This window comes from Myotis yumanensis, unplaced genomic scaffold, assembly GCF_028538775.1.
Source record: "Myotis yumanensis isolate MYYU_CA2020_CCGP unplaced genomic scaffold, mMyoYum1.0.hap1 SCAF_1, whole genome shotgun sequence".
In the NCBI taxonomy this organism is placed as follows: Eukaryota; Metazoa; Chordata; class Mammalia; order Chiroptera; family Vespertilionidae; genus Myotis; species Myotis yumanensis.
In genome coordinates, this window is record NW_027223752.1 from 237,525,398 (window position 1) to 237,647,293 (window position 121,896).

At 52.5% G+C, this 121,896-nt stretch overlaps 3 protein-coding genes across 8 annotated transcripts; all 3 read left to right on the forward strand.

The window, feature by feature from the left end:
- Window positions 1–9,381: 9,381 nt before the first annotated feature.
- BLOC1S4 (biogenesis of lysosomal organelles complex 1 subunit 4) lies at window positions 9,382–10,717 on the forward strand. Its single transcript, XM_070399667.1, has one exon. It carries the CDS (start codon window positions 9,411–9,413, stop codon window positions 10,068–10,070), a length of 660 nt encoding a protein of 219 aa, XP_070255768.1. The 5' UTR covers window positions 9,382–9,410; the 3' UTR covers window positions 10,071–10,717.
- A 39,077-nt stretch (window positions 10,718–49,794) lies between these two features.
- KIAA0232 (KIAA0232 ortholog) lies at window positions 49,795–117,444 on the forward strand. Of its 6 annotated transcripts, none has more exons than XM_070399679.1 (9): window positions 49,795–49,945; window positions 71,141–71,626; window positions 86,860–86,997; window positions 94,577–94,643; window positions 95,647–95,728; window positions 97,670–100,967; window positions 107,843–107,951; window positions 112,549–112,646; window positions 115,133–117,444. In XM_070399679.1, the coding sequence occupies exons 2-9, from the start codon at window positions 71,399–71,401 to the stop codon at window positions 115,310–115,312; spliced, it is 4,200 nt and encodes a 1,399-aa protein (XP_070255780.1). In that variant the 5' UTR covers window positions 49,795–49,945; window positions 71,141–71,398; the 3' UTR covers window positions 115,313–117,444. The 6 variants fall into 6 exon arrangements, with proteins under 6 accessions (XP_070255780.1, XP_070255798.1, XP_070255808.1 ...); XM_070399697.1 differs by having other exon boundaries at window positions 113,418–115,219; XM_070399689.1 differs by lacking the exon at window positions 49,795–49,945 and adding an exon at window positions 70,260–70,521.
- On the forward strand, window positions 77,786–78,166 carry LOC139007668 (large ribosomal subunit protein eL36-like). Its single transcript, XM_070411317.1, has one exon. It carries the CDS (start codon window positions 77,837–77,839, stop codon window positions 78,149–78,151), a length of 315 nt encoding a protein of 104 aa, XP_070267418.1. The 5' UTR covers window positions 77,786–77,836; the 3' UTR covers window positions 78,152–78,166.
- Window positions 117,445–121,896: the final 4,452 nt, after the last annotated feature.

The following is a 121,896-nucleotide window of genomic DNA, read 5'->3' on the forward strand; positions in this document are numbered from 1 at the left end:
GTTGTGCCTTCTACCTGGGAACCCAGACCTGGAGCCCGAGAATGGCACACGCGCTGCCCTCCAGGACCTGGCTTCTGTCCTGACAAGCCCCCGCCTCCAGGCAACCCCCCACTCCCACCCCCTCGCATGGCCCGGCTCCTCGGGAGCGGCTGCTGGGAGATCCTTTCTCCCGATGTCTGCAGCTCCCAAGGCTGGGCTGCCCTGGAATTTCTCTCATCATCCTGGCTCCTCCAGGGCCTCCAACTGAGCAGATTCCTGCCCCAGAGACCAGCCTCCTCGGTCCTCTGTGAGCCCGTCTCTGTGCCTGGAGCTGAGCGGATGCAGAACGTCCAGGCCTGGTGGTGACGTCCACAGTCACCGCTCAGTTCACAGCCTGGGAAGGCGGGGGGGAAGGGGGGGCCTGCATCCCGGTCCTCCTGCAGCCAGAGCCATGTCCAACCAGCAGTTTTTGTTGGTTGTTATTTTTATTGCTGAAGCTCTTTTTTAAAAAATAAACCTTTATTGTTGAAAGTATTACATATGTCCCCCTTGGCCCCCCCATGGATCCCCTCCAGCCCACCCCACCCCCCGCCCCCGCCCCAGGGCTTCACCACCCTGAAGTCTGTGTCCATGTGTTATGCAGATGCATACAACATACAGCATTTTAAAAAATATGTTTTTATTGACTTCAGAGAGGAAGGGAGAGGGAGAGAGAGAGAGAAACATCAATGATGAGAGAGATCATTGATGGGCTGCCTCCTGCATGCTCCCCACTGGGGATGGAGCCCACAACCAAGGTACATGCCCTTGACTGGAATCGAACCTAGGACACTTCAGTCCACAGGCCGACGCTCTATTCACTAAGCCAAACCAGCTAGGGCAGTGGTCGGCAAACTCATTAGTCAACAGAGCCAACTATCAACAGTACAATGATTGAAATTTCTTTTGAGAGCCAAATTTTTTAAACTTAAACTATACAGGTAGGTACATTGTTATTAACTTAATTAGGGTACTCCTAAGCTGACCTTTCCTAAAAACATCCTCAATCTGATTGAGGTACGTTCGCTGAGGTCGACCCCTTCCAACTCTCCCATCCACACTCGTCTTGTATACTTGTTTCGTCTATCTCCTTTCGTTCATCCTCTCTATATGTCCAAACCATCTCAACATACCTTTCTCAATCCTTGACACTACATCTTCTTTCACTCCACAACGTTCCCTAAAATTAACTTAATAAACTTTACTTAAAGTTTTAAGTCAACTTCGCACTGTACGTGCGCGCCCCCACGTGGTATTTTGTGGAAGAGCCACACTCAAGGGGCCAAAGAGCCTCATGTGGTTCGGAAGCCCTGGTTTGCCGACCACTGAGCTAAAGCTGGTCCATCCTTGCTGCTTGACACAGTCGCTGCAGGAAAGAAACATCTGCACAGCATATGTTTCAAGGGACCTGGCGTATATAGCATACTGTTCTTAATATGTTTGCTCCCCTTGGCGCTATGTGTTTTAACCAAGGTCACCTCTCCGAGAAAGGTTGTTTCCCCAGGTAGGGATTTTTCCCTGAAGTTAGGGAGGGGATAAAACCCCTTAACTAAGTGCCAGGCGGGTAGTTAATCACTTTAACTACAAACAATCACGCTTAAGCTACATAATCTTTACTCCCTGGAATGGAGATAAGAAATGCCCTAACCTTTGCAATAGAAATTGACAGGATTAAAATCAACTGCTATAAATACAGATGTAACAAGACAATAAACATCAGAACTTCGCTGGAGATCCTGGCTAGGCTGCTGATCAACTGAAGGCTGTCTCCGTGTCATTCCTTCTTTGCCAACTCCATCCACACCTTTGGGGACCCCTGGACCTGCTGGGGTTGGACCCCAGCAGGCAACAACCAGCTTTGTTTTTTAATTGTTTTATTGCTTAAAGTATTACAAAGAGTATTACATATGTCTCCTTTTTTCCCACCCTTAACAATCCCCCGGCCTCCCCTACCCCCCAGTGTCTTATGTCCATTGGTTATGCTTATATGCATGCATACAAGTCCTTCGGTTGATCTCTTACCACCCCTTCTGCCCCCCAACCCTCCTCGACTTTCCCGCTGTAGTTTGACAGTCTGTTTGAGGCAGCTCTGCCTCTGTATCTATTTTTGTTCATAAGTTTATAATGGTCTTTATTATCCATGAGTGAGTGAGATCATGTGGTGTTTTTCCTTCATTGACTAGCTTATTTCACTTAGCATAACGCTCTCCAGTTCCATCCAAGCCGTTGCAAATAGTAAGAGTTCCTTCTTTTTTACAGCAGCATAGTATTCCATCGTGTAGATGTACCACAGTTTTCTAATCCATTCATCTACTGATGGGCACTTAGGCTGTTTCCAGATCTTAGCTATGGTGAATTGTGCTGCTATGAACATATGGGTGCATATATCCTTTCTGATTGGTGTTTTTGGTTTCTTGGGATATATTCCTAGAAGTGAGATCACAGGGTCAAATGGGAGTTCCATTTTTAGACTTTGTTTGTGACCCAATATGTGGTCAATTTTTAAATATGTCCCATGAGCCCTTTAGAAGAATGTATATTCCGTGGCTTTGGGGTGAAGTGTTCTGAAGATGTCAATTAAGTCCATCTGATCTAGTGAGTCATTTAGGATTGCTGGTTTTTTGCTGATTGTTTGTCTAGAGGATTTATCCAGTGATGTCAGTGGTGTATTAAAGTCCCCTATTATGATTGTATTGTTGTCTATCTCTCCTTTGATATCTTCCAGGAGGTTTTTTATGTATTTGGATGCTCCTGCATTGGGTGCATATATGTTTATCAGGGTTATATCTTCTTGTTGTATTGATCCCTTCAGTATTATAAAGTGGTCTTCCTTATCTCTTGTTATGGCCTTCACTTTGAGGTCTATTTTGTCCGATATAAGTATTGCTACCCCAGCTTTTTTTTTCATTTCCATTTGCCTGAAAGATATTTTTCCATCCCTTCACTTTCAGTATGTGTGAGTCCCTTCTTCTGAGGTGGGTCTCTTGTAGACAGCAAATGTGTGGGTCATGTTTTTTTATCCATTCAGCCACTCGATGTCTTTTGGTTGGAGCATTTAGTCTGTTTACGTTTAAAGTTATTATTGAAAGGTACTTGTTTGTAGCCATTTCTTTTTTTGTGTGGCTGTTTTCTTTCTGAGCTTTTTATTTCTTCTTTTTACACCAGTCCCTTTAGCATTTCTTGCGTTGCTGGCTTGGTGGTGATAAACTCCCTTAGCCTTTTTTTGTCTGTGAAGCTTCTTATTTCCCCTTCAATTTTGAATGATAGCCTTGCTGGGTAGAATATTCTTGGATTCAGTCCTTTGCTTTGCATCACTTTGTAAATTTCTGTCCATTCTTTTCTGGCCTAATGTGTTTCTGTTGAGAAATCATTTGATAATCTAATGGGAGATCCCTTGAATGTAACTTTCTGTCTCTCTCTTGCAGCCTTTAAGATTCTCTCTTTGTCCTGAACACTTGCCATGGTAATTATGATGTGTCTTGGTGTGGGTCTTTTCGGGTTCACCTTGTTAGGGACTCCCTGTGCTTGTGTGATTTTTTTCTTCCCACCTCAGGGAAGTTTTCTGATATTATTTCTTTGAATACGTTTTCTAACCCTTGTTCCTCTTTCTGTTGTTCTGGCACCCCTATTATTTGTATGTTGTTTCGTTTCATGTTGTCCCATAGCTCCCTTAGGCTCTCCTCCTGTCTTTTAATTTTTTTCTCCAATTGCTGTTCAGTTTGGGTGTGTTTTGTTTCCCTGTCTTCTAATTCGCTAATTCGGTCCTCTGCTTCTCCTAGTCTACTGTTGAAACTTTCCATGGTGTTTTTTATTACAGCTATATCACTCTTCATTTCTTCTTGGTTCTTACATAATTTATTGATTTTTTCATCTGTTTCTTCTTGCTTCTTGCATAAGTTGTTGATTTTTTCCTCCATCCAGTTTATGCACTCTAGGATCCTTAATCTGAATTCTTTTTCTGTCATGTTGCATGCCTCTGTCTCACTTAGCTGCCTTTCTGGTGAGTCCTCCTTTTCTTTCCTTTGGGGGTTTCTTTGTCTACCCATGTTTGATCGCACCGCCATATCTAGATGTTGAGTCGTTCAGTGGCTGCTCCTTGGGCGGCAGTGGCTCCTCAGGCTGCGGTTGCTCCTCAGGCGGTTGTGGTAGCAGCTGCTCCTCAGTTGGTAGCAGCTCCTTTGGTGGGTGCTGTTCACAGTTGTGGTGGCTCCTCTGGCTGGTGGCGGGAGGCTTCACAAACAGCTGCTGTTCTTCAGACAGAGGGTGTGGTGATCAGGAGGCTGCTGTTCCTTGGATGGGGGCGGGCTATACACGCAGCTGCTACTCCTTCGAATTGTTACTTTTAATCTCGTAAGCGGCCTCAGGGCAAGGTGTTTTCCAATAGGGTGTGTCAACTGTCTTCCCCCCAGGCAAGGCAGTTGTGAGGGAATGACTGAGCCGAGGAAACTTGGGGTGTCTGCCTTCCAAGCTCTATCCCCCGAGTCCCCAGTGCTGGCTTCTGCTCTCACAGCTCCAGTCCACTTCACCCTCCCTCTGCCAGAGCACAAGGTGGGTGGCTCCACAGGGAATGTTTGTGCCTTGGCCCTTTAAGAGGGTGACTGAACTTTCAGCTGCCACTCCCTGGCAGACAGCACCCCACTGCTTTTCACAGCTTGATGTTATGTCGATACCTTCCTCAGTTTGGTGCTCTCTGCTGGGGAGCCCAGCTCTGGGATTAGATCCCAGAATTCTCAGTGGCACCTCACCCCCACCTCCACCACCGGCTGAGATATCTCTCTGGGACTTCAGTTCCCCTCTGTGGGTCACATCTCTGCCCCTCCTACCAGTCTCTATGCCGGCTCCACCTTCGGCCCTTGGGTATCAGGGTTCTCTACTGTGAGTTTTCCGTTGATTATTCAGGAAGTCTTCTTGTATTTCAGTTGTAATTCCAGCTTGTTCCTGGAAGCATGACTATGCAGCATCCTCCTACTCTGCCACCATTTTTAATCCTCAACCAGCATTTTTTAATGATTGCATGGAATTCAGTGGAAGGAGGGTACCATCACTTGACCATTATTTTTTTTTTAATATTTTAATAATTTTTATTTCTTAAAGTATTACAAAGAGTATTACATATGTCTCCTTTTTTCCCCCCCTTGACATTCCCCCGGCCCCTACCCCCCCACCCCACCCCCCCGCCCCGTGTCTTGTGTCCATTGGTTAATCTTATATGCATGCATATAAGTCCTTCAGTTGGTCTCTTAATCCCCTCCCCCAACCCTCCCCAGGCTTCCCACTGTAGTTTAACATTCTGTTCAATGTTGCTCTGCTTCTGTATCTACCCCTGTTCATCAGTCCATACTGGTCCCCTTTATTTGTCCCAACCTCACTGGAGTAGTCTCAACCTCACCAGGGCCGTCTGAGCCTCACCAGGGCCGTTTCAACCTCACCGGGGCCGTCCCTCCCTCACGGGGGCCGTTTCAACCTCACCGGGGTCGTCCCTACCTCACGGGGGCCGTTTCAACCTCACCGGGGTCGTCCCTACCACACCGGGGCCGTTTCAACTTGACCGGGGTTGTCCCTACCACACCGGGGCCGTTTCGACCTGACCAGGGTTGTCCCTACCAGACCGGGGTCGTCCCTACCTCACGGGGGCTGTTTCAACCTCACCGGGGTCGTCCCTACCACACCGGGGCCGTTTCAACCTGACCGGGGTTGTCCCTACCACACCAGGGCCGTTTCGACCTGACCGGGGTCGTCCCCACCTCACGGGGGCTGTTTCAACCTGACTGGGGTCGTCCCTACCTCACGGGGGCCGTTGCAACCTGACTGGGGTCGTCCCTACCTCACGGGGGCTGTTTCAACCTCACCGGGGTCGTCCCTACCACACCGGGGCCGTTTCGACCTGACCGGGGACTTGACCATTATTAATGAGATAGTGTGGTGGTCAGTGCTCACCATACCAACCAGTCATTCGTCCAGTCGATTTGCATATTAGCCTTTTATTATATAGGATATAGTGTGGTGGGCAGTTACACAGACACGAGCAGAGCAAGGACCAAGTGCAGGAGGTCACCAGGGTGGCTAGCAACCGGCAAAACTGGAAAACAAGGCCCTCACCCCAGGGTTACCTTTCCTCCCCTAGCACATCGCTGGTCACATGGTTTGGACCCATGACTCCTCCTTCCCAAAGATAATATCTACCCTGGCCTGTTTGGCTCAGTGGATAGAGCACTGGCCTGTGGACTGAAGGATCCAGGGCTTGATTCCAGTCAAGGGCTCGGACCTTGGTTGAGGACTTGATCCCCGGCATGCGGGGGCAGGAGGTAACCAACCAATGTGTCTCTCTCACATCGATGTTTCTCTCTCTCCCTCTCACTTCCATTTCTCTAAAAACCAATAAAAAACTATCCTAGGGTGAGGGTTAATAAGACATTTAAAAAATAAAGATAACACCTAGGCCTCTGTTGTTTTTTAGCTCCAGGCCCAAAAAAGCAGCAAAACCAGACAAGTGACGCCTTGGCTGCCTCAGGACCAGCTGCAGTGAGGAAGGACCAGCTGTAGTGAGGAAGAACCAGTGAGGGAGGACCAGTGAGGAAGGACCAGTGAGGAAGGACCAATGAGGAAGGACCAGTGAGGAAGGACCAATGAGGAAGGACCAATGAGGAAGGACCAGTGAGGCAGGACCAGTGAGGAAGGACCAGTGAGGAAGAACCAATGAGGAAGGACCAGTGAGGAAGGACCAATGAGGAAAGACCAGCTGAGTGAGGAAGAACCAGTGAGGAAGAACCAGTGAGGAAGGACCAGTGAGGAAGGACCAATGAAGAAGGACCAGTGAGGCAGGACCAGTGAGGAAGAACCAATGAGGAAGGACCAGTGAGGAAGGACCAATAAGGAAGGACCACTGAGGAAGAACCAATGAGGAAGGACCAGTGAGGAAGGACCAGTGAGGCAGGACCAGTGAGGCAGGACCAGTGAGGAAGGACCAGTGAGGAAGGACCAATGAGGAAGAACCAATGAGGAAGGACCAGTGAGGAAGGACCAGTGAGGAAGGACCAATGAGGAAGGACCAGTGAGGAAGGACCAGTGAGGCAGGACCAGTGAGGAAGGACCAGTGAGGAAGAACCAGTGAGGAAGGACCAATGAGGAAGGACCAGTGAGGCAGGACCAGTGAGGCAGGACCAATGAGGAAGGACCAGTGAGGAAGGACCAGTGAGGAAGGACCAATGAGGAAGGACCAGTGAGGCAGGACCAGTGAGGAAGGACCAGTGAGGAAGGACCAGTGAGGAAGAGCCAGCGGCTGTGACCAATCAATGGAAACCTGATCCTGAAAGAGCACCTGGAGGGCTGATGGGTAGTCTACTGAGACCCACCCCTGGGACCTCCCCTCAGACTCCCACCTGCAACAGAGCAATGAGCACCCTCAGCGCAGAGGACCCCGCTGTGGGGTCTCCCTCCTGGGAGTGCGACCTCGCCCTTCCCTTCCCCTATTCCCCACAGACACGCCCCTCCTAAACTCCAAGGGACCCCCGAAACCTGCAGCCAGGGGAGCACTGGGCAGTGACAGCTCATCCCAGCTCACCACTGACCTGGTCTCCAAGGCCCCTTTTCTCTGGCTTCCTGGTGAGCCAGAGCAGCCTGCCTGGGCTCTCCAGTGGCTTCTCAGCGGGCCCTTCCTTGTCTCACTGTCCTGAGTCTGCTTTTGCTGCGGCCAATGCCTTCTTACTTGATTTGCTGCATTTTGTCTCTTGATGAAATCTTTTCTTCAAGAAGATGAGAACCAAGGTCTCATCATCTCACTGGTAACAATAGCTCCTACTTTGTTTTTTTACGAGTATGCTACAGTCGCACTGGCCAGTTTGGTTCAGTGGTTAGAGCATCATCCCGCAGACCAAAAGGTCTTGGGTTCAATTACCAGTCAAGGGTTCGTACTTCAGGTTCAACCCCGAGCCCCCATCAGAGTGGGAGCAGGAGGCAACCAATCAATGTGTCTCTCTCACATTGATGTTTCTCTCTCTAAGAAAAGTCCCTCCTTCCCTTCCTTCCACTCTCTAGGATTTATTTTAAAAGTATGCTACAGTTAATATTTTCATTCATAAATCTTTTATCTTAAGCTCAGATAACTTCCCCAAAATGAATCTCATTTAACCTAGGATTATTAGGTAAGAGGAGAATTTTTTTTATTGTGGTAAAAATATATAACATAAAAGGTACTGTCTTAACCATTTCTAATGCACAGCTCAGTAGTGTTAAGTATATTCACCTTGCTGTGCAACCTGTCCCCAGAACTCTTTCATCTTGCAAAACTGGAACTCCGTACCTGTTAAACAGCACCCACCCCCAAGTGCCTGGCAAAAGCTGTCCTATTTTCTCTGTGATTTGGCTACCCTAGGACCTCATGTAAGGAGAGGGGGTTGTTATAGCATTTGTCTTATGTAATGGCTCATCTCACTGAGCCCAATGCCCTCGAGGTGTATCCCTATTGTAGCACATGTCAGAATTTCCGTCCTTTTTAAGGCTGAATACTAGTTCTTTGTGTGGATAGAATACATGTTGCTTATCCGTTCATCCATCTGTGGACACTAGGGTTGCTTCCAGAGTTTTTGTGGGTGTTTTTTTTGTTTGTTTTGCTTTAGTTAACCAAGGTCAAGTGTCTCCCCACTATAATGCTTGGGAATTGCTCCAGGGAGGGCCCTCGGCTGTCACCAGCGACCCCTGCTGATGATTTGCAGAATCGGTGCTTGGCTGATAAGCACTCTCATCTCTAGGTAACATGCTATCAATTTCTCCTGCTTCCTGGGTATCTCCACGCCTAGAATGAAGTTCGAGGCAGAACTTTTGGATCATCGGTCCACCGCTGTGTCACCCGGTGCCTAGAACAGTGCCTGGTATACAGTAGGAGCTAAGTGATACTGATAAATAAAAACACCTGTGATGAAATAAAATTTTCAAACGGTTTAAAGAGAACTGGCATAGCCCAAGTTTCTAAGCCAGAAACTTCCGTTTGAGCTATCTGTCTTGGTAAGCAGACACCGTTAATTTAAATTTAATTTGCATACTTTAATTGGCCCTCGTTCTTTGAAGGAGTAGTAAGCAACAGCCGTGTCCGAGCAAGATGAAACTAGAGACGGGAGGGAACCCTTCCCAGCCCTGGACATGTGCTTTACCTTGATCAGGATGGAGGCGACGTGGGTGTATGGATGTGCAAACACGAATCCACTTGTGCACTTAAGGCGTGTGCACTTCCCTGCACCGCCAAACCTTCCTTCGTAACTGAGGTTCGGGCTGAGCGCGTGCACACAGACCACAGCGCGCGTGCGCGCGCGTGCGCGCAGGCCGGAAGAAGGGGCGTTCTGTGCGTGCGCGCACGCGCGGAGACCGGAAGCTGGCCGGCAGCCCGGAAGTCACGGGCTATGGAGGGTCGCTCGGCGCGTCGCGGGCCATCTCGCGAGGGATCCGCGGAAGAAGCCGAGCCGCCGCTCGCCTCCTGGAGCGGGGACAGCGGCCACGTGTCGCAGAGCCACAGTATCGCCTCAGGGCCGTGGGAGGATGAGGGCCCGGACGGGGGCGCGCCGGGCCGCGACCTGCCGCTGCTGCGCCGCGCCGCCGCGGGCTACGCCGCCGGCCTGCTGCCCGGGGCCGGGGCCGGGGCGCGGCCGGAGGTGCAGGCCCTGGACGCCAGCCTGGACGAGCTGCTGACCAGGGTGGACGAGTTCGTGGGCATGCTGGACATGCTGCGCGGCGACTCGTCCCACGTGGTCAGCGAGGGCGTGCCGCGCATCCACGCCAAGGCCACGGAGATGCGGCAGGTGTACGGCAAGATCGACCGGTTGGAGGCCTTCGTGGGCATGATCGGCGCCAGCGTGGCCCGGATGGAGGAGCAGGTCGCCAGGGCGGAGGCGGAGCTGGGCTCCTTCCCCAGCGCGTTCCGGAAACTCCTGCACACCCTCCCGGTGCCCTCCCTCTTCACCAAGGCGCCCGCCAGCAGGCCCCCGCCGGCCGGCTACGAACCGCCCGTCCTGTTCCGCACCGAGGACCACTTTCCCGGCTGCAGCGAACGGCCTCTGATCTGAGCGGGCGGCCCCGCTGCGAGAGGACGCCGCCCTCCGCGGTCACCCCGAGTGTCGGTGACATCGGTTGGAGCCCTGGGAACAGGCCTGCGGGGTCGGGGTGCGGACGTGCACAGCTGGCTGATTGCACACCCCGTTTCTCGCTGTCTTCTAATGGTGTCACGGAGGAAGTCGGTCCTCTTTAAGGCTTCCGGTTCCATCCCGAAAGCTGCTCGGTCGGAGCGGCCGAGGAAGCAGAATGAGTGGACGCCCCTGTGCGCTGTGGCAACACCGTTGCTGGTGTGGATTTTACGGCTCCACAAACAGCATCGCCGTTTCAGGATTTATGTGTTTAAATCCGCCCTGGGAAAACGACTGAGCCGTTAAAGCCTTATTATAACTTGATCCGAATAGTGGTTCCGTTTCCCATCTAGTCTAGCGATCGGTGGTAAGTTACTTAATGTTCTGTTAACCTTGCCATGTGGGTTGTAAACCGAAGGACGTGGTGCAGCTTCTGAGAAAATGAGCTGACTGATTGCAGCTAATTGTGCAGCTGCGTTGGGAAGAGTGCCCGTACGTACCACCTTAACGTGCCCCGAGCAAACATGACCATATGGTGGTTGCCAACGTTTGGTTTATAGCTTAAATCTTAATAAAGTTTTTAAATTTTATTGGAAAAGCTTTTCTTCTGAAAAGGACGTTACCTGCCCCCTTTTCTGTTGGTTTGAAAGTGGACATGTCGCTCGTGTGAGTTCAGGAGCGGGATGAAGAGGAGGCGTGGGAGTGCCTCCTTCAGACGCCCAATGTGAGAAACTGACCCGACTCCTGTGTCACAGCATCAGATGTTCCTTTCCTGTCAAAGCGAACACGTGTGGGGTGACTGGTCCCGTGTGGGGTGACTGGTATTGGGTTTTGTTCCTTCGCCCTGATACCATAGAGCCCTACAGATCCCTTGCAGGCACCACAGGCTTTGATCTCGATCCTGACCTGTTTTATAAGCTGGTCCTCTGACAGCAGCCCTCCCTCATTTCTCAGAGATCTCTGAGGCCGATGGAGCCGGCCTCATCCTCACTGAGCTGTGTGCAGTTAATAGTGATAATGTAGTCTCCACCTTAGCTTTCTTGGGCTTTCTCTGTCGTTACACATTTGTATTTTTTATTCGAACAATTCATTGATTACAAACTGAAGGACTCCTGGATTCAGAGGCCGAAAGAACAAGTAACCTAAACTTAATATTCGGCAGCCACTGGGCGCGTAAGTAGTGAGTGTAGTGAGTATATCCCTGCAATATATTCACGGGATGGGAAAATAGCTGCCTTGCGTAGCATCTGTGCTGCTAAAATGTTCTTTAAACTTGGGGCTAGTATGAAACAGCAGGTTTAGGACAAATTATGAAAAAATAGAATAATTTAAAAGAATTAATATCTGCATAATGGACACCCTAAATTTCAGAAAGCAAAAGTTAATAGGTGTTTTATAAAGTGATACTTCCTTAATTAGGAACATATAATGCTTAGAAACTTACTTTCATTACCTACAGAAGGAAATTAAAAGTATCGTAACCAGTAAAAGAATGAAATGCAGCTTAACAGTTTTTAAGGGCAACCATGCGTAATTTTCTGGCAATACGTTTTAAGTCCTGGTTTAGATGGTAATTTACATGATTATATGTACAGCTTTACTCTCAGGGACCTTGGGCCTGAAATTCCCGGTCAGTGTTGTTGATGTGGTTTCTAAGGAGAGATACGAGGCGGTTTGCATAGCACAAGGCAGATTAGATACAGGTCATTTGTCTCGAGTGGGGGCTGGGGAAGCCAGACACCTCCATTCCCTGGCACTGCCACCCTCAGACCTCCTGGCCCTTCCTCCCACCCTGACCCACTGGGGAGCTGAGAGGGCCCCTCGGGTCTTGGAAAACAGGTCCACCTTCTCATCAGTCAGCAAGTTGGGAGGGGGAGGGAAGGCTCTGTCTTCTTGGGCAACCCCTGCGGACTGTCCAGTCCCCTGGAGGCGGGACTCCTGGACTTTCTGGAACAGGGACAGCCCACCAGTCACACTGGAGCCAGTGAACTTGTTCGCTCCACACCCAAGAGCACAGTAACCACTTGGGGTTTTCAGGAGTCCGTAGGACATGTCAGTCCATGGGCAGTGTGGCACCGGGAGTCAGTGTGCACACACATAACATTGGGTACCGGAGAGCTAGAAGCACCTGAGGCCTTTTCCTCCCCAGCCAGGACCTGCAGGAACATGCATCTTGGGTTGTGCGAGGAAGGGGGTCCTGGAGTCAGACAGCCTGGTGGGAACCTGCTGACCATGAGGGAGGACCGATCAACAAAGGGCCAGAAAGTGAACAGACCTGCAAGCCTTGAGGTCACACCTTGCACAGCAGCGACAGGAGTTCTGTAAGCAGGTGTGCAGACAGTGCGCATAGCTACTTATAAAAATGCGTTTCTTGAAACACGAGACACATTGAGAAGAAAAGCTAGTCATGGAGGGATTTCAGGTTTTACACTACCCGGCCAGACGGCTGTCGGGCAGTGGGAGATGGGAAGTTCTAGCTCCCAGGGCTTTTCCTGCTGCCGGAAGTGATGAGCAGAAAGATGCGCTCAGGATGGCGGGCGTGGCCGCTCCCCTTGGACAGCACACACAAGGTATGAGGCAGGTTCGGCCCAGCTCGGGAACCCGTCTGCCTCGTCGCTCCTACTGTTCATTACCAGAAACTGCCGCATGGACTCTCGTGAGAGTACCTGCTAATGATCTGTTCATCGCGAGAGCTGGCATCCATTCTCAGTAAGGCTGCAGGCACCACCCAATGCTCCTCCTCTGTCCACCCACCCTGCCCCACCTCACCTGCCCACTGAGAAGTCTCCAAGCCACTCTCCACGGGGTACACAGCAGCCAATGGATCTCAGGAAACCATAAGTCAGATATATTGGGCTTTGCCGAAAACCTTCAATAGCTTCTCATGATGTTAGAATAAAACTCAGGCTCTAATGTGGACCAAAGGGAGCCGCATACTAAACCTGACCAGCTCAGGGGAGGCCAGCGTGGTGGCCTCGTGAACTCCGAGTCTGTAAGTGGCCACGCAGGGTGGTCTGAAGTTAAACTTTCTAACGACAAGTGCATCACGGTGGACACTAACTGCCATCTCTCCTAAACCCACCAGCGTAAAAGAAGTGGGTGTCTCCGTGTTCCTTCTTATCCAGGCTCAGAAATGTCCCGGCCTTGCTTCCTCCCGCCTCCCTCATGTATTGCCAGCGGGTTTCACGTCTTCCCTTTGATTCTGATGTGTTAAGTAAGTGGTAACACTGCCATTTCCCGGGCCATCCTCTCAATCCATTGAGATTTTGCTTCCTGGCAGTTTTCAGTTTGGCTCAAATAAACTAATTCCCTGGAGGTTGGACGTTCTTACATCGACACGGGGTCTGCGGCCCCTGTCTTGGGCCTCTCTCCGTTCAGGCTCCTCCCACCGGACTTGCTCCTGAAGATGCCCACTGGGCTTCTGCGTAGCACTTGCCACAGTTGTGTCCGTGCCATGTCATTGCCCACGGCCGGCGGGACTCTGCCCATCTGCTCGCCCTCGCCCGTGTTCCCAACAGGTAACCATGCCCGGCACCCTCCGCAGCTGGTGGAGCGAGTGAAGGGCTAGTCAAAGCCTGGGCACCCGGAAGGAATGGGAGACATGCAGAAAGGCAAATACAGCAATTCTGTCAAATGTGTGCTGGGAAACCAAGCCCCGTGGTGGGCTGAGGGCACAGAGCTGGGCCTGCCCGTGGGAGGGAAGGTCAGACGCCAGCGGAGTCCAGCCCAGGGTCCAGGCCGAGCGAGCGTGGTACATCTGCAGGGCTCCCCGTGGGCTGCAGGAAGGCCTGTCCCACTCCCACCTCGGAACTGCAGGCCTGCCTGCCTTTTACACTCCAAAGGGTTCGAAATCATGGGTTAGAAAACACTTCACTGGCTGGTGTTGCTTGTGGGGTAGAGCATCTTCCTGTGCACCAAACGGTCGTGGGTTCGATTCCCAATCAGGGCACATACCCAGGCTGTGGGTTCCCTGTCGGAGTGTGTGCCGAAGGCAACCAACTGTTTCTCTCCCTCTCCCTTCTCTCTCTACAGTCAGTGAAAAACATCGTCGGGTGAGGATTAAAAAAAACAAAAAACATTTCCAACACCTAAATCCTAGTCCCAATAACGGGAGGAAATGCATTTCTGTTAGAAAAGGGGCGGGGTCCGGGCGGGGTCAGACCCTGGGTTGGGGGAAGGGCCTAGGGAGGCTCCAGGCCCCCCTGCAGGAGTGAGTCGAGTGGCTGCAGGAACAGCCCCTGCCCAGCAGGGGGCGCTGGCGGAGCAGAAAAGCCGCCTGGAAGCAGCTGGTCCAGCCCAGCCGTCAGGAACTGAAACACCAGCCTCCAGCAGCCATGGCCCGGGCGCTGGCGCTTCAGGGCTACCCGGCCTGTCCCCCCGAAGGGCTGGCTCACCGTGTGGGACCCCTGCGCATCCCAAGGCTGCGCTTCTTGCTTGGGGCGTGGGAGGGAGGAGGGCGGGATGGGGGCGTCCACTCTGGCCGGACTCAGAGGAGGCCATGTCCCTCCCCCTTCCTGCTGTTCTCGCCCGGCTCTCTCTGCGGAAGGAGCGTGCTCATTCACCTGTTTGCTTGTTTTTCTGTCTCCCGGCAACAAGGAGCGTGGCCTTTTCTCTTCCGTGTGCCCCTGAATCCCAGGCACCTGCGGCCGCGCCTGGCACAGAGCAGGCCCTGCAAGCCCCTCTGTGGAATGAATGGAAGGGGCCGGGAGGACGAGCAGCAAGTCCCCCAGGAGCACGGAGAGGGCGGCGTCGCCCCGCGGCTTGGGTGTTGCTTAGCGCCTGTCCTGGCGGAACCAGAACACCTGCTTCAGTGTTTTCTCAGGGGGGAAACAGGCAGACTTCCCCCGCCCCTGTGCCCCCCTCCGCCCCCCCACGGTCCCCCCCCCCCCCCCCCCCGCCTCGGAATATCTGTCACAGTTTGGAGGCTGTGGAGATGCTTCCCCGCAGGCTTTTAAAATTTCGCATTCTTCCCGTGTCACTGTTACTTGAGATAAGAACCAGCAGGATGGGAGGCTTTGCAGGGCGGTAGGGCGTGGGGTGTGTTAGTGATGAGATGTGGGAGGGCTTGGGGACAAGATTGTTCAAGGCATTTAGGTAGGAAATGTGTTCTTTTTCAAAAATACAGTATATTTATATTAATTTCAGGGAGAGAGAGAGAGAGACATCAATGATGAGAGAGAATCATTGATCAGCTGCCTCCTGCATGCCCCACACTGGGGATCGAGCCCATAACCCGGGCCTGTGCCTTTAACTGGATTCAAATCTGGGACCCTTCAGTCTGCAGGCCAACCCTCTATCCACTGAGCCAAACCAGCTAGGGCGTAAGTGTTCTTATTATTCCATTAATTTAAACAATGTCATCATTGTTTGTACTTTTTAAAATTTGTGGTAAAATACACAGAACGCAAACTTATCACTCTCACCCTTTCTCAGTGTGCAGTTCAGTGGCATTAAGTTCATTCACACCGTTGTGCAACCTCCACCACCATCTCCACAACGATTTCATCTTCGCAAACCCAAACTCTGTCCCCATTACACAATCCCCGCCCCCGCCCCCGCCCCGCACCCACCAGCTGCTTCCTGTCTCTGACTCTGACTCCCCTAAGGACCTCACATGAATGCCATCATGGCCCGTGTCCTGTGTGACTGGCTGGTTTCACTGAGCTTAATGTGTTCCCGGCCCATACGTGTTGTAGCCGGTGCCAGAGTTTCCTTCCTTTTTAAAAAAAATATATTTTATTGATTTTTTACAGAGAGGAAAGAAGAGGGTTAGAGAGTTAGAAACATGGATCAGCTGCCTCCTGCACACTCCCCACTGGGGATGTGCCCGCAACCAAGGTACATGCCCTTGACTGGAATCGAACCTGGGACCCTTCAGTCCGAAGGCTGACACTCTATCCACTGAGCCAGACCGGTTAGGGCTCCTTCCTTTTTAAAAAAAAAAAAATATATTTGTATTGATTTCAGAGAGGAATGGAGAAGGAGAAAGAAGTAGGTTGACGCTATACCACTGAGCCACGCCAGCTGGGCCTTCCTCCCTTTTCAAAAATATATCAAAAATATAAGTCTTTGTTTTACTATGGTTGCAAATATCAAAAAATGTCTCTATGTGATACGGCACTAGAGTGAAGTTAGGGTTTTTCAGAATGCTGACACGCCGAGCTCCAAAGGTTCGTCATCGCTGGTGTAGACGGACCACATTTTGCTTGTCCTTCATCTGTGGATGGACACTGGGTTGCTTCTACCTCTTGGCTCCTGTGAATAGCACTGCTGTGACCATGGGGATAGGTATCTCTCTCAGACCCTGCTTTCAGTTGTGGGGGTACATACCCAGAAGCTGAATTTCTGGACTACATGATAATTCTATTTTGGGGGGAACTGCCATACTGTTTGGCACAGCAGCTGCCCCACGTTTTATTCCCACCAACAGTGCACAGGGTTCCAATTCCCCACAGCCCCCCAACACTTGTTATTTATTTGTATTTTTTTATAATGGCCATACTAATGGGTGTTCGATGGTAAAAAGGCAGAGTTTTTTCAGGGTAGATGATGATGATGGGGATGGGGATGGTGATGATGGAGATGGTGATGGTGGGGATGGTGGTGATGGAGATGGTGATGATGATGGGGATGGTGGTGATGGAGATGGTGGTGATGGAGATGGTGGTGATGGAGATGGTGGTGATGGGGATGGTGGAGATGGTGGTGATGGAGAAGGTGGTGATGGAGAAGGTGGTGATGGAGATGGTGATGATGGAGATGGTGGTGATGATGGAGACGGTGATGATGGAGACGGTGATGATGGAGAAGGTGGTGATGGAGATGGTGGTGATGGAGATGGTGGTCTCCTCTGGCTTGGGCGTGGGCTTCTTTCTGCTCACTTTGGGTTGAATCTGCTCTTCTTTTCCAGTTTCCTAAGGTAGAAGCTTAGGCGATTGGTTTTAGATCTGTCTTCTGAAATATGCACTCCACGCTCTCCATGGGCCACCCTCCCACAGCTTCTGGTACATTGTCCTTTCGGTTTCGGTTTCGTTTAGTTCAAAACACTTTCCAGATTTCACTTTAGGTTTCTTCTTCCACTCATGTGTTACTTAGATGAGTGCTGTCCCCTCTCCGAGTGTGTTGGGGGATCCAGCGCTCTCTCTCTCTCTCTCTCTCTCTCTCTCTATTTCCTGCTGATTCCTGATTTCATTCCATTGTGGTCTGAGAGCACAGTGATTCCTACCCTTTTAGATGAAGGTGCGCTCACGGTCTGTGGACGAGGTCTGTCCTGGTGCATGTTCCATGTGACCTTAGAAGAACGTGCCTTCTGCTGTGATTGGATGAAGTGAACTCAGAGTTTTTATTTATTTTCCCTTTGTATTTTGAAGTAGTTTAATTTTGGGTTTTTGGGGTTTTTTTGTAAATATATTTTTATTGATTTCAGAGAGGAAGGGAGAGGGAGAGAGAGAGAAACATCAATAATGGAGAGAAGCATTGATCAGCTGCCTCCTGCACGCCCCACACTGGGGATCAAGCCCACAACCCGGGCCTGTGCCCTGCCCAGGAACTGTGACCTCCTGGTTCATAGGTCAAGGCTCAGCCACTGAGTCACAGCTGGGCTTGAAGTAGTTTTTAAACGTGTATAGAGGTTGCAGAAATATTCAGAGAGCTCCCCCACCCCCACCCCTGCCCCTGCCTCTCACATAACCATCGTGCACTGACCAGGCCCAGCACGCTGGCATTGGCACCGTCCTGCCTCACCAAAACCACTGCTCGGCGTCCTCCCATGGGCTGCTGGCCTGACGCCCACAGTCCGCGGAGCCTGGCACCCTGTTCTGCTGATGACGGATCCAGATAGTGGTGGCCTCTGAGGCCTTGACAGTGGAGGCTGGGGGAGGACAGGGAGCAGGTGGGGCCTACCAAGCCACGTCGCAGACGGTGGCCTTCATCCTGGGGACAACGGGAGCCACGGAATGGCCTTCCCACGGACGTCAGAGTAGTTTAACCCTGTGGACCACCCCACAGGCACGCCGCGGGAAGCAGGTCCAGCCAGGAGCAGGTGCAGCCCCGCACCACACGGCCCCGTAGTGACCGCAGAGGTGGCTGAGGGCGTCACTGATAGGGGCTGGGGGTCACCAGGATGACGGGGGGTGAGGACACAATGTGCATAGATCACTCGCTGTGCCAGACCCTGCCAAGGTTCAAGAGTTTGCTCACGTGGCCCAGGAGCCGCAGGGTCAGGCTCCCCAGTCAGCGCAGGGGCTCGGGTCCTGCCTCCGGGACATCCCGGCTCTGGCCACGAGGGGGCGGTGTGGCGCACTGGACCAGCGCTGCGGGCCTCCGCCAGTTACTGCAAATGCCTGGTCTCAGGTTCCTCCTCTGGAGGCTGTGATGGGACTCTGAGCTCAACGAAAACCTGGGGCGGCCCGAGCGGCGGGCGGGGGGATGCAGTGCGCGGTGGGCTGCATCTTCCTACAGCCCCACCCGCGCGCCCTCCTCACACCCGGACCAGGACACATCCCGCCGGGCAGCGGAGGGTCTAGGTCCCGCTCCTTGGAGCTCCCCTGCACCGCCTCCACCTTTGGGGACGCTGGCCGCCTGCTGTGAGGAAGCCCAGACTGGCCGCAGCGAGAGGAGGAACCAGGCCGCAGGGGACAGACAGCGCGCACAGGCCGCCGAGGGTGAGAAGCCTCCGGATTCCTGCTGAGGGCGGAGACGAGTCCACAGGACCTGGGAGCGTCACCAGTGGCATTTCAGCCACGAGGTCGGGGTGACGTGCTCCACATCTGTGATGCACAGGCTGGAGACGCTGCTGGACACAGCCCACCCGGGGAGCCCACCCGGGGTGTCCGGAGCGAGTGGGGTTTCTGTACGGGCCTAGAACAAGCAGACCCACCCACCTGCCCACACACAGCCCACCCCACCCCACACCCATGATGCTCACACACAGGCACACACTCCCCCGCGGTGGTGGAACGCGCAGCCGCGGGCGCGGGAGCACCTGGGCTCCGTCCCTGCTCGTTACTCTCCAGCTGTGACCCCTGTAGGACGCTCTCCGACCCTCAGTGTCCTGCAGAATGGGGCTGGGAGGGGGCCGCTCCTCGCGGCTACAGAGGAGCTCAGGCAGCGCTGCTGGCCTTTACCCGCCTCCACCTTCCATTGGGGACTAAATATTGTTCTCCCCGCCTCTCCGGGAGAGGGGAGGAGGGAGGAAGACGTGTGTGTGCGTGTGTGAATTCCCGGGGAGACAGGGTCTGCGGACTATACATGTAACTCACCCTGTCTGTCCGAGCTCTGGCTGTGCCCCACCCCCCCCGCCAGGCGACCCGCAGCCCCAGGAAGGTCGCAGATGGATGGCCCGGCGCGGCCTCTGCTCAGGCTGGGCCGGCCTCCCCCTAATAAAGACCCGTTTCTTCCTGGCGGCACTCGTGGCCTGGCCACCGGCGCTCAATGAGTCTCCTGAGCCCCAGCGCCGCCCTGGACACACTCGGGCCCTCTGTGTGCCCGGCTCCCGGGGACGCTCACAATGCGGCCCTGTTCCTCTCCCACGCCCGCCGCCCGCCGGGGCGCCGTGCCAGCACGGGGAGGCTGCCGCCTGGCTTCCCGGGACGCGCTGTGTGTGGCCTGGGACAGGCACCCCCTGCGCTGGCCGCCCCTCCGGTCAGGGGGCGATTTGTGGAGAGCAAACCCTTCCTGGAGCACGGGCCTCCCCTGCCCCTCCCTCCGCACGGGACCTCTGCACAGCTCCTGCCTCCTTCTGAGGCTCAGTGCCTCCTCCTCCTCCTCCTCCTCCTCCTCCTCCTCGGACCCGGACCCCCTGACGCGGACCCTGTCCCGGCCCCGTATGATTTCCCCACGTTTAGCATTTGTCTCGTCCCTCCATCGGGAGCTTCGCAGAGCTTCGTGCCGTCTATCCCATGCAGGCCCGGCCTCCAGGCCCAGCACAGCGCTGGCACGCAGCCCTGCTCAGTGGGTGAGTGAGCAAGTCACCCCTAGGACGGGCTCAGCCATGAGCTGGTGAAGGCGGGAGTCAATGGATCAGTTACTGAATCACTGCCATCAGGGGCACAGGCAGGAGTCCCCCCTAATCTATTTCAGTCACCTGACCTTCCCCCCACCTCTCAGCCCTCCCAGGGCATGGGGGCCTTCCCCCCCCCACCCCAGGGGCCCAGCACCCACACCACCCCGGCCGGAACACCACTGCCCCCCTGGTCGACTTGGGGTCACCCTGGCTCTGTCCTGTCACAGGACCTTCGCATCGGCTGTTCCCTGGGCCTGGAATTCTGCTGTGTCGGCCCATCCCCACCTCCTCACATGAGGCCCCCCTCCCTCCCGTCTCAGCTGAACAGCCCTCCCGGGGGCCCTCCCCGGCCCCTCTCCGACCGGTCCCAGCTGCCCCTGGCCCAGCACCGAGAGTTCCTCCCTGGACCTCAGGAAGGTCAGGGATCATCTACCTGTTTCCCCCACAAGGGAAGTGCGTGGGACGGGCACCGGCCCTATCTTGCTCACCGGTGGGCCCCTGGTCCCCAGCACCGTGCAAGGCTCACCGTCGGGGCTCCGTGGGCATGTGCAGGGCACAGTAGCCCCGGGATGCTGACTCTGTGTCCACTTTACAGCACAGGGCCCCGGCGCGGTGTGGGCCGGGTGTGAGGTCACAGTTCGTTCCAGGGACTGGCACCAGGGGCCGTCCTCCTGTTTACCGCAGGTTTCGTCCAGACGGGGCTGCAGCGCCGAGGGGAGGGACGGGCAGGCAGTAACAGAGGCAGGTGCTTCCTCGGAGAGGTCAGGGGTGGGGTGGGAGGAGCCGGGCCACCTGCTCTTGGAAAGGGGTGGTCAGGGAAGGCTCCCTGGGGGCGGTGAGGCCATCCCTGGCTGGAGTCCCAAAATAGGAAATGCCATTCATCAGGGGGTGGGGCCACGCCAGCAGCTGTGCGAAGGGGACCAGGAGCTGGCTTCCTGCTCCCACGGGGCCCAGTGTGAGGAGGGGCCTTGAGGGCCAGGGTGGGCGGGGCAAGCCCGGAGGACGGACACCGTTCAGTCCATGGACAGGCACCTGGCCCAGAGGTGGCTGAGCTGCCCGGGAAAGGAGTGAGCTCCCTGTGCAGGGGGTATGTCAGCTGGAGAGGAGAGGGCTGAGGGTGAGCCACGCAGGATGCTGCAAGCCCTGCGAGTCCGGAGCAGCTCGAGGTCTAGAACGGAGTGCCGTCTCGCACCGGCAGAGAATAGCAGCACTCTCGCCGAATACGCACGAACGCGACCATTGCAGGCCTCGTGGTGGTAACACCCATCTCTAAAGGCCACTCCTTGCGCGTCCCCCCGTGCGATCAGCGCGTGGGCTCGGACCCTGGCTCGCCACGGCATTGCTTGCAGCAGGAGAGCTGGAGAGCCTGCATGTCCATGTGAGTTTCTTCTGTGCTTCCCTCCAGATGGAGCCCCCAGAGGGCGGGCCTCGCCGGACACGTCACCCCCCCCCTCCCCCCCCCCCCCCCCCCCCCCCCCCCCCCCCCCCCCCCGTCCGTCACATCTGTGGGTGTGAGGTGCAACCCCCGGCCCCTGCCGAGTAGCTCAGCTGGTTAGAGCGGCCATCTCCCATCAGGGTGGAACAACACATCCATGCTTCTCTCTCTTCCTTCCTCTCTCTCAAATCAATAAATTAAAAAGAAAAGAGAGAGATCAATGCAGTCTTTTTTTTTTTTTTTTTTTCAGTATAAGCCCAGGTCGGCTGGCGTGGCTCAGTGGTTGAGCATCGACCTATGAACCAGGAGGTCCCGGTTTGATTCCCAGTCAGGCCATATTCCCAGGTTTCGGGCTCGATCCCCAGTGTGGGGCGTGCAGGAGGCAGCCGATCCATGATTGTCTCTCATAATTGATGTTTCTCTCTCTCTCTCCCTCTCCCTTCCTCTCTGAAATCAATAAAAAAAAAAACTTTTTTTAAAGAATAAATAAATAAAAGTATAAGCCATTGATGAGGGGGGAGGGGTGGGAGAGAGAGACAGAGAAAAATGCAAGAAGCAAGTCAAATTGTCAAGTGCCACCCAAGGAAGCTGTAAGAAAAGCTAAGCGGGCGACAGGGAGTGGCCGCACGCGGTGGCTGGGAGACGGAACTCAGGTAGTTCTTGTTTTCCTCGTGTTGTACTATATTTCCCACACTTTTGGTAATAAACACGCATTATGTTTTTACTGTGAAAACATTCTTGGGAAAACATAGGGTGACGTCAGGGTTAAAGAACTGTTTCGTGTGCTGAGCTCGAGCAGGGAGTTTCCCAGCCGAACTGAACCGTGTGAGGCGATCAGGACGTCCCTGGCGGCATCCCTCTCCGTCCGGCTGGGATCACGCAAGAACCACCCAGCTCACTCGAGTGGGGAGCAAAGCATGTTCAGCTGTGCAGTGGCCCCTCCTAAACGCCCCCGCCCCCTCCCCCTCTCCCATCTCCCCCTGTCCACACCCCCCCCCCCCCCAGCGTTTTTTATAGCTTCCTTTGGCTGCAGACTTGACACTTATCTGGGCAGACAGGGCGTCCAGGCTGTTCAGCGTCCCAAAACCACAGCTGCTCGGGCAGATAACGAAGCCCAGAACCCCGCCCGCGGGACCTGCCTTCGAACCTGCCTTCGAACCTGACTTCCAGAGCGAGCTCGCCCCTCTCCCTGCGCAGGAGCCAACCTGCGTGGAATTGTTCAAGGTGCCGAATGGCCCCTCCATGTCTCCACGGCCCAAGGGACTCAGCCTCCACGTGGGGCAGCCACAGGCGGGCGAGACTCACCCATTACCCCCGGGGGAGGCACGGCGCTCCCTGCCCTGGAGGTCCCCGAAGCTTGGTCTCCCCGCTCTGGAGGCCGTGACTTCCCAGGGAGCCGGTCACCCTGTGGGGACGGCTGAGGGGCCACCGGGCTCTGCTCTGATCCCCAGCAGCATGGCTCAGCCACTGCCCCGCGGGGGGTGGGCAGATGGCTGGGAGCCCGCCAGGAGGGCCCGGTGCAGGCCGGGCATGGGAAGGCCGGCGGGAGGAACCACTCGACGCTCCCCGGGAGCCAGGAACCCTGGGCCTGGGGAGAAGTCAAGCGGTCCTCTGCCAGCCACCGCCTCCGTGGGGAAGCCTCCCCCATCACTGGAAACGCCAGGTGCTCAGGACCATATGGGACCCAAAGATCAGCCAACCCTGCTGGTTCGAGCCCTCAGGTGGTTTTTCCTTGTTGAGTTGTAGGAGTTCTTTATCTAATCTGATACTAATTTCTTTTCCTTTTTTTTTTTTTTTTTTTTTTTACTATGTCCTCAATGGGTCTTTTAAAAAATATTTATATTTTTTATTGATTTCAAAGAGGAAGGGAGAGATAGAAACATCAATGATGAGAGAGAATCATTGATTGTCTGCCTTCTGCACACCCCTCTACTGGGGATAGAACTTGCAACCCAGGCATGTGCCCTTGACTGGAATCAAACCCGAGACCTCTCCGTGCGCAGGCCGACGCTCTATCCACTGAGCCACACCAGCCAGGGCTGATATTAATATCTTATGAGATGCATGAGTTGCAAACATTTCCTCGCATTCCTTAGGTTGACTCTTCACTCCATTAGTAGCACCCTCTCATGCACAGAAGTTTTTCATTATGATGAATCTAATGTATCTTTTTTTTTTTTTAATTTGTTGCCTGTACTTGTGGTGTCGTATCCAAGAAATAATCGCCACATTCAAAGTCATGAAGCTTTTCCCCAAGGTTTTCTTCTAAGAGTTCTATAGTTTTAGCTCTTACCCTTAGATCTATTTTGAGTTGATTTTTGGATGTGGTGTTAAATAAGGGCCCCAGCTTCTTTCCTTTGCATGTGGACATCCAGTTTTCCCAGCACCATTTGCTAAAAAGCTGTCCTTTCCCCACTGAATGGTCTTGGGGCCTTGCTGCAGGCTACTTGCCCGAATTCGGGAGGTTTTGTATCCAGCTCTGTGTCCTATTGGCCTGTGTGTTTGCCTTTATACCTGGGAGGCAGCACCTGCAGCTTCCTGTCCACCTGGGTGCACACTTCCTCCCGCTGCAAATACCTGTTTATTGAGGGGCGAGACGAAAGGCGATGGTTTTCTTTCTTTCAACTAGTTTTAACATTTTAATTCGCTTTATTATTGTATTACTGTTAAAATAAACTCTATGCGCATGTAATTTTTTAAAATATATTTTTATTGATTTCAGAGAGGAAGGGAGAGGGAGAGAGAGATAGAAACATCACTGATGAGAGAGAACCATGGATCAGTTGCCTCCTGCACGCCCCACACTGGGGATCAAACCCACAACCAGAGCGTGTGCCCTGACCGGGAATGGAACTGTGACCTCCTAGTTCACAGGTCGACGCTCAACCAGGGAGCCACGCTGGCTGGGCTACGTGCATGTAATTTGTAACAAATGGCCACTTTCCTTATCACCTTCCCGCCACCCATCCCCAAAGCCATTCCCAGACCTGCATGTTCCAGGATCACCAGTGCAGAGGGGGCAGGCGTCCTGTCTCGTCATCCTGAACTGACGGCAGGGAGCAAGGAGCGGCGATGACACCAGCAGGCCGCCCTCCCCACACCTGGTGACTCGGTGGACGTGACCACGGGTCCTCCTCCCTGCCCTCCCCGCACAGAGCCGCGCGCCCACGGGTGGGGAGGAGGACACGAGGAATGTCTGGCTCCCCGCGGGCATGAGTCGCCGTCTCCTCTGCGTAGATGGATTCCTGGAAGCCCTGGGGGGGAGGCCCTCGGGAAAGGTGACGCCACCTGCCTTCTGCTCCCGAGAAGGTCACCAGCCCATGGATTCTGGGCCAGGGGAGTGGAAAAGGGTTGGGAGTCGATCCATTAGTTTGTCAAACACTTTCAGCGAGCATCACCATTCTTTCTTAAGAGAAGAACCACGTAAGCAAAAGAGGGACTTATTCTCACAACAGGGACAGCAGCAAGAAAGGACAGCTGTCACCTGCACATGGCGTCTCCAGAATTATTCTTTTTTAAAAAAAATACCCTTTTTTTTAAAATTGATTTTAGAGAGGAAGGGAGAGGGAGAGAGATAGAGACACATCCATGATGAGAGAGAATCATGGATCAGCTGCCTCCTGCACACCCCACGGTGGGGATCAAGCCCACGACCTGGTCATGTGCCCTGACCGGGAATCGAACCGTGACCTCCCGGTTCACAGGTTGACACCCAACCACTGAGCCAAGCCGGCTGGGCTCCAGAGCTATTCTGTAAACAGCGTATCTTAAACAATTGTTTGAAACAACCCAGCTGGTCCTCAGCGGACGAATGGGCCTGTCCACACGACGCAACCTTATTCAACGCAGAAAGGAATGGACATTGTGGAAGGGGTGCAGGCTACCCAGGGACCAGCCTCAAGTACATGATGCCGGGAAGCCAGGCAGAGAGGCCTCGAGTGGTCGAGTGGTCGGGAAACGCCCCAAATGGGCAAGTCCCGGAGAGACAGGAAGGAGAAGGCGGGGTCCCGGCTGGGGGACGGGAGGGGGTGTGGCTGCGAATTGGGTTCCTGTGGAGGGTGATGCGCAGGTTCTGGAATTAGGCGGTGGCGATGGTTGCCCAACATTAAGGACCCACCGGAAACCACGGAGCTGCATGCTTTAAAATGACAGATTGTATGCGACGTAAATTAATGTAAATAAAAATGCAACTGAAAAAGCGTCCATGTCCGGGAAACGTTTGCGGACGGATAAAAACGGCAGCGTCGGTTATTCTGGTCCGTCACCCTGCGGTCCTCCCTGCGGGTTGGGCCATTCCTACGGGCACTCACCCAGCGCCTGTGCTGGGTGAACTGCTTTTGAATTTGTAACTGTCACAGATCCACCTTCACCACATGAAGCGAGAGAGCTCACTCATCCACCCAAGGCAGAGCATGCTGTCTGAGCTGCCACTGGCCGGGCCCTGGGGGGAGGGCAGGGGGAGGTGGGCACTCCTGCCCAGAGAAGCCCCCTGTGTCTATCCCTCCCACCTGGCCCCTAGGCCCTGCTTGTGCTCGTAGTCACACCAGGACCCACGGGACAGCACAGGCAGCGAGGCCCTGGCAGGGGCCCAGGGCCCGGCCCCCGCTGTCTGCACTGTGGGCCGAATGGAGGGTGGGCAGCACCAGCTCCGCAGGGAAAAGCCCTCCGGCAGCAGGTCCGGGAGGTGCCCGGAGCCTGGCAGGCCCTGCGGGGCGATCTGTGAGCCCAGGGCCCGGGCAGGGCAGGGCTCTCCTCGCCACGGGTGCCAGGAGCCGGGATCTGCGAGCCTGGGCCTGCCTGCCTTCCCGGCAGGCTGCTGGCCCCCGGGTCAGGCTGACCGCGCGAGCACGCGGCTGGACGTGCGCATACGTGCATCAGTGAGCATCCGTGAGCGACGGGGAGTGTGTGTGCTGCGCGTGCGTCAGGTGTGCGGTGGGCACGTGTGTTTGCCTGGGAGGGAGATCGCGTGTGGGCTGGCCACTGCTCAGAGCAGGGAGGAGGGGAGCAGGCTGAGGGCTGCACCCCCTCTCCAGGGCTGCCCCCAGGCTTGTGCCCTGGTCTGGCCCCCAGGCCCCAGACCCTCCAGGTCCAGGCCAGAGCTGCTCCTTCTCCCTCCCTGCCTCTCACCTCTCTCCTTCCCACCATCCTGGACCATCTCTCTCTCTCTCTCTCTCTCTCTCTCTCTCTCTCTCTCACCTCCCCTCTAAGGAGAGGCCGGCCCAGGCCTTTTTGGCAGACAACCCAGCTGCCCTCCCCCTCCCCAGTGCCTTCGCAAAGCCTTGTCTCCTCATCTCTGACACGGCTCGTTGCCACCGTTTCATGGTCTAAATGAGTGTATTCAGGCGGTTGGAGCTGCACCAGGCGTGGGGACAGATGTGGTTATTAAAGAGGGTGCCAGTAGCCAGCCGGGCTGGCACCGGGGTGCCCGGGAGCATGAACGATAGGGAGGGACCTGCCTGCTCCAAATCTCCACGGACTCTCCCGGGGACCCTGGGGGCTCCAGAGATCGGGGAGCTAAGCCCTCCCACCCCCACGCAGCCCTGGGCACTCTGTGGTCATGATCCCATTTCACAGATGGGAAGACTGAGGCCAAGGAGGGCCAGGGGATGGCCTGAGGCTGCATAGCAGGGCAAAGGCGCCAGCTGCCAGGACTTCCCTGTCTGTGGGCGGTCTAGGCTGGGAGGAGCCCCGAGTGAGAGGACTGGGGGGACTTAGGGGGACTGTCCCCATTCAGCCACCAGAGGCTTCCTGACGCCTCCATCACCACCTGAGAGGCTCAGCTCAGTTCCCAGGGTCACGTTCTCCCAGAGAAGGATTCTGGGTCTCGTTTCACTTATTCGCTCATTTCACAGACACTCACTGAGCCCATCCAAACCCGGGGCGTGGTGGGGCCCTGGGAGCCAACAGCCAACCCGGTCTTAAGCGGGGACCCAGGCCGTGGCCACTCCCAGGCCCAGCTAGGGCCGCCCCTCCGGAGAACCGTGTCCGACCCCTCCCGAGGCCCCTGATCCTCGTGCCTGAACCTCAGAGGAGGGTGCTGGCTGCGGTTGTCTGTCTGTCTGTCTCCACTGGCCGTGGCTTTTGTGGGCCCAGGCGACAGGCCTGCCCCCAGCAGCGGCTGCCCAGGGATGGCAGCGCCTCTGAGGTCCATGGGGGGAGGGGGAGGAGAGCCAGCGGCAGGCGGGCTGGGCGGGCTGGGTGGGCTGGGCGGGAGGAGTCAGCAGGGTGGGGATGGCCAGGTCAGGGGCCAGGTCAGGAGCCTGGTCTTGGTCCAAGTGCCTCAGGCTCTGGAGCCACCCTGGCCGGCCCCGCCCCCCTGGCTGACCTTGGCCTTCCCTGGGGCCAGCTACCCGCCCTGTGGAGCCGGAGACCCGCCCCTCCCAGATGGTTACAGCTGGGGAAACTGAGGGTCAAAGAAGCAGCTGCCCGGCTCCACGGCTCCCAGAGCAGAACCGGGTTCAAATGCAGGGCTGCCTGCTTCTCCCACGGGTGGGGCGGCCCCCAGGTGTCAGCTAATAGTGGAGGAATAGTAGCGTCACGGCAACAGCCCTCCGCTCAGGGCCCGGCCCAGCCTAGGTGCCTGGAGGGCGGGGCACTTACCCCCCTCACACCCCGCAAGCGGGGCCGAGTGGTCCCTGCCGTGACCCCTGACCCGGGCAAGCTGTGCGGGCGGAGCAGAGTGCGGACAGCTGGGCAGGGACAGGGACGGGCTCTGAGCACCCCCCCCCCCCCCCCCCGCAGACCCCCAGCTGCTGCTGTGCCTGGCCTGCAAGCTGGCCCGGTGGCCTGGCCGCAGGGCAGGAGTGAAGGCCCATGGAGGTGGAGGGGCCGCCCAGGCACCGCCCCTCCCAGCCCGCCCAGCCTCCAGCCCTCCGAGCTCAGGGTCTGTCCTGCTCCAACCTGCTTTCCTGGCACCGCTGGCAGGGCTGGGCGGGCTCACTGGTGTCCTGCCAAAGCAAAGGTGGCCGAGGGGTCAGCGCGGCTCCCTGTGGCTGCCCCAACGCAGGCCGCTCCTCCCGCGCGCAGGGTGGCCTTCGCTCTCCCTCCACGCGCGCTCCCACCCGGGCAACCGCCTCCAGGAAACCGCTGGGCTCCCCCAGGGGGACCTGCCCCTGCCTCCTCCCACGAGGTCTACCCTCTCTTGGCCATCCTGGCTACCGCAGGGGTCCCCGTCCCTGTCCGCCAGGCTCGGCTCCCCCCTTTTCTTAGGTGAGGGGGTCGCTTTAAACCAGGGTGAGTGGGGGGTCGGGGTCCCACAATCAGGTGTGTATCAGGGAGAGGGAGGGGCCGCTACGGAGCCGTCTGGGCGGGGCTGGCGGCTTAGGGGCCACACGGGTGGGAGGAGGCCTGGCTGCCCAGCACCCGCCAGCCCCCATCGTGGCGGTTTGGGGTGCCCGACTCTGCCTAGCAGCCCAGCTGACTCCCTGAGATGCTCGATTTTCTTTAACTGGTGCCTCTGCACCAGGCAGGGCTCACTGGGTCCTCACGGCAGTGGGGACGGAGGGCACTACTGTACCATCTACAGGCGAGGAACCGGGCACAGAGAGGCCCGGCGGCTTGTCGCGGTCACACGGCCGGGAAATGGCGGAGCTGGGATTCGGACCCTGGCCGTCGGTGCCAGAGTCGCTGTCCCGCTGCCCAGCTCCTTCCCAGAGAGCCCTCTGCTCGTCCCCGGGGACCAGCTCCCACTGGAGCCCAGAGCCCGGAGATGGGAGGCTGCTGCCGGCCTGGAGGCTGGTGTAGACTCCAACAGAGCTCAGGGCCCAGCCTCCTCCTGGCTGTGTGGCCTGTGCCAAGTTGCTCAACCTCTCTGGGCCTCAGATGTCTTCTTTCTAGTTGTGCCAGTGCCAATACCATGCGTCCGGCGTGCACAGAGCCCCTGTGTGCCAGGCCAGTCCTAGAGCCGGGAACATAGCGAGATCAGGAAGGCTACACCGCCTCTCCCAGTGAAGGACCTCAGGCGCCGCCCCCAGGACCGGCGCCTGCTGTGATCCTGGAGACCCTTGTCAATGCTCCACGGGGCCTGGAGGACAGCGAGGGGGAGGGAGTACAGGTGGAAGCAGGTAGACGCACAGGTGAGGGGCTGGAAACCATGGGAGCACAGGAACAGCGGGGCCGAGGCGGCCGTGCCTGGAGGCCTGGAAGTGGGGTGTCCTCTCTGTGTCCCTGGGGTGGGGACGGGGGTGGCGAATGGCAGTCAGGCTAGCCACCCCTGGGTCTGGCCCTCGGCGCAGACACCTTCCCGTGACCCCGGGTCACTCGCTGCAGCCGCACGAGGCAGGAGCACCCTCGGTCCCAGCCGCGGGTCTGCCTTTTTGTTTTACAGAATCACTATTTTTCTGGATGTAAAAGCGAACCTTGTGTGTTGTCATAATAAGGTTGGAAAAGCTAAAAATATACCAATTTTTTTTAAAAAATGTATTTTTATTGATTTCAGAGGAAGGGAGAGGGAGAGGGAGCTAGAAACATCAATGATGAGAGAGAATCATGGGTCGGCTGCCTCCTGCACGCCCCACACTGAGGATCGAGCCCGCATCAATGGCATGTGCCCTGACCGGGAATCTATCTGTGACCTCCTGGTTCAGAGTTCGATGCTCAACCACTGGGCCACACTGGCTGGGCGAGAGATACCAACTTTGTATGAAAAATCACGCTCCCCCCCCCCACCCCGCAGAGATGCTTCAAATGTTAACACGCGGAGGGGCAGGCCTGGGTGTTTTCCATGCCCTTTTCCGCACGGTTGGCACCCAGCTCCCTGGCATTGTGTGCAGCTCTTCTTACTTAACGTACAACATGCCGTCGGCTAAAACCCTGTTTACTGCCCTTCCCAACTGCAGAGCTAGGATCTGCTCACTGTCACTGCCTCACGGGCCGGCATTTCCTTTGGGGATGGAACTGTTCTGGAATGAGACAGGGGGTGGTCACACAACATTGCGGCTGTGAAACGGTGCACTTCAAAATCGTGAATTCTGGCCCTGACCAGTTTGGCTCAGGGGATAGAGCGTTGGCCTGCGGACTGAAGGGTCCCGGGTTTGATTCCGGTCAGGGGCATGTACCTGGGTTGCGGTCACATCCCCAGTGGGGAGCGTGCAGGAGGCAGCTGATAGACATTTCTCTCTCATCGATGTTTCCCTCTATCCCTCTCCCTTCCTCTCTGTAAAAAATCAATAAAATATTTAAAAATAAAATAAAATCGTGAATTCTGTGTTATGCAAGTTTCACCTCAATTCCTGGAAAAGAAGAAATAAAGGCAGTGACTCGTCCATTCTCAGGTCCACCCGGCCGGTGGCCGTCAAAGTGGCTGAGAGGATCCTCCGGTTGGGCCAACCACAGGCCACACCACAGAGCTCTTCACCCATCAGGCTTTGGGCCCTTCACTGTGACCCTGATTTCCAGAGGTGGAGCCATGAGGTCAGAGCTGCTGAATGACACGCTTAGGGACAGAGTCTCGCCCGCGTGGGCACCTGGGTGGGTGGGGGCACGGGCACCAGCTGAATCCGGAGAGACTCGTCGGGGTGGTTGCTCCGGGCCCTCTGGCCCGCGCCGTGGGTGAAGCCTGGGCTTTCGACACCCGCCTCCCGGCTGCCGGGTTGTCTCCAATCCTCCCCTCCTCCCGACACCAGGACTGGGGGGCAGTGGGGCATCCCGCGGGGTCCAGGGCCCCACGCCGCTAATCACGGCGCTGCCCCTGGTCGCCTGGCAGCCTCAGAATCTCACTTCCCTTTTCTAAGCCTCAGTTTCCCCATCTGAAAGCCAAGGTGGCAGTAACTGGATCCCAGGGAGGGTCCTGTAGGAGCCAGGCAGACCGACGGAGGCGGTAGCAGATGTTTACCCACGTGGCCCCACGACTCACCAGGCTGCTTCTGCAGCGTCTTGGTGTCCGAGAGATGCGGGTCAGTGACAGGAGTGAGAACCATCGGTGAGCCCGGCCCCTCGTGAGCCCTCGACACGCGGGAGCTATTATGATTATTTGGGTTCTTCACATTTTTCAAACACAGGCTCCCACGCACATAGAACACGCCCAGAAGGCTACCCAGGAAACCGCAGACAGCAGTTCGATCGGGAAGGAGCAGGGAAGAGGTCTCTCAGTGCCGTTCTGCGACCCTGGCAGGTGTGATCAGTGGTTAGAGAATCCGCCCTCGCGCCAAAGGGTTGTGGGTTCTATTCCCAGTCAAGGGCACGTACCTGGGTTTCAGGTTTGATCCCTGGCCCAGGATGGATCACGTATGGGAGGCAACCAATCAGTATGTTTATCTCTCTCTCCCCACTCCCTCCCACTACTCTCTCTAAAAAAAATAAAACAAAATCAATGGAAAAAATATCCTTGGGTGAGGATTAACATAAATAAGTAAATGTGCCCTGACCGGTTTGGCTCAGTGGATAGAGCGTTGGCCTGCGGACTGAATGGTCCCAGGTTCGATTCCGGCCAAGGGCATGTACCTTGGTTGCAGGCACATCCCCGGTAGGGGGTGTGCAGGAGGCAGCTCATCGATGTTTCTCTCTCATCGATGTTTCTAACTCTCTATCCCTCTCTCTTCCTCTCTGTAAAAAATCAATAAAAAATATATTAAAAAAAAAAAAGAGTTGACTTACCTCAACTCCTTCAAATTTAAAAAAAAAAATAAGTAAATGTAAGGATTAACATAAATAAGTAAATGTATATCTACATAATAAAATAGTTTAAAATAAAATTATACTGTGAAATATAAAATGTTAGTTATTATGACCCTCTCAATTAACAGAGAGAATGGTGCCCAGACTACGCCTCCTCCAGGAGGGCCTCCCAATGCCCAGCACGCTGCCCCCCGCAGCCGCAGAAGAATCCCACTGCCTGTCCCCCGTTTCCTGCTGCCTCTCCCCTGGAACTGGGAGCGCCTGGAGGGAGGGCCTGCCTGCCTCATCCCTGAGCGCCGGCTGGCACCAGGCCGGGCATGGCTGAGTCAAGGAATGAGGCTCAGAGAGGTGAAGCCAGCTGCCTGAGATGACAGAGTGAGTGGCTGTGCAGGGCGAGGCCCCGGTCCCCGGGCTCCGACTCTGCCACCCCCACTGCACCCCAGCTTCTCGAGGACGCCCCCCACTCAGGCCGCAGGGACGCAGCTCATGTGGCTGCGTGGCCCTGACTGCCCACCATGCAGACCATCCTGCCCCCTCCCGGTGTTAAGGGTGGACCGGGGCTCGGGTTTGGGCGCCCACCGTGTCCCCCAGGCTCCTGGGGCTGCAGGAAGACCCGGCCTGGCGGGAGGAGGACGGGATGGGGGGGGGCTCCGATTCGCAGAGCTGGGCACAGAGGCTCACAGCCCTGCGTGAGGCAGGATGTGGAGAGCAGCCAGCCAAACACAGGGCTGGGCTGGGCAGCCTGCCCTGGGCACGGGCAGGTGCGGGTGCCAGGGGCTCCCTGACCACCAGCCATGCCCCCACACCACCGTGTCCAGAGGAGGAAGCAGGGCCCTGTGACTTCCATCTGCAGCCTCTACTGTTCCCGGATTCACTTTAAATGTAAATGTGTGCTGTACATCGCATTCGCTGCAGAATTAGGTGTAGCACATGCCTGGCTCTGAGAAGCACTGCACACATTTTATTTCACTTTTCATTGGTCTAATGATGTGTAGATGAGTTTAAAACATGCCCCCCCCCCCATGCCCTAACTGGTTTGGCTCAGTGGATAGAGCATCGGCCTGCGGACTGAAGGGTCCCAGGTTCGATTCCGGTCAAGGGCATGTACCTTGGTTGCGGGCACATCCCCAGTAGGGAGTGTGCAGGAGGCAGCTGATCGATGTTTTTAACTCTCTATCCCTTTCCCTTCCTCTCTGTAAAAAAATCAATTAAAATATATTTTAAAAAAAGAAAATGTTAAAAAAAAATGGCCCCCAGACTCCCCAATACTTCTTGCATTGGGAGGAGGGGTCCATGTCCCCGCCTTCTGACCCTCGGTGGGCCTGTGACCGCTTCAACCAGCCTGGTGTGGCCTGGGTTAAGGTGCAGACCTCTCTAGGCCTCTTTCCTCGTCGACAAAACGGGGTGACGGGGGTTCCCTCCTCATGGGATGCCGGGGAGGATTAGGGGATGCGCACAGGTAAAGCACGCGGTCAGTGCCAGGCTCAACAAACCCCACCTGGGGGTGCCAGCCCCCCACCTCCCAGGCGCGGCCACCCCTGGGTAGTCTGTGCTCCTTGCCCACACCGCCCACGCTCTTTCTCTCTCCCACCGCACGGTCCTTCCGCAGACACACGCACAGGCACACACACACACACACACACGCACACGCACGCATACACACGCACATGCACGGACATGCACACGCACGCACATGCACGGACATGCACGTGCACACGCACGCGCACACTACCCGACAACCAGTGGTTGAACTAATCTTTCCTGCGCACCGGGAGCGCTGGGAGCGGGATGTGACCACAGCAGGCCTGGCAGACACAGGTGCTGGAGAGAAAGTCATGTGACCAGGGATTCCTCACAGCTGTGCCGAGGCCATGAGGGGAGGTTCCGGGCGAGGGAGCGCCCAGCAGCAGGCGAGTCAGAGGGGCTCCTGGAGGGAGGGGTCCGTGTGCTCTGCAGAGAGAGGGGGAGCCGTGATGCGGGCACGCAGGCCCTGCGCAGCCATCTCAGTCTTTACAACACGTTTTTGTTAGCTTTTTGGCGCACGTTAAGGCTTGGAGCTGTCTGCAGGGAGCTCACGTCTGTCTCGCCTGCCTCGTGTCTTCCACCCGCTCACCCAGAGCCACGTGCTGCTCCGCCTGCAGGGGAGGACCTCACGGGGCATGGAGGACGGTGAGCAGGACTGACCTTTTTAAAATATAAATATATTTTTATTGATGTCAGAGAGGAGGGGAGGGAGAGAGAGAGAAACATCAGTGATGAGAGAGAATCGTGGACTGGCTGCCTCCTGCACACCCCCCACTGGGAATCGAGCCCACAACCCGGGCATGTGCCCTGACCAGGAATCAAACCGTGACCTCCTGGTTCATAGGTCGATGCTCAACCACTGAGCCACACCAGCCGGGCTGGACCGGACTTTCTTAAATGTCACTGGTGATCCCGGGTCCCGCACAGCTGACTGCTTTAGCCCTGAGCCCCGCATAACCCGGACGCTGCGGCAGCAGGAGGGCCACGCAGGACCCACTACCCACGCGGCCTCGAACCAAAGGCAGATGAATGCGAAGCCTGCGACCATGCAGTCTGCCATGCGCTGGCTTCCCGGCAAACCTTCTCAGCGCCTGAGTAATGGTAGCAAATGGGGCACCAGGCCCCTCTGCCAGGAAGAGCTGTGCCCACCTGGACACCCGCTGTCCTTCTGGAACGGGACCTACGGGGGGGGGGGGGGGGGGGGAGTTGCACACTCTCTCTCACTTCTCATGGCTGCGGCTGCGAGGAGGGCTTGACGTCGCCCATTTGCCAGGTGGGGAGGCTGAGGCGAGGGCGGTCGGACAGAAGGGAGGAGGAGAGACGGGTCAGCGGGCACCAAACCCTCATTCTTTGAAACATGTCACACCAACGCTTTGCAACAGCTTGTCCCAAGTCCCCAGAAGCGGCTGCAGTTCCGTCAGGGGCTTGGAAACCTCCACCCGGGCTCTGAACCGGAACTGGCTGCTGTCCCGGGGGAGGGTGACCGTGGACGCGATGATTCTTGTCTGGACAGACCGCGGCTCGTTGTAAGCAACACCCTGGCAGCTAGGACTTCACTTGGGCCCCTGGGAGTCTAGGAAGGGAGTCTGGGAAGGGAGTCAGCCCTCCCGAGCGAGACGAGGGGGGTGGGGGGTGAGGTAGGGGGAGCCTGAAGCGCCAGCCTCTAACGGGGTCCATGCCTGGGCGGCTGAGGGAGATGCAGGTTCCGGGCAGTGGGGTGCCCCTCCCTCTTGGCACGCTCCCTGTCTGTTGGCCCACCCCTGGCTCCCTGCCAGGCCCACAGCCTCCTCTACTTCCTACCCAGCCCGGGCCCTGCAGCGTGCCCGCTTCCAGGAGCCGAAGGTGGTGCTGAGTACAGTCCAGGCCTGGCCCCCCAGGAGGGAGCACCCAGCACCCCCCGTGTCCTGAAGCCCACTGCTTGCCCCGGCTCACACCCCAGTGGGGTCAGTCTTCGTGCAGCGGGTGGGTGGGGGGAGCAGGTGAGGCTGTCCTCTTAGTGTCAGAGAGGGTGTGTGGGCCCATGTGCCCGTGCCCTGCTGACCACGGAGCAATACCATTCCATCCTCAGTCAGACCCACGACGCCGCCACAGCCACGCTCAGAGCCTCTGTTTCGCAGGCAGGAAACTGAGAACCAGAGAGCTCAAGTGACTTGCCTCAGGTCACACAGCTGGTCGGAGGCAGAGCCAGGCCTGGAGGCAGGCAGCCTGGCCCCCAGGCCCGCACTCCGAACCCTCCCCCTCCCCGCCCTGTAGCTCCCAGGCACACAGCGGAGGGAGGCGTGTGGACTTCCTGGGAGAGCGAGCCCTTCCACCTCCTGCACCTCGGCTCCCTCCCCTGCACCGTGGAGGAGTCACTGAGCCGACATTCATTCAACAAATCCTTTTTGTTTTTAAAATTGATTTCAGAGAGGAAAGGAGAGAGAGAGAGACAGAGATAGAAACATCAGTGATGAGAGAGAATCATGGATCAGCTGCCTCCTGCACACCCCACACTGGGGATCGAGCCCACAATCCAGGCATGTGCCCTGACCGGGAATCAAATGGTGACCTCCTGGTTCATAGGTGACGCTCAACCACTGAGCCACACCGGCCGGGCTCAACGAATCTTGAACACGCAGCCACCTTGGGCTAGGCTGGTGGGTCCAGGCGCTGGGGATGGGGTGGGAAGGAGAGCAGCTCCTGCTGTCCTGCCGGTGGCCTTCGGGGGGACCACAGACAAGGAACTGATTCGCAAGCATTTCTAGGTCAGGCGATCGATCTAGGTCAGGCGATCGATCGGTGACAGGGATGGGTGACGCTCAGGCCCCACCTCCACGGTGTGCCATGGCCCCTCCCCCACCGCGGGGCATCAGGAGCCAGCGCAGTGCACAGATGGGCCCCCAGCGGGGTAGGGGTGCTGGTAATGTGATTTCATCCTCCTCTGCCAGGGGCTTATATCGGTACCGTTTGGTGTGGTCTGCCCCGCGACCCGCAAAGGCAGTTTTATCTCTTCCCTCTCACAGATGAGGACACCGAGGCTTGCGAGATGAGGCACCTGGCCGGTACGCGGCACAACTTGGACTCGAAGAAGCCTCCTGATTCGAGGCCCAGGAGCCACCTGTTCCGAGACATCGGCAGACGGAGGATTCTTGCTTTATGAGTCGAGACGGAAATCAGGAAGAGCCTGGTGTCAGAGGAGCTGAGGAATTCTCTCACGTATCCCTCAGGCCCGGCCCGGAGCCCCGGGGGGTGGTGGGGAAGGATCCACAGCGGTGAGTGAGCCCAGGGTGGTCCTGCTCCCAGAGGCTCAGGGTTTAATGAGGGGGCCCGGGCCTGGGACCCAGAATCCTGGCGATGGTTTGAGGCGCCCCAACAAGGGAAGGGCGGGTCACCCTTATCCGACTGGCATTGATTACACACTTCCCTGTGGCAGGGCAGGGCAGCGCAGGGCAGGGCAGGGCAGGGCTGGCCCCATGTTCTCTCTTGCCGTGTGACTTAGGGCAAGGTCCTGCCGTATTGGGACATTGGGGCGCCGCTCAGGGGTGACCCTGGCAGTGTGATTCCCCGGAGGAAGGTGGGGCACCATTGCATGTGTGGTTGCTGGGCAGACACAGTCCTCCCTATTGTTGTCCAGAGGGGGCGGGGCCTCACAGGGCGGCCTGGCTAAACCTGTCGCACCTGGGACCCAGGGAAGGCGCCCGGGACCAAGCGAGGAGAAAAGCCGCACCTCCTCGGGGTGGGGGCCTCACAGCGGCCGCGAACGAAGCCCCGTGGCTCCCGTACACTCTGGGGTCCGGAGACTGGGGTTCGATCCCGGCTCTGCCTCCAGCCAGCTGTGTGACCTTGGCCCAGTCACCCAGCCACCCGGAGCCCCCGTGGCCTCATCCACAAGATGGGGTGATAGTTGCCGGGAGCCTGGCACAGGGCCTGGGAGCTGCTCATTCAGTGGCTGGAATCTGAAGCCACAGATGATGAAGCGGATGACGATGAGGGCGCAGCATAAACGCTCCCGCCTGTGAGCACCTCCTCCGTGTCCAGCATGGGGCACGGAGTGGGTTCTGCATCGCGGTGACACGCGTGTGTGTGAATAGAATACAAACTCACATTCTCCTAACAACCTCTCTCTCTCTCTGTATATGTTTACCTAGGCATCAATCAAGAAACATACTTACAGAGAGAAGGAGAGAGAGGAGGGGGGAAGGAGGGAAGGAGGGGACAGAGAAAACAGCCTTCGCAGAGGATGACCGGCCAGCCCAGTGGCCTGAGGATGAGGGTCGGGAGCAAATACCCCTTTCTGTATTTGGGTTTTGAACCATGTGACTGTATGGCCTATTTAAAATGGCATTTCGCCTGTCCGGTAAGGCTCCCTGGCTGAGCATCGACCTATGAACCAGGAGATCACGGTTCAATTCCCAGTCAGGGCACGTGCCCGGGTTGGGGACTCGATCCCCAGTATGGGGCGTGCAGGAGGCAGCCCATCGATGGTTCTCTGTCATCACTGATGTTTCTCTCTCTCTCGCTCTCTCCCTTCCTCTCTGAAATCAGTAAAAATATTTAACAAATAAAAGTAAAGGGCATTTGACTTAGTCTTCTTGAGGCCTCAGAATGACCTGCCAGAGCGAGCTGGCCCCCACCCGTCTGGCACGCAGGTAACCTGACGTGGTCAAGGTCACACAGGGCAAGGGTGGCTGAGCTGGGCTGAGCTCCCCCACCCCTACCCCATCCCCCCACCCCCGGCAGCAGCTGAGTCACGGGCTGTGCTGCAGCCCCAGAGGAGGAGCCCCCGAGGCCACTCCTGGCGGCCTCTGGCCGGGCACGCTGACCAGTGTCCTCACTCTGGCAGGCCTCACTGGTTCCGTCTGAGAACCTGCCCAGGCCTCAGCTCTGCAGGGGGAAGAGCTAAAAATAGCCCAGCGGAGAGGACGCTGGGGCTGTGGGCAGCAGGGCGTGCCTTTCCCATGACTGGGGTCTGCAGAGCAGTGTCCTACCCTGAGCAACCTGGGCGTCAGGCCCTGGCGGGTGCACAGGCGGCAGAGTGGGAGCCCAGAAGGCAGAGTCGGTCAAGCCCAGCAGCCCCACTGGGAGGAGAGTGAGGTCACGTGGGAGAACACGAGCCGTTAAGAAGAGGGAGGGGGAGGGGAGGGGATCCAGGCAGTGGGAACAGCATTTGCAAAGGCTCCACGTGACAAATGTGGGCCATGGGGAAGTGCAGGGAGCTGGAGGAGCTGGAGGGTGGGGGCCTGTTGGGGCAGGATGCTGCCGGCTAGGCAGGCGGGCAGGCCCCCGCAGGGGAGGCGGGACAGGACTGTGGTGTCACTGGGAGCCAAGGGCGGTTCTGGAGTAGGAGGTGATATATCAGATCAGCATCTTAGAGAGACTGGGTCTTCCCGACTCAATGAGGCCTGGACCCCGCCACCGGGTCCCTGTGCCCCTGCCGCAGAGGCTGCTGAGCTGGCCACCTGGCCTCCAGTCCCAGCCCCTGCTAGTCCTCCCGAGGGCCTCTGGCCGCAGAATCAAAGCCCCTCCCACCTCCGCCCGCTTTCCCCGGGGCCCTGGGCCCTTGAAGGTGACTCTGGGGCAAGTGGACTGACTTCTGGTGCCGGCGCCCCGCTTCCCCCCACATCCCCCCTCCTGCTGGTTTAACCGCACTGCCTGACACTCCCCTGCTGAGTAAGTGTCCTGTCTCCGCTGTAACAAATGGCCCCCGATTCAACAGCTCCAGCAGCACATGTGTTCTGTGGGTCTGGAGGTCAGACGTCTGACACAGGGCGTGTCCAGGCTAAATCGGGGTGTGGGCAGGGCTGCTCTGGGGAGAGCCCGGGCCCTTCCCTCCTCCAGGTCACCCCAGTGCCTTGGCTCCTGCTCCCCTCCTCCCCTTCACAGCCAGCAAGTCAAGTCCCTTCTTCTTCTTCTTTTTTTCTTTTTTAAATATATTTTTATTGATTTCAGAGAGGAAGGGAAAGGGAGAGAGAGATAGAAGCATCAATGATGAGAGAATCTTTGATCGGTTGCCTCCTGCACACCCCCTCGTGGGGATCAGCCCACAACCCGGGCATGTGCCCTGACCGGGAAGAACCATGACCTCCTGGTTCCTAGGTCAATGCCCAACCACTGAGCCACGCCGGCCAGTCTCAAGTCCCTTCCCATCTGGTGCCTTTCACCCTGAATACCTCCCCCAAGCCCCGTCCCCGGCCGAGGCTCTCTTAGGGCGAAAAGCCAGGCAGAGAGGTAAAGCCACACTAGGGCTGCGGAAAAGGGCCCAGTTTTGGCCTCTGTGGGACCTGGGTTCGAGTCCTGCCTCTGTAGTTTCCTGGCTCTGCAGCCTTGAGAAACCCCTGGGTCTTTCAGAAGCTCGGGTTCCTCGCCTGACACAGGAGCGAGGGCTGCAGGGGTCACTAGCCGGGAGAAGCGCCGCCGCTGTCTTGGGAAAGGGTCCTTCTAGCCCTTCGTTATGGTCCTCACAGGAAAGAGCCACAATAAACACATGCTCTGCTACCACCCGGGACCGCCACCCCTGCGAGGGCAAAAGACCTTTGTTTGTTTGTTCGTTTCCTGGAGACAAAGCACCAGTTGACCCCTGCAAGCCTGTGCAGGGACACTTGTCCCAGCCACGCTGCCGCTGCCTGGAGGCGGCTGACATGGGGTGGCCCAAGAGAGAGCTCCTGGGAGGACCTGCCAGCACCTGCGCCTCAAAACCAAGACGAGCTGCAGGCCTTGTGCCAGCCCCAGGGGGACCTGGGCTAGATGGTCTCGAGGCAGAAATTCCAACTGTCCCGAGTCGGCAAATCCAGCCGGGACCGGAGGGCGGGCGTGTGCTTTCCCCTGACCGGGTGGGGGTTGTGCCGCGATGTCTCCCTCCAGGCGCGGCTTCTGTGCCTCTGGCCAGCCTGCCCTCCACACCAACATGGAAATACATTACAGGATGGATTATTTAAAAATATGTTTTTTAAATTAATTTCAGAGAGGAAGGGAGAGGGAGAGATAGAAACATCAATGATGAGAGAGAATCATCCATCAGCTGCCTCCTGCACACCCCCGACTGGGGACCAAGCCCACAACCAGGGCATGTGCCCTGGCCGGGAATCGAACCATGATCTCCTGGTTCAACGCTCAACCACTGGGCCACACTGGCTGGGCTACGTGATGGATTTTGATGTTTAGGGCATTAATGTATATCCTTAGCATTTTTTTTTCCAAAAATGATGTATGAAATAGGAGTTTTCACGTAATTCTGAATGAGTTTTATTGTCGTTTCGTTCTGTTTTCAAAGAGTGGGTTGAAGGAACACTACTTTTTGGTAACAGCTGGGCACCTTTTGGCCAGCGAGATGGACTGCAGGGCCCTCTGTGCCTTTCTCCGTCTTCCTCCCCCGCTGACTCCGCGGTGGCCCGCTCCCCACAGCGGGGATGCTGGGGACCAGCCAGGCTCAGCAGTGGGGCCAGGAGCTCCCAAACACGCCGCACGGGACCACGCCACACGGGACCACGGGCGGGAGAAGGCCAGGCCCGAGGGAGCGAGTGTGTCTGAGGGAACCGGGCTTGGAGCCAGTCTCGAGCTCCCGTCCCAGCTCGGCCACTTCCCGACTGTCTGACCTTGGGCAAGGTCGCCGTTTCTCTCTGCTTCCATAACATGGCCCGGCACTGGCACCCGCCTGGCAGGGCTGTGAGGATCTGAGGCATAAATACAGGTGCAGCCCACCCACAGGGAGACCTGCTCACAGGGCCTCCTGGCCCCGCATGCACCCGGCAGGCAACTCACTTCAAACATGAGGACGGGGCACCTTTTACAAATGAGGAGGCTCACAAAGAAACGGACCAGCCCGGTCGTGTGGCCCCGTGGGTGAGGGTCGACCTGTGAACCAGGAGGTCACGGTTCCTTCCCGGTCAGGGCACATGCCCGGGTTTCGGGCTCAGTCCCCAGTGGGGGGTGTGCAGGAGGCAGCCGATCCATGATTGTCTCTCATCATTGATGTTTCTCTCTCTCCCTTTCCCTTCCTCTCTGAAATCAATAAAAAATATATATATATTTTTTAAAAAGTTGAGACTACCTCATATTAAAAAGAAAGAAAGGAAGAAAGAAAGAAAGAAAGAAAGAAGGAAAGAAAGAAGGAAAGAAGGAAATGAACCTGGCAGCAAGGCTCCCATAGCGTAAAGGTGGACACAGCACGCACGCTCGAGGAAGGCTGAGTGGATGAACAAAATGTGGCCCATCCATACGATGGAGGATGACTAGGCCAAGACAAGGAATGAAGGTCTGACAGCCGCTGCCACATGGATGAGCCCTGAGGACAGCATCCTGGGGGCGAGAAGCCAGACACAGAGACCAATACTGCCTGGTTCCACTCACAGGAGGTACCAGGGGGGTCGGAATCATAGAAACAGGAAGTAGGAAGGTGATGGCCACGGGCTGGGAGGGGCGGGAAGTTAGTGTTTCATGGGAACAGTGTCAGGTTGGAAACGTGGAATTACGGGAAGGGGTGCTGGGGACGCTGCACAACATTATGCGTGTGTTTAGCACCACTGAACCGTGCACGTGGCATGGCTAAGACGGTAAACTGTATGTTGCGTGTATTGTACTACAATTACAACTTTTTAAAAGCCATGACCGACCCAACTTTCCAGGTCTCTCTGCTGGGAAGTGCGAGAGGCAGGATTTGAACCCAGGTCCGAGGGGCTGCCCAGCCAGCGGCTCCCGTCACAAGCCTCCTGCTGTGGTCTGCCTGATGGATACAATCAGGGGATGAGGTGCTTTCAGGAATACATTGCTGCGGAAAGTCAGGAGAGCGACCCGGGAGAGCGGAGAGGTCCGTGGGAAACAGAGGTGCCAGGCCGCTACCTATATAGTTTAAGTTTCAAAAATTTGGCTCTCAAAAGAAATTTCAATCATTGTAATGTTGATATTTGGCTCTGTTGACTAATGAGTTTGCCGACCACTGTTAGTGATAAGTAAACGGGACTAGATCCTGTGAAGAAAGACAGGGGGTTGGGGGGGGGTTTCTTCAGGGGCGGGGCCGGCAGAGTAACTGGTAAAAGGGCAGGCTGCACTCTGGTTGGGGTCCCAGGAGGGCATCCTGGAGGAGGTGGCATTTGCGCCAGGTCTGAGCCCTGACTGAGCAGACTGTGCAGCTGCGCTGGGGGAGCGAGGGATGAAGAGCTCAGTCTTGTGGGGAGACAGACAGACCCCACTACAGCTGGGGGTGGGGCAGGCACAGCAGAGCCCCTCGAGGGAGACATTCCCACGCGTGAGCTGGGCTTTGGGAGCAGCATGTGTGAGGCCCAGGCCCCGCTGCAGAGGCTGGGACCCCGTTAGGTGCTTCTGCCTCTGAACCTCGGGGTCCCCCTTCACGCAATGAGGGGGCGTTCTCTGGCGCCTGGCGAGGGCACTGTTTTCATGAGAACTTTGGTGCGTGGAGCGGGATGATGCAGGGACACAGGAGGCCCCTTTCTGTCCCTCCCAGCCCTGCATTGCTGGGTCACGCTCCACTCGGACCCTGGCAAAGCCCCTTTGCTACCACGGCTGCCCTCCCCTTGGAGACCCTAGGATCCTCATGGGAAGCCCCCCAGCCCCCAGCCCACCATGTCCACCCAGCCATCGGGAGCACCCCGACCTGGCCGCACGCATCGGGCCCTTCTTCCTGCTTCTGTCACTGGCTGGCGAGGCTGCGGGAGTTCCTGCTCCACCAGAGTGGCTCCGGGTCCTCTCCCTTCACCTCCGGAGGGACAGGGACACCGCTGGGTGAGGATACCAGGGGGGGGGGGGCTGTAGGGAGCAGGGGGGCGCTCCCACCATCAAGGTCTCCCCCCTGAGCCACAGGGGCCTGGGGAGCAGCCCCCAGCCCCCCTATCCCGTGTAGAAGCAGAGCCTGTAAGAAGCAGACCGACCAGGCTCCGGCCCGAACTCCCCGAGGCGTCTTCTCACTCACATCACCTCCCCTGGAGGCCCAGCATCCTCCCGGGGCACTCCGGCTGCCTCAGGTTATGGCAAGGTTGTGGCACATAAACATAAATGCAGCATCCACTTTATTTTATTATTTATTTATTTATGTATTTATTTATTTTATTGTCTGAAGTTTTACATATGTCTCCTTTTTCCCCAGTTGATACCCCCTCCCCCCCAGCCATTCCCACCCCGGGCAAGCCCCCACCGCCCCAGTGTCTGTGTCCATTGGTTATGCTAATATGCATGCATACAAGTCCTTTGGTTGCTCTCTAACCCCTACCATTTGTCTCTGGATCTATTCTTGTTCATCAAATTATGTTGATCATTATATCCCACAAATGAGTGAGATCATGTGATGTTTATCTTTCTCCGACTGGCTTATTTCGCTTAGCATAAGGCTCTCCAGTTCCATCCATGCTGTTGCACACGGTAAAAGTTCCTTCTTTTTTATAGCAGCGTAGTATTCCATTGTGTAGCATCCACTTTAATCAGCATCAGCTACACCGTTCTCGCTGCAAACACCCGCATCAGGGGCTGTGGCCGCTCTGTCCTTAGGAGTGACTAGCCGGGGCTGTGCCTCTGCGGGCCTCCGTCTCCATGCGTGTTTACTGTGAGGCCTGCCCTGGGGTGAGGGTGTGGCAGGGCACGGGGTCCCAGAGGCCTGCCTGCGCTGGAACTGACAGCTGGGGGGGCAGGAAGGGCCCCAGACAAGGAAGAACACGGTGGCCTGGGGAGACGGGCCGGGGAGAGGAAGCCAGGTAGCAGGAGGGAGGGCGGGGGCTGGGCTGTTTATGACCACGCAAGATTTTTAGGAACATGATGCAGCGGGTCGAATGATGGCCCCCGAAAGACATGTCCACCTGGAAGCTGTGACAGGGCCGTATTGGAAGAGAAGGGTCTTTGCAGATGTGATTAAGCGAAGGATCTCACGATGTGGCCATCCTGGCTCATCCAGGTGGGCCCTGCATCCAGTGACAAGAGTCCCCAGAAGAGGCAGAAGGCGAGACACAGACGCCCAGAGAAGGCCAGTGGCCAGAGAGGCAGCGACGGGAGTGATGTGGCCAGGAGCCAAGGGGTGTGGAGTCACCAGAAGCTGGACGAGACAAAGCATTCCCTCTTAGCACCTTTGGGGGAGAATGCCCTGGGATTTCCGGTCTCTGGGACTGTGCAGGAACACATGTCTGTCGTTGTAAGCCACCAGCTCGCTGCGATAGGTTATAGCAGCCCCGGGAAATGAGCACACGTACCTTCTGACTCGCGCTTCAACGCAGTGAGGCGTCACCGTCCCAGCTTGTGGAGAAGAGCATTACAGGGGGAGGGGCTGACAGGGGCAAAGGCCCCCAGGCTGACTGAACGGGTTTGGGGAGCAGCGAAAAGCCAGCGAGCGTGTCCACTGCACGTGGTGCTGGGGGAGGTGAGAGCAGGGCAGGAGCCGGGTGGGAGGGCCTCGCCAGGAAAGGACTTTGACCTTCACTCTGCACGACACGGGAACCTGCTGGAGGGTTTGGGGTCCGGGGTGACAGGATCGGGTGTGGTCAGTAATCACACGGTTCTGCAGCCGAGACCAAGCGGGGAGCAGCCCACTTCACATGCCCCCCAAAGAAGTAACGTCTGATTGCAAACGTGTTGTCAAGCTCATGTGTCTTACTGAAGTTCTGGTGGGAAAAGAGAAGGGGAAGTTACCAGGCCCAGCACCCGGCACATGTCACCCTCCTTCCTGTTTAAACGTCTCGGCTCCTGGTGAGTGCATTTCCCATAGAAGCCGCTGGCGCTGTCTCCAGGCGGAGTCTCTCACGGCGAACAGAGCCGCCTGCACGCCCAGGGAACAGGATCGCCTTCTGGTTCCGTTTCCGTGCCAGACAGTGAGCAAGCATTTCACTCACACAGATTACGTCTCCCTCCAAACTCACCAGCAGGCGGGTCCCCTTACCCTCACACCCATTTCACAGGTAAGAAAACTAAGGCTCAGAGAGGGGCAGGGAGGGGCTTTAGCCCAGGCTATGCAGCCGACAAGCGGAGGAGCCAGTCCGCGGGCTCCGCATTCATGCAAACTTCACCCCAGATGGACTGAGGTGGGGAAGGTCTACATGTACCTGCGCAGGCAGGACTGGCAGGGGCACCCCGGCCACCCTTTTTCCTGGCACAGCCGGGAAACTCAACGATGGCCTCTGTGGCTTCAGGCACTTCCAGGCCTCTGGGGTCCATCCTACAGGGATCCGCAGGCAGGTCCAGACTCCCTATCACCACCACCCCTGCCTCCTCCTCAGCATGTGGCATAATAAACGCACTATTTCATATATATATATATATTTTAAATTGATCTCAGGGAGGAAGGGAGGAGAGAGAGACAGAAACATCAATCATGAGAGAATCATTGATTGGCTGCCTCCTGCACGCCCCCTACTGGGGATTGAGCCTGCAACCCGGGCATGTGCCCTGACTGGGAATTGAACCGTGACCTCCTGGTTCCAAGGTCGATGTTCAACCACTGAGCCACGCCGGCCGGGCATAAACGCACTCTTTAGCCGCCCTTTAATCCTAAGTTCCAGATTTGCAGGGCAGGACGCATCCTTGGCGATCATCCTGTGCAGACGGTGCCATTGCTCCCATGTCTCCTTCAGAGGCTCAGCCAAGTGATTGGTCCATTTGCAAACCCTCCGCATACAAGTTCTTTCCACTCCTGAGAAGGTCCGTCCGATCCTGGATCAGCGTGGCTGGAAAGATCACCAGCAGGGAAGAGGATGACCTGGTCGGACGCCGAGCCCAGTGACCCTGGACCAGTCACGTCACCTCTCTGAGCCTTACCTGTGAAAGGGAGGCGCGTGGGGCGGTCAAAAGCACATACTATAGGTTCTTAGCACAGTACCTGCACACAGTAGGTGCTCAGTGAAAGCATCCACCTCGAACAGGATAAACAGGTATCACCTTCTCGGGTGCAATTCCAGGTGCAGCACCGATTGCATGAGTCGGCTGTGGGCATGTGGGCGGGGCTCACCTGCAAGGTGAGAGGCAGGTCTGGGGCCTGGGAGAAAGGTCAGGGGAGGGGAGAGGTGCCTGTCCTCCCACCTTCAAGTTAGTGAGTGTTGCAGAGTACGTGCAACTGCCCAGGGGCAAGGCGAGCGACGGGCTAAGTCAGTGGTTCTCAACCTTGGCTGCACATTAGAATCACCTGGGAATCTTTTTCTCATCCTCCGGAAATTCTGTTTCTTTGTTATGGGGTGGGGCCACACCATTAGTAACAAAGAAACAGAATTTCCGGAGGATGAGGCCCAGAAATCAGGATTTTAAAAAGATTCCCAGGTGATTCTAATGTGCAGCCAAGGTTGAGAACCACTGGGCTATGTGGTCCGTCACTCAGGAAGGACAGAGGAAGGGGGACAGAGAGGAGGCAGGGTTGGAGGCCCGGCATTTACTGTTGACTGTGGGCCGGGCACTGCTATGACCTTCTCTGTGGATTCCCTTGTCCGCCTCACAACAACCCTCTCAGGCAGATCCTGTTCTGCTGATGTCGGTTACAGGTGAGGGAATGGAGAGGCTAACTAGCCAACCCGCGTCAGCAATCGAATAAGAGGTGGATCCTGGCTTCCCCCAGCGGTCCAGCCGGTGCCTCACCCTCCCTCCAGCCTGGCGGGTTCTGTGGATGGGGGTGGAAGGGTTGAGTGAGGAAAAAGCCATCGGCCCTGGGAACAAACTCAAAATTATAATGATGAGACTTGCCATTTATGCACACAGGAGACTGTGGAGGGCACCACACCTCTGATCTTGTTTGGCCCTGAATGCAACAGACAGGCCAGGCCAGCACCATTCTCTCCCCATCATTGCAGATACTCGGGAGCCCTGTGAAGGTCACGGAGCCTGTGAGGCTGTGTCAGAGGCTTGACCTTAGCTCCTCACCTGCTGGAGCGGTCCTTACCACTCCCGAGAGGAGTGCAGGGCGCTGAGAGGGCACTGAGAGGGGGGCTGGCGGGGCGCAGGCCTGGGGAGGCTAGTGGACCACCTTGACTGACGGTGTCCACGCTGAGATGACCAGTTAGAATCCTGACACGGAGGGCGCTGGTGCCCTGGGGAGGCAATGGGAGCGTCCCTGGTGGGGGCTCTTATCCGGACATCATTCATTTACAAGCTGACTCAGGGTGGACTTGAAGGTGTGTCTCTGAGCAGGTGACATTGTAGCTGAGCCTTAGACAAGAAGGAGCCAGCTCTGCAGAGATCTGGGGAGAAAGGGTTCCATGAACAGGAATTGGTGCGTGCAAAGGCCCTGAGGCGGGGGTCAGCCGCCCTGCCAGGACTTTTATCAAAACAAACAATCTGAAGGAGGTGGGGGGCGGGGACACAGTAACCAAGAGAGTTCATTCTCCACTGTGTGTGGCTATAACGTTGCCTACTGTTTCCTTTCCTCTGAGACACTTACTTTCTTTTCTTTTCTTTTCTTTTTTTTGCTTCAGTTAGTAAGTCCTTTCACATAATAACGAACCTTGATGACAACAGTGTCACCAATGTGGCAAAATGAAAAGTTGACAACTCTGCAAACCCCCTATAATTTGAGGGAGACATTTGAATAGTCTGTGATTTCCAGGTCTGGGGCACTTGGGAACTAGCCTCAGAAGCTCCGTTCTGTTCCGTTCGTTGCCCTGCCTTTGCTCCCAGATCACTCTGGATTTCCCACACTCTTTCTTCCTCTTCCTCCCTTTTCAGAGTTTGACCTCCAAAAGGCGAGGGCCACCCCTGCCTGGCGTCCAGCCAGGCACACAACAGGTGCAGACAAGATACCAATTGAATGAATGGGCTGTGATTGGTGAGGAGATGAACACTCCCAGAATACAACTGCGAGCGAGCCTGGGGAGAGCTGAGTCAAGGAAAAGGCCCCGGACCTCAGAGCCAGGAGCCTGGGTTCAAGTCCTGCCTCCTGCAAGGGGCAGTGTGGCCCAGGGATGTCAAAACACCTTGCCCACGTACCACACTCACGGCTCAGTTCATGAAGCCACTTTCTCTGAGTCTCAGCTTCCCCCTGTGAATTGGGGATGATAATGCCTGGACCCAGGGTTCCTCTGAAGAATGAAAGCAATGCTTGCAGAAAACCACTGTGTAGGTCAGCGGTTCTCAACCTTCCTAATGCCGCCACCCTTTAATACAGTTCCTCATGTTGTGGTGACCCCCAATTTCATTGTTACAAATTGAACATAATTAAAGCATAGTGATTAATCACAAAACAATATGTAATTATACATGTGTTTTCCGAGGGTCTTAGGCGACCCCTGTGAAAGGGTCCTTCGACTCCCAAAGGGGTCGCGACCCACAGGTTGAGAACCGCTGGTGTAGGTGGTAAATGCTCGCTCTCCGGGTCCGTCCCTCCAGCACCCAGCACGCAGTGCCCCGTCCAGCCCAGAGGACCGCTTCCCGCATGAGCCCGTGAACCCGTGCGGGAACTTTGCTAAGTTCTGAACTGCAAAGCTCAGTGCCCGGCACCCAGTGGGAGCTCAATCAATCAATCAATCAATCAGTGAGTCAGGACCCCGGACAGGCGGCTCCCCCTCTGAATCTCCTTCCTCTCTGGAAGCAGGTAGTCAGTGTCCCGGCTCCTTCCGCTCGGGCTCCCATGAAACCGAATGATTTCCTTTTCGGGCCAGGCCTCCGAGTCGCATTTAGGGAAGGTGGGTGGGTGAGAAGAGGCTGATTAAAAAGGTTAGTGCACATTTTTGGTTCCCACTTCCGACTCTTCCAGATCTATTTTTGCCTGCTTAATCAAAGGAGCCACGTTACATTCGTTACATTCCTTTAGCTTGTCTTTTCTTTTTTTTTAATTAAAAGTCTTTATTTAAACCGCCCCCTCCAGCCATCCCAGGACGCGGCGCGGAGGGGGCGCAGACAGGTGGAGCGAGCGCCCGGGAAGGCGGGGGCTGTGCCGAGCCGCGGGGGCCGGGGGCGGCGGCGTTTCGGCGTTTTTGCCCAGAGCAGCCCCGCGCGCCCCTCCGGAGGGGGCGGCTCCTCGCCGACACCCGCCCCAGGTAGCCGGGCTCCGGCCCGCACCCGCGCCCCGCCCGCCTCCGCTCCCGCAGCGCCAGGGCCGGAGGGGCGGGGCCGGGGGCGGGGCGGGCGCTGATGTAATCCCGGCGCCGGGCGGAAGGATATGGAGCGCGCCGGCCGGCGGGGCGCTGAGGCCAGTTGCCGGGTAACGGAGTGGAGCGGCTCCGCGCAGCCTCCCGCCCTCCGCGAGTGGCGCCGGGGCCGCCGCCGCTTTACGTAAGGCGCAGGCCGGGGCCGCCGGCGTTCGGAGCCGCTCGGAGCCCGAGAGGAGAGGAGAGGAGAGGAGGCGCCGCTCGGCAGGTACCGGGAGGCCGGGGCGGGCGGACGGGCGCGGCCCCTGGGCCGGCCGGCCGGGCGGGGAGGGACCCGGCGGGCAGCCGCCGCCGAGAGACTCTGGGGCCGGCTGGAGGGAGGCCGGGCCGTCCCGGGAGCCGCGGGCTCCGCGAGCGCCCCGGCCCGGCCCCGGCGTGCGGCGGGCTGCGGGCTCGGGGACCCCCCGGCCCGGCCCGGCCCGGCCCCGCGCTCCGGGAGAGCGAGGGGCGGACGATGAGTCCGCACAATGGGCCGGCGTCGCGGCGCTGGGAGCGGCTCTTTGGGGGGAGGCGAGGCGCGGGCCGGACGTGGGCCGGGGCGCGGAGCCCCGGGCGGCGACGGCGGGGTCCCGGCGTGGCCGGCGGCCGGCGGGTGGGCGCTCGCGGCGCGGCCCCCTCCCCGCCAGCATTGTCCTTCGGGGGCCCGGGGAGGGAAACGGCCGCGGGGGAGGGGCCGCGCGGGGCGGGGCCGGCCTGACGGACGGGCGCGCGGGCCTGTGGCGCGGCGGGCGGCGGGCGGCGGGCGGGGCCTGGCGGGGGCCGGGGCCGGGCGCGCGCGGGGCGGGCGCGGCGCAAGGTTTGGCGAAGGTTACGGCCGCCTGCAGGCGTGACGGGCCCGCCGAGTCCCCGCCGCGGCCGATCGGAGGGTCCCGAGCCCGGGATCCCGAGCGCTCGCCGCTCCTCTCCGCCCGGGAAGCGCGGGTCGCGGCGTGTGACCTGCCGCGCGCGGCCCGGGGTGCACGGACGGGGGCCTGCGCGTCCCTGGGAGCAGACGCTCCGGCCGCGGAGCCCAGTTTTGATGTCTCTTTCGCCGCTTCTCGGTCCTGCCCCCCACGGGGAAGCTGGGGGGGCGTCAGCCGGGAGACCGTGTAGCGGAGAAGCGGGGAGGGGCATGCGGGTCGCTGGAGCGATTTGACCGAATGCGGTTCCTGCCGGGAATGACCTGGGTGGACACTTGGACATCCCGGGTGCATGCTTCCTCCGAGTTCCCGAGACGGGGCTTACACACACACCACAGACGGTGGGGGAAGTAGGGTGAGGTGGTTGGGGGCAAGCAGTTTTGATAATGGGCGTTGTGAGTAATCCAGATTTCTCCTATGTCATGCTAGTGGCCCGGTGCACGAAATGCGTGCATGGGGAGGGGGTGTCCCTCAGCCCCGCCTGCACCTTCTCCAATCTGGGACCCCTCAGGGGATGTCCGACTGCCAGTTTAGGCCGGATTCCTGTGGTATCGGGCCTAAACTGGCAGTAGGACATCCCTCTCCTAATTTGGGACCACTGGCTCCTAACTGCTCACCTGCCCTGCCTGTCCGATCGCCTCTAACCACTCTGCCTGCCTGCCGGATCGCCCCCAACTGCCCTCACCTCCTGGCCTGATCGCCCCTAACTGCCTCTGCCTCTGCCTCAGCCTGCCACCATGGCCTTGTCCCCAGAAGCTCTCCTGGTCTAATTAGCATATTACCCTTTTATTAGTATAGATAAGGCCCGCACCAGAACACCTTGACCATTTCATAGACTTTGGCATTTAAAGGGGAGGGGAAAAAATCTGCCACTCTGCATTCTGAAGGTCAGATGTTCTCTCATCAGCTGTTTTGGATTCATCCATTTTTAAAAAATATATATACTTTTATTTTTATTGATTTCAGAGAGGAAGGGAGAGGGGGAGAGAGAGAGAGAAACATCAGTGATGAGAGAGAATCATTGATCGGCTGCCTCCTGCACGCCCCCTACTGGGGCTGAGCCCACAACCCAGGCCTGTGCCCTGACCAGGAATGGAACCTGGCACCCTATAGTCCGCAGGCTGATGCTCTGCCCACTGAGCAAAACCAGCTAGGGCTGGAACCATCCGTTCTTAAGTGGATCTCAGGATCTTTACGCCGTTCTTTTGTGACAAACACTATTTCTGAATTAGGTAAGCTCCTTGCAGTTACATCTCACACGGGGTGGGGGCAAAGGAGCTTTAAAGGTGTGCCTTCTTGAAACACCGAGTTTATTCTTTATTACTATTATTTATTAATTATTGTACTATTTTCCATATGGACAACTGTAAACCTCCTTTTGCCCCACCCTGTATTCTAGATTCAATTGCTGTACCCTGCTAAATAATGAATTTTTAATAATTCAAAAAGTAGTCTACTGCTTCAGTCAGGGCACATGTGTAATGGTTTCTCAATGAAATGCCAATTTGGCTACTTGAACATGGAATGAAGGGCAGAATACTAGTCTTAAATATTTAACTCCATAGCACGTGGAATTAGAGGTACCAGGGTTTTTTTGTTCATTTTTTAAAGGACAGGTCTTTAACATGGGGTTAACAGAAAGCATATCTGTAACTATTTTAAGGCTAATTAGGTTTTTTACACAAGTTGCAAACATTTGGGAAAATTACACAGATTTTTAACACTTCTCTAGCGATCTTATAGATCACTCTGCTTTTACAGTAGGAATATTGCTTTCAAAAGCAATAGGATAAAAAAAATTTTTGCCCAGAACGGAAAAGTACCGAGCCTGGATTTTCTGTTTTAGCAGCATTTCACCTGGAACAATGAATGGCCTCTGAGCCAGTTTTCTCATCAGTGAAATGGGAATAATGATGATACCTGTCTCAGGAGGGTTGGGATGGTCAAGTAAGGGGAGATGTGAAATAATTCCAGCAACATTCAGCCCCTTTAAAAAGACTAGATTAGTGCCAATGTGTCAACGCTTCTGATTCCTTTCTTGGCTTAAAGCTTTGTCTTCAGGCTCCTCTCCACCTCCTCCTCTCTGGCTGCCAGAGTCATCTTTCTGAAACACGGATCAGATCTTGCCAGTCTCTGGCTCAGAAAGCTTAAGACTACCTGCTGGTGGGGGGATGGAATCCGGGCCCACCAGCATCACATTCAAGGCCCCTCAGGGCCCGGCCCCAGCCGTCTCTGAACTTCACCTGTCCTCTTCCTCACCTTTCCACACTGTGCCGCTGATCAGGACGGCTCTTTGTCTGGGAACATGCCAAGCTGCTGCTTCCTTCTTTGCTTAGAGCCTCAGCTCTGATTGGAATGCCTGTCTCACTCCCATCCCCTCCAGTTTTTAAAATATTTTGTTAATCCTCACCCGAGGATATTTTTCCCATTGACTTTTAGAAGGGAGGGAGGAAGGGGGGGCGGGTAGAGAAAGAGAGAAACACTATGTGAGAGAGACACATTGATTGGTTGCCTCCCACACACATCCTGACCTGCATGAAACCTGCAGCCCAGGTACGTGCCCTGGACCGGGAATCGAACCCAAGACCTTTTGGTCCGCAGGCTGAGGCTTTTAACACTGAGGCAAACTGGCCAGGGCTCCCCTCCAGTTTTTAAAAGCCCACATCTGATTTTACGTCCTCTCTGGAACCCTTTGGAAATCCTGTAAAAATGAGTTATTCATTTCTGCAGTCATAATCCTCTATTTTTACTTGCATTATTACCGTATCATGTTGTATTGTGTATGTTAAACTCTGGCTGTGTTGTTATTTTACCCCCAACACTTGCTCAGGAGTTTAAACATGAAAGTGTTCAAATGTATGTTCAAGTCTGTAATCGCCTTATGTAGTGTGTTATTGTTATGAAGTGTGTTAATAGCAAACATCAGAGTCCCAACCACAACATTCACAATGAGGTTATACTGTGTTGAAGATAGTTAATACTTAGAATATTTCTTTTCAGTTATTTTTGGCCTCCCATGTGATACCAAGTGGGATCTTTATACGAAGTGCAAACAACCGCCTCCCATCTGTCTAACTGCCAGGACCCAGGAGCCTGCCTGCCGCCCTCGAAGCCACCGCACCTGTCCCCTGGGTGGAGGGAGCCAGGGCACAAGTTTTGAAATGTCCCTTACCTTTGAAATCTAATTGCACTCCCAGCAGATTACTTTTTATTAAAATGGTTTTTAAGACAAGATTTATTAATCTCACTAGAAAGTAGTTTCATGGGAGGGCTTATTTAAGCCCACGAGGCCTGTACTGGAGACTCGGCTGTGTCTGGGCGCAGCGCTCACCCCTGGGTCACTGTGGGCAAGTCGCTTACATCCCTCTCGGACTTTAGTCTCTTTGTTCTGTGAAATGAGAGCGGTCTTGTCTGTGCTATTTTTGTTGTCGTGTCCCTTAAAGTGGCCATACTTGGTGTCCTTCGTGCATGTCCCTGTTGTGCTGTGAGTTAGCGAGATGCCTCACTTCCAGCACATTGGTCCTTCTCGTTACCCAGGCTGGACACTCGGCGTCTTCCGTTTCTTCACCAGATTTTTGCCCCGTCTGCCTCCACGTGTCCTTTCCACCCACCTTTTCTAGGGCTCCTCCGCCCCTGCCCGCTTCTTGTCAGCCCTCACGTGGATTGTTATGTAGGCCTGCTGCTGACCGGCCTCGCTTTCTCTAGTCTCTCTGGTTCTCCTGCGTTGTTACAGGATGATTTAATATGTAAATCAAACCATAGCACGCCTTCCCCCCAGTGTGCGCCGGAGGTTCTTAGCATCGCCCTCCATCACACCTGGGGGTACGGCCTCCTTCTGCTGGTAGGTGGGCTGGTCCTGCAGAGCCTTCCCTTGGAGGCACCACCACCTGGCCCTGGTGGAGAATTCACGTGAAAGGGTTAGGAAATCATTCTAAGACCTTATGCCATCTGGCCTCATTTCAGCCTTGAGCTTGATCTTTTACTGTGTCTCTCTCGTCACCTTGTGTTTCAACACTAGCCCTCTGGCTGCTTTCATGGTTGTTTGTCCAGTTCCTTTATTCTGGAATGTCCTTTCTGCCTTTTTCTTCCTGTTGGAATTCTTAATACTGACGGTTTGGCTTAAATACTTCTGCTTCTATGAGAGAAGCTTCCCCTGGTTTTCATAATTAACTCCTCATTCTTCTCCCACATGGTGCTTGACTGGTACCTCCACTTCGCTATTTTTTCCCTTTGACTTTTTAGTTAAGTCTTTACATGGAGGTCTTTCCTGGATTGTAGACTCCGAGGGAAGAGAGGGAACTCTTACCCGTTGCTGACTCCTGCTAATGTGCAGTGTGGCTTTTTACATAGTACTTATTCCTTGAGTGTTTGAATTAACTCAGTTAGTCTATAGTCTCTGATTTCAGCAGAGGGGGAGAGGGGTGGAGTGGCTTTAGATGAGAGCTGCTTGAATCCATCCGCATGACACTCGAACGAGGCCCAGCGCGTAGTAAGTGCTCAGGAAGTGGCAGCTTTTAGCTATTAGTTGGAGCAGGTGTGGGAACAGTAGCGGTTGGGTAAGTCGATTGGTTTTACAGCTCATACTGGTACTGTAACATGCTCACAGGTTCATTTCTGGGCTTGTGTGTAAAGAAAAAGTCACCTGGTCTCCACCTGCACCTCTGTTCTCTCCTTAGTTTTGGGAATAAGCAGAACAGGAGCATTGGCTGGAGAGGGGTTTTGCACAAGTAGATCCATGATGGTGCCCAGTTTGTTCTGAAGACGGCAAACCTGATTGTAGGCCGGGCAGTTTCTTTTGCCTGTGGCTTGTGTGGGAAATGGGAATTGTCCGATTTACACTGTATATTCTTTTTCACTGAAACAGATGTTCCATTTTAATCTTCTATCTTGAAATAATTCATCAAACAATAGTGTCTCCCTATGCAGTATTTGGAATGACTGTTGAAATGGAAATTCTGATTTAGACATCATCTTCCAGCTTTTGCCCTGAGCGAGGCTTTCTCTGGAGCCCTCTCTCTTTGTCTGGTCAGCAGCCTTACCCCTGACCCGCTAGGGAGAAAGGAAGCGAGGAAAACCAGCTATAATTCCGAAACTTTTAATTCAGTATTTATTTTTCAGTTTATATGCACTAGTTATTAACAAGCTCTATCCAGAAACTTGAAAAAGTACTATCTGTTAGTTCTAAAATAAATGGAATTCCCTACTTGCAGCAACACAAGAATATGTATTGATTGCTATTTAACGTACATTGACTATATTTATGATTATGAACTTTAAAAAAAATCATTGGAAACCTACATATTCCTAATAAACTGCTCTTAAAACTTGCCCCAAAGAATTGGGGATGATAGGGCTATCCCACTGAATGAACGAATTAATAACTGTATTAGAAATAGAGACAATAAAAGTTAGAAAATTAATAATTACAGAAATGCTTGAGAATGTGTTGCTTTGTGCGTGTGTGCTTCTAGCTAGATCAGTGCTTCTCAACCTTCCTATTGCCGCGACCCTTTAATACAGTTCCTCATGCTGTGGTGACTCTGAACCATAAAATTATTTTCATTGCTACTTCATAACTGTAATTTTGCTACTGTTATGAATCGTAATGTAAATATCTGATATGCAGGATGTATTTTCATTGTTACAAATTGAACATAATTAAAGCATAGTGATTAATCACAAAAACAATACGTAATTATATATGTGTTTTCCGATGGTCTTAGGCGACCCCTGTGAAAGAGTCGTTCGACCCCCAAAGGGGTCACGACCCACAGATTGAGAACCGCTGAGCTAGAGTGATGGAGGAAGGTGAGTGCCATGGGTCCAGGCTCTGTGTGTGTGTGTGTGTGTGTGTGTGTGTACGCTTGGGTGTGTGCGTGCATGAGTGATTCTCTAGAGTGAGCCTGGTCACTGTGTGAGTGGAGTCTTTAATTTATGGTGCCTGGCGCAGGGGAATGACACTCACTACATATGGAAATGAAATGAATCCATCCCTATGGAGATAAGTAAGTGTAAAGAAATAAGTCTCAATGCATTTTCAAAATTGTTTTTGGGGTGAAATGGTTGTTACCTCATAATGAAGAGCGGTAGAACAGCGGAGGGATTTATTTCCCCTTTTAGCCAGGAGTTTGCTTGGAGCTCAGTTACATTTCCCAGAGTACCTTTGGGATCTTAATAGCAGTGCATCCCTATTCAAAACTGCCTCCCTAGTGTGGGGATTTATTCAGGCTCTTTACTTTTTTCTTCAGTTACTTGCCTTTTCTTAGGTGTCTAACATTTTACTCCTTGTTAGCATCTTCCCTGAAGATTTTAATCGAGAGGGAGTTGAAATTGAATCGACACTTTTTTTATCCATTTCTTGAGGGTGGTTGTTACTCGCTGCTGCTTTCTTTGGTTATCACCATAAATAATTGGCTACTGATAGTAATTTTAATAATTTTTTGCTATTACCAACTAATTGGTAATTTTTATAAAATGTAAAGCTTAACTTAAAACTGTTAAAGTATATTTTGTATTATTTACCAAAACGTTGTTTTGAACCTAAGTAATTGTTATAAAGCCCATTTATTTATTTATTTTAAAGCCTGAAGATGGTAGAATCATGTATTTTTAATTTATTTTTGTTAATCCTTACCTGAGGATATTTTTTCCATTGATTTTTTTTTTAGAGAGTTGGGAGGGAGGGAGAGGGCAAGGAAGGGAAGGAGGGAGGGAAAAAGATTGAGAGAGAGAGAAACTTTGATGTGAGAGAGACATCCATTCATTGCCTCCCACACGCACCCTGACTGGCGCTGAGGATGGAAGCTGCAACCCAGGCATGTGCCCTGACTGGACACCGCCCAACCAGCCACACTGGCCGGTGAGCCTTTTTTTTTTAAGTATATATTTAAAAAATCTAAGAAGTAAATTTTAAGATGAAAAGTAAATCTTCACTCCTCTTACCATCCTGTACTCATCTTGAAAAACCAAGTTTCTTGGATGTCATAGAAAAAACCATGCCTATACTTGTAAGAAGTGGAGTCCTGGTAGAGAGTTCCGTGTTTAAACAAGCACTAGACTTCGTGTCTTGGGCGCTTTTCTTATCAGGCACACAGGTTTCCTTCCTCACAGGTCTCCTCCTCGCTTCTCATGGCCGAGTATTCCGTGTGTGAACGCCCACTGGCTGATGGGAGGGCAGTGAATGTTCTAGACGTGTGTCCTGGGAGCTTGCATGGTAGCCTCCTTACCCTACGCAGCCGACAGAAAGCTGACCGGCACGTGTCTGACTTCTCTGAATTATCGTTGATCATGTGAACATTTTTCTTGGTGGCTCTATTTTAATGATTTTAGACATTAGCCTTGATATTTTTCTCTGACGTAGTCCTGTATTATAATTTTGTATTAATAAGGATGACAACTCTTCCTAGACCAGTGATGGCGAACCTTTTGAGCTCGGCGTGTCAGCATTTTGAAAAACCCTAACTTAACTCCGTGTCACATAGAGAAATTTTTTGATATTTGCAACCATAATAAAACAAAGATTTATATTTTTGATATTTATATTATATATTTAAATGCCATTTAACAAAGAAAAATCAACCAAAAAAATGAGTTTGCGGATCACCTCTGACAGGCGGGTCATAGGTTCACCATCACTGTCCTAGAGGGGCATTCATCCACGTAATATTGTGCCTGCTTCGCATCCTAGGCACAGATGCCAAGATGGTCAGACATGCAGGAGACTTTCCGGGGACTTGCCTGGGAAGGGAAGGAAGAAGGACAGGGGTACATGGGATGTGACTGTGAAGGGAGAGGAGGCAGGTACTGGCTGGAGCAACCTCGGGCCAGGCAGTTCTGAGGAAGTCATGGCCCAGCTGATAGGTCTGCTGAGGGCAGGGAGGCTGGGTCTAGTTCCCCTCTGATCGGTGTTGCTCCGGGCAGCCTGGGAGACTTATGGCCTCAAGTCCTTTCTGTGATGACTTGAATGTCCAGCAGACGGAGGCTGTCGGCCACCTGAGGGTCACCCACACACAGCCAGCACACACGTGTTCTGTCCTGGGAGGGGTGGGGAGAGGCTGGTGATAGGAGTAAGCAGTGGATCCGCATGTCAAGTGAAGATTGGGGCTAAGGAAAAACAGCAAGAGTGGCAGTGTGTACAGGGGGACAGGCTCTGGTAAGGTGACAGGAGCTGAAGGAAACAGCGAGAGAGATGTGAGGACAGAACACGGAGCATCCGGTCTGGGTGCGTGGTGAAGGTAGAGCTAAGAGGATGTGCTGGTGGATAGATGTGGGATGTGAGAGGAGGGGAGTCAGCATGGTGCCAAAGCTTTGGCTTGAGCCATGGAATCACAGCGTTGCCCTTGACTGACATTGGGAAGGTCATGGCAAGGATGGCGGTCGTGAGAATGCAGTTTGTTTTTTACTTAAGACATAAGTTGTGCCCTAGCCAGTTGGGCACAGTGGACAGAGGAGCATTGGCCTGCAGACCTAAGGGTCCCAGGTTCTATTCTGGTCAAGGCACGCGCCTCGATTGCAGGCTCCTCCCCGGCCCAGGCCCTGCTCAAGGCTCGTGCCGGAAGCAACCAGTGTTTCTCTCACATCGATATTTCTCTGTCTTTCCCTCTCTCTTCCAGTCTCTAAAAATCAATGGAAAAATATCCTCAGGTGAGAATTCACAACAAAGAAAGACATAAGTTGAGCGTCCAGTTGGACACCTCACTGTCCAGTACCTTGATGGCTCTAGAATTGTGGGGTTCATGAGAGAAGAGATGACATTTGGAGTAATTGCTACATCGATAGGATTTGAAATCTTGGGACTGGAGATCACCTAGGACCGTGCTGTTCAGTATGGTAGCCACGAGCTCCTTGTGGCTTTTGAGCACTTGAGACGTGGCTGTTTTTACTTGAGCTGTCTTGTGTCAAATATTCCCCAGATTTCAAAGACTCAGTACGGGAAATAGAAGTGTAAAATACCATTCGTAATCTTTATCCTGGATTGTATTTAGAGTGATAATATTTTGAATATATCGAGTTAAGTGAAATATGTTAAAAGTAATTTCACTTGGGCCCTGACCAGTATTTCCCAGTGGTTAGAGCGTCGGCCCATGCACCTAAGGGTTGACGGTTTGATTCCCAGTCAGAGGCACATACTTGGGTTGCAGGTTCGATCCCCAGGACCAGTCGGGGCATGCGGAGGAGGCAGCCAATTGATGAGTATCTCTTTCTCGTGTTGATGTTTCTCTCTCCCCCCTCCCCTCCCTCCCTTCTACTCTAAAAATCAATGGGAAAAATATCCCTGGATGAGGATTAACAAAAAGTAAGCAAACAAAAAAATGAATTTCATTTGCTTTTCCCTTTTAATTTGGCTACTAGAAAAATTTACATCTGATTCAGATTTTGTCGTGGGAGGCCGCTGATGGGGGAAGTCAGCTGGAGAAGGTGGGCGGGCACCAGGGCAGGAGAGATGACCATGGACTTTAATGTTGGAGAACTTTTCTTGTTTTAAAGTACAAATGTGACAAGAAAAACTTGAATGCTTTTGGAAGAAAATACAGACAAGTATCTTTCTGACCATGAGTGTAGAGAAGGCTATTTGAAGACCGTGTTCTCAGACTGGTAAAATGCAGGTTCTTTCTTACTCAGCCTGTAACTTATCCAGGCCTCCAGCGGACTGGATGCGGCTCACCCACACTGGGGAGGGCAGCCTGCTGTGCTCAGTCCACTGATTTGGACGTTAACCTCATCTAGAAGTGTTGTAATGTACCCCACGAATCACAGAAGGACGCCTCAAGAAGTCGAATTAAAGAGTCACATTTATTGCAATCCGGGACTATGAGGGGCCATTCCCCAAATCTCATAGTAGTAAGGTGGCTGCAAAACCAGACTTATATAGGCAGAGATCACAAAGGTATTGATTACATCCCAAGGTTTGGAATGAGGAACCTGATTTGCAAAAAGCAGTTTACAGAAGCAGAAGCAGCATGTTATCTAAATTATAGTTTGGGGTCTCTGGATCACTGCATTGACAGAAACACATTATCTAGAGCCCTCGGGTCTGGAATGAGGAACCTGGTCAGACTTAAGCATGTTATCTCAATTACAGTTTTTGGGTCTCTGGAACACTGAGTCAACAGGGACACGCTCTGTTAACTGGAGCCCTCTGACCTTGGGATAACTGTGCTGTCCTTCCCAGGTAAAGGAAAATGTGCTTTCTAAGGCCAGTATGACCACAACCAATGGGATATTCACAGTACAATCAATAGGGTATTCAATCGAATGGGATGATTTATATAATTCAGAAAATCAAAATAACTTTTCCATTATTTTAACAAACAAATAAGTACAGAAACCAAACAGCAGGGTTAAAGTTAAACTATAGTTTCTACCTGAGATGATTGCTACCATACTTCAGAAGCACCTCACAGACACCGGCATCTGCTTAACCAAGTACCTGGGCACCATGGCCCAGGCCAGCCGACACGGCATGACCATCACAGGGCTGTTCCTCTCCTAAGCCCTTTCCCAGTTGCTCTAGTAACGCACTCAGAGCCGGAGAGACACCCTTGTATCTTAGCCCTTTCCCTGCGTTTCACTCCTGCCTCTTCGCCAGCACCTTCCTGCTGGGAAGTTAGCCCGTGAGGCCTGGTGGCGTTGGCCCCACTGTGGGCTTTGAATCCAACCCGACTGCTTCATCTTTCCCTGCCCCAAGGACGGAAGGACACGGGATTTTACTAGAACATGATAGATTACACAGTGGCGATGCAGGTACAGAGCAAGGTGCTGGTGCACAAGACTGTAGACAAGGTCAGAGTTAAAGACTGACCTTGGCCACAGGCCTGGGAAGAGACTCCTCACCGTGATGGCTTTTGGTTAGGAACCTTTGAGTTTAGACCATCCTGGGTGGTTCCTTTCGGGCTCTGGGTGTGTAAGACCTTCCGTGCGGGCCTCCCCTGAGCTGTCAGGTTGAGTGTGTGGCCCCTTTCGCCCACAGATGTCTGATTCAAAGTTTTCACCGTTTAGGGAAAAAGGCATTTTTGTAAATCTATAGCAGTGGTTCTCAACCTTCCTAATGCCGCCACCCTTTAATACAGTTCCTCATGTTGTGGTGACCCCCAATTTTATTGTTACAAATTGAACATAATTAAAGCATAGTGATGAATCACAAAACCAATATGTAATTATTATTATTTTTTTTTTTAAATATATTTTATTGATTTTTCACAGAGAGGAAGGGAGAGGGATAGAGAGCCAGAAACATCGATGAGATAGAAACATCGATCAGCTGCCTCCTGCACATCTCCTACTGGGGATGTGCCCGCAACCCAGGTACATGCCCTTGACCGGAATCGAACCTGGGACCCTTCAGTCCGCAGGCCGACGCTCTATCCACTGAGCCAAACCGGTTCCGGCCAATATGTAATTATTTATGTGTTTTCCGATGGTCTTAGGCGACCCCTGTGAAACGGTCGCGACCCACAGGTTGAGAACCACTGATCTATAGGGACTTTTATGCAGGCATAAAAAACTGCCATCTCTGTAGCCCTGCTAAAGATTTCTGACATCTAGTAGATCTAGGTCAGCGGTTCTCAACCTGTGGGTCGCGACCCCTTTGGGGGTCGAACAATCCTTTCACAGGAGTTGCCTAAGACCATCGGAAAACACATGTATAATTACATATTTTTGTGATTAATCACTATATGCTTTAATTATGTTCAATTTGTAACAATGAAAATACATCCTGCATATCAGATATTTACATTACGATTCATAACTAGCAAAATTACAGTTATGAAGTAGCAACGAAAATAATTTTATGGTTGGGGGTCACCACAACATGAGGAACTGTATTAAAGGGTCATGGCATTAGGAAGGTTGAGAACCACTGATCTAGATGAACTGAGCACCTCAGTGGTTATTGTATGTGATAACCTGCAAAGAAAGTTTAATCTGTGAAAAGCAGTCCAGATTTTTAAACCACAAATAGTAACAGACGAGTTTGTCCCAATTATGCCCCAATTAATTAATTATCTGCCTAGATTTAGTGGGACATATGCAGGTGACCAGGGGTCAGCAATAATGGCCTATCCCCTGGTACTTCAAAGTCTAGACAGTTGAGCCGAACTGGAACACATGAACACACAGGCAGAATTAGTATGCAATCACACAGGGTTTATTTACCTATTCCTAGTGAGTCCTAGGCTCCGGGCAAAGGCCACCTGGCGATGCACACCGAAAGATGGACGACGAAGACGGAGATAGACAGGCGGCCGCAGTTGGTTCAGGCTTGCACAGCAGAGCAATCAGTCAGGGGCTCGTCTCATGGAGCGATATGGAGTCCTCTTTTCAGGCAGGAGATGTTGGCTGAAGAAGGCCTGATGCTTATATAGCCGGTAGTAAACAGCTTGTATCTTATTGGTGGGGGCAGACGGTGTGCCTTATGCTAGGAGCAGGGCGTTTACACTTTAAGGGCTTAGGGCGTTTGCATCAAGATAGTGGAGTGTTCGCCTTGTTTACAACATTTTGGAAGTTACAGAGTATTGGGGTCTCCACACAGCAAACATTTTACACATTAATCATTTCACACGTTAGAGGGGTTTCCTTATGACCATAACATTATAACAAGTATGAGTCATGAAATAACTGCCAGTCAAGTAAAAGAACTGAAACAGTGTTACTTTACAGAAGCAGGTGTCTCCTTAGTAGGAGCCCAGTTAAAAGGAGAGGCCAATCCAAATTGTCCGGGAAACTGTCCAGGTTACATAGAGAGCTCTTCCCTCTTATTGAGTGTCATCAGAGTGAAATGCTTGGCCTCTCTGACTTGGCCTTGGTCAACCTGTGTGGGTCCCTGGCCTTCGTGCCGAATGCTCTGCTCGGTCTTGCATATGGACATGCTCATCATCAGAGGGCTCTGCTCTTGGCTTGGCTCTTCTAGAAACAGCCCCTTGTTAGAAAGAGCCTCCCAAAAGGTTAAGGAAAGTGTGTATTGTTTATCAAAGATTTGCGGGACCTCGTGACTGGACTCATCAGCTAGTCAGCAGACCAGGAACTATCTTCTTCAGACCCTTCTGGTGTCTTCCGTTGTCCATCACCTCTTGTCCCTCCCATTTCCCCTTCCCTTGCTGTAAAAGAAGCCTGAACTCTGTACTTTCTTCAAAGGGATTTGAGAAATAGGTCTTCCAGCTTCTCAGTTGGCGCCTTCTCCATCAGTAAACTTTTCTAAGCCTCAGAGCACAGGGCTCAAGACTTTGGACAGTAACATGCTTAGTACTTAGGATTCTATGTAGAACCCAGTGCTTTCACCTAGATTTTTATCATTCTATCTTGGTTCTTCCTTATCTTTTAAACAGAGAGATTAACCAGGTCTACTAATACTCTGTGCCTGTAATTTGCTAATTCTGTGAAGACCCAGGTCCCGCGTGGTTCAGGGTTCGGGCTCTGGAGAAGCGGTCGTGCACAAATGACAGAGACGAGACAAGAAATAATAATTTGGAAATTGGGGGGCCAGGCGGGAGACCAACGCAAGAGGAATGACTCCGCCTGTGCTCAGGCCCTGCCATCCTTTTATTCAGTTTGGGATCACCTATAGCCCTTAGGCAGGCAATTCCAGTAACAGACAGACTATCTTATCAGTAAGGATTTACATGACTATCTGGTGAGGAAGTTGCTTCAGCTATCATTGTCTCCACTAAACACTCAGTGCGTAGCTCTGACCTTTGCCAGGGCTCAAGGGTCACCAGCATTCTGGGCTCCTTGTCCACACCTCTCTGCTAGAGAAGACAATAGGCGGCTTTCCACAAATTCCTGCTATTATCAAGTAGTAGTGTTATCTATAAGAACAATTACACATTTTAATGGCCACTGGAGAATATACAATAATCAGTTGATTTCTGATAACCTAGCTAGTGAAAATGGAATTTCTTAATGTTTATGCAGTTCTTTCTATTTGCATAGAAAGTACTTATGTCCCACACTAGTTTTATTTATGACATTATCTTGAAAAGAAGCCGTCTTCATTTCCTAGGACTTGATACACTTCTAGATGGGGCTGAAGCTGTAGGTCCGATTGCCATTCCAGATGCCTAGGCTAAACAGGTGTCCATGGTCGGCTTTCAGCACTTGGTCCTATCTTTTTTTTTAAAAAAATACATTTTATTGATTTTTTACAGAGAGGAAGGGAGAGGGATAGAGAATTAGGAGCATCGATGAGAGAGAAACATCAACCAGCTGCCTCCTGCACACCCTCTACTGGGGATGTGCCCGCAACCAAGGTACATGCCCTTGACCGGAATCGAACCTGGGACCTTTCAGTCCGCAGGCCGACGCTCTATCCACTGAGCCAAACCGGTTAGGGCTTCGTCCTATCTTCTGTGATAGTTTCAGTTGAAGTTGTAGAGTCTCTATGATTTTCTTTTCTGGCTATAGATTGGCTCTGAGTCAGGCTACCTTCCAAAGAGAATAGGCAGTACCTTGGTTCCAAATTCATGTGCTGAGATCAGAAAAGAACAGGCGAGGATTATGTGTAACTGCCTTGTCCTGTGTGTGCAGCTCTGGTTTGCCTGGCAAATATTACTTAGGATCTTGGTGAGAAGTAGTAGAATCTTAGTATTTCAAGCATCCGCTTTCCAAGTTCTCTTTTCTGTGTTCTTCTATTTATATCTTATGTCTTTTACCTTTACCCTTTGTGGACGAAAGGGGCCACATGCTGACCTGACAAGCTCAGGGGAGGCCTGCATGGCAGACTTGCAAACTCAGACCTAAAGTCACCACAAAGGATGGTCTGAAATTAAACTTTGACTAAAAGCAGTTATGGTGGGCAGTTACGTCCTGGGCCAGTATCTTCACTGACAAGGTCAACCTTTACCTTCACTGAGCCTGTCTGTCTTTTTGCATCTATGAGAACATACCCTTGAAGTGTCTGGGTAACTTGTAACTTCCCTTTTTCTGGAGCCCCTGGGGCACAACCAACCAAATGTGCTGGGCCCAGGACAGAGACCACAAACTCCTTCATTATCATGTTAATTGATCCTGCACCCACCTAAGTGTGTGTCCATCATTTTACCTTTTATCCAATCCCAGGGGTTTCCCTGCTTTGCTTTATCCCTCCTCCTTAATCTATCACCAATGAATTTCATGGAACCCACCTACGTCCCTCCTTTGATTGCAAATGTATAAATACAGATGTAACCCCGCCATTCTCCGGAGCATTATCTCAATTCGTTGAGGTTCTGCTTCCCGGCCAATGTCCACAGTTTGGCTCAAATAAACTCACAAAAATTCTTTACAGGTTTCAGTGGTTTTTTTACGTTAACACCTTCAAAGGCTTTTCTTTTTTTTATATATATATTTTATTAATTTTTTTACAGAGAGGAATGGAGAGGGATAGAGAGTTAGAAACATTGATGAGAAACATCAATCAGCTGCCTCCTGCACACTCCCTACTGGGGATGTGCCCGCAACCAAGGTACATGCCCTTGACCGCAATCGAACCTGGGACCCTTCAGTTCGCAGGCCGACGCTCTATCCACTGAGCCAAACCGGTTAGGGCCAAAGGCTTTTCTTTGTGCAAAAATTCTGAGGACACCCAAATTAAAGAGTTATGAAAAGGTAATGCATACCCTTGCATACTGAGCACTTCAGCAAGTTCATTGGGAAATGTATGGTGAGGCAGCACCATTTAAAATACCGAATGAAAGGCATGACCTGCAGGAGTACCTTACTAGATCAGAGAAGGCAGGTTTCAGGCGAAGGAAGTACAAGTTGGTTCCCTAAGGATGAAGACAGAAGCCCACCCACCTAGGATGGCAAACAGAACGAAAACCCCAAGGTCGTCATGCAGGTCACATGCTCAGTGCCTGGGGCACACGAGCCTCCAGTACCTGTGTGTGGGGGGAGGAGTTGAGTCCCCCCCGCACATGCTAGTATTAGAAATACTGTTTTATTGCCCAGAATTTATTCCCCCCCTTTAGATGAGGAAGGATTTAGTTTGACATAGTTTTGATCACCTGCCAGGGCCTAAGCCTTCTGCTGACTGGCGCATGGAATATGTCACAGTGCGGCCCTGAAGAACTTGAGCCTCATCGTCAAGGAGCCCACACGCAGGAGGCAGTTGGAGAATGTGTGCGTGGAGGGCATGGGAAGCAGAGGGTGATGGGAGAGCCGCATGGCCTCGGTAGTCAGAGAAGCTCCCTAGAGGAGGAGGGCAGGCGGCGACTCCGCTGCTTTTGGGTCTGAATGTGTTAGCAGTTTTCATGCCTTCGAAACCTTTCTGGACATATCACTCCAGCTTTTGTGTGGATTAGTGTTTCATTCACCTGTGCTCGAATGTCCATCGAAGTTGGCCAGGGTGCGGGTTGCAGCAGCGTGACCTGCAGAGTTGTTTCCGGTCACGGAAGCAGTCGTTAGAGCTCGGACACCTGTTCTGTCCTCCCTCTTCTTTCCGCAGAGGTGGGCGTAGGTGAGAGTGCATGTCCCACCCCTTGGGTGAAGGGCGGCCGGGAGACTGGCTTGATTGGTGAGCTGTGAGTGGCTCACTTCCCGGGGAAGCTTTCAGAGCTCCAGCGCACGCTTTGGACAGATCTTGTTCTCTGGCTCCTGGGCTGGCAGGGTTCAAAGTTGGGGCCGTGCTGCCATCTTGTCTCCCAGGGTGATTGCACTGAGTGGTCACACTGAGCATCCTGCCAACCCAGGACGATGGAGCATGAGCAGGATAAAGGCCTTTGTGTTAAGCAAGCTACTGCGATTTGGGGGTGGTTTGTTTCTGCAGCATAACCTACCCTGTTTTGACTAAATAACTTTTCCATATTTTGTCCTCTGGCCCTCGTCCTGGTTATTCTGAATTTTCTTCTTACTTTGCAGTAAGCTTCAGCTGTGCTTGCTGTTCTGCACAGCATGACTTCGTCATAGACCCTTCCGTGATTACACTCTGTGATGAAACTTGACCTGTTGAAATTTGAGGCCTGTCAGACATAAGGGTAGATGTTTCCCAATTCCCCAAACAGTTCCTTTGGGCACATGGTTAGCTCAGCGTAGCGGTGGCGAGCATCCCAGCTCTGGGAGTAAAGGGAGCGTGTGGAGCAGCCACAGGCACAGGAGGGGCGGGAACTCTGCTGAAAAGGCTAAGGACTCTGCTCAGCCTGCTGGGCAGTTGCTGGAGAGGCAGAGCCAGCGCTGGTGAGTGTGGGAATGGGCGGCGGCGGCGGAGCCGAGGGTGACGGGGCAGCGCAGCATGGCCTTGCGCCACGATGGAGCCCGGCTGCTGAGCACTTCAACTGTGGCCAGTGTGCCCAAGGAGCTGGCTTTTCACTGAATCACGTGGCACCACGTGACTTGTGGCTGCCATGTTGGTGCCATGAGAACAGCGCTGGGAAGACCCAATGTTAGGTGAGAAAAGCAGAATGTAAAATACTATTATTCTACAAAGGAAAAAGCAATAATACCCACACCAAAATACTAACAGTGTGAGGGTGGGGAAATTAACGTGTATCCTTTTTAAAATGTGTATTTTTTTTTTTTTTATGGATTTCAGAGAGGGAGAGAGATGGAAACATCAGTGATGAGAGAATCATTGGGGATCGAGCCTGCAATCCAGGCATGTGCCCTGATCAGGAATTGAACTGTGACCTGCCGATTCCTGGGTTGATGCTCAGCCACTGAGCCAAGCCAGCGGGGCAGGTGCCTGATCCTGTGGGTTTTAACCCACATTTTATATTTGGGCCGGAGAGCCTGAGGTATGTTTGCTATCTGGTTCTCTTTGATTAGTTGTGATGTCAAACAAGTAAATTGAGAAAACCTCCCACAAATAATCTGTATGTGCCATGTCAGAGAGAGATTACGCTTTATAAAAATGATGCTGGCCAGGCTCACTTTAGTTTTTATGAAATAAGTGACAAGCAAATCCAAATTCTTTCTTTTTTTAAAAAAAATTAAATCTTTATTGTTCAGATTATTCAATTGGTTCCTCTTTTTTCCCACCATAGCTCCCCTCCACCCGGTTCCCACCCCACCCTCCACCCTCACTCCCCACCCACTGTCCTCATCCATAGGTGCACGATTATTGTCCAATCTATTCCCGCACCCCCCACACCCCTTCCCACCCCCCAAGAATAGTCAGTCCATTCCCTTTCTATGTCCCTGATTCTATTACAATCACCAGTTCATACTGTTCATCAGATTATTTATTCACTTGATTTTTAGATTCACTTGTTGATAGATGTGTATTTGTTGTTCATAATTTGTATCTTTACCTTTTTCTTCTTCTTCCTCTTCTTAAAGGATACCTTTCAGCATTTCATATAATACTGGTTTGGTGGTGATGAACTCCTTTAGCTTTTTCTTATCTGTGAAGCTCTTTATCTGACCTTCACTTCTGAATGATAGCTTTGCTGGATAAAGTAGTCTTGGTTGTAGGTTCTTGGTATTCATCACTTTGAATATTTCTTGCCACTCCCTTCTGGCCTGCAAAGTTTCTGTTGAGAAATCAGCTGACAGTCGTATGGGTACTCCCCCTGTAGGTAACTGATTTTCTTTCTCTTGCTGCTTCTAGGATTCTTTCTTTGTCTTTTGCTCTTGGCTTGGTGTGGTCCTCTTTGGATTCCTTTTGTTTGGGGTTCTATGCGCTTCCTGGACTTGTAAGTCTATTTCTCTCACCAGGTGGGGGAAGTTTTCTGTCATTATTTCTTCAAATAGGTTTTCAATATCTTGCTCTCTCTCACCTTCTGGCACCCCTATAATTCTGATGTTGGTACGCTTGAAGCTGTCCCAGAGGCTCCTTACACTATCTTCATATTTTTGGATTCTTTTTTCATTTTGCTTTTCCGGTTGGGTGTTTTTCGCTTCTTTGTATTTCAAATCTTTGACTTGATTCTTGCGGTCCTCTGGTCTGCTGTTGGGAGTCTGTATAATATTCTTTATTTCAGTCAGTGTATGCTTAATTTCTAGTTGGTTCTTTATCACAACATCGAGGGTCTCACTAGATTTCTTGAAGATCTCACTACATTTATTGGCGGTCTCACCAGTCATTTCGAGGGCCTTACTAAATTTATCGGCGGCTTCTAGACAGTTCTTTAAAGACCTTAAAAGTGTGGTTTTGAACTCTATATCCAGCAGTTTGCTCTCCTCCATTTCTGCCATTTGTGTCCTGTTTCTTTGTCTCGGCATTTTTTATGCTTCGCTGTGTCTATAGAGTGCCTTTCTGTGCTAAGTGTCCCAATTACCTGAGGTAGACACTCTTGGTGCACCTCCTTGTGGGCTTTGTGCACAGTCTTGTTGTAAGTAAGCCTTGATTGTTGTAGTTATCACTGGGAGGAATTGACCTCCAGGCCAATTGGCTGTGAGAATCAGCTGTGTCTGCAGTGGGAGAACTTCTGTGCTGGAGACACCCCTCTGGGGCAAGACTTGCTTCAATGGGGCTTTGGTGCTCACTGAGTCTGCCCCCTGAGTGTGTCTTTTATGGTTCCACGGAGCTGCAAACTGGATGGTCCCACTCTGACCTCTGGGCTTCCTGGCTCCTGGATCTCTAGGGAGGTGCTAATCTAGCCTTTGCCTGTGGCTATCCAGCAAAAGCCTCCCTGCAGGGCTTGGGCCGGGCAGGTCCCACGGGATCAATAGGGCGGGGCTAGCAGTTATGGCTGCTCTCAGTCTTGCCCTCAGAGGCTTTTCTTCTCAGTGTCCGGGGTAATCGCTGCAAGCCCCTCAGAAAGAAAGCTGCCCTCGGGTTCTGACCGATGCCAGACAGTCCTGCTTCTCCCGAATGAGTCTGGTTCCCTAGAGACTCGCCTGGAACTGGAGCTCAGAGCTTGAGACTCCCTCCCGATTGAAAACGACAACCACGCCCTCAGCCGCCAGCCTGCTCCGCATGCACTCCGAACCTTAGTATTCTACTTCAGCACTGTGCCTCCTCTGAGTCTCGGTATGTTTTTCTCTTTCCTTCTAGTTGTAGAATTTCCACTCAGCCAGCCTTCCTGTGGTTCTGGATGATGTCCTTTTCCGTCTTTTAGTTGTATTTTTGAAGTGGTTGTTCGAGGCAGCAAACTCCGGTGTTTACCTATGCCGCCATCTTGGTTCTCCAAATTCTTTAGCCATACAAAATAATGGGTTATTTGTGGTAAAGTTTAAATTTAAAGGACTAATTCTTTTTACCAGTATTTCAGTGACGTTACTATTCAGCTGCTCGGTTTTTGTTATACTTAAAAATGACTAGTGATTTGTTACCAGGTGAATTCTTTCAGCATTGCATATGAACAGAATTTGACTAGTTCTTTAAATAGCAAAATAAGAATGAGTCTAATGGAGCACAAACACAAGAATATAAATTTGAGTTTTCCTTTCTTTTAAAAGATATTAAAAATTTTAAAGTTTAAAATGTTGTTTAGCTTAAATGTCAAAGATTATAGCAACAAAAAAATCTGTTTTAAGATACCAAAAGTATTTCAATAAAGAGGAACAGTTCATTTGGATATTTTCAAAAGATCAGTAACTTCATTTCTATCTCTATGTAACGCCTACCTTTCTCTCTCTCATTCTTGTAGGTTCTGCCGCAGACTCACATTCGGCCTCCATGGGGAATTAGGAGAGCAGCCCACCTGCTTGTGTGCTGCCGGGATGCTGCCACCCTGGCTCTGCCTGCAGAGGGGAATTCTGGGCTAGACGCTGATGCCAGCAAGACCAATGCTCACCCTCCAGGCCCCGCCTCTCTCCCTGCTCCCGGAGTGAAACCCCTCCGACACCAACAGCACGTCAGCCACGGAAAATGCTTTGCATCCTAAGGAAGTCTGCCACCTGAATTCATGCGCCCTGTCTGTGCAGTTGTGGATGGTGTACCACCTGAAAGCTCCTCTGGCTCTTACCCAGGCCCCGTATCTGTCTCTGAAATGTCTCTGCTGCATGCTTTGGGTCCAGTGCAGACCTGGCTGGGACAGGAGCTGGAGAAATGTGGCATCGATGCCATGATCTACACGCGGTATGTCCTCAGTCTCCTGCTGCATGACAGCTATGACTACGACCTGCAGGAACAGGTACGTGCCCCTCTGAGTGTCATATGGAAATCCATGACGGTTTGCACCCTGGTATTTCTCTTCAAAGGGCGCTCGCATACTCTGGAGCGGGTGTGACTGGCGTGGCCCTGGACTTCAGCCTGGAGCCTAGTCCCAGAACCACTGGGTCACGTCCGGGCAGACCTGCCTGGTCGCAGACTGGTGGCAGTCTGACGACCCGCGGCCTCTGAGGGCCTGCTCCAGTGTGGCTGCAGCTCGTCCGGACATGTCAGTCACTGCCTCAGTTATCTGCCTCGCTCTCCACAGTGTGGGGCCGCACTTTACCTGCAAGGACGGTGTGCAGCTGCTTATCCATCCAAGTGTGGTCCCAGGGCAGCGGACCTAGTTTGCTATAGCACATGACTTTGCCATAGTCATTGAGTTTCACCCGGCGAATTGTCTGTTACCACATATTGTTTGGCTTAAGTGCTGAGCTTAAAGCGAGGAAGCAACCAAATCCAGGTTCTTGAGAAAAAACTCATCAGTCTCAGTTTCCCGGGGGAGCTCCTGAGAGGGTGGTCGGCCCAGAGGGAGTTGGAGTCACCACCAGCAGGCACGGGCTCTGGGTGACTTCTTCGTACACATGTCACACAAAATGCAGTGTTTGGTGGGCAGTTTCTGTTGTTTTCAACCATGTTATTAACACAGAAGAGCCTCAGTCCCTCAGACACAGGGTTTCAGTTGCTTGACCTGAGTCCCTGCTGGGCTCCTCACCCTTCCCAGCTGGACACACCACAATTCTGGCGCCTGCCACCTTGGCTGGGAAGCATTAGGTCAAACAGTTTCCAGGGGATTGACTTATAACCTAATTAGAGGCCCGGAGCACACATTCGTGCACGGGTAGGGTCCGGCTGGCCCCACCCCCAATCGGGGAGGGGGGATGGCTGGCCGGGGGTGGGGCCGGCCAGGGGGAGGGGCCGTGCATGGTTGGCGGGTCGAACTTCAGTCGAACTCCTGTCAAACTTCTGGTCAAGGGGACAATTTGCTTATTACCCTTTTATTATAGGATAATGAGAAATGTGTTATTTTGGTCAAAATTTTATATAAGGATACCAAGGTTCTATAATTTTCCATTATCTTTTCAGTAAATGTAAAATATACTTAAGTAAAATGCTAAATCTATAAACATGGAAAAATTTTTATTTCCAGAAATGAGGAGGCTATTTCTCTTAACTCAAAAATCATGTACTCTTGGAATTGTCCTATATAATAAAACCCTAATATGCAAATCAACCGAATGGCAGAATGACCGGTCGCTATGATGTGCACTGACCACCAGGGGGCAGACACTCAACACAGGATCTGCCCCCTGATGGTCAGTGTGCTCCACAGGGGGAGCGCTGCTCAGCCAGAAGCTGGGCTTATAGCTGGTGAGTGCAGCGGCGGTGGTGGGAGCCTCTCCCACCTCCGTGCAGGTGGGTGGTAAGGAATGAGGGGTCCCAGACTGCAAGAGGGATATCTGACTGCCGGCTTAGGCCCGATACATAGGGGGATCGGGCCTGAGCCAGCAGGTGGACATCCCCCAAGAGGTCCCAGATTGCAAGAGGGTGCAGGCCAGGCTGAGGGACACCCCTTCTCCCCTCCCAGTACATGAATTTTATGCACCGAGCCTCTAGTATATTAATATCAGTCTAAAATATTTAATAAATAGCCAATAAATTTGTTAGCACAAAGTATTTATGTACTAGGTGCTATAGGACATCAAAAAGGGCATAAAACATAGGCCTACTATTAAGATTATAGTTGAACACATCTCTGATGAGATGTGTCTGTGAGTCCTCCAGTTTTCTTAGTGGGGGCTTGGCATCAGAGGTCAGCGCTGCTCTTGGTGCCCGGCTGTGTTTGCTCCTCCCTCCAGGGTTCTGGTTCGTCTTTAAGAAATAGGACATTCTGGAGTTACAAGGGGAACCCACAGGGAAGTAAAAGACCCCTAAACACCTCTTCAACTTAGCTCAGGGCGGGAGTGCCAGGTCCCATGCTGATGGGGAAGATCAAATGCAAATGATCCTTGTTTTAATTAGAGGTGACCTAAGAGGCAGTCAGCACCTCCATTACTTTGCCTTGACTGAAGGGGATGATGTGCTCATTGTTTCTCCAAAGAGAGACTTAGGTCGAGGAGCCAAGGGAAATCTCTAGCAGGAGGATGAGAAGGGAAGGGCCTTAGCTCACCTGTGATTCAGACCCAGCTACCAATCACGTTCACCAACTATTGTGGACCAGGAAGGGTGCCACCTTTCCTGGTCTTGGTCAGGCTTCGGGGGCTGAGACCCTCAGCTGGAGGTCAGATGACTCCACTTTTGTTTTTGTTTTAAAATATGTTTTTATTGATTTTAGAGGGAGAGGGATAGAGAGATAGAAACATCAGTTGGCTGCCTCCTGCATGCCCCTACTGGGGATTGAGCCGCAACCTGGACATGTGCCTCAATTGGGTTCAGGGTTGACGCTCAGGCACTGAGACACACCGGCCAGGCAGATGACTCCACTTTTGGGTGCTCCTTTCATCACATCTTCCCCCACCCACACACCCAGTTCTTGAATTAGTTGAACCTGAACTTGAAAATGGCCGATTTTAAGGCCATTACTTCAACTACTGGCCTCACCTGCCCTGTTAATCTATTGTTTTTCCCATCTTAGTTAAACCCTCAAAGAGCTCCTGAGTTCTGAGAAACAGACTTTGAACATGACTTTGGTCTCAGCTGCCCAGGATGGTTAGGTAGGAAGTGAGACTGATCGGACGGGGCCCTGGTGGGGGCTGAGTAACTAAGGCAAACCTCTGAGCAGGGCTGCAAGTCCAGTGGCGTCGGCTGATGACTGTAATTCCAGAGAACAACCGCCTTCTGCTGTGTCACAGTAGCTTTACTTCCACACATTCTTTTTTCTTCTTTTCCTTTTTTCTTTTGGTCATGATTGCCATCCTCCAGTAAATGTACTCTCAGATAATCAGGAATTCACTAGCTATCATTTTTTAAATGAAGTATTAACTACTTTCTGATGCAGCGGTTCTCAACCTGTGGGTCGCAACCATCGGAAAACATATAGCAGATCAGATATTTATATTACGATTCATAACAGTAGCCAAATTACAGTTACGAAGTAGCAACGAAAATAATTTTATGGTTGGGGGTCACCACAACAATGAGGAACTGTATTAAAGGGTCGCAGCATTAGGAAGGTTGAGAACCACTGTTAAATGCATTCTATAAGGCCCAAGTCACCTTTCTCTATGAACCCTTTTCTGATAACTCCTAATGAAAACAATGTCATCTTTCAAACTTGGTCATATTTCTACTGCAGAGCTCTTCATTATAGTTATTACATGTATTGTCTTTCCCAGGAGATAAGAGTCTTATGGGCATAAATCACATGTTCTTATTTTTAAAAAATTAAACTTGGGAGAAATAATTTCAGACATTGGGAGAATAGCAAGACCAGCACAAAGGACTCCGATGTAGTCTTCACTCCGTCAGCTAACGTTTTCCGCTTTTGCTGTCTTTCTCTCCTTTCCTTGATGCCCACTTATCCTAAATAAGCATATTTTCCTTACAATTGGACTTTCTCTTAGCCTTAGTACAATGATAAAATACCAGAAAATCAACATCACCACATTGTTATCTAATATACTGTCAGTGTTCAGTTTTCATCAGTTGTCCCAGTGTTAGAAATAATGTTAGAAATAAGGCGAGCCCCCCAAACCAGGGGTCCTGGTAGAGCACAAAGCATTCTCGGGAGCCAGACAGCAAGGCAACACCGTTAGTCCTGCAGCAGGTGCGCACCAGCAGAGCGGCAGCAGCACACTGAGCCGCACGCTTTGTTCCTGGGCAGTGATCTGTCCTCACTCTTCACTGGAGCTTAGGCTCCCAGTCTTGCGTGATTGGCTAATGTAAAGGGAGGGTTGACCTTTGCCTTTTCTAAATGGCAGCCCCCAGGGGAGCTGCCAAGTCACGGGAACCAAGATGATGTCTGCGAAGTCACATGAGCCAACATGGCGACTTCCTACACTCCCTTCTTGGGCAGAAAAGATGGCTTGTTTATTCTGACACCACCCGGGGCCTTAGTTGTCATTTTCCCTCATCTAGGATCCAGTGTGAGACGCACATGACCTCAGGGGCCCCTCTCCTTAACCTCCTCTAACCTGAGCGGCTCCTCCTCCTCCCTTTGTCGCTGGTGACTGACATTTTGTGGAGTCCCCTTACTCTGGGTCCCCGTTTGCGGTCAGCTTACCGCTCATGCAGGAGCGTTGCTGAGGCTGGAGCTGCTCCCAGCCGCTCCCCTCCTTGGCAGGCCCGCCTCCCCCAGCGGCCTGGGGACTGAGCCTCACCCTCCATTGGGGATCCCACCTCTCTCAGTGGTTGCAGAACAGTGGGTTTTCTAACAGCTCTCCCGCCACCTGACGTGGATGGTGCTCTCCTGCTAGGCCTTCATCTTTTTAAACCAGGTGCCATCGCATAGGGGCCACCAGCGTGTGCCCCCCCCCCGCTGCTCACGTACTGGGGCCTCCGCCCGGTGAAGGCAGGCACTCCCCCCCCACCCCCCCACGTGACGTGCCCACTTTTATACCAGAGAGTTTTGTTCTTGTTTGTTCTCATATAGAACAAATAATTGTTGGTGGAGGCCCTAGAGCGCTTGTGAAGGCACGTTGGGGAGCACGTGGTGGTGGAGGCGGGAAGCCCTGTGTCGTTGAGCTCACAGGTGAATCCGAGTGGAGCCCCACAGAGCACACTCGAATGACCGGCAGCTGCGTCCCGGGGACCGGCCAGAGCCTGGCCCTGTGTTCCTCAAACCCACCTGTGTTCCCTTGTTTACAAACATTGTGTCGTCTCACTTAAACACTAGAGGCCGATGCACGCAATTCGTGCCAGGGGCTCGGCCCTCGCAGCCCGCTGCCTCGTGGCCCCGTCCCCCACTCCTGGGCGTTCCAGAAGGCCGGTCCGCCGTGCGGTCTAATTAGCATATTGGTTCTTTATTATTAGGAGGGCTAAAAGGGAAGCTAGTGAGACCCTGAGGGTGGACGTCCGCTCCCTGTGGGAGGCTGTGCTGGGTGAGGGTGCCCCGGCCCAAGAGGAAGAGGGCTCCTCTCACCCTCCTTGTGACCCAGAGCCTTAGTTTTCCTTTTTCCCTGACTCAGACCACCATCGAGAGTTTATTCAAATATTTCTCTAGTCTTTTACGGCAGAGTTCTCTGCCTCGGGAAGGCTTCGCGCACAGGAGCCTGTGATTATGACAGACCCCGCTCCGGGAATCGTAAAATGACCGTGTGTGCACTCATTCCCGTGCGCAGGGATGCAGTCAGCCCTCACCGTCATCCCCAGTTGCTAGGTGGATAGTGGCTGAGTCACCTGCCCGGGGTCACACTGTTAGTAACTTCTGGCGCATTTATTGGTGTAAAAACCTGCAGTTTCAAGGGGTAAGGCTGGTTCGGTGGCCGCTTGATCTGGGGCCTTCGCTCGCAGCGGTGCCCATGGGAAGCTGCCTTCTCCTCAAGCTGCCCTGCTCCACGCCCTGCTGCAAGCCCCGACTGCCACGCGGAGAGCCCTCCTGCTGCCCCGAGCCCTCGGCGCCTGGTGCTGTCAGTGTCCCGGATTCCGGCCATTCTGGGAGGTGTGCAGTGGTGTTGCACTGTCCTCATGAGCAGTTCCCTGCTGACATGCGGTGCAGTCTTCCCAGCTCAGGTCGTCTCTGAATCTGCTTTGCTGACGTGTCTGCTGAGGTCAGTGTAGGTTGTTTTCTTATTCTGAGTGTTTAAGAGTTTTTTTGTATATTTTGGATAACGGTCTTTTATCAGATTAGCCTTTTGCAAATGTTTTTCCCCAGCCTGTGGCTTTTCTTCTAATCCACTTGACATTGTTGTTCAAAGAGCAGTTTGTATTTTAATGAAGTTAAAACTTACTTATTTTTTCTTTGATGGATTATCCACCAGTTATTTTTATAAATACATTTTTATTGATTTCAGAGAAGTGAGAGGGAGAGAGAGATAGAAACATCAATGATGAGAGAGAATCATGGATTGGCCGCCTCCTGCACACCCCACACTGGGAAGCCCACAACCCGGGCATGTGCCCTGGTCAGGCATCGAACCATGACCTGGTTCATAGGTCAATGCTTAACCACTGAGCAACACCGGCCAGGCGATCTTAACCATTTTTAAATATGCAGTGTAGCTTCCGCCGCGGCAGCCATTGAGGAGCAGCAGCCATGGCTCTGCGCTACCCCATGGCCGTGGGCCTCAACAAGGGCCACAAGGTGACCAAGAACGTGAGCAAGCCGAGGCACAGCCGCCGCCGCGGGCGCCTCACCAAGCACACCAGGTTCGTTTGGGACATGATCCGAGAGGTGTGTGGCTTTGCCCCCTATGAGCGGCGCGCCATGGAGCTGCTCAAGGTCTCTAAGGACAAGAGGGCCCTGAAATTCATCAAGAAAAGGGTGGGGACACACATTCGCGCCAAGAGGAAGAGAGAGGAGCTGAGCAATGTCCTTGCAGCCGTGAGGAAGGCAGCAGCCAAGGACTGAGCCCCAGCCCCTCCCTGTCTGTGTAATAAAACCTGTTCAGAAAAAAATAAATAAATAAATGTGCAGTGTAGTGGTATTAAATACATTCATAAATGTTGTGAAACCATCACCACCATCTATCCCCATAACTCTTTTCATCTTGTAAATATAAAAAACTGTCCCCATTAACAAATTTCCTATTGTTTTCTTCCCTTGCTCCTGGCCATCACTATTTTGCTTCCTGTCTTTATGATTTTGACCACTCTCTGTTCCTCATATCAGTGGAATCATACAGTATTTGTCTTTCTGTGGCTGGCTTATTTCACTGAGTGGTAGGGTTCATCCATATTGTAGCATGTGTCAGAATGTCTTTCCTTTTTAAGCTGAATTTCATTCCATTGTATGGACATGCCACATTTTGCTTATCCATCCATCCACCGGTGGACATTGGGCTTTCTTCTCGGCTTTAGCTGTTCTTTTGTAGATCATGCTGCCGCGAGCATAGTGTGCAACAGGCACGTCAAGCTCGCAGCGCGGGCCGCATGTGGCCCACAACAAGTATTTTTGCGGCCCAGCCAATATAACGGTATGTAAGAAATATTTTAGTAAAAATTTCATAACTTAACTTCTACAATATCCTGTTATACATAATTATTAATAGTGAACTACACCGTTCGCTAATGACTGATGACTATAATCGTGTTGCCTTCGTTTCCCTTACGTGCCTGATACGCAGGCGCACCATTTCTCTCCACTAATACCAGCAGCGAATATTTTGGCAGTGATGGCCACGTCATTAGTCTTGTGCTGACTTGTTTGGTGTGCACAACAGGAAATATTTCACTTTCGGAGAATAAGAAAAATAGGTTTATTTGTGTGAGGCTTATTAATTTGTGCAGTTATTCAGTGTCTGGTAAGTTAATGTTCAATAAAAATATTAATTTTTATTAAATGTCCTATTATTTTATGTTAATGATGACTCATTTATTTCAGCCCTTTGAATTCAGCATGTCTCTATCAAAATAAACCTACGTTTCTACGAAAATTGAAGCTTTTGTTTTTTTGCAGCCCACATACACTTAAAACTTGTTTATTTGGCCCTTGTTAGCCTTTCAGTTAGACATGCTTGGAGTACAAATTCTGAGACCCTGTTTTCCGTTTTGGGGGTGTATACCCGGTAGTGGAACTGCTAGATTATATGGCAATTCTACTTCTAATTTTTTGAGGAACTGCCAGCATTGCTCCATGTATATTTCCACCGATGGTGCGTGGGGTTCCCATTCCTTCATGTCCTTGCCAGCACTTGTTGTTCTGATTGGTGTGAAGTGGTGTCTCTTTATAGTTTTGATTTTCATTCTTCCTAATGATTAGTGATATTGAGCATCTTTTCATGTGTTTATTGGCCTTTGTATATTTTCTTTGGAAAACTGTCTTTTTAAGTCTTTGCCCATTTTTAAAATCTGGTTGCTGTTTTTCTGTTGTTGAGATTTAGGAGTTCTCTATATATTCTGGATATTAACCCATTATCAGATATAATATGCAGATACTTTCTCCCATTTTGTGAATTTCCTTTTCACTATTTATAGTGTCTTCTTTTTAAAATTCTTTTTCAATTACACTTGACATACAATATTATATTATTTTCAGGTGTACACCCCAGTGATTAGCCATTATATACTACTAACTTACTAACTGGTCATTTCAATAAATGTAGTGCCCATCTGACACCATACATGGTTATTACAATATTATTGACTATATTCCTATGCTGTGCTTTACACTCCCATGACTATTCTGTAACTACCAATCTGTACTTCTTAATCCCGTCCGCCACCTTTCCCACCCAGCCCCCAACTCCCCTCCCATGTGGCAACCATCAGTCTGCTCTCTGTATCTATGAGTCTGTTTCTGTTCTGCTTTTTCTTTTATTTTGGTTTTTAGATTCATTTGTTCATAGGTATGTATTTATTGCCGCTTTATTTTTCATATTTTTTATTTCTTCCCCCTTCTTCTTCTTCCTCTTCCTCTCCTTAAAGAACACCCTTCAACATTTTATGTAATACTGGTTTGGTGGTAATGAACTCCTTTAGCTTTTTCTTGTTTGGGAAGCTCTTTATATGTCCTTCCATTCTAAATGACAGCGTTGCTAGATAGAGTGAATTGGCTTAAGCTGGGGAAAGAAGTCTCATAACTAAAAGTTCCGAAGTAGGGCTGGCCCAGCTGGTTCTAGTCTGAGCTTCAGGTGCCTCTGGGCTTGTGCCCCACACCTCTGTCTGCCTCCCTCTGTCAGTGGGTTTTGCAGCCAGCTCCCTGGGCATAGAGGGCACATGACAATGAGGACAACATATCCCCCCCCCCCCCCCCCCACACACACACACACTATCTGAAGGATGTGTTCCCTACATTCCCAGCAATAAAACTTTTAAATTTATTTTTTTGCTTATTTCTGATTGGTCACATGCCTCTCTCTGTGCCAATCTTGAATTAAAGGATGAAACACACTGATTTGTATTAAGCCAGTTGGGACCCGAAGACGGAGTGGCATTAGTCCCATTCAAACACATCATGGTTTTAGGTTTTCAGGACGCTGGTGGCAGGAAGGTGTGGGAGGCGGGGGTGGATGCTGAGTGGCGAACAGCAGACGTCCCTGACGTCACTGTGCCAGCTGTATTCCAGAATGTCGTGTTCCTGTTCTTCCTCCAGTTCCCAGTTTCCTTTTTGATAGAAGAAGCAGTGAAGTCAGTGAAGACCGTAGCCTTACGTTACCTTACAGCAGTGTCTGAGCACCGCAGCTTCTCCGTGGAGGAGTTCTTCCGCCGTATCCCCGAAGTTTGGTGCTTGGTAATTGTGCTCTGTCTTTAAGATGGTGACTTTGAAAAGTCATACTTGATTTTACTGAGTTTACTTGGTAAACATTTGGCACATGTCAAATTGTATGTTTATGTTTTAATGAGTACAGCACAAGAGACTGAACACAGTAAAATAGAAACACGTGGACCCTTTTAAAAAATACTGTGTTTTTTTTAACATCTGTTTATTAGTTCAATGTTATTGGTTAAATAAAATGATAATACATTCACACAGTACATGAAGCCAGTAAAAAGTAGAGTAAAGGAGCTCTCAAATATAGTAAGTGGAAAGAGCAGAATGCAGAAAAGTATATCTATTTTTTGTGTAGATTTTGCTATAAACTTGATGTTTCTTAATGAAGCCAACCTAAAATTACAAGGTAAAATAGCACTTATATGCAGAATTCATAATGTAGTAAAGTAATTCTAACAGACAACATTGTTTGAATCACAAATAAGTGGCATTATACATTTTTATTCTGTCAAAAGTTAAAGATAAAAAAGTTAAAACGAAGCAGAACCCGCATTCCCACACAGACCTGCAGCGGTGTGTTGCTCAAGCTCCAACTGCAGTTCCAGTCGCATGTTCCGCCTTGGCACAGGGCGAAGGCAGCGTCCGCGTCTCAGAAGCTGTGTGACTTCCGTTGAGATGCATCCCCTGACTTCCGCGTGGGAATGGTGCCTCTGCACTATACTGACATGCTGAAAGGCAACTACCCAGAGGAGAACCCAACAGAATTTTATAAATGCCTCTAAGAATACTGTGTTCAGTGAAACTCATGCCTGGGAGCTAATATTAGTAATTTGGCAGTATATTTGTGTGAAGATATTTTCAAAGATGAAATACATTGAAAGTAGATGTCCATACAAAAACTTGTATGTGAATATTTATGCAGTATTATTCATGATATCCAAGAGGAGGGCACAGCCCAAATGTCCATCAGTGGATGCGTGGATAAACAAATGTGCTGCATCCATGCAATAAAAGCCCAATATGCAAATCGACCAAACAGTGGAACGACTGGTGGAACGACCGGTCACTATGACTCGCACTGACCACCAGGGGGCAGACGCAGGAGCTGCCCCCAGCCCGCAGGCCCCAGACCAGCCAAGGCGGGTGCCAATGGGGGCCCCACCCGTCGCCCCACAGAGAGAGGCGACCGGAGGTAGCGGTGTGGGTGGTGGTGGGGGCGGAGCTGGTGCCAGGCCAGCCAAGGCGGGTGCTAGCAGGGCCTCCCGATCACCCCACCAATCGCCCCACAGATTGGCCCTGATTGCCGGCTAGGACTAGGGACCCTACCTGTGCAAGAATTTTGTGCACCGCGCCTCTAGTTCAGTCATAAAAGGAAATGAAGTACTGACACAGGCCACAACATGGATGAGCCTTCAAAACATCACTAAGTGAAAGAAGCCAGACACAAAGGACATATATTGTATGATCCATTGACATGACATGTCCAGAATAGACAGTCCATAGAGACAGCAGATTAGTAGCTACCAGCGACTCAGGAGAGGAATGGGAAGTGACTGCTCGCGGGTGCATGGTTTCCTTGTGGGACCGTGAAAATGTTCTAAACTTAGATAGTGGTGATTGTTGCACAACCCTGTGAATTATTCTAAAAACCACTGAATACACACACTTAAAAGAGTAAATTTGATAGTATATGAAGTATATGTCAATAAAGCTATTATTTAAAAAATGAGCATTAACAGATGAACATTTGTAATTGATTTTGATGATAGAGAACACTAAATTGGAGCCCTGATTAAGCAACTGTTATTTACCCCAAAAAGAATTCCATTCTTCTCATTAGCAGACCAGTGTTAAAAAAAATGTACTGAATTATATTTTGAATTCTATCAATAAATGTGAAATTTTATGTTCTCTCTCTTTTTGGTAAAAGTACCTCATTATCCCCTTGATTTATCCTCTTGACCTATGAAGTTTAAAGTACTTGCTGTTTTGCCTTTGGAGAAAATGTGCGCTAGCCCTGGCTTCAGCTCATTGCTCTGCCTGTTTCCCCCCTCATTCCAGTCCCAACTTCTGTTCTCTCTTTAAGACTCCGCTGCAGTGACCCTTCCCTCTGCAGGAAGCCTTGCTCACCAACCAGGCCAAGGAAAAACGTGGCTTTTTTGTTTTCTTAGTGCTTTCCACAAACCTTTCTAACAGCAGCAACCATGCATAGTTGTTTGCTCCCAGGTCTTTATTCCACACTGGACCGTGGGGCTCTGGCAGGCAGGGACTAGCTTGTGTGCATTCCTGTAATCCCTGGTGCCACAGAAGGGAGTGGCAAGAAATACTCACAGTGATGAATAGCAAGGACCTGCAACCGAGATTACTCTACCCAGCAAAGCTATCATTTAGAATTGAGGGTCAGATAAAGAGCTTCATAGACAAGAAAAAGCTAAAGGAGTTCATCACCCCAAACCAGTATTACATGAAATGTTGATGGGTACTCTTTAAGAAGAAGAAGAAGGAGATAGAGAAGGAGGAGAAAAAAATAGATTAAAAAAATATGAACAATAAAGTTGCAGTAAACATCTATCAACAAAATAAACTAACAAAAAATCTAATGAACAAAATAAACTGAATAATAAAATAGAATCAGAGGCATGGAAACATGGAACAGACTAACAAATCTCAGAGGGAAGCGGGGTGGAGGGGTTGGAAAAGACTAACGAAAGATCTTACATGCATATATGCATTACCTATGGACACAGACAATAGGGTGGGGAAGGTTTGGGATGGGGCGGGAACCGGGTGTAGAGGAGTAATGGGGAGGGGAAAGGGGAACATCTGTCATACAGCAATAAAGATTTTTAAAAAATACATACATGTTTAAGATGTTTGGTCTGTATTGTCAGGCTGCCCTCCAGAAGAACTGACTGCATGTCTGTGTGAATTTTGAAAGTCTCTCTGTCTGTAATGAAACTTTATTAGGAGCCCAGCCAGGCTCCATCCCCAGTGGGGGACGTGCAGGTGGTAGCCGACCAGTGATTCTGTCTCATCATTGATGTTTCTCTCTCTCTCTCTCCCTCTTCCTTCCTCCTGAAATCAATAAAAATATTTTTTTTAAAAACTATTAGGACCTTTGAATGTGTGCTACCTCTGCTGGACTATAATATCGCTTCAGTAGAGAAATCTATAATAATGAAAGCATAATATGCTAACTAGACCTGACAAAGCTGGGGCTACGAGGGAAGCCCAGGTCCTGGGTGCCTGCCGGCAGCCAAAGGGAAGCCCAGGTCCCAGGTGCTGGAGGGAAGCGGGCAGCTGGGGGAAGGAAGGCCTACTCTTGCACGAATTTCATGCATCGAGCCTCTAGTATGGTTATAAGGCTCAGTAAAGAGAAAGCCAATCTCAGAGCTCAAACAGAAAGGAGTCCTGCTTTGAATAATTACACAAATAACTTTCCCACCATGTTTCATGTACTGTGAACAACAGAGAAAACTAATCGTTCCCCTGCCTTCAGAAGCGCTGAATCTCCATTGTTACGGTTCAGTCCTCTGTGCCTGTCGAAGGCCAAGCCCTATCTCCAGGAGATATCATTGATAAGAATCGCAGGTTTCAGGTGTAGCCCCGCCAAACACTCAGATAGTGGAAACATACTGATAGTTCTTCCTTGGCCATCACACACATTTTCCCTTGGAAAATGGAATAGACACCACTCAGCCAGAAAAGATGTTTTCAGGTCATTAAATCTGCAAACATGCCTAAGAAATTAAGTAAAAGGATGCTAATTCTGGTGAGTGTGGAGGGAGGAGGGACCTTCTTGCACTCTTATCTGGTGGCATAAAAGTAGCTTGTATTGTTTCAAGTACAAACTGGTTTAGACAGTTGATGGCGTATTATTTGATCTTAAAGATCCTTTGAATGAATTCTTCTTATGCTTTTCCTTTATTCCATCTCATTCATGTATATCTATTTCCTCAGGGCCCACTGGAGGCCAAGTACTCTTCTAGATAATTTTCTAAATTTTGACCTTGTCTGTCTCTCTAATCTTATTTTCCTTTGTCTCTCCACTGGTTTTACTCATAATTTATCAAGTAAAGGCTTTTAAAAGACAGAACAGCCCTGGCTGCTGTTTCTAAGTGGTTCGAGCATCAGCCTGAGAACCAGAGGGTGGAGAGTTTGAATCCTGGTCAAGGGCACGTACCTGGGTTGCTGGTTCGATCCCCAGCCCTGGTTGGGCGCATGGAGGAGGCAGCCAATCTGTGTGTCTCTTTCACATTGATGTCTGTTCCCTCACCTCTTTGCCTCTCCCTCCCTCTGCCCCATCTCTTCTTCCCTCCTCCACTCCCTCCCTTACCCCTTACACTCTCTATAAAAATATGTGGGAAAATATCCTCAGGTGAGGATTAACAACATCAACAACAAAAGATAAAACAAAGCAAATCGATAATATTAAATTTTGACAGTCCCAGTCTAAGGAAATAGCTAAGTAAACCTAATATCTTGGGATATTATGTAGCCCCAAAGAATTCGTAGTAACATGGGGGTAATGTTCACACTATAGTAAGTTAAATCAAATGCAAAATTATACAAGTAGTGTGAATTCAACTATGTGTTTTAAAGCATAAGAAAAAGACCAGATGAAGCAGACCAGATTGTTGTAGTGTTCACTGGCGGTAGGTCATGGGTGATTTGCCTGCTTTCTTCCTACTTTTCAGATTTCCTTCAGATTTTTTTTTAAAATATATATATTTTATTGATTTTTTTATGGAGAGGAAGGGAGAAGGAGAGGGATAGAGAGTTAGAAACATCGATGAGAGAGAAACATCGATTCAGCTGCCTCCTGCACACTCCCTACTGGGGACGTGCCTGCAGCCAAGGTACATGCCCTTGACCGGAATTGAACCTGGGACCCTTCAGTCCGCAGGCCGACGCTCTATCCACTGAGCCAAGCCAGTTAGGGCTCCTTCAGATTCTTACAATGGGCATAAAAATAGAGGGGAAAATATACTTCAAATACTAACAAAATATTTCGTATCTTTTTTGTTGTTGTTAATCCTCAACCGAGGATATATTTTTTCCCATTGATTTTTAGAGAGAGTGAAGGAGGGAGGGAGGGGGAGAGAGAAAAGAACATCAATATGAGAAAGATACTTCAAATAGTTGCCTCCTGCACACAACCTGGCCAGGGATTGGACCCACAACTCAAGCACATGTTTTGACCAGGAATCAAATCTGAGACCCTTCAGTCCTCAGGCGATGCTCTAATCACTGAGTATACCTGCCAGGGCTCTGTTTGGGTTTTTTTAGACTACAAGATACAGAGATAGGGATTTAATTATTTAACTGTTACATCCTGAGCACTCACTATTGAAGAGTGGGAAGTATAGAAGAGAGGACACTGAATTGTGTATATAGTTTTGGACTCATACTAAAATATAAGTAATACTTGAATTTATATACAAACTAGAGGCCCAGTGCATGAATTTGTGCATGGGTGGGATCCGGCCCGCCTGCCCTATTGGGGTGAGGGGGCCAATTGGGGGTGAGGCCGGCTGGGGAGAAGGGCTGTGGGCGGTTGGCAAGCTGGCCTCACCCCCTGGTTGAACTCCTGGTCAAGGGGACAATTTGCATATTAGTCTTTTATTATATAGGATGTCTGAGTTGTTTATTAGCATTTGCTATAAATATGTGGGTCAGATTTAGTAAGATCATAAATAATAAATCATAAGTAATCAGTAATCTCAGGAGTAGATACCAAACCAATGGATCATCCTGAAGTGTTCTGATTGATAGTGTTCTGTGGTCACTTGGTTAGTGTGTACCAGTTTATGAGTTAATATGTTTAGTAGGGGGATGTATGTGCGAAAGAGTATGGAACTTGTTATTTACGCTTGGTCATTGAAACTTGTCCAATCTTACTTTAGGAGAATGACATCTTCCTGGGCTGGGAAAAAGGAGCTTACAAGAAATGGGGAAAGAGTAAGAAGAAGTGCTCAGATCTAACTCTGGAAGAGATGAAAAAACAGGCTGCTGTCCAGTGTCTTCGATCTGCATCTGATGAAGTAAGTTTATATTTTATTTCTGATCCCTAAGAAGAGAAAGGGGTGTTTAAAAGTTTACAAGTATAACATCTTGACTCACAAACCTTAGAAAAATTATCTACTCGTTATCTTACCACTGTAACATAAACATTATATTTTTCTTTATGGTATTTATATAATGTGTTCTTTTATATGTATCATTGTAATTAGAGTATACACAAAAATGTTACATCCTTTTCCCCATTTAACATATAGAACATCTTGTTAATATTTATCTTTATTCTTTTTAGTGGCTAAGTTATATTTCATGAAATAATATTCCAACAACAATATAATATACTTCTTATTGCTGGATATTTATCTTACTCTTGATTTTATTTTTTGTTATGCTCTCCAGGATATTTTCATGTGTGACTTTTTCCTTGGTTTATATTATTTCTTTTTTAAAAAAATCTTTACCCAAGGATATATACATATATTTTTTAAAATATTACTGATTTTTAGAGAGAGGAGGGGAGAGGGATAGATAGAAACATCTTTAAGAAACATCTTTAGCCAAACTGGTTTGGCTCAGTGGATAGAGCATCGGCCTGCGGACTGAAGGGTCCCAGGTTCGATTCCGGTCAAGGGCATGTACATTGGTTGCGGGCACATCCCCAGTAGGGAGTGTGCAGGAGGCAGCTGATCGATGTTTCTCTCTCATCGATGTTTCTAACTCTCTACCTCTCTCCCTTCCTCTCTGTAAAAAATCAATAAAATATATTTTTTTAAAAAAATTAAAAAAAAGAAACATCTTTAATCAGTTGCCTCCTGCACGCCCCCTGCTGGGGATCAAGCCCACAACCTGGGCATGTGCCCTGACTGGGATTTGAACCAGTGACCTCTTGGTTCATAGGTCAGTGCTCAACCACTGATTCACACTGGCTGGCTCAGGATATGTTGTTTTTTTAATATACTTTTATTGATTTCAGAGAGGACGGAAGAGGAGAGATAAAAACATAAATGATGAGAGAGAATCATTGATTGGCTGCCTCCTGCTTGCCCCCCACTGGGGATGGAGCCCACAACCCAGGCATGTGCCCTTGACTGGAATCGAACCTAGGACCCTTCAGTCCACAGGCTGACGCTCTGTCCACTGAGCCAAACCAGCTAGGGCGAGGATATGTTTTTATTGCTTTTAAGAGAGAGAGAAACATTGATCAGTTGCCTCCCATATGCGCCCTGACTAGGGATCGACTGGCAGTGTTTCAGTGCACGTGATGATGCTCTAACCCAATGGTCGGCAAACTGTGGCTCTCGAGCCACATGCGGCTCTTTGGCCCCTTGAGTGTGGCTCTTCCACAAAATACCATGTGCGGGCACGCACGTACAGTGCTGTTGGGGTCCAACCCCAGCAGGTCCAGGGGTCCCCAAAGGTGTGGATGGAGTCGGTGAAGAAGGAAGGACACGGAGCCAGCATTCAGTTGATCAGCATAGCCAGGTTCCTCTAGCCAGGATCTCCAGCCAGGTTCTGTCCAGGTTCTCTTGCCATGTTCTCTCACTAGGATCTCCAGCCAGGTTCGGTCGCCAGGTTCTATCCAGGTTCTCCTGCCATGTTCTGTCTAGGTTCTCCAGCCAAGTTCTGTTGCCAGGTTCTGTCCAGGATCTTTTGCTATGTTCTCTTGCTAGGTTCTGTCTCTAGGTTCTGCCTCTAGGTTCTGTGTTTCTAGGTTCTGTGTTTCTAGGTTCTGTTGTCTAGTTACATCTGTATTTATACCAGTTGATTCCAATCCTATCAATCTCTATTCCAAAGGTTAGGGCGTTTCTTATCTCCATTTCAGGGAGTAAAGATTATGTAGCTTAAGTGTGATTGTTTGTAGTTAAAGTGATTAACTACCGGCCTGGCACTTAGTTAAGGGGTTTCACTCCCTCCCTAACTTCAGGGGAAAATCCCCACCTGGGGAAACAACCTTTCTCAGAGAGGTGACCTTGGTTAAAACACATAGTGCTAAGGGGAGCAAACACATTAAGAACAGTATGCCATATACGCCAAGTCCCTTGAAACATATGCTGTGCAGATGTTTCTTCCCTGCAGCGACTGTGTCAAGCAGCAAGGATGGACCGGCTCCCAGCACAGTGTGATTGAAACTTCGTGGCTCATGCACAGAAGTCAGTATTTTGTGGAAGAGCCCCACTCAAAGGGCCAAAGAGCCGCAGGTGGCTCTCGAGCTGCAGTTTGCCAACCACTGCTCTAACCAATTGAGCCACCCAGCCAGGGCTATATCACTTCTTTTGTATATATTTCTAGACGCAGAATAACAGTTATCTAACATTTTAAAAACACTGTATTTGCTTCTGATTTATAAATTTTTGTTTGTATATTAGAAAATGTTATGATTATTTTCTTAATCTTTTAACATTTCATATAAAATACTTCTCTTTTTTTCAACATTCTGAAAGAACAAAATAATTTTAGAATGTAATCATTTGTTTAAATTAGTACTATTAATTCTTGTTTTATTACACACTGTATGATGCAGTCTCTGAGATCACAATTACTTAGAAAATTATTTTGCTTTACCATTGAGGTAGTGTAAAATTACCTTTATAATGCAAAAGTAAATGGAGAGTTAGAAAAAGCAGTTCTCAAGTGGTAGAATGTTAGCATTTTTTCCACCTTCAGCGAGTTCTCACTAAAAATGGGTATAATTTATTTTATTTCTTAAGTTACTCTAGGCTTTCAATATTCTTTTTTTCCCCTGTACTTTATATTGTTTCATTGAATGATTTATCTGTTCACGCACCAATGCCTCAGTATTGTACTTTGTGGTATTTTTTTTTTTAATTGATTTCATAGAGGAAGGGAGAGGGAGGGAGGGGGAGGGGGAGAGAGAGAAACATCAATGATGAGAGAATCATTGATTGGCTGCCTCCTGCCCGCCCCCCACTGGGGATTGAGCCCAGGCATGTGCCCTTGACCAGAATCAAACCTGGGACCCTTCAGTCTGCAGGCTGACACTCTATCCACTGAGCCACACCAGCTTTAATACCAAGTGCCTTGGAGAGGGCCTCTTTGGATTGAGGTAACCAGGTGTTCTGTTTGCTTCTTGGATTTGAGGGTTTAATGCTTTCCATAGGTTTGGGAAGTTCTCACGCACTATTGTTTGAATAGACTCTCCGTTCCATGCTCCCTCTCTTCCTCCTGCAGAATTCCTATAATTCTAATGTTGCTTTTTCTGATGGAGTCAGATAGTTCTTGTAGAGCTCTTTCATTTTTCTTTATGTCCAGGTCTCTCTCCTTCCCTCTGCGTCATTTCTAGATTCCTGCCTTCAACATCACTAATTCTTTCCTCCATCTAGTTGGCTCTGTTTTCTATCTCAGTAGTTCACTCTTAATGTCTTTAATTGCATGCTTCATTTCTGAGATTTCTGATTGGTTCTTTTTAAGTTTTAATCTCTTCAGTAAAGTACTCGTTTTGTTCACTGATCTGCTCTCTGAGTGCATTGAATTGCCTTTCTATTTTCTTGCATCTTGTTGATTATTCTCAGAACTGCCATCTTGAAATCTCTGTCATTTGTATCACACATTTCCATGTGTTCCAGCTTGCTTTCTGGGGAGTTTTCATTTTCTTTCTGATCATCCTTGTTACTGTGGTTATTCATGGTATTCGGTTCTTCTTTGCTTAGTTAGGTCTTTGCGTTTATGTCTGTCTATATTAATGAAGAGGTCTTCCTACTGCGTTCCAGTAGATGGTGCTGAATCGCAAGGTTTTTCACTCTGTGACCTTCTAGTCCATTGGTTCTCAACCTCCCTAATGCCTCGACCCTTTAATACAGTTCCTCATGTTGTGGTGACCCCGACCATAAAATTATTTTATTGCTACTTCATAACTGTAATGTTGCTACTGTTATGAATCGTAATGTAAATATCTGATAGGCAGGATGGTCTTAGGCGACCCCTGTGAAAGGGTCGTTTGACCCCCAAAGGGGTCGCGACCCACAAGTTGAGAACCGCTGTACCTAGTCTTAACCTCCACAGCTTCCTAAGACGCTCTGCTTCGTGGGGTTTGCTTTACTTTCACTGTAATGGCGACCCCTGACCTCCATGGTGCCCCAAGCACCCCTCCTGGGCATCAGTCACAGAGGGAAACTGCAACAGCTCCTGGTTTACAGATAATAGGCTCCTGCACCCAACTGCACGGGCAGCAGGAGGCGAGGTGTGGGAGTTCAAGCAGTGGCAGGCTCTGTGGTCTGCTTTTGTTTGAAACACTGCACCTTGCCTGACAGTGGAGAGCCACACTGCAGAACCCTGTGCTCTGCCAGCGTCTCTGACCCAGACACTGTTCGCTCCCTTGCAGCTCGCCCGCTGGGCTGCCGCGCTCTGTTCTTCCCGCCGCGAGCTCCGGGCTGCAGGGCTGTGTCTGCGCGTCCCTCCCTTTTCCTCTCCTGGTTTATTCCCGGGTGCCCATCTGATGTTTCAGTGCGCGGGTCTCTCAGGTGTGCATCTGTGCTGGGCAGGGATTTTTTTGTTGAATTATATAGTTGATTAACTTGTTGACATTTCAGTGGGAGAGGCCAAGGGCTCTCTCACACCGCCATTCCTCTGATGTCTCTCTCATTCTTGAATGCCCTGTGGATGTGGTATACTATTAAAATGTAATTTTTAAGATTATATAATAGTTTATATTATTGGGAAAGCAAATAAAATTTCTCATTAACAGCTCCAAATTAACAATTTGGAGCACCTGCCAGGAGGGAGGGGACGATGCCCTTTTTGCTTCTCACTTGCTATTCTGATAGCCCAGGGTTCGAATGATTAACATACGCGCGCACACACACACGCATGTAGGATGCTGCAATGGTCAAGGACAGGAGGCAGATGCCGGTGGGTCAAGCTTGCTTTTTCTTTTTTTAAATATATTTTCATTGATTTCAGAGAGGTAGGGAGAGGGGAGAGAGATAGAAATATCAATGATGAGAGAGAATCATTGATCGGCTGTTTCCTGCACATGCCTCACTGGGGATCGAGTCCGCAACCCGGGCCTGTGCCCTTGACTGGAATCGAACCCAGACCCTTCAGTCTGCAGGCCAATGTTCTATCCAGTGAGCCAGACCAGCTAAGGCTAGAGCTTGCTTTTAGGCACAGAGCTAAGCAGTAAGTTCCTTGTTTCTTAGCCATTATATAATGAGAGCAAGTCTATATACTTCTATGTTGTATTACTATCCAAGACAACTAAATCACAGGTGTGTGGAGGAGACAAAGAACGAGAGAGAATATCTAGTCCCAGGTTGTGTGACGGTTGTAGCGTGCAGACTGTTAAACAGTCAGCAGCCTTGGTGCTGAAGGCAGAGGCAGAGGCGACGCCCGAGGCTCGGAGCTCTGCCCTGGGACTGGCACTGGCTTCAGAAACATAGTGACATAGGCTTGTGTGCAGAGCAGCGTGCAGCAGCGCGGTCAGCTGACGCTGGGGTTAGGTTCATGATCTGGAGGAAGTGGAATAAAACGGCCAGCTCATCCCACCTTGAACATTATGGTAAGCAGTCTTTCCAGTGGCATTGTGTAGGAGGAGCGGTGTTTATGGCTAGTCGCTGCCATGGTCTGTAAGAGTGTTTTTAAAGAAAGAATAATTCTCTTTTGGCCCATTTCCCAGTCTCCCTCCGTCCTGTCTCCCTAGTGAAAGCGGTGAACTGATGTGGATAGAATTAATTATCGTTACAATTAACTGTTTTCATGTAATCTTGCTGCTTAAACTGCTCAAGCTGTGGAACGCCGTGTTTCTTGCTTAGGATGTCGGTAAAACTTGTGCTGAGTCATTTTGCGTGAAGTCAGTGGGGCGAAGTTCTATTTTTAGCCCCTGCAGGCCCAGGAGGGCGAGGGGGGAGCGGTCCCGTGCACCTGTTCGGTGCTGCCCACCTAGAGAGACTCAATCCCGTCTAAATACTTTCGGCCACAGAATAAGTACAAGGTTGCTACGAAATACACTCACTTTTCTTGTATCTGGTGAAAGACTTTTCTTTCCTATAGTGAGAAATAGAATTTTTAAAGTTTAAAAGTCTCCATAAGTAAAAGATTTTTTGGTCGTGCCTGTTGGCAACATTCATTTTTCTTTAAAGGTTGCCTCTTATTCTTACCCTCCCAATTTCAGACACTTCACGCTCTCTCCTCCCATTTGACCCTGTTTCTGCACAGAGACTAGGATCTGGTCCATGACCCTTAAAGGGAAACGGAGACAGCGCCGGCCTGCTCTCTGTGCTGCTCCTGGTGGCGGTCATGAGGGCTCGTTTCAGAAAGAAAAATCACCGTGTTTTCTTCAGACCATGAGCTCCTCAAGGACTCAGATGAACTTTTTGTGATTTTTCTTTTTTAAATAACTGATGTGTTTTCTTTTTCTTTTTAAATTGATTTTAGAGAGAGGAAGGGGGAGAGAAAGAGAAAGAGAGAGAAACATCAGTTGGTTGCTCCCTCACACGCCCCAATCAGGGACCACAACCTGGGTATGTGCCCTGACCAGAAACCAAACCCTCTGGTATGTGGGGCGAGCCACCCGGTTAGGGCTGTGGTTTTTCTTGATATTGAACTAGAGGCCTGGGGCACGAAATTTGCGCACTGGTGTGGCGGGGGGCGGGGCGGGTCGTCCCCTCAGCCCGGCCTGCGCCCTCTCACAGTCTGGGAGCCCCCTGATCAATTGCCCTGAAGAGGTAGGCCCTGCCCATCTGGCCAGGGCTCCGCAATGGATCACCCCCACAGAGGGAGGCCCAGGCTACCTGCCACAGCGCCACCAGCCAGGTAGCCTGGGCCTCCTACTTTGGGGCAATCGTGGAGCCCCCCCGATTGATGGCCCTGCCAGCTGATGTCTTGGGCCTCCCTCTGCGGGGTGATCATGGGGCAATGGCCGGGCCCCTGACCAATCGCATTACACCCGCCTTGGCTGGCCTGGAGCCAGTGGGTGTCATAGCGTGGTCGTCTGGATGGTCATTCCGCTGTTCGGCCATTCGGTCAATTTGCATATTATGCTTTTACTAGAGGCCTGTTGCAGGAAGATTCCTGCAAGAATAGGGCTTCCTCGGGCTGATTGCGCCACCAGGCCCCGCCGCCCAGGGCCACACACAGGGGCCCGGATGGCGGCTCGTGCTGGCCCGCCCTGCCTGCAGTATGCAAATTAGCTGCCATCTTTGTTGGCGGTTAATTTGCATATCACTCTGATTGGCTGGTGGGCATAGCGAAGGTACGGTCAATTAGCATCTTTGTCTTTTATTATTATAGACAGATTTAGCACAAGACCTTGCTGACATAGGCAGTGACTGACTTTCAGCTGTGCGAGGGCACTTAGGCCCTTCCGCTGCCCCGTCAGCAGGATGCTGTACCCCTGGGAAGACAGAAGTGACTTTTCTCAGTGAGTGCCATTGGAGAGACTTAATTAGGAAAACATGGATACTGAATTGGATCTACAGATGCATAATTTTTAAACTTTTGTGTTCACTTAAATATTGATAATGTCTTTCTTTTGGAACATGGAAAATTAATTTCTTTATAAAACCTTCATACTAAAGCAAAAGAGTACAAATACCTGGTTTTTACATACCCGGCAGCAAACGAATGTGTGTTTTTGTTCCCACACAGAGCTCTGGAATCGAGACGTTAGTGGAGGAGCTCTGCTCCCGCCTAAAAGACCTGCAGAGCAAGCAAGGTGAGTGCTGCCTCCAGGCCTGTCTGTGCGGGCACAATAGTCACCAGGGAGGGGGGGTGATCTTAGGATGGAGCCAGCAAGAACCACAGCGCAGAGAGTCTGTGTTCAGTGTGTCTCCAGGCGAGCGTGGGTCAGCCCTCTGCTGTCACCTGTAGAGAGCCCCCTGCTGCTGAGTGCATTGGCCCGCAGGTGCCCTCAGAGAGAGGAGCAGCAGTCTCCTCCCGTCCTTGTGCCCTGTTGACACCTCCCTGTTGACATCAGGCCTTCTTAATTAGGTGTCAACACTAAGTACCTCAGATTTGGAAGAACTTCTACTTTGACTCTTGAATTTTGGGGGGAAGGCAGGCTTGACAACCTCAATAAGCCATTTTGACTCAAGAACCCTCATCACGTTTTTCCCCGCTTTTCTGTAAGCCCATCCTAAGATTAGGGACCTTTATTTTCCTTGTCCTCTTCATGCTCATTTTGCTGCCCACCAAGTCTTGACCTTCCTATTAAGGGCATTGGTTCGTTTGTGTTGAATTCCTGGCAGGATCATGAGCTAAGCTAAGGGAATAGCCCCTTGATTCTGTTTTAGTGGAAACACAGCCCTTGGCCTTCTAGATGTTAAGGGGCGGATTGCGAATTGTGATTAAGAATTTTCTGTGCAGATTAACATCAGTCAAGGTGAGTCGGTATAGAAAGTCCATGAGTGCAGAATTTTGTGAGAAAATATTTTTGGAATCTATACAGATGTTCTCTCTTTCTGGTGTAATTAACAAGTACCCAGGGGATTTCAGTTTCTCAGTCAGATGCCTCCAGAGCACTGGCTCGGTGATGAGACGAACCGGTCTCGCCTCAGCCATGTTCACGGGGTGTAGCCAGAGACTTCCCCCTGGCACACTGAAGAAATAGGTTGTTATTACAAAGATAAACTGCCACAAAAGCCTATATAATTTCTATTAAAGTTTGAGAAATTTTTAAAAACATGACAAAACTTTCTAAATTTTTTGTTTCACAACAGAAGAGAAGATTCACAAAAAGTTAGAAGGGTGTCCCTCTCCAGAGGCAGAATTATCCCCGACAGCAAAGGATCAAGTGGAAATGTATGTAAGACTCATAGTCATAGAGTGCGCATTTGTTAAAATCAGAGTAAGAATTGCTGCATGGTTTACAGTGTTATTCATCGTCTTGTGTGTAGTTTCATATTTTATAATTCAGGGAACATTGAGCACTTCCTTGCATATTTGACACAGAATTCAAAGGTGAATAAGATTCTGTCCTTAAATTACATATTGAATCAATATTTGTGCAGCAAATGAATGAAACAAGGCTGTTATTTGCCACCCATTCATGTCCTGTGACCATGGACATCCCCACCGTCCTCTGAGGCAGCTGAAAGGAGCCATGCATATCCTTGTTGCCCACATAGGAACCAGGTGCCCGCTGCTGGCTCCAGAGGGAGCGGGCGAGTCATGGGCCTTGCCACACTTGTTTTCTGAAGACACTTTAGTTCTTTCTTTGTAAGTGGTTAGTATTAAAATCAGCTGCGTTATAAGCAGACTTCTTTATTACACATTTTATTTGGATCTTCTGAACGTCTAAAACTTAAGAGGAGCATGTGGTTGGTTTGTGTAACCCTGCGCTGTCCACCATGGTGGCCTAAGTCACGTGTGGCTGTTGAGCCCTTGAAATGTGGCCACTTCAGAATGAGATGTACTGGGAATATAAATTCCAGCAGATCTCAGAGACTCTGTAAAAAAGAATGTAAACTATCCTAGTAATATCTCTTAGTACCAATTACATGTTGAAATGATGTTATTTATCATGGTTATATTTGGTTCAGTAAAATATATTATTGAAATGAATTTCACCTGTTTCTTCTTATGCTTTTAATGCGCCTCCTAGAACATTAAAAAATACATTGAGGCACACAGTATATTTCTCTTAGCTCTGCTGCAGACTGAGCAGGAAAACACCGCATGGGCCCTTCGTGAGCGTGGCCTTTCGCTGCTTCATGTGTGACCTTGGCAGCCGCCTGCCCCTGGAGGCTCCCTCTGGCATCTGCTCGCTGTGAACTCTCTGGGGCTCCCAGTTTCCTAGCAACCGAGAGCTCTTCTCCCACTTCCCAGGCCTCTAAAGCCCGCCTCCCGAGGTCCATCCTCACCGCAGGGTCGCTGTCGAAGCAGGCTCCGGGCCGGACCCATCTGCGTCCCAGGGCCCTGCACCTCTCGGTGTCCTCACTGCACTGCTGCATTTCTGGGCCGTGAAGGCGCCCTGCGGTCCACCTGCTCTCATTGTCCTCTCTGCACGCCTGCCTACCACAAGCCCTGCTAACTCTGAGGGTCCCCTTAATGCCAGCACTGTGCTCTCTCCTGAGAAAAAGCACAGTGACAACACTCACTCAGGAAGATGCGGTCAGGACTCATTTCACAGGCTAGTTCCTTTACTCCTCACAGCTCGGGGAGGTAGACACTGTTCTTAGTGACATGCTTGAGGCCACACAGCTAGAAATCGACAGTCAGGACTTGAATCAGGAAGTGTGGCTTCAGAGTGTGTGCTCTCACCTGTTTGGCTATACAGCTTTTCAACTGCATCCACTCCCAGCCTCACAAAGCCTGTGAGGGAAGTCATGTCATCTCCATTCCGCAGCTGAGAAAATATGGCCACGGCATAAATTAGTAGCTTTAAGCCGCGGCATAGTGAGTCCTGAGCTGAGAATGACATTCAGGTATCTCTTATCAAAAGATTACATTTTCCACTGTCATATTTTTCACTTATGGCTTCTTAGTTAAAATTCAGACTTTGAAGATAAAAACTGTCATTTTACATATTTTAATATTCTTATAATGCTTATCTCAGTTCTTTGTACATTGAACTAAATGTAAAGGCTATTTTACTGTGTTACTAATTATTTAAAAACTAATGATTCATGGGTAATGCAACCATTGACTGTTAAAATGAATATCCCAATCTTCCGTTCGGTAATGTTTTCTATGGCTAATACATCTCAGTGCCCCTTCCGAACTCTCTGCACTGTCTTGCAGGTACTACGAAGCGTTTCCCCCGCTTTCGGAGAAGCCAGTTTGCCTGCAAGAGATCATGACCGTGTGGAACAAGTCTAAAGTCTGCTCTTCCTCCAGCTCCTCGTCATCGTCCACCGCGCCCCCAGCCAGCACAGACACGGCGTCTCCCAAGGACTGCAACAGTGAGGGCGAGGCCAGCAGGGACAGGGGCGAGGCGGTGCCCACCGCTGTACACGCGCAAACCCTGAGCAGAAGTAAAAACGAGAAGGAGAACAAATTTGGGAACGGCACAATTGAAGAGAAGCCTGCTTTGTACAAAAAACAAATGCGACACAAACCCGAAAGCAAGGTCCGCCCTCGCTCCTGGTCCTCCGGCTCCAGTGAGGCAGGCTCCAGCTCGAGCGGGAATCAGGGAGAACTAAAAGCATCCATGAAGTGCGTGAAAGTAAGACACAAGGCGCGAGACCTCCGAAACAGGAAAGGGCGGAATGGGCAGAGCAGGCTCTCGCTGAAGCATGGCGAGAGGGCCGAAAGGATCACCCACGTGGGCGGCGGCGGCGGCGGCGGCAGCAGCAGCAGCGGCGGCGGCTCTGGCAGACAGCTGTGCAGGCGGGCGAAGAGACCATTGAAGGAGGTGGGCAGGAGGGACGCGGACGGCACGGAGGGCAGAGACCTGCACCTGGACAGCAGAAACGACAAGGAATACAAAGAAGAGCCACTGTGGTACACCGAACCGATTGCAGAATATTTCGTTCCTTTGAGCAGGAAAAGTAAACTAGAGACCACGTACCGAAACCGACAGGATGCGCGGGATCCGACCGCAGAGGCGATAGGAGAATTGTCTGACTCAGTGCACGGTCTTTGTATCAGCAACAGTAACATTCATAAAGCATACCTCCCAGCGGGTACCTTCATCGATGGTCACTTTGTAGAAATGCCTGCGGTTATAAAGGAGGAGGCTGACCTCCCCGGGACCTCATTCTGTTCTCTCCCGGAGGACAACAGCTACTTGGATGATATTCATCTGTCAGAGTTAACACACTTCTATGAAGTGGACATTGATCAATCCATGTTGGATCCTGGTGCCTCAGAAACAATGCAAGGAGAAAGTCGGATTTTGAATATGATTCGACAAAAAAGCAAAGAGAGAAGTGATTTTGAGGCAGAATGTTGCATAGTGTTAGATGGGATGGAGTTGCAAGGGGAACGTGCAATATGGACAGATTCCACCAGCTCCGCGGCCGCCGAGGGCCAGTTCCTGCAGGGCCTGGGCAACCTGGCGCAGTTCTGGGAGTGCTGCTCGTCCAGCTCCGGGGATGCCGACGGCGAGAGCTTCGGGGGAGAGTCTCCGATCAGGCTCTCCCCCATCTTAGACGGCGCAGCCCTCAATCCGCATCTGCTTGCCGGCAATCAAGAGCTCTTCTCAGATATTAATGAAGGATCTGGTATAAACTCTTGTTTTTCAGTGTTTGAAGTGCAATGCAGTAATTCTGTTTTACCATTTTCTTTTGAAACACTCAACTTGGGGAATGAAAATACAGATTCTAGTGTGAACACACTCGGGAAAACACAGTCCAGATTGCTAATATGGACCAGAAATAGTGCCTTTGAAGAAAACGAACACTGTTCTAATCTTTCCACAAGAACCTGTAGCCCATGGTCCCATTCAGAAGAAACACGTTCAGACAATGAGACGTTAAGTCTCCAGTTGGAAGAATCCACGCAGTTTAATGCAGAAGATATTAATTATGTAGTTCCTAGAGTCTCGTCAAATTACGTAGATGAAGAACTTCTAGATTTTTTGCAAGATGAAACTTGCCAACAAAACAGTAGAACTTTAGGAGAAATTCCCACGTTAGTTTTAAAAAAAAAATCGAAACTAGAATCTGTCTGTGGTATTCAGCTCGAACAAAAACCAGAGAACAAAACCTTTGAACCTACGCACGTGCGTTGTGGGAGCAGCCCAGGTGGAGACGGATACAGTCCAGGGGTCATTAAAGACATCTGGACACAGCTGGCGGAGAGGGACTCCGTGGCGCTGGTCGAAGTCGAAGGAGCTGCTGATGAGCTATTCTCGACAGACGTGAATAACTATTGCTGCTGTCTGGACGCTGAAGCCGAGGTGGAGCCGCTCCGGGAGCCCAGCAAGGCCGTGCAGCGGTCGGAGTACCACCTGTGGGAGGGGCAGAAGGAGAACCTGGAGAAACACGCCTTTGTTTCGGGCGAGCTGTCCAAGGTGGACGGTGGCGACTACACCACACCCTCCAAGCCTTGGGACGTGGCCCAGGAGAAGGAGAACTCATTCATTCTCGGGGGCGTGTACGGAGAACTGAAGAGCTTCAGCAGCGACGGGGAGTGGGCGGTGGTGCCGCCCAGCCACGCGAAGGGCAGCCTGCTGCAGTGCGCGGCCTCCGACGTGGTGACCATCGCCGGCACGGACGTCTTCATGACGCCGGGGAACAGCTTCGCTCCCGGCCACCGGCAGCTGTGGAAGCCCTTCGTGGCGCTGGAGCAGAGCGACCCGCCGAGGACGGGGGAGGGCGGGTTAAATAAGGGGTTTTCCTTTGTCTTCCATGAAGACTTCCTGGGAGCTTGTGGCAACTTTCAAGTTGAAGATCCTGGACTCGAATATTCGTTCTCTTCCTTCGACTTGAACAATCCGTTTTCCCAAGTTCTTCACGTGGAGTGCTCCTTTGAGCCTGAAGGGATTGCGTCGTTCAGCCCTGGTTTTAAGCCGAAGTCCATCCTCTGCTCCGACTCCGACAGTGACGTGTTCCACCCCAGGATCTGTGGCGTCGACAGAACCCAGTACAGGGCCATTCGGATCTCGCCTAGAACTCACTTCCGCCCCATTTCCGCATCTGAGCTGTCCCCTGGAGGGGGGAGCGAGTCCGAGTTTGAGTCTGAGAAAGACGAAGCCAGTCTCCCCGTTCCTCCTCAGGTGGATGCGTTCGAAGATCCACAGGCAGATCTCAAGCCCCTGGAAGAAGATGCGCAGAAAGAAGGCCATTACTACGGGAAGTCGGAACTGGAGTCGGGGAAGTTCCTGCCCCGGCTGAAGAAGTCAGGGATGGAGAAGAGCGCGCAGACGTCCCTGGATTCGCAGGAGGAGCCGGCGGGGCTGCCGGCGGGGAAGCAGGCCCAGTGCCTGGAGTGCAGCGGGAGCGGGCCCCTGGGCACCGGTGTGGAAAGCTCAGAGGCAGATTGTAAAATCATGGCCCAGTGTGCGGAAGAAGTTAATCATTTCTGCAGTTGCAAAGCAGGTTGTCAGTTCCCTGCCTATGAAGATAACCCGGTTCCTTCCGGACAGCTGGAGGAGGTATGTGTCTCTGTGTGGGTGTCCATAAAGGGGTTTGACAGACTGTACCCCAAGAACAGGCAAGGAACGATGGCGGTAAGTTATTGAGGAATGTGCGAAACTGTCTTAAAATTGATCATCCTTATGGTTTTACATAAGGACTTAAAATGGACTTGATGTTTATAAACTTAAACTAGACATTTTATGCAGAGAAAAGACATTTAAAAATAAATCAGTGGGTCTAAGGTTCTCATGTGTTGTCTTAACATGCATGTATTATGCTTAAAGCAAAACCTAATATATAAGCGTTACAGCTTTCAAAGTTGATGAATCAGAGAGCACCAGGTGCTAGAACAGGGGGGTCAGACCACCTCGGTACTTGAGTTCTGGCTGAGAAATAATTCAGAGCGAAGACTCAACCTATAAGAGAACATTTATTTAGAAAATCACAGAGTAGAAGTCATTTGTAGAAGAAATGTGCTTAGGAAACAAGTTACAGAGGGAAAGAAAGGGCCCTTGGAGCTGAGAAGTGAGGAAGGTGAAGGTGCCATGCTTGCGGGGAGAGGGAGGGGAGGGGAACGGCACAGCCGTGCTCCCTGGGGAGAATGTGCTGGGTCCGCATCCTAAGGCTTTAAAGATGGAGAGTGAGGGGAGGGCCCGGGGGAAGATCTCAGTAGCATAGGCAGCAGTTTTCCAGGTGGGTCCTTCAGGGTCAGGGTTTCCACTGATTGGTCGGCGCAGGGCAAGGGCTCATTATCTAATGCAGCTGGTCCTGAGGGCAGCCATGGGGTTGATTGTCTGATTGTGCTGCTTTTCTGGGCCTGAAGCTAAAATACAACTGAGGCCTAGAGGTTAGCCTGGGGAGGAAAGGTCAGGGGTCTAAACTGGATGATCAGAGACATGAAAGGTCAGGCGGTCCAAACCGTGGTCCAAACCGTATGAGCAGCGTATGCCAGGGGGGAAAGCTCACCCTACAATTGTCCGTTGCCAAGCCCCGGGGCTTTCCGCCCTGGTGGCCTTTGGTAGCTGGCCTTGTCCTCACTCTGCCCTTGTCTAACTGCCCTCCACACTGTGCTCTTCAGAAGCAGCAGCGAGTCCATCTAACTGCCTCTGCAGCATTGACATCGGGGCACCTGTGTAGCGTTCTCTGCAGTCCATTTGCTACATGTAAAAACTAGCCCACAGCCCACGTGCAACCCAACAGCTTCCACAGAACCTCTGCGCAGGCACCTCAGCTCACCCCAGCGCAGGTTCCCGAAGTGACGAGTGAGAGCAGGAGTCACTTCATGGGAGCCACTGTCCCCTCTGTGCTCCTAGGAGCGCTTGAGCTTAAATTAATTGTCCAAGAAATACCACTTAAAGCAATCACCTGCTTCCCAAGAGCGCAGTGGTCTGCCCACTCCGGCCATCATTCGGTGGAGCAGCACCTGGCTTGCAGGAGCAGCTGCTGAGGCGCTGCAGGTGGTGAGGAGCCATCACACTGCACCCGGGAGCAGCTCGAGTCACCTTCCTCCCATGTGTCCTGCGCACTCCACCACCGTTGGCACATCTGAGTCCTCCCAGTGCTAGAGCCCTCAGACCCCTCCTCCTCCCCTGGCACATTCCCTAGTTCCTCTCGCCTCTCCCACTCCACTCCCCCGCCCCATCAGAAGCAGTTCTCTCTGCTCTTAATTTTCCCTGCATCGCATGCCTCTTCTTTTATTACATTTTCCATTCTTCATGAGTCACTTCTGTACTTCCTCTCATTAGATTGGAAGCCCCTGTGCATACAGACCGGTGCCTTCCTCATTTGTCCGTCCCCGCCTGGGTGCATGTGATGGCAGGAAGGCCCCAGGTGACAAGAATGCTGCCCTAATTAGCTTGCTGGGTGGCCTTAGACCAGTGGTTCTCAACCTTCTGGCCCTTTAAATACAGCTCCTCATGTTGTGACCCAACCATAAGATTATTTTCGTTGCTACTTCATAACTGTAATGTTGCTACTGTTATGAATCGTCATGTAAATATCTGATATGCAGGATGGTCTTAGGCGATCCCCGTGAAAGGGTCGTTCCACCGCCAAAGGGGTCGCGACCCACAGGTTGAGAATGGCTTCCTTGACTGAATTGAAACACTGAATCTTAACTTGCTGAGAACAAAAACAATGTTGCTCGCCTTTGTTTACTGCCCGCTTTTTGCCCTTAAACATTCCTTTCTGTACTTTGTGTCTCACCCGGCTCCAGATGGGGAAGAAAGAAAAGGAGGGGAGAAGCGATTCCACCTCAGCCACTACACTGCCCTGTGCCTCGCTTGCTAGTATGTTGATGTATTTCCGTGTTACCAGCGTTCTGGGTTGCCTGGAAGGTTATAGCACCAGCACAGTCCTCAGAGGACATTGCCGGTCGCCTGATAGTGCAGGTGTGGTCGGCGCCATCAGCCCTCGTCTCTCGGCAGCGGCACCGCAGTTCAGAGCTGGTCTGAGCTCCCTTCATAGATCCCTGAGGGGTGGAGGGGCCTGAGGGACAGCATGGGGTCAGGCTGGGAGCAGAGCCCGGCCTTCCTCTCTCACCACCTAGTCAGCCTCAGAGCTGCTGCAGGGCTCCCCTTCCCTGGGTGAGGGCAGTCTGGGCGCCCCACCGTGTCTGAGCACGTGGGCTACACATGCAGGATTTCTAGTAGAATGGGTGCCCAGGAGCATGAATGACTATTTTCCAAAGTTCCCATCAGCAAACATGTATCACATACCTGACAAGGCGTTGTCCCTGCCCCCGAGGAAGCCAGTCTAGTCCAAGACCACTTTGTAAACAGATCACTTATTTTGGTTGAAGTAGGTAATTTATTCATGTGGTTCAAGATCCAAACTTAAAGAGGGAGCGCACAGTGAGGGTTCCTCCCCAGCCACAGCCCCAGCCACAGCCACGAGGGGTTCTGGGTCTCCTCTGAGTGTGTTTTCCGCATGTATACGCAAATATGTGGTCACATCTATTTCCTCCTATTTGTTCTTTCTACTGAAATGGCACTTCATTATAATCCCCCTTCCTCTATTTTCTGCACGCGATTCCATTGTGTGGATGCACCATGATTTGCCCGGTGGGTCCCTTATCTTCAGGTAATTTGAGGCTGCACGGTCGGGGGCATGGCGCCGGGAGCACAGGGTGCCCGGGAGCCCAAGGCGAGCCCTCACCCCCGAGAATCAGGGAGACGTCTTAGCAACCTGCGGGCTCAGGCAGAAAGGAGGCAGGCACACGGGCGGAGGAACAGCATGGGCAAAGGTCAAGAGGCTTGAAGTTAACTCCTCACTCCCGTGTGCAGGCCCTGCCGCAGTAGCTCCCGGCTCCTGAGGGCTAGCAGTGTGTCGCGGGACACTTGTCACCTGCTTGATTACCAGCTTGGTGCCCTGCACTTCGAAGCACAGAACCGAGGCGGGGGCCTGGGTCATAGGAGAACACATATTGGTTTGGCAAAGGTCATAGATGTCAGATAGTCACTAGACTTACCGTGGCGACCACGGCCTCAGGTCTGTCCATGTGAGTAACTATGTTGTGCAGCTGCAGGAGCTCACAGTTCTGGAGAGGAGGCCGTGGGGCAGGCAGTGTGCGGGGGGGGGGGGGGGGCGGGGGGGGGGGCAGAGGCTGATGACGGTGGCGCCTGGAGCCACCGACCATGTGACCATCCCCGCCGCTGTGCACCGCATGCCCGCAGAGACCTGCAGCAGGTCCCCTGTGGCTGCCGAGGACACTAGGTCCAGGGGGTAAGCATCTGTCCCAGATCCCCGTCTGAGGGACAGAGCCGAGTTCTCGCTCTGGTTAGCACTTCCTGTCGGTCAAGGGAAACAAACTTCAAGCAGCCAGTGTTGAGTCTCTCAGACTCAAGTCTCTGTTAGTCCCTGTCGCTCTCTGCTTCTCTTCATTTACATTTCCTTTTCCTTCTAAAGAACAAGGTGTGGGGGGGGCTTTCTTTTCCTTTTGTGACCCAAATAACAGAACAGACTGTGGCAAAGTCAGTTCCAGAGCACGACTCACAGAGGAACCCCAATCCTTTCTCTTCACCAGAACCAGGAACGCGCAGCGAGTTTAACGGAGCCTCTGCCCCTTCCACCTGCTGAGCATTCCCGAGCGCTGCTCATTGCTGGGCGGTGTGGGTCTGGCTCTCTGGGTTCAGTTGGTCTCTCTCTCGCTCTCGCTCTCGCACTCTCTCACTCTCTCGCTCTCTTCTCCCCCCTACCCCCCAACCCATGAAGAGCCTGTTACGCGGGTGCTGCTTGGTGCTGGCGCAAGGAACAGCGACTGCACGTTTGTAGCGCCGCGCTCAGTGACCGGCCAGTGCAGCGGGAAGGGGCAGGCCGGGTAAGGCCTGGCGGCAGGGGGAGGAGTGTCTGTAATCAGTCTGGTGGCTGGCAGCTTCAGGAGCGGCCTGGAGGCGGGAGGTCCTCGGGCAGGTGTGCTGGCTCGGGCAGGCCGTGTTCTCTTTTCCTCCACTCTCTCTCCATTCTTCTCACTCTCAAACCAGAAGTCGAATTACTACGTTAAACAGACTCCACTTAAACAAGGCACGTTGTCCTCACTGCAGCCTGGGAGGTGCGAATGGCTCAGCGGGAAGATGGCGTAGAAGGACGCGTATTGGTTTGGCAGAGGTCATAGGTGTCGGATGGTCACTGACTTACCGTGGCCATCCCGGCCTCGGGTCTGTCCATGTTGTGCACTGAGACAAATATAATCTTGTGTATTAGCTACTTATTTAAATATGTCTTTATTGACTTTAGAGAAAGGGAGAGAGAGAGAAACATCAGTGAGAGAGAGACATCAATCATCCCCTCTCCTGCACACCCCCTCCGGGGATCCGGCCCGAAGCCCAGGCTTGTGGCCTGACTCGGAATTGAACTGGCGTCCTTTTGGCGCCCAGGCCTCTGCTCATCCAGCTGCGCCCCCAGCTGGAGCTTGTTAACCATATTAACAAAATACAAATGAGGAGACAAGGCAGCATAAACAATAATGCATGTACATGGATTATGTGTTCAGTGTAGCATAAACAATAATGCATGTACATGGAGTATGTGTTCAGTGTAGCATAAACAGGACAAAAAGTCCCTGCCATTGGGATTGCCACTCTAATGGAGGATGCAAAAGAATTCTTCAAACTGGCAGAAACTGGCACGCTCTTCACAGTGTTTCAGCATGAGAGGGAGCTTTAGGCAGGCGTCTTCTGCGGGGCCACAGACGCCAGTACCTGCCTTACGTACACAGAGGTGCATGAGACCTGGTCCTGCCCTTCAGCGCACAGGGCGGCTCGCTCGTACCACGCCTCCGCCTCGCTCCTGCCGACCCAGCTCCTGGGTGGTGCCTGGACCCCCTCAGCCTGCACACCTGGCGTTTTGCTGGCCTCGTTTGCGTGAAGCCTCTCCTGGGCAGTCCCTCCCGCCTTGGTTCTGTTGCTCGAATCGCAGTGCTAATGTTCCTTGTTAGAGTGAGCGCAGGAGGAGACAGTGGCGGTGAGCTGACACTGGGTGACAGCACAACTTCCATTTCAGGTCTAGGCGTATTTCTGGGAAGTTATGTTAAGCAAAAATGAAAGTTGGAAGTGTGTTTCCCATTTAGTTAAATAATGAAAAACACCCAGTTGCTAAATCAAAAAGTTGTAGGTCCACAAAGTACTTTAAGAGAGTAACAGTCCTGTTAGAGAATTGATGAGTATTAGTTGCTAAAACAGAATTTAAACTTGAACACTAATGAAGGTCTCCTAAAACGATAAAGATGTGCGCAGTGTCCACAGGCCTGTACACTGAGCAGACATCTGTGGAGAGGGCTGGGGGCTGTGGGAGGTGAAGACACCAGGCCAGGCCTTCCCTGGGGAGAGGGAAGGAGGAGCATGGCGGAGGGTTGTCCTGGCCACCAGCAGCCAGGATGCATGTGGGCACCGCAGCTGCCACAGACGTCTAATTACCACCCACGGACACCTGCTGCCTTTGACCACTGGCCACAGTGCCCAGCAGGTGGGCGGGATCTGGCTGGGACCTGCGAGTTGCACTCGTCCAGGATGGAGCCTGGATTCAGACTCATCCCCTCGGGGCCTGGTGCCCTCTGCAGGGCCAGGGAGATGCAGCGAGTGTGTGTGGGTTTCCTGCCCTCAGAGATCCCCCTTCTCCCCAACCCCCCTCCCCGCTTTCCAAGGCCATGTCCTGGAAGCATTATTACTGGGTTTTTAGTCTCACCTTCCTTCTGGTTCTCACTGAAGCAAGTAATGCTGTTTTAAACACATTTTGCCCAAAAACTGGCTATAAAATTTCCTTCGGTACCATTTCTTCTTCCTTGACTCCCTCGAGCCTAGTGTGCGAAGAGGAGGGTCCCCCCATTTTCTCTAGAGCCGTGGTCAGCAAACTGCGGCTCGCGAGCCACATGCGGCTCTTTGGCCCCTTGAGTGTGGCTCTTCCTAAGCCTTAGGAGTCCCCTAATTAAGTTAATAACAATGTACCTACCTATATAGTTTAAGTTTCAAAAATTTGGCTCTCAAAAGAGATTTCAATCGTTGTACTGTTGATATTTGGCTCTGTTGGCTAATGAGTTTGCCGACCACTGCTCTAGAGCACCTACACCAGCAGGGACACCAGACCATCTGCCTGCACTTCCAGGTCTAGAAACTTGCCTTACTTGGGGGTATTTGCTGTGATATGTTTTTGCCTGGTAAGAATTTTAGTGTGTGCGTGTTTAAAGATTTTCATTCCACTTTCAGTATACGTGCTTCTTAAGAAAAACTCACTTTACATGCTGTGATCACTTTGGCTTTTTTAAATCCACCTTGTCTAGGACAGAAAAACAACTCATCAATTAAAAAATACTGGGTTTGTGGTCCATAGTTAATGCTTGAATGTTTCCTTTATCCCGAAAGCTTGTAAACTTTTTCTGTATGTGATTGAATCTAAACAGTTTCCCGTGTTGAGCACTGATGTACAAGGAATAAACAGAAGTCAAGAGAAGCAGACCTGGTGGGAGAAAGCCCTGTACTCGCCCCTCTTCCCTGCATCAGAGTGCGAAGGTAAGCAGACGCAACTAGGTCTTCCCTTCATGGTTCTCATCCGTTAAGAGCAATACATTCTTTTGCTCCGAATGTCGGTCCAAAACAAATGAGGTGCCAGTGTGGCTGGCATGTCAGGCACTGGGGACGCGGGTGGAGGAGAGTGGTCCCTGCTCTTACACTCTGCCACAGCCTGACGTGGGGAAGGCATGGAAACGCACCCGCAGCCCCGGCCTTTGCCAAGGCTGTGCCAGCCCCCAGGAGCTGCGGGAGGAAGTCGCCCTCGAGGCCTGCAGGAAGGCCCCGGTGGGAAAGCCGGGAGGCCAGTGCCTGAAAAGGGTGGCTGCACAGAATCCCGGGGCTCTGTGGCAAGTCCAGGGCCGGGAGCTATGGGCCCAGCAGGGCTGCAGCTGAGGCCAGAAAGGCGGAGGAGGGGTCCGGTGTGGGATCCCTGCTGGGGCAGGCGCAGCTGATGGTGCAGGAAGGCAGGCCACCCTCAGGAGTTCCCTGGGGGTTGGGTCTGGGTTTACAGCTGTCCTAGCAGCAGGTGCAGATGGAATAGAGAGGCTGAGACCTGGGGTTCCAGGCCCTCACAGTGTGGCACCAGCGGGCAGCAGGGGGAGAGCGACTTCTGGGGGTTTGCAGAGGGAGCCAGAGTTTGTTGAGTGACTTGCTGTGAGAAGTGAACAGCAAGGGGGCGCTTGGGGAGACCCGGCAGAGGGGAGATGGGACCAGGAGGTTTGGTGAAGGTGGTTTTCGTTTATGAGCCTCCTAGGTAGACCCGCCCAGAAGCTATACAGACCTCGGTCTGAAATTCTGGGAGGAGAAGTGGGCAGGAAGGAGGCCACCCAAATGGATCCGCGCACGAGGCTGAGCTTGTCCCGTTGCTGCGTCTCCGGCGCCAGCGCTGGTTCCACCGTCTCTCCCATCAGCCCTGCGGCCACGTAACTCTCTTGCTAGTGTGTACGTGTTCACGCGTGTCTCCCAGCTGTTGGAGTGTGGACGCAGCGCCGTCTGTCCCTCGCTGCCCAGGTGCCGTGCCTCTGGGTGCTCAGGGCCTCGGCTGATGGGGGAGGCCGGAGTGTTTGCTTGTCTATGTTCTGTGAGCACAGAAACGGCTTCCCAAACCCCACCTTCCTCCTTCCCAAAGGCTTGCTGGGTCAGAACGGGGGCCCAGAGCGGGGCTTCATTTTTAGCGTCTATTTTATTTGACAGCGTTTAGTAAAGGCTGCTGCTTTACCATAGCTAATACCTGGGTTGCCCTTTAATATTTATAAGGTGCTCTCACTATCTTTTCTGTTATACAGCTCCCACAAAAGCCTTGTGCAATGTCACCCCCAGTTTTCAGGCGGGGAAGCCAGTTCTCAGATCTCATCATTTGCCCGGATCCTGCATTAGCGCCAAGCCCCGGCTTGAGGCCAGCGTCTCCCCGCCAGTCCAGGGCCTTGCTGTCTGCAGCCGGGGTCTGCGCTTGGTGTCAGGGAGATGCCTGGGCGACAGGAGCCCAAATCTGCCTTGCCTCGTGTCTAGTCTGGTCTCCTGGGTGCAGGTTACGTCACAGAGGTGCAGTAGGAGGGCCGAGTGCCCCCGAGCAGTGCCGCAGGGACCTACTGGGGGCCAGGGCGGAGCGAGGGCTGGGCCGCAGGCAGGCTGGGAGTCGAGGAAGCCCCGTACCTGTGAGGCTGAGGGTGAGTCTCAGATACGCGGAGTCTTGCTTTGTCAGCATCCCTGTCCAGTTGCCTCTCACCAGCTAGTGAGGGACCTGGTCCTGGCTCTCATGCCGGGTCCTTGTATCTGTACGCCCTTGGCAGGTGCTCACGTGGTTGCTCGTGCATTTCCACCGTGACGTGGTACAGAGAAACTCTCAGTGGGGGAGGAGTGGCGACCAGGCTTTTGAATGGTCTGTAACTCCCCAGTGTGAGGTACGTCCTGCACAGCTGCCTTGCAGTGGTGTTGGAAGCGTCCTTCCTTCCTCTGTGGAGGGGGCCTGTCATTGCAGGGGCTTGGCCAGGGAAGCAGGTAGCCCTCCTCCACTCGGCTGGCGTCAGCTCCCGAACCTCTCACGCCGCTAATGATGACTAACAAGTTCACGCTGCTCGTGCAGGGTCTGACCTGGGAGCACTCAGCCTCCTGGGGAGGAGAGTCCTCCCACCTACAGGGAGGCGGCTTGGCCAGGCACCCAGAGCAGCGTGGGAGCCCGGCTGGCATGTGCTCTGCCACCTGCTGGCCTTGCTGTGCATTCATATCCATTCAGCAGATATTTCTTGCATGCCTACCTGTGCCGGGCACTGTTCTAGGCACTGGGGGTCCAGAGGCCACAGACCGAGTCCCTCACCTCCTGAGGAGCTGACATTATAGCAGGGACTCCAGGGAATAAGGATGCAAGGCCTGTGACAGCTGGAGCTGCTGCAGGGACAGGTGCCGGGCAGAGGCCCGGCTGGAGCAGGCGTGCATTGCCGTGCCCAGCGTGCCTGGCAAGGGGTCCCGTGCGGGACTCAGACCCCAGAGCCTTGCGGACTGTGCACGGCGTCTACCCCGAGGCGGGTCTGTCCTGGCTGCAATCCCAGAGCTCACACACTCGACTCTGAACTCATTGTAGCCTATGCGTTATTTTAGCCTAAAGGGAGCCCTATAGGAGCCAGTGCAGATAATAGCTAAGGGCTCAGGAGACAAAACTGAGCTGGAAGCAAGTGCCTACTACCAGCTGCTGGACATTGGCAATGACCGGGTCTCTCTGAGCCTCCATGGCCTGTATTTGTAAAAAGAGGTGGGAGCTAAGCCTCCCTGACAGGGCAGCTGTGGAGAGAAGCGTCTAGAACAGGCCTGGCAGTCACAGCCTGGACACGGCAGCGCCAACGTGAGGGTCATGGAAATACTGGCAGCGATGACGCGTCCTTTCCTGTGGCGTCACAGCCCCCTTTCATGCATAGAAGACCCTTAAGGCCCGAGGAGAAAGCGAGAGGTCGGGCAGGCGGCATGGACCCTCGTCTCCTCTAGGTGTGTCCCAGTCCCCACCGCTCACCTCACCTGGTACCAGTGCTGACCCGAAGGTGGGCCTGGGAGATGGGACTTGGTCAGGCCGCCCAGGAAACGGTGGCCTCCTAGAGCGGGTGACGGGTGTCCCTGCCTCATCAGAGTGCGAGGCGGCCTCCCAGCTGTCCCGAGGCAGCCAATCCCCGAGCCCGGGGCTGGGTCGTGCCCTTGGGAGAGGTGTTACTGGGCGTGCCCGCACTGCACCGGGCCGCACCACCCGGAAACCTAGAGGTCTGCGTGCTCCTGTGTTAGCAACGAGGGGCGGCTCGGGGAAGCCCAGCCAGCCTCCCCTCCGCCTCACACATGGCCAACCAGGAACCAGCTGATCGTCTGTCCTGGAGCCGGGCACTCTCACAGCCACACTCATGACCGTGAGGCCTGAGCAGGCTATGCAAGGGCAGTGTGGCCAGCACGACCTTCCCTCCCGCACAGGCCCCGCCGGCCCTGTCCTCTGCTTCTGTGAGGCGCGGCCATTTCGTTGAACACCTGGGGTCAGATGCTTGGGTGTCACAGGACCTACACACAGTGACTTCAAAACAGTCCGAACCCAGGCCTGCCAAGGGCCCACTCGGCACTGCGTCTCCTCCAGCCTGTTCCACAGTCGTGGGGAGGAGGGTCCCTGCCCTGGCTGCGCATCAGGCCTCCCTGGGGGAAGAGTCAACTCTGACTGCAAAATTACAGTCAATAAAAGTATATACAAGCATAGAATCCTGGGAGAAAAGAATTCCCTGGGAGCTTTTCAGGAAATGCTAATCCCAGACCCTTCCCCAGCCAGCTGAGTCGGAATGTCAGTGAGGCTGGGCCTCCCGCCCTCCTGCAGGCCCGAGTGCAGGGTGGCAGCCAGGCTCAAGGGTTCAGGACGCACGCCCTGCTTCCTCTGACTTCAGCTTCCGGCTCCTCGCGCACCCCTCTGTGGGCCGCTACCCAGCCAGAGCCCTGGCCCCATTCTCCCTCCGCAGACAAGAGGAATGTGTGGTTAGTCTGCGCTGAGTTGCGGAAGAGCAAGAGAGGCCGTCCCTGCTTTGATTTCTCATCGCAATTCCTCCTGTCTGACCCCTTGGTTCATCTGTCAGACAAGCAGACATGGGCCCATGGTCTCTCCCTCCGTGCCATGCTAACTCTTTCGAGCTTGGACTTGCGTCTTTATCCTGTGATACAGGCGCACCTCGGAGGTTCTGCGGGTCCCTTCTTGCCACCCTGTGAAGAGCTCACAGAATAGCGAGTGGGAATCTTTTGCTGGCGGAGGGTCTTGCCTTCCACTTGTTGTTTTTAAGTAAGTCTGTGACGCGCAGGGAGATGAGGTGTGGTGAGTGGGTGTGTCCTGGTAGGACAACAGGAACCCAGGGTGGTGCTGGCCTGGTTTAAAACCCAGTCTGTTACAGAACGCTTCCGCTGCCTAGTGTTGGCCTCGAATGCCCTGTGGCTACTTAGTGACCGGAGCCCCCTGCCCCCTCTCCCGCTGGGTTGGTAGCCCTGACTGACCTGGCTCTCAGCAGAAATGAAGCAGGGATGTATGTGTCATACCTGTGTCTTAATGGAATTTCCCCCTTTCCCTTTTTTCCCTTCTCCACTCAAAATGATTAAGAACGTTATACAAATGCCAAGGGAGAGCATGGTATAGAAGAGTATCCAGATGCTAAAGAAATGCCCTGTAATGAAGAGCGTCTGTTAGATTTTAATAGGGTAAGTGGACTGTCCTGCTCCTTACTGCTGACCCAAGTGGCAACCCCGCCCCTTGTCACAAAGCTGAGACCTGGAAGTCTGTGAGCTGCCCCTCGCCCTCCCCTCCTGTCACTGAGCTCGGGGCTGCGACCTTTCTCCCCTATAGCCCTTCGCTTGGTCCACGGCACCTCCGGCCTCAGCGCTAGGCTCCCCCAGCTGTCCTTTACACTGAATCCAAACCTGAGCCTGTCACTCCCACATTCACACGGTGGGTACCTTCTCACCTTTCCCAGCACAGCCCAGGGAGCCTGTCTGTGCCTCCCGTACCTGGTCCAGCGCAGCAGCCATAGCCCTGCCTGCGTGTCTGCCTCCCCCCAGGCCTGGGACTCCCGAGGGTGGGTGGGCCTGGGAGCCCTGGTCCAGGCAGGCAGGCAAATGAGTTGCAGGAAGCTTCTTTTTCTTCCCAGTGTGACTGTCAGTGTCAGTCAAGTGCTGTGAGAATGTTCTCCTCAAGCGCCCTGTTTTCTCGCGGCTCCTCCCACGTCCATGCTCGCTGCCATGGCCCCACAGTCCGTCCCTCCCCGTGAATGCACCCCTCCCACAGCTTCTAGCCCGACCTTGGGCATTCATCCCTTTCTCACCTTCCACGCAGTCTGTATGCCAGTCCTGACTCCCCACCTCAGCCATTCCAAACCCTCCCACTCCTCCCGCCACCATGGCTCCCTCCACACCACGCCCTCCTGGTCAGCTTCGGCCATTCCTGTCCTTCTCTTCCGCTATGCCCCTCTTCAGTCTCCTCCACCGCAAGGCACATGACTGCCCCGGTCTGACCTGCCTCCTGTGGTCCTCAGCAAGCCCACGAGGTAGGTGCTGTTACACCGTGTGCAGGAGAGGAAACTGAGGCACACAGAGCTCCAGAACCGTGTGTGTCACTCAGCTCATAGAGCTGCACGCTGAGGGCACCCGGAGCCAGTGAGCCTCAGTCATACAGCTGCTCGCTGAGGGCACCCGGAGCCCGTGAGCCTTGGTCATACAGCTGCACGCTGAGGGCACCCGGAGCCCGTGAGCCTCAGTCATACAGCTGCACGCTGAGGGCACCCGGAGCCCGTGAGCCTCGGTCATACAGCTGCACGCTGAGGGCACCCGGAGCCCGTGAGCCTTGGTCATACAGCTGCACGCTGAGGGCACCCGGAGCCCGTGAGCCTCAGTCATACAGCTGCACGCTGAGGGCACCCGGAGCCCGTGAGCCTCGGTCATACAGCTGCACGCTGAGGGCACCCGGAGCCCGTGAGCCTTGGTCATACAGCTGCACGCTGAGGGCACCCGGAGCCTGTGAGCCTCAGTCATACAGCTGCACGCTGAGCGCACCCGGAGCCCGTGAGCCTCAGTCATACAGCTGCACGCTGAGGGCACCCGGAGCCCGTGAGCCTCGGTCATACAGCTGCACGCTGAGCGCACCCAGAGCCCGTGAGCCTCAGTCATACAGCTGCACACTGAGGGCACCCGGAGCCCGTGAGCCTCAGTCATACAGCTGCACACTGAGCGCACCCGGAGCCGGTGAGCCTCCTACAGCTGCACGCTGAGGGCACCCGGAGCCCGTGAGCCTCAGTCATACAGCTGCACGCTGAGGGCACCCGGAGCCCGTGAGCCTCAGTCATACAGCTGCACGCTGAGGGCACCCGGAGCCTGTGAGGATCCACACTCCTAGCCAGTGTCCTCTGCCTTCTTAGGTGAAACCCAAACCCTTGCCATGCCCGAGGCCCTGTGTGTTGTGTCCCCAGGTGCCCTAGTTCCTGTGACAGGGGGCGGGTGTTGCTAATTACTATGATGGGGGAACTTTGTTAGTAGTTATGAGTGGGGGGTGCTGGCTACTGTGACGGGGGGTTGCTATCACTTTCGGGGATGAGGGAAGCGTTACTGGTTACTATGTGGGATAGTATGGTTAGTTTACTATGATGGGGGAGTATGCTGGTTACTGTGACCAGGAGGGGTCACCGCTTACCTGTGGTGTCCGGGGCAGAGACACTGACCCTCTGGTGAGGGAGACAGCCCCGCACAGCAGAGTTCTCCTAAAAAGCACCAGATGGTGCTAGAGCCCTAGTCCGAGGCCCAGCCCCAGTCCCCGGGAGCTCTGGCTGCGACTGTGGCTCCGTCTGCTTCCCAGCCCTCGGGCGAGGATGCCTCTCAGAGACCTGCCTCCCCCAGGACTCCGGTCTGAAGTGCCCCGTGCCCCGTGCGTCGCCGGTCAGTCCCTGCTCCCGCAGTGGGCGGTTTTGTTGGTTGGCGAGGTGGTCTCCCTCTTGGAAGGGGAGCCGTGGAGGGCGTGGCTGTGCGTGGTGTCCCCGTGCCCAGCCCCACACCCACCTGGATGGGGGAGAGGCTGCTTTGCTCAGAGACACTCAGACTCTTATGTGTGTCACTCTCCACAGGAAATCGCCAGTGTTTGTATTGGGTCACGTGGCCTTGGGGACAGCCTGTCTGATCTGTTGAACATGCTCCTTCCTCAGGTGTCTTCTGTCTATGAAGCGAGGTGCACTGTGGAGAGGACGCCCGGAGCAGCACCTCGGGGCGCCCACAGGAAGCGCTGCTCCAGCGCCAGCTCGGGCTCGGAGGACACGGGCTCGGATGGCGCGGGCGAGTGGGCCGACCCCGGCGAGGAGGAGCTCTTCTCCCGAACTCACCTCTGACCAGAGTAGCGCCCGTTATTGTTTAAAAGGAAATGTGATGAGAAATGACCCTTTGCGAGGCCTGTCAATCTAACAACTTAGGATTCTTCTCAATTAACTGCATCAGATCAGTAATTCTCTTTCTCTTCTTGCTTATTTTAGAGTTGAGGACAGCTATCCTGTTGAAGATTTTTTTCCCAAGCTGTTAAATTCTTGGCTCTTTGAAATAGACTAGATTGTGTTGTCAAATCAAGAATGGGTGTGCATGTGCTTGTCTCAGAAATGCCACTGCTCCTGGCATCTCCCCACGGTCACTCCCCTCGCACTGTGGTCCTTCCGGTCCCCATCTTAGCCCCGCAGTGGCTGCGACCACTCCCGCCCTCCAGAGACTCGAGCTCGGAACACTAGGCTTTCTGCTCTGAGAACCAGGATAGAGACGACCCCGCAGTGGCGCCGGGCGACCCGCGCGGTCCTCCCAGTAAGATGGCGTGCACGTCGGAAGTAGCAACCACAGGGCGTGCTTTCAGAGACTTACCAGATGCTGTGTTTTCTCCCTCAGGCTCTCCCCCTGGAGTATCGTGGAAGATGCTATGGTTTGGGACTTTCTTGCTAACTGAAGAAGCCAAGGATTCGGGGTGGGGTGTGCGTGAGGCATATGGGGGAGGGCCCCAGCCTGTGCTGTATGTACTGACACCAGAACACCCTTCAGGGTTCTGTGTGGCAAGTCTGGCAATACTGGGTGAGGATTTTAGTTGCAAATTATGATTTCCTTAGAATCTACATTGAATCGAAAGCCCTAGAACTCGAAATCGGAAACATTTGAATGCAATAAAGGCCACCCCATCGCCCCGAGGAAACCTTGGCGGCTGCAGCTGGCTGCTCCTGTGGCTGCGCTTTATGTAGCTTAGGTCTCCTTTGTGTGTGAGAGAATGCTCGGCAATGCCGTGTGGTGCGTTGGGGGCAGGTGGAGGATCCGGGGCGCCTCCCCTTCTCCCGGGGCCCAGGGTCAGTGCGTCCCTATCTCCACCTCACGCTTCACATGGCTCTGCCACAGGCGAAAGTTAGGAGGAGGAATGTCTCAAAACCTAAACGTTCAAAATTGCTTTTCTTTCTTATCTCATTTTAAAAAAACACCTAATGTGTGAAAGCAGTTTAGCATGTCTAGCATCACGCAGGAAAGCTACATGGACAGGCGGCTTCCCCACTGCCTGGGTGAGCAGTAAACTCACAGCTTACCAGTTGGGCCGGGGCGGCTGAGAAATGTGGGCTTTGCTCTGAGCATAGGGTTTTGTTGCCTTTTCCTTAGTTGGTGACACAGAAAACTCCCTCTGAGGCTGTGGCGTCCTCCCAGGCTCTGCACGCTCCCTGAGGGGTCCGGCTGGTGCAGCAGCTTCTGACACTTTAAAGTGGGTTTGTGAGTGTGCGTGTGTGTGCGTGCGCGTGTGTGTGTGTGTGTGCGTGCGTGTGCGCGCACGTGGAAGGTTTTATGTTGCTGTTATTTATTTACAGATTTTATAAGGTTTTACGTATTTTTCTTTCTTCCGGAGCTTCCTAAAAATTCATTAGCACCTGCACTGAAATATAATTTAACAGCAAAGGCAAAAAAAGAATTGGATGTTGTAAATTCCTAAAATCACTACAATGATAATTGTCCTAGAAATCATTGCTTATGTAGCAGAGACCAAATAACTATTTCAGACACCATCTTTAGCTCAGTTGATGTACAGCTGCTTCTGATCAGAGACAGCTCCAGGTGGTGGAGGGCAGCCTCCCCCGATGCCCACGCGGGAAGCTGGCTGCGCCTTCCACGGGGTGGGGATGGATGGATGACCAGTGGGCCAGGGGTTAACAGGTGATGTATTTATTTGTTTTCATAGCTAAGTGGCTGAAGCCGGAGGCTTTCAGCTGCAGAGTTGCAAGTGTGGTTTTAGTTTTGTGAATGGATGATCACAAAGATAAAGCATTTTTAAAAAGTTGGCAAAACGCTGAGACGCACTGTGGTATGAAGCGCATTGCACATCCGTCGCACTGAGTGTCCGTGCCGCCCGGGCTGAGGTTTCCCGCGGTTGTATTGTTCTGATTTCACGTACACCAGAGTAACTGAGTTTTTGTTTTCTTGTGGAGTTAACACCAAAATAAAAAATTGAAAAACAGGCTGGTCATCTTTATTTATCATAGTAATTACGATAATTATGCGCATCATTCCAAGTGAAGGTTATGCCTTCTTACAGGCTGAAAACGCGGCCTGCTGCTTTGCTGGAGAAGAATGGGGTGGGGCCCGCTGAGAAAGGAGCCCACGGCCCTCCTCCCCCAGCCGCCACCTCAGTCTTGCATTTGTGTCCCTCAGTGGCAGACAGAGCTTAGTCATTTTGTTCTGGAAAAAGTGTGTGTAGACTTTCTATATTAACATGACAATATTCATTGTAAGAAATAAACCAATATACTTTTTATTGATTGGCTTTAGAGACAGAAGAAGAAAGAGAGAGACATTGATTTGTTATTGTTCTACATATTTACGCATCATTGGTTGTGTCTTGTATGTGCCCTGACCGGGGACTGAACCCAGCACCTGCCGTCGCAGGACAATACTCTGAAAGTGAGCCCCTGGCCAGGGCCTGCACCAGTGTATTTTTAAAGACATAAAGGAAGACTCATCTTACTTCATCACTCGGAGATGGTAGCTTCTGACATCTGTGCAATACACTTCCTGACAGCCGAATGTATACGTGTACAGAGAGAAATTAACGTTAAAGGCTGAGCCACAATTGCTCTTCTGTAACATCAGAAATAGGGTTTTATCAGGTGTCTTCATGTCAGTAATTCTCAACCTACTTACCTTTTAAAGTTGTATTACTCCGTTATCTAGACTCAAGTTTTCTGTTGATGAGCGCTGTCTTCAGTGCTCTGAGCGGCTTGTCTGTGGGCCTCCCCGTGGGGCCGCTCCTGGGGAAATGCCAGCCTTCGGAGCGCCCGCCACTGCACGTGCCCGTGCTGCCCACGTCCTGCAGAGCAGGAGGCCCGGAGGCCTTGTTCGCAGCTGGACGTCCAAAAGCTGCTGCCTTTGCTTACTTGAGGCAAGTGCTTTTTCCAGTTAGCGTTTGCTTTCCATCTGGGCAGAGGAGCGGTGGGCTCTGTACAGAAGGATTTAAATTGTGTTGTCCCTTTTTAAATATGTTTTTTTAATTGAATTTTTTAGAGAGGGAGAGGGAGAAAGAATCAATGAGAGAGGAACATCATCGACCGGCTGCCTCCTGCACGTCCTACTAGGGATTGAGCCCCCAAACTGGGCATGTGCCCTGACCTCTTGGTTCCTGAGTCGGTGCTCAACCACTGGCTGGGCTTCGATCCGTTTTTTAATTTGTGGTTTCTGGAATGTGTAGGCATGTTTTTCAGTATCCTCTCCAGCTTTAAGAGGATAGAAATATTTTCCCATGGCCCAGCTAGTGTCGCTCAGTAGTTGAGCATCAACCTATGAACCAGGAGGTCACAATTCATTTCCCAGTTAGGACACAGGCCAGGCTTACTGGCTCAGTCCCCAGTAGGGGGCGTGCAGGAGGCAGCCAATCAATGATTCATCATTGCTGTTTCTATCTCTTCCTCTTTGAAATCAATAGAAATATATTTGAAAACAACTATTCTCCCATGTTTTTCTAGAACCCAGGTACTTTGTCGGGTTAATCTTTGAAGCATATGTATTGTATGCAAGAAGTGAGGCCTAAGGATTCAGCCTCGTTTTCCCCAGCTCGCTGGCCATTCACCAGCACTATCTTTGGGGTGAGAGGTGGGGGGGTGGGGGGAGAGTACGGACGCAGTCCCCGTGTTACACCCCCCCCCCCGCACCCACCACAAAGCATGCAGCCGTTTCCCACATTCGGGGGAACCGCAGGGGTCAGCACGTCCCGTGTGCAGTGTATAAGCCTCGCTGGGAAAGGCCACCGTGAGCGTGGTAGCCCTGCCAGCGAGTAACCCAGCACTGTCTTCCATAAAGTCCTCCTCCTCCCTGACTTCTAGTGCCAGCCCATTGGGCTCCTGCCGCGTGGGGCCCGGCTGGCTGCTGGCTGGCCTTGTGACCTTGAGTAAGTTAAAGCAAGTCTGGGGTTTAAAGCGGCACCTCGTGCCTTCAGCCCTCTGCGTGAGCTGACGAAGCAGTCGGTGGGCGTCATTCCGGGTGTGTCTTGTGTGAACTAAGTCATCCCCCCTCCGTGCGGCCCCTGTGCCCAGTTGGGTGGGAGGTGGCACAGACGCCGCCTTCCTAGAGGCACCTGTGGCAGGGCTGGTGGGCGATGGGTCACCCGAGGAGGTCCCTCTGCTGTGGGTTTGCCTCTCGGCCTGTGGGGTGCCTGTGGCTTCGCTGACGTGGGCTCCCCTGTCACCGCTCACAAGTGCCACAGCTCAGGAGCAGGACGTGTGCTCTGCACACTTGCCCTCCCAGACAGCCCCGGCCGACCCTGTCCCCAGGAATTCCCATGTCACAGCCGAGTGCTTTTTGAACAGCCCAGGGGAGTAAAGGCCTCCCTGGGTGACATGTCTGAAGCGCTCAGGCCTCTGCTGTTAGGATCTGTGCTGCTGCCACCGGCGGCTCTGGGCACAGGGGCACACGGGCACACGGGCAGAGGCCCGTGCCTGCACAGCAGTCCAGGAACGGAAAGGAGGGCCCAGCCCCGGTTTCTCTGGAAAGCAGCCGAGCAGATGGCATCACGGCTGGGCACTGTTGCGAGCGCAGACCAGGAAATCGCTGCTGCTCGCAGCCCGCCGCTGGCCTTGCGTCACTGGGGTGGGTGGCTGATGACACTTCCGGGAACCACTGCCTCACTTTACTGAACTAGCACTGACTGGTGATGCCACCAGCATCGAACGTGGATGGTGTCGGTGTTGTCTGTGCCAGGAAGAGTCACAGCTAACAGGCTCGCCATTGCCACGCGTTAGCCGTTAACTGACAAACGATGAGGTAGGTACCGGCACCCCATCTCAAGGCGGGACAGCTGAGGCACTGAGATGTTAAGCACGTGCTCCCACTTGGCGACTGGTGAGCCAGGATGTGGACTGGGCATCGTAGCTACTGAGCCCATTGGACAATCCCCAAACCTCCATCGTGCCCAAACCCACTAACCAGAAAAGTGTGTGCAGGGGTTGGTAACACTGCCAAGCGGTCTCATCTCCAGTTGTGCTGTAAGGGCGTCATCTACAGGAGTCCCGCTGAGCCAGGTGCCGGGCACGGGTCTGCTGCTGCCACCCTGGCCCTGCGCTCCTGGGCCAGGCCTGTACCCTCGGGCGTAAACGGAGATCCTGACAGGCCCTCCCTCTCACAGCGTTGGCTGTACAGACGAAACAGTGCAGCCATGCAGACACCTGCCTGCAAACCCAGTAGGATGTGGCCCTGTCCTCCAAGACCCGCCTCCCTGTGGTTCCTGGACGGGGAGAAGCAAAAGCGGAAACTGCGAAGGAGAAGTTGCCACACCCCAGTCCACTAACTCGCCCGAAAATCACATCTGCAGGCACCCTCACTGCCTCTCCCCTCCTCCTGGTGGTAGCAGAGGCCCTGGCCTGGGGGCTGGGTCCGTCAGGGGCCTGTGCCACAGGGTGCTGACCACAATCACATGGTGCTCATGTGGCTGGCTCAGTCACCTTAAAGTGAGGTCACTGCCCCTCCTGTGCTGGCCAGGCCCGTGGGCAGAGGCCAGGGGCAGCGGCAGAACGCTGGGTCCCCATCAGCCCAGCCCCGTGGCGTGAGGTCCCTGGCCCTGTGGGGAAGGGGCAGGCTGGGGGCGGCTGCAGCTCAGACACGGCCTGAACACTTCATGTCACGGTCCAGGGGATCCCCCAGGGCTGGGGAGGCCTGTTGGGAAGCCGCCCCTCTGGCCTGCTCCCCACGCAGGCCCTGGCTTCCCTGAACCCCAGCCTACAGTCAGGTGGGCATGGTTCTCCCTGTGCTGCCTTCCAGACTGAGGCTACATGGAGCGCTGGCCCTCATGTCCTCATGCATGCTGGGAGCTGGTGGCAGGCCTGCCATGCGCCAGGGCACTCCTGCAGCCTTCCTGCCCCTTTCAGGAGTGAAAGCCCTCCCCCCACCAGCTGTGACCTGACAGGAATGGGTATACCACCTGCTCCCTCCTGTGCAGGGCCAGGCCATCGGTGATGGCAGGTAACCATCTCACCTGCGTGAGGACCAGCTCCCGAGTGCACCGTGCCCTCCCCTCCCTGCTCCTCTCCCTCTGAACACACTTGCCCTGCCCCCCCCTCCACACCCCTGCATCCTGGGGCAGGTCCCACAGGCTGGGGTATGCCCCCCCAACCACCACCACCAGGAGCTCCTGCTCTGATAATGGTGCCTGGCCAGAGCCTATGCCCCACGTGCCCACCGCCGCGGGTCCTGCCCAGCCATGGGGTGTCCATTGGAGAGGCCCGCTGGGCAAGTCTAAGGGCTCGTGAAGAAATGCCCGCCCCACGGTGGTGAGCTGGGCCTGCTGTTGGCTCGTCAGTCTCAAGGCCAGGGCGGCCACCACGCCACGGCTCCTTCCCTTCACCTTCAGCCCTCCTGCAGAGGAGCCAGGATGGCGCTGGATTGTGGGCTCAGGTCCCCCGAGGGCTCGGTCCTGGCCTGGGGT

Coding starts and splice junctions, on each gene's coding strand:
- BLOC1S4 (XM_070399667.1), top strand. CDS start 9,411: ATGGAGGGTCGCTCGGCGCGTCGCGGGCCATCTCGCGAGGGATCCGCG.
- KIAA0232 (XM_070399679.1), top strand. CDS start 71,399: ATGCGCCCTGTCTGTGCAGTTGTGGATGGTGTACCACCTGAAAGCTCC. Junction 100,968..107,842: donor CTTCCGGACAGCTGGAGGAG/GTATGTGTCTCT, acceptor GAATCTAAACAG/TTTCCCGTGTTGAGCACTGA. Junction 112,647..115,132: donor GTCTGTTAGATTTTAATAGG/GTAAGTGGACTG, acceptor CTCCTTCCTCAG/GTGTCTTCTGTCTATGAAGC.
- LOC139007668 (XM_070411317.1), top strand. CDS start 77,837: ATGGCTCTGCGCTACCCCATGGCCGTGGGCCTCAACAAGGGCCACAAG.